At 38.4% G+C, this 127,279-nt stretch overlaps 2 protein-coding genes across 4 annotated transcripts; both read right to left on the minus strand.

Annotated features, from left to right (window-relative positions):
• Nucleotides 1–3,169: 3,169 nt before the first annotated feature.
• On the minus strand, nucleotides 3,170–17,508 carry inka2 (inka box actin regulator 2). 2 transcript variants are annotated; one of them, XM_051414402.1, is made up of 2 exons: nucleotides 17,061–17,508; nucleotides 3,170–6,519 (listed from the first exon to the last, which is right to left on the minus strand). In XM_051414402.1, the coding sequence occupies exons 1-2, from the start codon at nucleotides 17,130–17,132 to the stop codon at nucleotides 5,275–5,277; spliced, it is 1,317 nt and encodes a 438-aa protein (XP_051270362.1). In that variant the 5' UTR covers nucleotides 17,133–17,508; the 3' UTR covers nucleotides 3,170–5,274. The 2 variants fall into 2 exon arrangements, with proteins under 2 accessions (XP_051270362.1, XP_051270363.1); XM_051414403.1 differs by lacking the exon at nucleotides 17,061–17,508 and adding an exon at nucleotides 7,589–7,730.
• Nucleotides 17,509–23,649: 6,141 nt separating this feature from the next.
• Nucleotides 23,650–109,141, minus strand: LOC127371532 (potassium voltage-gated channel subfamily D member 3-like). 2 transcript variants are annotated; one of them, XM_051414388.1, is made up of 7 exons: nucleotides 108,712–109,141; nucleotides 106,531–107,697; nucleotides 46,837–46,999; nucleotides 34,332–34,433; nucleotides 29,341–29,436; nucleotides 28,204–28,448; nucleotides 23,650–26,940 (listed from the first exon to the last, which is right to left on the minus strand). In XM_051414388.1, the coding sequence occupies exons 2-7, from the start codon at nucleotides 107,631–107,633 to the stop codon at nucleotides 26,703–26,705; spliced, it is 1,947 nt and encodes a 648-aa protein (XP_051270348.1). In that variant the 5' UTR covers nucleotides 107,634–107,697; nucleotides 108,712–109,141; the 3' UTR covers nucleotides 23,650–26,702. The 2 variants fall into 2 exon arrangements, with proteins under 2 accessions (XP_051270348.1, XP_051270349.1); XM_051414389.1 differs by lacking the exon at nucleotides 29,341–29,436.
• Nucleotides 109,142–127,279: the final 18,138 nt, after the last annotated feature.

Raw genomic sequence — 127,279 nt, forward strand, 5'->3', positions numbered from 1 at the left:
CTTCCTCAAAAAACCTAAACTATCCCTTTAAGTTTCTAAGTTGGGCTACAATATTTTGACTACTGAGTAATCGATCAGTGTTTTTTAAAAATCTAATATCACATGAAGCATTAAATTCACACATCTGAGGAGCTGGAACCAACAAATGTTTTACATTTGTCTTCTTTTTAAACTATGTAAGGCTCTCCTGCACATTGTTCTATTTATTTTCAATTCTATTGTTGTATATATATATAAAATATAAAATAAAAATAAACAAATGATAAATCAATAATCAAAAGATTTGCCAATTCATTTTTCAACTAACCATTGCATGATGTAACAATATAAGTTTACATATTTCTTCATAAATTAGCAGGTTTGCATAAATTGGCCTCGTATTGAGCTCAGAAAAATTGTCCCTACTCTCTAACATCGATAGGTTTCACTACTATAAAATAGACTTAACACCTCAACTAGTTTATATCGCATACTTTGCAAGAGGACATTCAACATCTTTCCAGACAAGCTGCAGTTTTCTCTGTATTCTCTGTAATTTATGCATACATTATACATTATTATTTTTAAAAGGTGTACACATTAAACATGTTTAACTGCACATGCAAAAAAGAAATATGAGCATACGTTCATATGCGGTGATCCCTTTGAAGCATTAATGCATATTTTGTGTAAAGCTGTGCCCCTTTCACCTCATTACAAGCCTGGGTTAATAATGTTTAATGCAACATCATTTCATGTCTGTGAAGTTCCACTTTGCATGCATTAGCAGAACAAGAGTGTGAGACTTATCTTATACGATGAGCATTGCACTGCAAAGCGGCCAGATGTTAAATCCCAAATAATTCGCCCTAGATTTAACTCTTGCATTTATCTCTCTGCCAAATCTGGCTCTGCTTTGTGGCTTTAAGTCATAGTCTTTCATTTCCAGAAGTGGGGGTGTTTATGTGCTACTACAAATGACCTATGGTTTTGCTAGCTTTAGCATGTGTGAGTGTGGCTCATGTTTCTTGTGGGAACTTCTTGCAGAAAGCCGCACTGAGCAGCGAATCTGGACTTTTAGTTGCTGACGATTATAAAAAGTGAAACGTGAGCGCATTCCTGAGGGCCAAGGTAGAGCTGTGTGGCTACACAGCTGAGGGCTTATTGAAAGATGAGCGCTTAGCAGGAAATTAGCCTACAGAAGAATCCCGAGGGGTCACAGAGACAAAAATGCGCACACATAAATGCATGCTCATACACTGCATTCCCTATTCATCATCCCCCCACTGATGATCCCTTTTTTATATGATCATCACACACGTCCCATCATTATGTTAAGGCAATAAGTCACAGTTGACTGCTGAACTGTAACATGACCCGGTCTTTGTGTTCAGACCTCGTATGAGTCTGAGCTCTGCAGACTCCCTGACTTGTGAAGTTGTACAACTGTGCTGCTCTCAGGCATTGTGTGCCCCAGATTTGTGATGGGAGTAGTGTTGTGAGGCTGTGAGAGAGCGACAGCTGACTAAGCTGGGACCAGAGTGGAGTGGAGAGGAGGGGTGGGAGATGGGGCAGAAGGGGGAGGAGAGGGAGGTGGTGGTGGTCAGACAAGTCAGCGTCCACTGTTTGGATCCCTGGGGAAACTGAGCCAGAAGAGACGGGACTACAGTTGCAGCTGTTGTTACACACACACACACACACACACACACACACACACACAGAGAAAGATTATTCTTAGCCTATTTCTAAATGCATCCGGTGTCTTTTTAAATCTAGAATGCTCACTGACTTGTTCGTTGAGTGTTACCTAAAGTTATAACGTGTTCCTGTGAGTGGCGTTAAAGCTGAGAGAATATTGATCAAAGCACATCTGGCAGCAGATAGAGGTCATTTTACTGTGAGGAAAATGTTGGATTGAGTATGACACATAAACACAAGAGACAAATTAAGACCTTTTTATTCTTGAATTTGGGCTTAACTAATGATTATGTTCAACATCAATTAATATGCTGTGAAATGTCATAAAACTGTGAAAAGTGAGTGAGTTAAAACTATTATAGTGATGTTATGCCACACCAGTTTTTGCAAACTGCAACAGGGAATGCTTTGTTTTAAAAGCATCTTTGTTTTCACTTTTCTTTGTTCAAGTTCAAGTTTATTTATTTATGAATCTCTTTAAGTGAGATTCCTTTAGAGAACCAGAAACTCTTAATATTTTAGACGAATTGTCTCAAATGACTTCACACAAAAAGAAAAGCAGACTTATGTCTAACTAACAATCACACTATGAATTATATAATGCAGTAAGCCACAACATGAAACACAAAAACAGAAACTAGTTTAGGGCTGAACTAATAATTATTGTCATTACTGAATAATCTGCAGATCATGTAAAAAAATAGAAAAAAGCAATAGTTTCCAAGTCCAAGATGAAGCCTTCAGAATATTTCCATGTCTCAGCAACAGTCCCAACCCAGAGATATTGAGTTTAAAATTGTATAAAAGAAAGCAGAAAAACAGAGAAGATGGAACCAATGCATGTTTGCTAGAAGAATTAATTAATTGTATGAGTTCAAAAAGAGCCACAGCATATCATGTTTTTATATCAAGAATGCATCTCAAGAATTATTTCTACAGAGCAGATATGTTTGAGCAAAGGATCTCTGCAGCAGGTATTATTTTCTTGGCTTTTGTCGGACAAAGTGCTCTGGGACAGAAAGATGAACTGATTGATGTAGTTTGATGTGTATCTCATATAAACCGTCTCAGGGATTGAGTGTCATGAAGAGCCTGTGATGAACTGGAGGGCTGCAGAGTTCGTGTTGCTTTTGTTTATTTATTGAAGACACTGATGGAGTTGTTGTACGGATTTAGAATCAATTTAGTGCACAGTTGATGCACTGGCAGTGAGTGACTTGCTGGCTTTGCCCTCAATGAACCCGTTAGTCATGCAGCAGCACTTTACTGTAGTGAAGATGCAGAGCAGAGCAGAAACAAATCGGACTGATGGCTACAGCTGAAAGCAAAAGCTGGTTGGCTAGAGTCTCGATATTGTTCTTTATTTTGTAGGCTAAATTCTACTTATATAAGAGTAAATATGTAAATAAAAAGCTCCAGAATAGCAACTTAATGCACCAACAAAGTAAGAGATTCACCACTTGATACACAAAACCAAAGTCAAGACACAGAGTAACATTTCATTCTGAAAACAGATTTAATTTACAAAGAGTCAGTGACAGTTGTACAGTGCACATGACACAGAATCACTACTGACGGTTTGCAGAACCCTGATGAAAAATATCAACAACAGTGCTGAAAATTACACTTAGACAACTGTAAATAGGAAGAAATAAATGTTACATTTACATACACATACTGTGTGATATGACATCTCAGACTGTGCCTCGTGGCATCAACTGTGTGTGTGTGTGTGTGTGTGTGTGTGTGTGTGTGTGTGTGTGTGTGTGTTGGACCCTTTGAATGTGTGGTATGTATTGACCTGAATACTGAGACAACACCATATGGATCGACTGGCCAAGACACTCAAAAGACCGAAGGCCTAATCCCTGCTGGCTAAGTTGATTGGTCTGGGATCCCTTTTTAAAACTGAGTGAAATTAACTGCTTTTTCATAACAATAAGAAGTTAGAGTATCAGATTGTCCTTGCATAACAGTGGTCCTCTATAAAAGCATTTTAAGTCAGAGCAGGCAGTATCATCTGTAATCCTGAGGGAATCTTGATATTTATATGAAGGAAGCCGTAGTTTGTTTTTGTCTGTTTGATGCTGCTTGAAATGAGAAACACAGAAAAATGATTATGATTCAAGAGAATAGATACTGTAAGTCAAAGATGAACTCATCAGTCTGTGGTTTAAATACAAGCGTTGTGGTGTTGTTTACATGTTACGGTAAGAACTGTAATATAACTGTGACATATTTATCTGTGCAGAATAATGAAAACCATGCGATGGGATATTACAGTAAATATTTGTTATAGCTGTTGTTTGATTGATGACAAATATGTACAATGTTCTGTACATTTAACTTGATCCTGTCTGATAGAGATTATGGGTCTTTACCTCCACTCTGTCTCATCATTGTTGCAGCCTTGTAATGTATTCACCTGTGTGTTTTGTATATATACAGTATGTAACACCATCGTCATAATTCAGTTCATCCACAAAACTTTGGGATTAAACAAGCCCGTTTTGCATCTTATTCGGACACTGTCATGAATGGGCTTTACATAACGACCGGGTACCAGATGGCAGTCAGTCAATCAGTACTGGCTGTGCCATCTTTACCCCCTCCTCTCCCTGTGTAACAACCCAGGAGGACTGACAGTTGACTCAACATGTGCCATGTCTGCATGGCAGAGAAGAAAAAATTGTATTTCTAATATGACAGCAAGCACAAAACTGCTGAATATGAGGGACAAGTCCCGAAGTTTAATGTGCAGTCTTTTAACTAAACATGCTCTGTATTGCTGTTAGGTCTTGCTTAGTAAAATGAAACTAGGCAAAACTTCCTTAAACTGTATTTGGAACCCATTTAAATGCGGCAGTGTTTTAAAAGTTTAGTCCTGTGTAAAATTCCTTCCCTGAGCAAGGTGAATGAGACCAACGGGTTCAGTTAAACCTGAGTTTCCATGGCGCCAAAGGCCTGCTGGAAACAAATGTGAGCTTATGACTGTGTTTAGTGGCAGTGCGTTCAGTAACAGCTGTTTTGTAGCATCACTTATAAAAACAGTAACCATGCAATCCAACAGTTGGTGTTTCTATTCATAGATGCAAAGAAGTGATATATATGAGAGTATGTCTTGTAGCATAGGAGTGTCTGTGGATGTTTAATTAGAAAGATCTGTGATGATGGTGACATTCTGAGAAAGATGTAGATTTCAAGGTACCGTCTTTTAAGACATCCAGAGAATCCAGTCATACATGCACACAAACACGTAAGAAGAAATGTGAATAATACAAAACTTGCAGCATAAGTCCTCAAAATATGTTTCTCTTTAACTCCGCCTCAGACACTCTCCAGCACACACTCACACACCCAGACACACACAGCAAACAAGGTTTAGGTTTTAGGATTGTCAGACAAAATGCTGCCCTGATAATCTCATTGTGTTTGTGTGTGTGTGAAGTTCATTGGTTCATTTTTGGAAGATAACTGTATCCAAGCCTTGTATTCATTCATTCATTCATTCATTCATTGCCCTCCAGCACAGCCAAAATCCCCTAGCACCTGTCACTCACTCAGTCTGGCATCACTGGCAGTCTGTTGGCCTCACTGTCAGACCCACACAGCTGTGTTGTAGTCAAACAAGGGCTGCATTTTCTCCAGACCAGTCTCTGGCTGTCTCCTGTCTAAATAAATCCCAGCAAATGGCTGCTGGTGGACCTGGGGGAAGTGGTGTTGGTGGTTCCTCTCCGCTTCAGCTAGATGCAGACACGGCCTGCCTTTGCCCTGCTGTCCATTTGCCCAGAACGGCAGGTAAAAGCTGCCTTTTGAACTTTTAGGAACCAGTTTCTTAGGCCTTTTGAAGAGGTCGCCCTCCGGCAGCTCAGGAGCCATCCAGCCAGGTCTTTCCTTGAGCAGCTTGTCCCTGTCGGGCCGGACGCTGCGCAGGAACTTCTTGAAGATGTTTGTAGTTAAAGAGAACTTTCTGCAGATCTCCTGTGAGCGGCTGAGGCGGAGAGGGTGAGCGGGGGTGTCCGGTCTGTCCGTCCCTCCATCCACTATCTTCTCCTCTCTCCTCTTCCTCCTCTCCTCTTCTTCGCCCTCTTCCCTGTCCACCTCAGGCAGGTCCAGCCAGTTGCCCACAAGGTCGGCGAAGACGTTGTCGCCCAGCACTAAGGGCTGACGGTTGCGGCTGCGGCTCATGAGCGAAGATGTCCAGTCGCTACCATCGTCTGTGCTGTCCTGGGAGTAGTCACTGTCCAATGAAGGGCCCTCTCTAGAAAGGCTGTACAGGATCCCAGGCAGGTCCACCTCCTGAGCACGACGGGGAGCCTGTAGATTAGGGTAGGGCTCCGGTGGAGGGTTTCCCACCATGGGTCCATAGAAATCCACCTGTGGGGCGGCGTATCCTGACCACCTCCTGGGTATAGACTCAAGGTCATTCTCACTCCTTGTGCTTCTTGCGCTTCTTTCACTTCTTTCGCTCTCACTCTCGAGGCTGGACGAGGAAGATGAGGTTCCCAGGCTGCTTCTGTTTTGAGACGGGCTCCTGTCATCTCTGCTGAAGGTGTTTCTGCTCTCCAGAGATGGCCTTGGACTTGGCATCGGACTCTGGGTGGGCTCCTCAGGCATGGTTTGGCTAAAGGAGGGCCCGTAATCCTTGCCTGAGGTTGAAGCCACTGTAACTGTAGGAGGAGCTGGTTGAGCAGGATACGGGATGCCTCGGTTAATGGGCCGACCTGAGATGTCGAGGTTTTCTAGCGCTGTCTGAACCTGAAGGAGCTTGAGTTCCTGGAGGGCTCCCATCATTGAATTCATCTGAGCATGGAGGCCATCTCCGGCTTCTTTCATAGACACCTGCAGGAAGACAAAGAGAGCAATAAAGAGATGATGATACAGTTCATCATGTATCTCAGCACGAGCACAAAACCAATTACACACCATCAACTGGCCCTAACAAAAGCATTACATATTTCATGAATAAAAACTAGAGTAATAGTCCTGCCTTTTGTCTCTGTGTCAGTTAGACCCATCTCTTATGTGTTTCAGGCTATGCACCTTGTTTAATTATGGGTCATGTGACCTAGTTTTGGATGACAGGACAGGGTCCCATATGGCCTGCGTATGAGAGGGGATCCAACTCATGACAGCTGTAAAACAGACTCTCTCTTTCTCTCCTACTCACTACTTCTGCTCTATCTCAGTTTTTTTTTAATCCATCTATTTACTTTATTTCATATTTGCTCCCTCCTCCGAGCTCTTTGTTTTCAGCCTTACTTTCCTCTCTGCAGCAGTAATCATACACTCAGCTTTTATCCTCCTCCTCCTCCTCCACTCTCTTTCTGCTCTCATCTGTTTAAGAGCCTATGTCATGTGACCTGGACTAACCGTCTTCTCCTGAAGGCAGACAGAAAGCCCAGAGCCAGCATTGTGACCTGTGTCTTAACTTGTAGCCTTGAATCATTTCACACCTTGACCCAGACTTTGAATCATTCTCCTAATGTAACAACAGGTTTATCTTTGTCTGAGAACGTGTTCACATTGGCAAAGCCAGCAACTGATTGATGAGTAAACCTGTTGGGAGCCATTCCCCGTGGGAAGACGAAAGAAAGCATGAAAGGAATTTTTGTAAAACGTGCCGGTGTATGTGGGAAACTGTTGGATGGAAATTTCTAAAGCACACCTACTGTACAGCAGACAACACTGAATGAATTCTTTTCCCTATAAACCAAGCTGTCTGTCGGGTTCTGTCGGCTAAGCTTCAACAACATACATAGCTGTCAACTAAACAAAACAGCAGTTTATTGCACATAAAATAGGCCTCTTTTAAAATAAAAAACCCTCTGAAAATGAAAAACAAGAACTTGCAGGACTCGCATCTCATTCTATAAAACAAATATTAACCTTTAGAAAACCCACACCTTACCTTCTATAAACTTTCACAAAGCTGGCAGTACAGATATCCCTGTCTTTCTCACTGTTGTTGTTCGTCTGCACCTCTGTCAGTCTGTCCCTGTCTCTCACCTTTCAAACAGATCAGTCTGACGACCCCTATATGTATCTCTCTCCAATGGGGGGACACCGCTGGGTGTGACAGCCAATCAGTGCTGCCGTCTAGACTATAACCCCCAAACGGCGAAGGGGGGCTGGGGTCACTGAGGCGGAAACGGACTGACAATGAGATGAGCAAGAGGGAGACAGCGAGTAGGAGGGATGGTGAGAGTCAGCCGGGTGAGTAGGGATGGAAAGGGGGGGGGGGAAAGGGTTGTATGTGATGGGGAGGGATCCCTCGCCATATGTTTAGATGTCGAAGAGAAAACTGTTGATGGATTTAATTATGGATGACACCATAAGGGGTAAGGGGGGTCGGTTGTAGGTGTATCAACACCAGGCTGTGATACTTAATCTTGAGGGAGCAGTGATTGTGTCGAACCCTCGGGTGGGAAAAGTAGCAGAGTAGGACAACATCATAAACAAAGCAACCTATAAGCACCGTGAGAGACTGCCATGTTGCAGAATGTGGGTTTTCTCGGAAAACTGACAAATGTAATAGATTTGACAAAAAATCTTGGTATACATTTACAGTAAAATATTTAATTCTAGCCATGAAAAAACAGGTAAATATCAGAAAAAGCAACAATATTTATTGTGAATGGTGATGTCAGTTTATCAGTCGGCAAGTCCACCACTTTGGTCCTGACTGAAATATGATGAAATGTTGTACAGATCACCTGACTTCTCAATCAACACCACAAGCATTTAGCTCAAAGTATTACTGTGCCTACAACCTCACAGAGCTGCTAGAATGGCTGTAAACTCTTAGTCCTGATATTTGACTTTGCAAAGCCTGTTAGGACAGTGACATGTTCTTATAAATTAGGACCACAACTAATGATTCATTTTATAAATCATCAAAGATTATTCTGCTGATTATTTTCTGATAAATAATTTAATGTATAAAAGACAATTACAGGCCCATAACAATTTCTCAGACCCCAAGATGTCAAGATGTTTACAGATTGCTTTTTATGTCTGAGAAGCAGTCTAAAGCCAAGATATCCATCCATCCATCCATCCATATACCCACGTATCCACGTTGCGGTGGGACTGAAGCCCTGGACAAGTCACAAGTTAATTTACAATTATTAAAAAGAAAAACAAAATATTTTTTAAATTCCTCAATGATAGATTATTTAATTGATCATCAACATTGTTGTTGATTCATTTTCCTTTAACCGACTTATTGACCACTTCTCAGATTCTATACCTTGACACTTATCCAATACCCTGCACCATTAAACCTTCGGGTCAAAACACTTTATCACTAACATATGGCTGAGTAGGTGCACCGGGGCATGAATAGCCTCTAAGATCAGATAATAAGCCTATCAATGCACATGCTGGGAACAAAAGCCTCTGAGCTTCCCCTTGGCTTGCTAAATTAGACAGCGAAGGTACGCGTAATTAGCACAATCAGGTTGTCTCTTGTCTTTGTGCTTTCCACATATGGCTGACTTCATTAGCTGTAATTCCCTGTGTCCCGGGAGAGGCTGGGAAAGAGCGCATAATTACGGTTTACTTTCCTCCACATCAAAAGTCCACAAGTCTGAAGACAAGATGACGTGCAGTTATGTATTGTTGTTACATCTTCAGAAACAGACATGTGGCTTCGGTGAAGTTTATGCAGGGATCAGCTGAGGGATTACCGCACTCTGAGCTGCCAGTGAAACCTGGACCACTTAAATGTATTAAATCTGTTTTTGAAATATTATCTCTTAAGCAGGCTATTCTCATGCAGGCTAAAAAGGCTGCACCTGTTTGCACATGCTAACCAAAAACACCCTAATCTAATACTCGCATGCAACTTTTCCATTATCCCCAAAAGCAGGCGTTCCCACTGGTTATTTAAAACACACTGAGTTGTTTACTGGCATTTCTATTCTAAGGCAACATTAATAATTCATATTGTGCCCTAGGGAACAAACAGAGGAACAGTAGTAAACTAAACCCTATTATTCCACCTTTACCATGCAAACTAACTCCAGGCACTCAACCGCTGCCATTTCAACGCTGAACTTTGTGGCCCAAATATGTCATTCTTTTCAACCTTTATTCCGGCGTCTGCTCAGGATGCTAAAAAGTGACTATAACAATAATGTCCCGCGGCAGTTTCTAGTTCAAACACAGATGTTGTTCATCCTTAGATGTCTCACTTTTACAATGTGTGAATCAGCTCAGGGGCCTCGTTAGGACAAAGACTCAGAGGACCTGACAGGACCTACACAAGCACCTTGAGGTCTTACCCAGAAAAAAATGGAGATGAGAGTAAAAAAAAATGTCTGTCTAATCTAATTTAATAAGAGAACTGGGATAAAATTGGGTCTGCGGGGAATTTTTGTACTGCCCAGAAACACTGGCATCATTAACCCAGTCTTGTGAAGTTTAGTTAAATCTTCTTTTTGAGCTAAAACCTCCAAACTATTTCAGCCATTTAATCTATCAAGCGTGTATTCCTATAAAAAGATCACTATAAAAAAGCAAGCCAAGTGAAAGTCTGCTGAATGAATGAAAAGAAGGACAAACAGGGGCTGTCCAGATTCTCCCCCTTCATCCCCCAGTACTTCTTCTTTGGCTGCAGTGACGCCAGCCAACCAGACATAATTGCCAATTAAGGGATGAATGCTTCAAAGTTTAAGAACAATGGCTGGTAGTCTTGAATTAATGTTGAATGGAAGCTTATTAAAAAGTTCTGGCCATTTTAATTACAAAAAAAAATTGACCGGTAATTCTATATTTTTTATTCTCACATCAAGATCCATCCACTGTGAAGCGGCGCCCTGAAACCATACAATATGCATGCAAGTGAATTAAATACCACAAAGTATAAATAAATCAATGCCCCTCCTGTGCTGTCTTTTGAGATTGAGCTCTCGGCCGTCATTGCAGCCTTCATATTGCCTCTGTCAGTTATGGAGGAAAAAATAAATTCTCTGTGCAAACACACTGAGCTCAGCCCACATGTCCAGACATGCCTCGCTTGAATGAAGTCAGTGTCTCAAGTTTTTTAAGACACGTATGTGTGTGCATGCATGTTGTGTTCACTGATATGCATTCCCTGGATTATTAGGTGGGGCATAAACGAGAAATAGAAACACCAAATACAAACCAACGCTCTATTCTGGCTATGAAATACAGGCTATTCACTGTTGTTGTTTGTTTGTTATTGGCTGGAGGGGGAGGAAGCACTGAGGCCAAGGTTATCAGACCCAAAAGGTCTTCCTGTTTAGAAGGAGCTGGCCAGCAGCAGCAGCAGCAGCAGCTAGTGTACTCCACCCTCCCTCCACCTCCACCCCTAATTAAAAATGAATGGTGGGCTGTGCGGGTCAAGGACAGGAATGGGGTCTCTGTCTGAGGGGATACAGAGAGGGTCTCTGTGACTGAACTGCTGGACACGCCACAGACCACTGTGGACAGCCCCGGGGTCGCGATCAAGAGGGCAATAAAGCTGTGGAGCGTTCGCTGAAAGAAATAAATTTACTGTGACCATGGCAATGAATGCCTCTTTGATGGGAAAAGGTTATATTGGTGACTCTGTTTGGTCCAAATGTCCTCGGGGTCACATTCAGGAGAAAAAGTAGTGTGAATAATGTTTCACAAATACCTCTTCTATGATGTCATTACAAATCATTAAATGTCATTAAGTGTTTTTTCTACTCGTAATATTCAACAAGTTTATATGCTACTGTTTTTGATATAAAATGGGTCCTCACGTTAGGTAGAACTTAAAAGGGTTGGTTCACCTAAAAACAAAAAAACATTTTCTCAACTACCACCACTGGTATGTCACTGGGATATACTTTTGGTATTATTTGCCTAGATTTTGTGGTATTTGACTCTGAGATTTCTGCCTCCACCCCACTACCACCAAGAAAAATAACTGCACCTGCATCGTCTGTGCAAATGCCTTTATACAAGTCTGTTGAGCTTACTTTAGTGACTGTGTGCATTACTGTATGACAACAAAAATGTCTTGACATGGGAAGCTGCTAGTCTCAAATCAAAGATGTTTTTTTTTTTTTAAATCCCAAACCTCAATCTGTCCATTACATTAGCCAAGTAGTTCTTTTAACCTTTTTACAGCGAAATATCGAGCCAATTTCTGGTTTGTCTGTTCTGGGCTCAAAAAAAGGTTCCTGTAAAAACTCCTCACAGTGAGTTTCTTTGGCTTATCCAGAGCAATGGGAAAGCCAAACACTTGGCAAGTAAAACCTAAACTATCAGCAAGAAGTGCAAATGCAGAATTGGGTAAACTTTCTCTTTAAAAATAAGATTTAGTTAAACCCAAATCTATTGCTGCATCTATGACCTGCTGCCTGGCAAAGATTCCCTGATGGCCTTTTACAGAGAAGGGAGGTGGTTTAATAGTTTGTTTCCTGCTAAAGCTCATTTACAATCAAAAAACACACAAATCAAAACGAACACAGAATGATTAGGGTCCATATCTTCATCTTCTGGCTGATGATATTCGGAGACAGTCTGGGACACAATCTGTTGTCTTCCTGGCTGCAAATCTTTACTGTAAGCAATGATCGTTAGATAGATGCTTGATAGCTCAGCAGTTGACGTCAGCACCTTGAGTGTGGGCAGTGAAAGCGCACAGCCAGTTCTCCAGCCCACAGTTTTAACATCAAGTGTGACGTTCATTTTGCAGATCCTTCCCCCGTCTTAGTCAAGGATCATAAGCAGCGTGATTGCAGTAAGTTTGATGATGAGTGGCTTGATTTTCCTGCAGGACTATGAGCATTTGAAAGCTCATTGAGTTCAGTGATTTATTGGGAGTGACTGTGCCTCTATACGCTTTAATGCTATACATTATCAACTCATAGTATGTATGGATGTATATACTGTACATGTCATCATAATTTACTTATCTGCAGAGCATACGGAGCATTTTGGAATTTCGAGTGTGTACTGCATGCCAGTGCAGTTATAAATACATTGGAAGTAAGTATGCCTCCAAATAATTTAAAGCTGCACCCAGTAATATTCTATATATACAGTGGGTCAAATGACTACGTGTCATGTGAAAGGGGTTGCTTGTATTGATGCACTCAAAGAATTATCATCTAAATCTGCAGTTAACCTCTGCTTTACAGCCTTTCAGCTCATTTGTTTAGGTTTTACAACCCACAACATGACTTTGGTTCACTTTCACCGTTCTTTTTCTGATAAACCTACTGTGTGCTACCTGCCCAGCACCAAATGGCAGATAGATTAAATCTAAATCTACTAGCTGGTGAACATAGTGGAGCATTCAGCAACAGAAGAGAGAGATGTTTTTCTCAGGAGTGGTGACCAAAAACAGAGACTAAAGGAGAGTGACTAAGTGCTCTGTTTGTAGCTTGTTCAACTGCCCCCAAGTGCTGCTTTAATGCATGCACAACTCTTCTTCCATGTTAGTAGCAGAACAATTCCAAAAATCCAATTTCTTTAGACCGACAACCATGTAAGCCAAAATGTAATTTGAAGGCTCCAAAGACATGACATGAAGAGTGAGCACTATATTGACCTAAACCTCAGCGAGAGCAATGCCCCTGAGAAATAATCCACATATTTTCCTTCAAATGAAGCAAACAAAGTGAGCAAGAGACACAACTCGATCTCAGACCAGACCAGCGGGGTCACACGTGTGGTTACAGCAGCAGTACAATTGACCACTCAACTGTCTCTTGAAACAATAAATCTTAAATGTCTTCAGCTATAATTTCCATTCTGTGAACTATGATAAAGCAGGGTTACGTGCGTGATCCCATAATGATAAAACAGCTTTGTGAAAGGTTAGCAGCTCCATCTTAAACACAATGATCACCCATGCAAAACCCCACAGCTGCCCCCGAGAGCTGGGCCAATTTTAGCCGAGGGGAAGGAAGGGCAGGTTGGAGAATAGGAGCCATGAGGGAGGCACCAAACAAACGAGCTTAAAGTTAAACCACCACACTGCTTTGTGCTGTGTACAGTTAACAAAGAGGTAACAAAGATCTTGCAACTTTGAGGCACACGAGCTTTCCAGAATACTCTTTGGCACTTGTGTGAGTTTTTCTCCGATTTCATGATCTCATGCTCGCTGGCTTTGGTGTTGAATTCCAAGGTGACAGTCATGTTTGGAAATGCGCCTCAGGTGTGAAGGGATAAAGCAGTATGATGCATATGAAATCAGTTTCAGCAGTGATGGCATCAAAGGGTTTCACTTACGCTTCAGTGTCTGAAATAGTGGTGTTAAGCAGGTGTGAACCCTACATTTAGACAAGATGACTCAAAGACATGTCAGCGTTTGCACCTTCGGCTGCAAGTAGGCAGGAAGGGCTTATGATGTTTTTTTTTCTCATGACTCTTTGTCTGTCTGTTGTATGAATAATGAGTCATGCAACTTAAAAATATTTCATTGTTACGATTATATCCTCTGCAGCCTTGTTGTGCTTTTTAAAGGAAGAAATGGAAGCTAGCAGCGTGTTGACAAACTCAAGGGTAAAGATAGAAAAACGGTGATACATTCCTAAACTTGAAAACATATCTGCCAGGTTTGAGTTTTAGCATCACTGGTGTGTTGGATGTGGTCGGCAGTTGGGACGAATGGCCCCAGACCTTGTTGGGTTAAGGGTCAAATGTTCAAGCGTGACCTGACACTACCCCACACAGACCGACCCTCACGACCTCTGACACAGAGCACACACTTTCGTATGACACTCGTCTTCTTTTAGAGCTGACAGTGCATTGGGGTTGTGGAGCATTGAGATCACACAGTCTTTTACACAGGCCTTGAATGCCATGGTCACATTTCAATAGTGCTAAAGACACTAAACAACATAATTTTCCCTTCTCCGAGAAAACTTCCAGTACTGCTTAACTGCATCAAGGTGAACATTTAAAGGACCATACCTGTGTTTTTCCACTCCTTATTTAAACATCTACTGTGCTTTACAAAGTTGATTTCCTTTTACAAATGCATGCTGTACAGTTTTTGGTCTTTGCATGTGTTTTTCCAGCCATTAGTGTCCATCCATTCCCATAAAGTATCAATTAGACTCCTGAATCACTGTTTCAAAGAGGTCAGTCTTGTGATCAGTCTCTCTGCACTGATGGTGGGTTTGAGAATGACAACAACATGTTCTTGTGAACAGAAAGAAATATAGAGACAGAAAAAGAGAGGACTGTGGAAGTGTGGATGAGATCAACCCTGTCCAGCAACTGTTAAAAGCAAAAAAAAACGCCAAATCCATAGCTTCCTTGTCCAGTCAGCATGACTTCGGCTGAATGGATAAGTCACTCACTACTGATTGGGACAAGGTAACAGCTCCTTTCAAACAGAAAACCGCTAACATAAACACAATGTCAGTGTAAAATGAAATGGCAATTCAGTCCAATTATCAGGCTCCTTGATAGTGCTTAAATTGGGGAATTATTACACTGAACATCGAGGCTGCATTAATTACTGTCAAAGTTACATTATTGTGCCAAGTGCAGTCAAATCAATCTGTTATTAAGATGCATTATCACAATAATGTAACTTTGACTCAATTAATTGAGACTTGATATTGAGTGTGACGGATTACACAACTGAAGCAAGTTTCAACAGTCTGCTAACTGACTTTTGTACAATACAGAGTCGAATGGAAACCAATGGCTTCCTAAAACAATAAATACACTCAAATCTTTTTAACAAAGCAGCATGGTTTACAAAATCTGTCATTAAATGCATATGTGGTTTGTAGGAAAATAACTAAAACATGCAAAACAACTGGTATGGTCCTCTCAGTCTTTGCAGCGTAGTCACAAGTGATATCGAAGAACTCGACTATGCATCACAGGTGTAAGTCGTATGTTAGATGTTTGTGATCTCTGTGCTGCAGATGGAGCTGGTTTACCACTCTCCACTGAGCACTGGATGAAAAGCCGTCACAGTAGAAAGAAAAGTGACAACCTTGGCTCAGACTCCCCTTGTTTTCTGAACAACAGATTGCATCCCACATGGTCCTGTGCAGGGGGAGAGTCTCGGCTTTTTAACCGGCATCTGCTCTCTGTTCTCCTGTTTGATCCCCTGCATGGCACGCCACTTTTTCTATTATGTTACCAAACTGTGATATGGCAGCTATAACACAACATGTCCCCCTGGCATCAACGTCTACTCCCCTGAAATCTCAAGTGCCACTTCACAGACGTGTGGCTAATTTGGAGAACCGAATCAAGGAGTCACAGAGCAGATCATGTTGCAAAACACGCAGCCGTGCGAGGCTTTTCTGTGGGCCAGTGGCTGGATAGAAAGAAAAAAAAATCTGTGTCTGCTTTGAAGATGATTCCAAATGAAGTCTGTGCCAGTTAAGGCTCCTTTGAAAATGGGTGTACAGAGTGTCACTGCCAAACGATTTGGGTGTGAGGGTGCAGCTCACACATTTTGTTTTTACATTTCAAAGACGGGGGTAAGAGATAGCGCTCTAAATTTGCTACCATCAAACAAATTTGTTTATTAGAGGAGAAGAGACTTGAATATATTAAATAAGAGAGACTGGCAAATTCATATAGGGCATAATAATGTGATGAAACTCACTGTGACTGCCAATTTCACTCACTCCCCTCTGAAAGCAAGACCTCACAGCAGTCTATTGCAGAGCTGCAGCTAACCATTATTTTCTTTATTGATTGTTCTGATGGTTGTTTTCTTGATCCATTGGTTTTGTCTATAACATGCCTGTCTCAGCATCCCAAAGCTCAAGGTGAGGTCTTCGAATGTCTTGTTTTGTTCTATAAACAGTCCAAAACTCGAAGGATCTTCAGTTTACAATGATATATAAAACAGAAAATAAGAAATAAAAAGTAAAGCAAACCACTATTCAGCTGTCAGAGTAGCTGCTGAATAATAACCAGTCTTTCAGGTCTAGCCTATTAGAACACAATTTACTACAACATATCAAAATACTGTGAATCCTACAACTACTTCTTTTATAAACCATCAGACTGACAACAGTCCTGCATAGGGAAAACACTGTCTTGAGCTCATTAAGCTTAAAACATCTGTCCCAGATGCGTGGACATAGAGGAGGAGGATATATACACATGCCTCTGCTGTGCTCAAAGCTTTAAACCTACACAGATTAATGCGATTCAAAAAATACCCCCCCCCACACACACACAACTGAAGCTGAAAACTAGAATATGAGACAGATCTGTCAGGATATGTAAAACATCCGGAGCTCTATTGAATATTTGTTTTATGAGAAATTAATTAATATTTTTTTGCACATTAAAAACCAGCCACATGTTTAAAATGCACATTTATAAAGTAGAACAACATCCTTCAGAGCTGATTGCAATAGTAGAAGTACTGTGGATCCAACGGAACATACCAGTTCTTGCTTCAGTCGCCTCAGACACGCATCCATGTTTTTGCATTCTGGTTTGGAGAGCTGTTGTTCCATTATTTCTTTGGAAATAACAAGAATTTCAGATGAAACGCTTCGCCAGTCGCAGCTCGAACATGACTATGAAAGCTTCCTCCTGGGCAGGAACATTAAAAACAACGCTCTCGTGGAGAGAAGAAAAAACACTTTGCAATTGGAGATGCGCAAATCCTGCTGAGGAATGCGCGCAAGGCTTGTAATGACGCGAATCCTGTAATTAAAAAAAACAACAACTCCTGATGACGAAAACGCGTTTACTCCCCCCCCAAAAAAATTATAATGAGGTCTTCTCCTGGCTGCATGAAGAGACTCTGTCCGTGTGTGTGCGCGTCTCAGTGGCTGCTGTCAGCCTGCTCGTGTGTATCTCTGTTGCTCAGCTCGTTTTTTTTCTCCCCTCGGCTGTTTTCCCATTCAAGAGGAGCGCTTACGTTGCCCATCCAATTTCCTCCAATGAGTGAGACGGACTCAGTCTCATTCAAACTCAAGATAAAACCGTGATCGGTCATTTATTATGGACTAATACAGCAGCTTGTAATCATTTCACAGATGTATGAAGAAAAGGGCAAAAACATCTGGAGGTATTTGAATCGAGGCTTAAAGATCAGATAGTTGGGGTAACTTTAAAAAAATAAATAAAAGTAGATTTCTCTATTTTCTCTATTTCATAACACTGGCATATTCTGCAGCCACTGTTGGACTGAAGGAGGAAGTTTTAAGGAGGATGTGTCTAAAAGAAACCATATGTGTCATGAAAGGAGCCATAGGGACAGTTTCCTGGCCACCTTCACTGCAGTCAGAGAGGAAACACCTGAGCCACAGGCTTTTGTTGCGTGACCCGGATATAATACTTTATTAGCAAGGGAAGGAAGAGCATGCTTATACAAGGAACCCAATCTGGAAGTTGTTTGTCACTCCCGCCTTCACAATATTAAACATATAGTATCTCTGAAAGGTTGCAGAATATAAAGCGTTCACCATAAAGTTACTGTGCTGCAAGAAAAGGAAGGAAGACAATGGAGAGGGAACTTTGTGGACACAACTACAATGTTTACATAAAGGAAAATGTAATGTGTTCTGTACTGCTCATAATATACGGTCCATGGCGTTACATATAATGTATCGCATGCATGATCAAATCCAAATCCAAATCCATTTTTTCTGCCTGTTCATCCAGTTCCTCTCTCCGTTAGCTGACAGTCAGGAAACTTGGTACCCTCTGACCTGCTTCTGTCATCTGGAAGTTTTAATATCAGGCCTGATGCTGGTGATGCATCCCAGATGGACGGATGCTAAGAGAGAAAAAGAAGGAATCTAAGATCCCAAAAGCAATGAAACAGGGCAAATGAATGAATCATCTTAGCATAACTTCACCTTAAGGAAGAGCTTTAACTTGCTTGTGTCACTTAATAAATAAATATTCAAAGTGCTGATATGATAACAGAGTCTTCTGCTGTGTTCATACTGCAGATTTATAATATATACTATATATTTCTGTTTGTTCAGTGTCATTTTGATTGCAGCTTATGAACATCTTTCATGGCAGTTTGTTTTATCAACATAATATTAAAGAGAAACACTTCTCAGATGCAGTAAGTGATCCCTCCCACACTTTGCATTCACTTTGAGCTTTTACTCACAAATGTCTTGTATTTCTTGCCAAATGCAATGTCTCTTTATGACTACACAAACACCCAGCCCTTCTTCCCTTTTATTTTTATATATACTGTATTTATGTTTTGTTAATCGTGTTGTCTGTTGATGCTGCGCTCTTGCTGTTACATTTTTATCATCAATTAATTTGTTTTCTTGTTTGTTTTCTTTAGTTAATAAAATGACAAAAAGAAGGGAGAGAGAAAGAATGTAAAGATATTGTTTGCAGACATAAATGTATCTTACATACACCAAGGTTAAATCAGCCCATGTGAGAGTGAAGATGCTGCAATCTGTATCTTTATCAATCAAGAGTGAGATGGTAACACGTGGGTCTGTTTAACAATTTCATCCAACCTGTGACCCCCAACCTGCAGCTGCTTCATCTGCACGTGTTCACTTCCTGATCCAGTATGTGTATGCTGACAGCTGGGAGGAAGTGTCTCCTCAGATCCCTCAGCACTGCAGCACATGCAGCACACAGCACACAGCAACTGTCTAACTATACATCACTGCAGACAGAAAGTATTATCATTGTTTATGTGACTCAGACTGTTATGACTTAGGTTATGCTTACTTTTTTGTGTTTAGGCCAAAAATGAATCAAACCAGAAGGAGAAGACAAAACATAATTGCCTTTGGAATGAAACCATTCTGTGATATTGTGACTTACAACACACGCACTGCCAGTGTTTTGGTTGTAAACAGAAACTGCAACAGATTCCTGCTGCAGAAGAGATTAAACCTGAACTATAACGCTGAAATGTGTTTTGATTTGTTCCTCTATGAGGTCTGGGAAACAATGAATTTTTTCATTTTGAGTCCAGGAATAGAAAATCAAACATCCTCTTATAAACATCGATTTGATTGCTTTGCGTGATACATACAAAATTCAGTGATACACTGTGTTGAAAAACTAAAGAAAGGTTGTTCTTTGCCCACCACTAGTTGTGGATCTGGGTCCTGTCGTACCAAATTTGCAACATGTAACCTGTGTTTTATAATACAAGATGATTTCCTCTCCTTTCCGCATTAATTTTGACAAGTTTCAGTAATACAATGAAAGAACATACTTGCAGGCACGAGTATGCAAGAGCCTGGTAGGTTCTGCACATTTATCTGTGGTTTGCAAGCAACTATGTAGCATAAAGAAATGTCTAACACCACAACATTTACAGTATAACCTAAGCTAATTTGCAATATCTGCCCCTAGATGGGCCTTAAAAATACATAAAACTCAACCAATTACACAAGAAACAGTACAAAACAATCTCGACAATAAGTATGTACGTTAAAAACACAGAACTCAGCAAGGAAAACCAAACAATACAGAACACAAAGTAATACATTAAAGCACCATGAAACAGGTGCATGAAAACATGACTGATTTCTCTTGAAAAACTGTGATGCTCCCACCATCTGCAATTTTGTAATTGATATTCAAAACCTGGAGTTGTCACAAAGTAATATGTTGAATCACCAGCCAAAGTGAATCAGTGTGAATGGAGAGGTAATCGTGACTTCAGCACTATTCAACCCTGTTTTAAAGTTCATCTGAATCATGCATCGGGTCTGTTAATGGTCTTACTGTTCATGTGAGAGTAGTTATCTCTACACTTCTCTGTACTGTAGTGGTAGGAATAATTGGATGAGATGACACGCTTTCATGTTTTAGATTTAAAAGAAACAAGACCAGGCGCTGTGATGATTCAGTCAATGTATGTCATTCCTAAACTGTTAAATATGTATAATATATAATGTATCAGTGTCAGCTGTCTTTATAATGTCCTGTTATACATAAACCAACAACTGTTAAGTCATACAAGGAGACTAGGAGATAGGAGATAAAATAGAAAAATGAAAGGAAACCAATAACTGAAATGTATTATTTTATTACTCAGTATTACATCATCAGTGAAACACATTAAATTCCAAATAAAGTGGTTGGTTGGTTAGGAGTAAAGTACATATTTGCCCAAAAATTGCAAAAATTTTAGAATTTGCTGGTTTTCTTAGAGTCCTCTGTGTAAGTGAATTAAATATCTTTGGGCTTTTGACTTTTGGTTGGACAAAACCAGGGACTGACTTTTTTTGTCATGGACCCAGTAATAACATCATTAATGTAGTGCATAAAGTATAAAATGTATTACCAGTAGCTACAAGCTGTTCTTACTTTAAAGGACACATGTGGGGCTAATATTTGCCAATATTTATTGATTATTGACAAACATGTTTTCTTTACAATATGTGTCTTTTAACTCAATAGTGTTTTTCAACCAAGATAGAAAGAAGATGTTAATATACTGCCATCTAAAGGCCAGGGTCTGTTACTACAGGACTAAAAGAAGCTTTTCTGGGGCATCCATTTACTCATATACCGAACTTAATCTGAGATTTAACTTGAGTCTTTTCTTCTTATGCCTCTCTCTGCTTCTACTCAGCTACATTTCATAAAGAACTATTGTTCTTTTTACCTAACTAAGATTATTTGACAGTTTTAGTTACTATTTACTTTATACATTGAGATTTTTGCACAATTTGACAAGGTGATCAATTAGTTGATTGGCAGAAAAGTAATTGGCACCTATTTAATAATGTTTTTACATTTTATGGCTCCAGCTTCTCATTGTAATTATTCTAATGTATTTTTTACTAATATTAATTGGATAAGCATTGTGGAGGTGTCACTGTGGGCTCTGGGTTGTTGTGATGGCAAAATGGCAATTTTTTTCAGAATTTTTCTTAATAGAGTAGAAAACAATCATCAGATTAATCCATATTTACATTAATGCAACAGTAATTATAATCTAATGATTATATACAACAGTCTAACAGTCACAGGGGACATTATTCTTCTACTTTTACCTGTAATACTTATGTGTATTAATATTAAGTACATTTTCCTGACTAGATGTACAACTTTTTACTTAAATTATAGTTTAATGGATTTCAACAGGAATCCCACTAAATCTGACCCGGTGGCAGGCCTTAAGAATAACTACATAGAAACAGCTGATGGCCTTGTGTGCTTATGTAGGTCAAATAGAGGCATCAGTACTAAATTAAGACATAACCAGTTTGTAGTAGGTTTAAGTAACATGTTAAGTGCATATCTTTTACTTTTAACAAAGTGTTTTTTCATTGTGGTATTAGTACTTTTACTTAATTAAAGGATATAGGCCTGTAGGTTTTAGGTTTTAGGGGCTGACCGTAAAAGGCGATGTCTCAAATCTGGACAGGGACCTTAGCTGCATGTCATTCCCCTCCTCTCTCGCCCCTCTTTTCCTGTCACATATCTACTGTCAGTGCTCAGAATCCTGAACGATACCAAAATAAAATAGCATCTTTGAGCAAAACGTTAACTTAAATTTCTCCAGCATTGAAGCTGGTTTGTGTAGCAGTTGGACATGTGGGTTTTTACCTCCAAACTGAGTTAGTCATATGTGTTTGAGTCATCCAGTCCTTCTGTGTGATGACATCCGCCAGACAACCACTAATAAGCTGCGGAAGATCGTCAGAGTCACTCATGTGGCCGGGGGAGTTAGCTGACAGTGAAACACCTGGTTAAAGACATGAAACCGGTGTTTAAGAGGTGTGTCAGAAACATAACTTCTCTTAGACTTTGTGATCATATTGAGCGCTTAGATATTGGTTTTGCTTGTTTGTTGAGTTCTCTATGATACAGAAGCAGTTCAGTCATATAATATTTCCTCATTTCGTGGGTACAGGTTGGATTTTGTTTCATACTGAAGATAATAATAAATAGTTCACTATTTGTCATTAATCATCAACATATGATAAACTACATTCTTTACAGTGATAAATATACTGCTCAAAATTGGATTTCCAATACTTTAAAAAATTACCAACGTATGTATTTGTTGTTAAAACCGAAATGGGTCATTATAAAGTTGTGACCTACAGTTTTCCGGGAGAGAAAGAGAAAATGTAAAAGGAAGAAGCAGATTATAATGTCACTTAGAATTCTTATTTTACAGTCATAAAGTTCTTATTAAAGTTTTAAATGTTACTTTTGACACAGTGCTCAGTAAGTAGTGTAAGTAGCTGAAGTGAGTTTTAGACACATTAGTGTTGAAGGCGATCACTGAATAACTCTTCTATTGAACTAAATGTTTGACTGGTTAGATCTTTAAATTCACTAATGATGAAAAATTGCCCCAACTATTGTATATCAAAAAATGTGTTTAGTTAATGTGGCCCTGTACACTCCACAATTGTGTATTATGCTGCCATCTAGTGAGACCTGTACACATGTGCAGATAGGAACATATATAGTAGTTTTAGGGCGTCTCCTTTTCCTCCAAGATTTGTGCCCTTTTAATGCCCAGGCTGACGTTCTGAGTGCCAAGTCCGTCATTTTATCTTTCTGCAAGTATTAATTTTACAATTAAAGGGATTTTGTTGATCTCTGTTGTTCTTTAGAACTGCATCTGAGAAATGACATGGATACTACTCTCTTCTAAAAGTACATTGAAATGTATGTGTAGGCTATTTGTTAAAACTGCTTTTTCCCTCTCATCTGACTATTGATATTTTGTTTATTTATAGGGGACAGTAAACAACAATCAACATTGACATTTCAATGTAAATATGGCAGGGTTAGCTCCAATGTGCTCTGATTTGAACCCAAAGTCCCGACACGAAAAACTCAGGTTTGAACTTGTTACAATTGGGCAGCTGTGGTGCAGAGGCGAATGTGTAGTGTAAAAGCGCTTTGAGTGGTCGGAAGACTAGAGAGGCGCTATACAAGTACAGGTCCATTTACCATTTACTTATTTAAAAAAAACATGACTGAAACAGAAAATAACTCAAGATGAATATATATATTTCATGTTGGTGACAGAAGCGAGAAGAAAGACAAAGCTTCATTGTTGTGTCAGATTTTAATTTTCATCTGACACTTTAAAGTTATTATAACAAATAAACTGACAGAGTACTGTAAACACAGCGAACAGACAGAAAAGCTCAGTTCAAAAGGATAAAAAGATAAACAACACAAACAGCAATGCCAAGACTTTTAAAAAAGTGACCGACGCGTTGCCTCTTGGAGTAAAGTCCATCATAATGACAACAAGTAATCATCATACAGTAGTCGCACTGGTGTGAGAGAGAGTACTTTCTGTCGTTGAAGCATGACTGTGATCTATGATATTGCAAAAAGCCCTAATGTGTAGATACTGCATCAGTGGTAACCGAGATCCATGTTATGAACGCCACGACTGAGCGGATGCTTGTTATTTTCAGCATTAACAGAGAGAATTAAAATGATCTAAAGGGTCTGTATTTTTATTTTTTCTAATATAGCAGCGTAAAGAACATGACAAAATACAGAAATGTAACACAAAGTATACCAATACAGCAAAACTATTTCACTTGGTACTTCATGATTGAAAAACACATGAAGTTAAACCATAGTTTACACAAACTGAAAGACAAATAAACACATTTCATACAGATAAACCATAACACACTTGGCAAGTAGTCACAAACTATTCCAAACAACAGGCGTCTATTAACTTTAAATGAGCAACAATGTGCAGCAGGTAGGTATATAAATAAAATATTAATGCAGGAGTAAGGCCATAATCCAGACCAGTCGTTTCAAATTCATTGTCAATCATTTGATTTCAGTGTCAGAATGCATCTTGTGATATTCAGATTATTCACGATTGAACTGCTTATTAATAATAAAGTTTAACAATCGAACAATCCCCAACGCAAGGTCCACTTGCTAAAGCTTTCAACCATATCACATGGTCTTCATCAGCGGATGTAGATTGCTCAGTTGCCATAGTGATGGATCTGTTGACATGCGAACGCTGCAGCTGTCATGATTTTATCCAAAGCACGTTTAGGACTTCTTATCTTATGTTGACCTAAAATTTAAGCACATTTTATGCATTTCAACAAGTCCGTCTCCATGACAACAACTCCAATCTGCTGATAAAAGCAAAGAATAGCTAGTAAGAGGACCCTGAGTTGGGATTATTTTGTTATACGTTTCCTACGTATTCTAATGTACTTGCTTGCATACACTCTTCTTCAATCAATTTAAATTTAAAGTTTTAAAATACATTTAAAACTTGTTCAGGTGTGTTTCAAAGGGAAAACATACTTGCAGCTTGCAATGCCATCTCGTGAACATACTGAATAGTATTTTTTTCACTGACAGTTTATAAACACTCAAGACACAAAATGGTACAACTGAAGGCAACTGATTTGTTTTTCTGCTTTGTTCAGAAGAAAAAAAAAAAACAGGGGAAAGAGAGAGAGATGACAAAATAAGATTTCCAGCCAAAACCTAGAGCCATTTTTATGTTTGCATATTTTATCCCTGTTCTCTCTATTTTAAAACTACAGTAATTAGGTTTAAATACATTTTTTTTTTAGTGTCAGTTTTAGTGTGGAAAAGATGAATTGAACATGAATTGGCCCCCGTTCGTATTGTTGGGTTGTTTGATATGACAGTGGTGCTGAAATGCCCACTCATGCTCATGATGAACACACATATGATCATTTTCTGTTATTTTCCTTCTCAGCCTACGACACTCCGAGCGAGTGGAGGCAGCAACAGTTGCAGCTTTTAATTATTCCACAGGACAAAAAGCACCAATCCCTTTTATATAAACAGGATCATGTACTCATTTAGTAAAAATATTGTACGTATTTAATTACTTTAAGGGATGAGGCTGGAAATAGTCCAAATTCTTCTTATTGTCAACAAATCTCATAAAAAGACCAAAATCGGCAATGTACTAACAAGTACTGCATGTGCAGCCAAAGCCTGATATAGCTTATTCCTATGTGCCACAGACAGTGACCATGGGTACTGTAGTTTATCTCCCCATATACGCCATCCTGCTGTTGACACTTGAACCTTTCTGTATTCATCCACAGCTGAAAATAGTCCCTAATAAATGCACTATTTGAGTAACATTTGCTAGAAACTGCAGTGCCCAGGTGTTTGAGGATATTACTTAGCTTTTTTTTTTTTTTTTTAAATGAGTTTCTTCAGTAGGAACCGTGGGTCTGAGGTCAGCTCGAGGGTTTTGACGAATCCCTGCTTTGTCTCACCTCAGTATAAAAACCTATAACGTCATGAGAACAGTGTCAGGTCAATCTCCAGTCAGAAATTCAAACATGAAGCAACTTAAAAGCACAGTTTGGTTTGAGTCTTTGACACGATGATTGATACAATTTTCCAACAAAATGAAAAAAAACAGCAAAAACACTCTTTTCAGGCTCAGACACGACAAACTCACATTTCAGCATTACGATATTGGCAGCATCAGGTTCAGATTCAAATGATGCTGTAAAGAAAACTAAAACTGTTTTCAATGTTTTTTTATTTTAATTTTATGTTTTTCCTCAAAATACTTGAGACAAACAACACATAACACAAACAAGACCAATCAAATAAACACAGTCAACACTTTTCTTCTTTCTTCAAACACATTTAAAGTCAACAAAATATCCTGTTCACTATTTCAATGTGAATTCACTTTAAATTTACTGTGAGTTTGTGGTATGTCGACAGCATCTGCTGATGTACTGATATGCTAATTGTACAATGTCTTTCAATCTTTTTTCACAGTAATTGCTGTAAAACACCTGTACTGCTGTTAGAAACTATTAGAAATACAGCAAATCTGTCCGTATCTACAGTGCATACACGACATGACGAGTGCGTGATTCTCGGTTCACATATCTACAGTCCTCTACCTCAGTAAAGTCTCCACATCATCTGTCTTCTCTTAAACACCAGCAGGTGACTTCTCTGGAGAACACCGTTCTTTCTGTTGACCCTGTGGGACGGGACACTGTGCGTCCATAAAGGTAGTGTAACCTGCTTCGCCTCCTCCTCTTCCACCTTTCTCTCCTCCTGCTGAGCTGAGTTCTCATCTGTCAGCCAGAGAGTCACAGAGCAGAGACTTTGACGATGTTGGTGCCAGCTGAGCTTGATGTGGTCTGGATGCTTGGAGTTGCAGGGTGACCCGGTGGAGGGAGTGGCCTTCTCTGTGGGGGCCCGTGCAAGCCATCACCATCTGGAGTCAAAGCCGGGGGTGTTGGGAGGCTGATGATGGCTGTGGTGATCCGGCCGCCTTTGCAGTTGATCCTGCCGCTGTTATCAGTTTTCAGGTTGAGGTTGGAACGACTAGAGAGAGAGGAAAAAGAACAAGAGAGACTGTATTTGTACATCTACCCAGTGCAGAGACAGTGAACGCAACATTTTGTTGATAAAAGCTGTAAAAGAGCTATTTCACGTAATCCTGACGCCACATGGAGTTCTGTCTACAGGATACATACAAGTACACACTGGCTCAAATTTGATGTGTTTATAAATACAAAAACCTTGCAGGACGCTTAGAATCAATTTTCCTCTATTTCTACACATTATGCAGCTTAGACATCCACTGGTACCTATATGATATTCAGGTATTTTTTATTTATTTTAAATATATATATATCTCTACCATTGTTTGTTATAGTTTTTTTTATAGTTAAAATTTACAAAGTTATTATTTATTAAGTTCAGACAACATATTATTTGCTAATAAATCTAATTTAATTTGAAAATTTAAAGAAAGACACTCAAAATAATGAACAGATTATATTGTACAGTGTTCCTACTGCCCCCTCCAGTGGCTGTTTTGTATATTACACACATTTTCCCTGTTTAAAGGGTCAGTTCGTACAAATATGGCCAAAAAATTTTTTTTTCTCTACCTCTAAATGTATCTCTCTGTGCACACAGTTGCATTTTTATCTGCTGAGGTTTTGAGATTTCTGCCTCCCCCACCAAAAAATAAGGCAAATGTAATTTTGCTCAAAGCACTGAAAAAATAAACCGTGTTCTGGTTACTTACTGACGTCACTGTAGGAGAAAATATGATTTTCTCTGAATGCACAGACAACCAGGAGTCACCAGAGGTATGCTGGTGTGTGTCTTATACAGATCTAGTAGGTTTCTTGTTCTAATTTCATTCATCTTTTCTTCAGTCAGCGGAGGGTAGACAAGCAGATGTTGCCTATCCTCTGAATTCCTCAGAATAAACTAACTATTCCACAGTAGCCACCTTAAGGGGATTTTAATCAAAATTCTTCAACACAAATGTTGAATATCCACATTTGGGAAGTTGTTACTGAAAAAGACACACTACTAATAAAGATTTCAGATGTAACTTTTCAATGCTTGAAGTGTACAGTATCTTAAAACCTTGGCACATAAAACCAAAACATTCAGAATAAGTTTACACAACTTGAAGCAAGTGAGAAAAAGTATTTTTTAATTTTGTTGAACTGACACTAAAATTTCAAACTATTTTTTGCTCACAAAGTTGGCAGAATTCAGCCAACAACTTCGATACCAAGCCTCAGTCTACCCTCTGATGTGCCCCCTGCTGTCCTTTACTTTTACCTGGCGGTGTGGAATGGCGGGTCACCACACTGTATGTGGATGGCACTGAGCTCCTGCAGGGGGCCCTGGTGTGTGGAGGGCAGGCTGGCATTGGGAAGAGGACTGTTTCTCTTTCCCCTCCGGCCACAGCAGGTACCCGCAGAGCTGTCCTGGCTGGATATAGAGGGGCTGCGTGATGGGTAATTCGGTAGCACCGTTTCTAAACAGTTCTGCTCGTACATCTGCTCGTCCACAAACTCATGAGCCTGGAGAGAAGAAACAGGATGATGGTTTAAATACACAGGCAGGGATTATTGCTGAGAGAGGAAAACATAATGTGGAGTAAATAAAGGACAGACACGTGGGACTTGATGCCTTGATCAATATATAATTTCTAATTTTACAAATAAATACACCAAAGAAAGATAATTACTCATAATATATACAGTAGATATCTTTTACAAACTCATGCTTATGGCCCAGTTAGCATACTTGCTGACTGGAGAGCAGATCTAGCGTCACTGTTTTATATAAATCTCTGTTTTTTTGACACCAAAGCCTTTTGCAAGTCAGTGGCTCTACTTACACAAAATGTCTTTTGAAAAGTCTCAAATTGGCACATAAACACTTTGAAGCATATTTGCCAAGACTCTGCGTCTTGCTTCTGACTGATGTTGAAGCCCAGATTCCACAAGAGGGAAAACATCACTGTCACAGCGATAGACATCTTTGACAGTGATAAAAACTCCCCGGAGATTTAAATACACACCCACACCGCTTGTGTTATGATTAAAGATGGCATACAGGTGTGTAAAATAAACTTGGCCACCTCAGACAATCAATACAGGTTCAAATGTCATAAAATAAATATATAAAATACCACAATGCAGGACAGTAATGTAAGCAATGAAGGGCAGAAAAGAGGAAAGGGTTGAGTTTTCAGTGTCTATACCACACTTTGGTTACTTTGTCTGATTAGGTGTTATCTTGTAGTCGTCAGTGCCAAAGTTTTTTTTCCCTCTTTTTTACTGGTATAAAATGTCATTATCACAATACAATACTTATTCTTCAGTCTTTTTTAACCTCATTAATGTAGCTGGTGGATTTAAGGCTAAAAGTGTTGGAATCAAAGATAGAGAAGTGTTCAATTGTACCCACAGTGGTTTTCTCCAGACAGTGCAGTAGGTGGTGGTGTTGGCTCTCTAACAGAGAGATGGACTTAGTCAGCAGCTTCTGCTCATCCTCTTCTGTATCCTTAATAAGCCACCCAAACACACGCACGCACGCACACACACACACACACACACACACACACACACACACACACACGCACACAGACAAACAACATTGATGAATGTTGACAAATTACATTGTTGGCGTATCCTCGTCACTCATTAAACTCTCACTCTGTGCAAAGTGAACCCGGTGCTGAAATGACTCCTTGATATGGACTTTGTCATCAGTAATGAAAGGTCAGTGACGTGGCGCTTTTGTTCTGCTTTGTGTCGCCCATTTTAAACTGAACTATTTTGGTTCATGCTTGTTGATTTCACTCTCATTATGAGCAGGTAGCCAACGACTCCTGCTGCTTGCTTTCGAATGACTTACTAACCATTTAGTTACATAATGGACCACATTTCTTCTTGGTGTGAATTGATCCCTCAGCCTTGGCAAGTGATTTGTTTCTAATTAATTTTCTCTATTGTGCATCTTTTGAGCCATTAATACTGTTATTGCCTTTGGTTTTGTTCCTTGTACAAGCAGATTGAAAACAGAACACCCTCATTTCAGTTTACTGAACTAATAAAATATTAATTATAAAACCGTATTATTTGCCAGCTCCCTTACTTAATTATCTAAGTAGGTACCACTGGGCGTTATGTGATGTTCTAGGCAGATGAAAAGTTATTGATATATGAAGCCTCAGAAAGAGGAAAAACAGAAGAGTTGAGAAAAACAGAAACTTACGGAACCATTTTTTGGTATTTCTCCAAACAGGACTTGGTTTCAAAGCCCGGGCTTCAATAAAGCTTAGTCTCAAAGTAATCACAATTGCCAAAAAACATGAAAACTGAAAACAAATTAATTCTCCCCCCACAGCGCACATTGTTACTCAAAGGATTTGGGTGGGTGGTGATCCAGCCCAAGGACTCTCATTCAGATTTCAGACACATGAACAATACAGAGATGTGGGCACGAAAATACTACGCCTCCTGATGTCTCAATATGTGGATTTGCAGAAGAGGTCCTATCAAAGAGCAGATAGAGACACAGGGTTCAAGGTTCTTTTCATGTAAAGAAAGAAGCTGATTTTGATCTTAAATGTGACCCTTACAGTGTCACTGAGGAAGTTAATCTCATCTTTATATCTTACTAAGTGAAGAGGGGAAGTCAGTTTACTTTAGAAGTAAGGAATGGGTGAAAATATATCATGGTGTACGTGATTTTTAATCCCACGTTATAGATATGAATCATGACATAGACACATTTCTTTAAAGTTTATATAATTATCCAGATGGGACCGTCTCTATTTAGCTCACCTAGTACATTACATACCTAATGAATTAAATATCACAGTTATCAATGAATATTAACAATAAATTAGTCCTTATTGATTTTCAGCATTACTCAGAATGACAGACAACACAAAACTTATTATGAGGTTATAATAATTGCCCCACAGTAGTTGTTAGCTTCTGGAAATATGCCGCTGTTTTAAAAGACAGGGAAATGACTCTGATTGCCTGATCGGACAGAATTTCCATTTCAATTCTTTCATCCAATTCAAATTGTTTATTTCTGTAAGTCAGTTTACAACCATCTATTGGCGGGTGGGTGATATAATGATGTACACCATGAGATTATGTACATGTGTCAACAGTCAGAAATGCAGACGCATCTTCATCTAGGTGTATTAAAGACGTATTTCATGTACTTTTGTTAGACCACAGACCTGCATTGGCATTTTGAGGGGCTCTAATCTGCAAAAAGGGCAAACCCCGATGAATGGTATAACCAATGGGATGTCTTGTGAATAAAATATTTCAGAACAAGGCGCAGCTTGTCACATTTTTATCACGTTGTACAATATTGCCTTGCGCTACTGCTGCCTATATGTTAAGCCATCTAGATGACTAGCGGATATTGGTACTTGTGAAAAGAAAAGTAACTGTTTGGATGATGTAGCAATTTAATTTGGTCTAACTTTAGCAATTATGAGCTACTTGTATTTATGCAGCCACAACAACAGTGGGGCAGCTCAGACAAAGACAAGTGTTGTTCAGGCAACTTTAGTCTGGCCTTGTGCACGTCCTTGTATCAGACCATTGTTGCAATGTTGCAAATCAATGACCAAAATTGCTTCATGGTTATATTTAAATGTCATATAATTTCTGCATTAATGCAATAAATAACTTGTATTTGTCAATCATTTAATTTGTTGTATTAGTCATTCATCAGCACTTTTTACATTTTCTTCAATATGTCAGTATAATATAACATAAAATGTGATAGAGGATATCTAAATTTCCCATTGCTAAAACTCATGTAGCTGTGTTCAGCTCATATACACTTGTTGCCATTTATCTGCTGCCATTTTTCCTGTACTAGCACAGGAACATGATTGTCCCTCACTCCTTTCTCTACAAAGATCTGATTGGTCAGTGTGCATAACACCAAAACTGTCTGGCAAAATAATCAATGTGTGAAGTGTTTTGGAGGCTAAGAAAACGTTTACCATGAGGGCGAATCCGAAGAAATCCTGTCACTCTAAAGCGAAAAGTGAGAATTAAGTAAACAACACTCAAAGGGATGAATCTGTAAGGGCTTTCTGTACGAGGTTATTGCAAAACTTAACAGGATTATCATTAAATAATGAGCCTGTGATCTGGTTAACAAATAAATGTCTGTCAAAAAATGTAAATGTCTCCAGGGAAAACTGAAAGAGACCAACAGATCTAACTATTGGCTATGAGAGAACCAGTCACTTTGTCATATATCCCCACTCACTCACAACCCAGACTTACGCAACGACTGACTGACAGCAGTGACACCACCGTAATTTGATGCACCAGGACTCTGGCAGCCTCATCACACATACGCAGAGGGATGGGGGTCGCTCAGCACTCACAGATGGCATTTATATGATAATTCAAACCACTTCCAGACACCCATGAGCTTTCACACTGGACTCGATTAGATCCAAATGGATTTTAGTAACCATCTGCAAGGAGGGGAGTGTGTCACTGAAAGCAAGAGTGATGGACTGTATGGCAATATAGGCATATAGACAATTTGCTCATGCATTACCAAACACATTTTTCCACGGTGGTGCCAAGTAAAAAAAAGAAAAAGGGAGGAGTTAAAAGTAAAGGAGAACATGGTGGTGGATGCTTGCTTTCACAACTAGAAAGTTGGTCGATGTCTGCAGTAGAGAGAGGAGAAAGAGAAGGACATGCAATTTAAATTAATTGTTAGACATTTTAAGGAATATGGTCAACTGCTTTCTTGCCGAGAGTTAGATGAGAAGATCAATACCTCATATCTGTTTTTTAAGTAGCAACAGCATGGATCTAGAGCCAGGAGGTAATTAGCTTACCTTGGCATAAAAACTAACATCTAGGGAACATCTAGCCTGGCTTTTTTTTTTTTTTTGCTGCAGGGATGACGTCTTTTTGTAGGACCAACCCAGAAGTTAACCCTGGTTTTTCCACTGGATTGTGGATTGTTGCAGAAAATAAGCTCTGTGGGGAACAAATGTTTATGACATTAAATGTTTTGTTCAGCAAGATTGATTTTTGAAATGCGAATGTGATCACCAAAAGTAAAAATGAATTACATCAAAGTCATATGTCTTTAACGTTGTAAGTAGAATCTAGAAGTTGGAAAGTTTGAGTAAGAATAGTATGTAAGAGTGTTAAAAACACGAGGCAGACCAGTAAGTAGAAGTTGAACAAAATGGGAAAATCTGTAAAGCTTGGTTTAACCACAGACCTTATTTTCAGGCATCTGACCAAACCCCACAGACAAGGGAACCGGAGGTGCTACAATTCCGTGTTTTAAGAGTCATTCCTACAGCACTATATTGCCTGGCTTCTCAAATGCTGAACTATTTCTTAAAAGCGACTATAATATATGCACAATACCTGCTTAGCACCAAATAGCGGACAGACAAAGATAGCGACTAGTGCAGAAAGTGGAGCATTTAGCAGACAGACATTTCCCTCAAAAACAAAACAGAAGAACAAAACAGAACAAAATGAGAGTGACTATTACACTTATAGTTGCTAGGGGTCAGCTGGATGTGTAGGTTAAGGTAAATAGGTGTAAGGTGACAATGTCAGTGTTATTTTTTACAACTTGTTTTCGCTGCTCAGTTGCCACAAAAATAAATGATTGCAGGTTTAGTGTATGGTGATCACAAAGGACAAGAACATAAGAACATGTTGTCAACAATCACAGAGAGGAAGAAAGACAGAAACGTTTTGTACCTTTGCAGGAGCAGGAGTCTGGGTGAGTGTGGGATTTAAGTGTCACCCGCTGTCTCATTGTTAACTAGTGCAGTTTGGAAGTTTGTTGCAGCCTCTTTTAATGTACTAATCATCTAATTATCACCAAGAGCAACACAACAAACAAGTAAAAACAAACTCTGTTGTCTAACTTTCCAGTTTAGTTTTCCAGGCATGGATTAAATCAAGTTTGGGACTGAAAGACAACTAAGAAAAGTACTTTGTGTGATTACACTGATAACGCCCGCATGAAGGATTATTGGCATAACTCCTCTGCTATCACCCCTGCCCTGTGTAACAACGAGAATGTAATGACTCCAACTTCTGCTGCTCTTTTATAGCCTCTAAATTACTTCTTAATTGTCCTTTGGTTAATTATTGTTTGTCATTTTTGTGTGTGTGTGTGTGTGTGTGTGTGTACGGATGTGATGTTGCTGCTTCCCAGCCAAGCTATTGAGTTGCAGTGAACTAAAATAATTAGTAGCAGGGTGTTTGACAAGGAACAATATGATTAATCTCTCATACTGAATTACAGTCTGCTGATATTTCATGTCATTTTTAATGAACACATTTGACAAGACTTCCCAGTAATCATTGCGCCCACTTTGCTGTTGGTGTTGGAGGGTCGGAGGTCTTTCTCACCGTCAGTTCCAGCAGTTCGTTGAGCAGTCCGTTGCGTTTGCACTGGATGAAGGCGTTGCCACTGCCGGACTTGGATATTCTTATCCTGGCCAGTCTGGCTTTCTGGGCGTGGGAAGAAGAAGAGGGCACAGAATCAGACAGAGTGGGCGGGAGGTCACAGAAGATGACTAATGCCTTGTTTAATGGTTAGAATCTGCCAACTCATCACACAAGCTCTGTAGTAATTTTCAGAGCTAGTACTGTGCTGCCTTTACCCCAAGAATTTCCGATTTTTTCATGAAGACTTTCTTTCATTATGTATGAGAACAGAACTCTAAAGCCAACCTATTGTCATTAAGTAAACTGGCGACCCGATTTATTTTATGGATATTTCATACCATATTCAATGCAACAAAAACAATACAGAACAACTGATAAACTGTACAATGAACCCAAATAAACACAATAACTGCAGGAAGTTTGTGTAAAATGATTTGGAGGAAGTTATAGCAGATTATTTCCTGTGAATATTGCATCAGAGATGAGTTTTCCTAATATTTTTAGGATCTTTTAATACAATTCTGTCTGTATTGTGCATTTTTTTTAACAATCATACAAAAGGCTGGACCAAATTCCTTATAACATTATTTACAGAGACCAACAGTACCACCACGAGCAAGCACTTGGCAACAGCGGCAAGGAAAAACTGCCTTTTACTAGGACAAATCCTTCGGCTCTAGGTGGGTGGTCGTCTGCCTCAACCAGTTGGGGTGATAGAGAGAGAGAGAGAGAGAGAGAGAGAGAGAGAGAGAGAGAGAGAGAGAAAGAGAGACAGACAGACAGACAGGTGCACAGCAACAACTAATAGTAGTGACTGACGATGATGAACATGAAAAAGATGATGGCATTATCTTTGGTAACTGAAGGCTCTGGCTCCTGTTCTACTTTTTGAGACTATAGGAACCACAAGTAGCCCTGCATTCAGAGAACGCAGTGTTCTAGGTGTCCATTACAATGGACGTCACTTGACAGGGGCTTCTTTTTTACTTTTTGCAACATTTAACACCGCTTGAACCCTCAAGTCAATTGAATTGAACGTTTAACAACCAATCAAACGGCAGTATAGCTTTGCTTGTTGATGTAGGAAAGAAATCCACCACACGGAAGAGAGGCATGGCAGGGCTTCGCCCCACATGTCGAAGTAAGGATCATTTTCAACAGTTTTACTCACATTTATAGATATTTGTGCCAAGATTTCATAGTTTTGATATAATATTGAAAGATGGAATGTATGAATAGAAGTGTAATATCACATGTTTAAGTGCAAGTTCTTACACAGGATTTTTTCAAATATCGCTCTCCATTAGAATGGACAGTGGGTCAGAAGCCATGTTATTGAACTCAATTGGCCAGTATTGATGAATGACCTTATTACTATAAAAACAGTACATCAGAACAAGAGAATGAGTTGATAATCAGTTGAGAATATTCCAAATGCAGAACAAACAAACAAAAATAATAATAAAAAAAAATATATATATATATTTTAAAACTGTTTGGACCTTACAAAAAAAAAACATCATTTTAACTGTTCAAGTTCATGTTCCATGTGATGTCAATGTGACAATTATAAGACAAAAAATAGGTATGATGTTGTCATATGATGTTGGTATTTAACAACTGTTTGGACCCGATGTCCATTGAAATGGACAAGAAAAATAACAAAGAGTTTTGATAAAAAACATTTTTTTATTGATTCTCATTTCTGGTTGCATTAAGGATGGGAAAAAGTCATTATTATATTTTTCACAACCTTGGAACATAAGGCGGGTCTGAAGGGGTTAAGATATGAAGGGGCCTGGCCATGAAGAGTTTTGTAGGTGAGGAGGAGGATTTTAAATTCTATTCTAAATTTTACAGGGATCCGGTGCAGAGATGCTAGTACAGGAGAGATGTGATCTCTTTTTCTAGTTCCTGTCAGTACTCGTGCTGCAGCATTCTGAAATGGCGTCTTAATGGACTTATTGGGGCAACCTGATAATAAGAAATTGCAGTAATCCAGCCGAGAAGTAACAAATGCATGGATTAGTTTTTCTGCATCCGTCTGTGATAGGATGTGTCTAATTTTTGTAATATTACGTAAATGAAAAAAGGCAGTGCTAGAGGCTTGCATTATGTTGGAATTGAATGACAAGTCCTGATCAAAGATAACTCCAAGATTTCTGACAGTGGTGCTAGAGGCCAAGGTAATGCCATCTAGAGTAGCTATATCTTTAGACAGTGAGTCGATAGATATAACTGTGTATCATCTGCATAACAATGAAAGTTAATGGAGTGATTCCTAATAATGTTGCCTAAGGGAAGCATTTATGAAGTGAACAGAATTGGTCCAAGTACAGAACCTCGTGGAACTCCATGACTAACTGTAGTATTTATGGAGGATTCATCGTTAACATGTACAAACTGAGAACGATCTGATAAGTATGACCTAAACCAGCTTAGTGCGGTTCCTTTAATGCCAATTTGATGCTCAAGTCTCTGTAAAAGAATATTATGGTCAATAGTGTCAAATGTAGCACTAAGATCTAATAATACAAGTACAGAGACAAGACTGTTGTCGGAAGCAATCAAAAGGTCATTATTAACTAACTAGCTGTCTCTGTGCTGTAATGAACTCTAAATCCTGACTGAAAATCTTCAAATAAACTGTTGCTATGTAGAAAGTTACACAACTGATTGCCAACTACTTTCTCCAGAACCTTAGAGAGGAAAGGGAGGTTAGAAATCGTTCTATAGTTGGCTAAAACCCCTGGGTCAAGAGTGGGCTTTTTAAGAAGGGGTTTAATTACAGCTACTTTAAAGGGCTGTGGTACATATCCTGACAGTAAAGAAAGATTGATCATATCCAGTAAAGAAGTGCCAATTAAGGCTTCACAGAGCCTTAACAGCTTTGTCCTGCTTTAGAAAAGTATGCAGTTAAAACAACCAAAGAGCTACTATAACAATCAGAGGAAAACACTGAATTTGTCAAGAAAATAAGCCTATTAAAAAAAAGAAAACATAATACAGACAGAGAATTGTCTAAAAAGTTCCTAAAAATATAAGGAAAACTAATCTCTGATGCAATATCCACAGGAAATAATCCGCTCAAAATTCATCCAAATCACTTGTTTTTACATAAACTCAAAATATGTCATCAGTTCATGCAGTAATAGAAGAAGGGTCCCTTGAGGAAAAAGGTTGGGAACGAGTGATCTAAACTGAATTACGCTATTCACCAACATACAATCCATGGCCAAAAGCATCTGTACACCCAAACATTTCACCTATATTCAACATTCACCATCTTATTCCAAAACCGTGAGCATTAATATGCTGTTAGAGCAACCTGCACTCTTTCCACAGGATTTTGTAACCTGGCTGCAGGGATTTGCTCCCATTCAGCTGCAAGAGCAGCATGATCTGTGGCTGTCAATCACTTTCCAATTCAACCCAAAAGGTCCTGGATGGGGTTGAGGTCAGGGCTCTGTGCAGACCAGTCAAGGGTCCGTGTATGTTTTGGTCATTGGATTTTCCTTTCAGAAACAGGTATTAAAAAACAGAAAACGAGTGGTTATTTGATTTTCGTTTTAAAATATAAAAATTAAAATTGAAATACAAGGCGTTTTTTTTTCATGGTCAAAAAGGGATGAGCGAAATATAAAAAATGATTCGATTTTCATTTTCTATTTCATATAACAAAAAATAAAATCACTAGAAAACTGAAAAAAAGGCCTGTTTTTTCATATTCTGAGACCGGATGTTGTCACTCACAGGACGGTGCTGTGGAGAAGAAACAGTAGGCTAGTAGACTGCGGTCAATCCAGCCGTGAGTCCGATCTCCGTGGTCAAATCAGCCGCACTTAAATTTCGAGTGTACAAGTATTCTCAGCATTATGTAAATGCGGAGAAACAGCGTATTTACTTCTGGTTTTCAAAATAAAGGTATTTAGAACAGTAAGCTATAATTAAAATATGTTACATTAAAGTGTTTCATGGCCCCTGATGAATAAAAAAACACTTTATATCAAGTATCTTTACTGCACCAGTGTGGAGAAATGCCAAAATAAAAGTCTCATATTTATGCCTCCAGAGATTGCATATTTGACCATATTTGAGGTACTGTAAAAACATATTGCTCAGTGTTTCCTGGCTACTGATGGTATATTTGACTTTTACACATATGAGACTACAAACATACTTAATATCAAGCATTTTTATTGTACCAATTTGGAGAAATTCAACAATAAAAGTCCCATATTTGTACCTCCATGTGGCATATTTTCATATATTTGAGCTACTGTAAAAACACGTTGCTCAATAATTCCTGGCTATGGGTGAAGCATTTTCATTATACTTCAATAATGCTGCAGTACTCATGACAAAATTTCACACAAATGTTTAATAACATCTTGATAATATAAACACTAAACACTAAACACAAAATCCTACACAATTCTAATTTGTTTACTTTTCACACAAAATGCAATGCCAGTCCACATTCTTCTTATTTTGCAGCTCTGCTGTGTCCATTTGTAGGTAAAAGGGAAAAATAATTAGTTTTAACTTCAAAACACCATTGTACCTACTGTCTCTTCCTCACATATTATTTTTTATATTATTCAGTGTGACAGCTGTTGCAGGTGGTTCCACATACAGTTTACATTTTTACAGTAGCTCAAAAATAAGAAAATATGGAATCTGGAAGTATAAATATGGGACTTTTATTCTTCAGTTTCTCCACATTGGTACAGTAAAAATGCTTGATATTAAGTATACTTGTAGTCTTAGATGTGTAGAAGTCAAATATATCATCCATAGCCAGGAATTATTGAGCAAAGTGTTTTTACAGTAGCTCAAATATATGAAAATATGCCACATGGAGGTACAAATATGGACTTTTAATGTTGAATTTCTCCAATTGGTACAGTAAAAATGCTTGATATTAAGTATGTTTGTAGTCTCATATGGGTAAAAGTCAAATATACCATCAGTAGCCAGGAAACACTGAGCAATATGTTTTTACAGTACCTCAAATATGGTCAAATATGCAATCTCTGGAGGCATAAATATGAGGCTTTTATTTTGGCATTTCTCCACACTGGTGCAGTAAAGATACTTGATATAAAGTGTTTTTTTATTCATCAGGGGCACAACACTTTAATGTAACATATTTTAATTATAGCTTACGGCTCTAAATACCTTTATTTTGAAAACCAGAAGTAAATACGGCGTTTCTCCGCATTTACCATAATGCTGAGAATACTTGTACACTCGAAATTTAAGTGCGGCTGATTTGACCACGGAGATCGGACTCACGGCTGGATTGACCGCAGTCTACTAGCCTACTGTTTCTTCTCCACAGCACCGTCCTGTAAATGACAACATCCGGTCTCAGAATATGAAAAAACAGGCCTTTTTTTCAGTTTTCTAGTGATTTTATTTTTTGTTATATGAAATAGAAAATGAAAATCGAATATTTTTTTTAATTTCGCTCATCCCTTTCTGACCATGAAAAAGAAAAGCGCCTTGTATTTCAATTTTAATTTTTGTATTTTATAACGAAAATCAAATAACCACTCGTTTTCTGTTTTTTAATACCCGTTTCTGAAAGGAAAATCCAATGACCAAAACATACACGGACCGTGTAAGCAGGAGCATTCTAATGTTGAAACAGAAATGGCTCTTTCCTAATCTGTTGCCAAGCAGGTGGAAGCACAGTATTGACCAAAAATATTATAGCATTTTGCATTTTGTGTTACTCAGGAGCCAAGCCCAACTGATGCATGAAAAACAGCACCAGACAAAAGGTACACAAGAATTAGAGGACTGCAGCTTTAAGAGCTAGCCCATTAATCAATTAGTTGATCATTTAAGTAATTTTTCAGACTTTAAGCTTTTTTCTGGCTGATAAAGTCAATCAATCAATCAAGGGTATCTATGTTCTTTTGTCCATATATAGTATAGAACGAATCAAAAGTAGATTTTCTTTCAAAATCTTTCAAAATCTTTCAAAAAGTCAAACAAAAGCAGATGAATAACCCACAGATGTAATTAGATGATGTGATTTACTGTTGTCATTTGATGTTTTTTGTTTTCATTTAATGCTTTTTCATTTATAAAATCAGTTCTCATATTTTCTGATGCTTGTATTTGATTTGTTCTGCCTTTTCTTGATCCATCAATATTGTGTTATTCTAAATTGACGTTTATTTTATTTTTTCCCCCATTGTTTTATGTCGACTCCAGTACGACTAGCGACCACTGAGACAGAGAGAGACAGTTATGGGAGGAAATGAGAGAGAAATCGTATTGGGATTTTCTTCAAATGAAGAGAATATTACTAGTAGGATGACCCTATATGATATACAGCTGCCTCAAGAGCTTCTGGGCATGTAAGGTGAGAGATTTCTTTAACCTTGTCCTGCTGCTCTCTCTTCCCGATAAATGCATTTCAGAAACAAGAGAGGAACAGCAATATCTGCTTCCCAGACGTGAATCAAAAGTAATGGAATTACTTTGTATGCTTCCGAAATTGTCAGTCAGACTGTATCCCTGGTAAGGTGTGGGGAATGCTGGAGACGGAGATGTAATAATAATGATTGTGTATGTACGTGCACAGTATGTGAAATGGAGACAAGAGGGTGAAAAAAAGACAACCTTTGACTGCTTCTTTCCACGTAGCTTTGGTTAAAGAGTGAATGAATTTGAAAGAGAGATCTCTGTCGTGTGCTGTCTGCTTTTCTTATTGATCAAAAGCCCTTCTTGACACATGGAAAGAAAAACACATGAAAGAATTAAAAACTCAGAATTCTATTGTAAGTGCAAGAGCACAGCAACTCGTTCTATTGATGTGGCGATGAGTATTTCGTCCTCTCTGATGATACACTGAGCCCAAATGGTTGTCTAAGAAACCTTTTCGCTAAACTGATGAAATTCTGAATCAGTGACATGTCTAATAGCAAGGCAAGTCCAGGTCCATGTCATCATCAAGTCTCAAGTCAAGATGATTAAAGGATAAGCCTGGTGTTTATGTTTATATATATATATATATCTCACCAAAAAGGGATATTCCACTGATTTTGTATTGGATAGCCATGACGTTGGGGGACTGATATGAGACACATGGTCAAAATCAGCACAGCGCAGCAGAGTCCAAAATCCTTAAATCTCCCAAATTTTACTCTCAAGTATGGCTTAAGCTCCAAATACGCTAGATCAAACACTTCCCAAAATGCAACCAACAGCATCTTTAAAGCAAAATTATGTAACTTTTCTACCTTAACACAACTTCAAAGCTTCATAATTAGTTTGATGCTGCACTGACTTGTAATAGGGTGACTGGTGCCTCTGTCATTCCCACTCTGCAACCTGCACCCCTGTTCTTTCACTAGGGATGGTATGACATATGATATTATCGTGATAAAAAACACTTTCTTTTATCATGATAATCGTGAATCGGGATAATTGTGAGTATCCTCACGTGGCTTGACTTGAAAAAGCTGTCTAGCTCGCCACTATACAGTCCTATATTGATTTCCTGATTTAACTAGAAGAGAAAAAGAGACAGTGACTGAGCAAGGACGAGTAAAATTGTGTCATTGCCGACAGCTTCATAAAATAAAAAGCTGCAAGACAGACGGTGAGCTGGCCTTCTTTCTGTTGGACTTGTCAGTTATATTAGCTAGGTTGCTTTGTCTTGTGTTGTTGCACTTCCTTGATATTTGGCTGCTTTAGCAAAGTTGGCGACTCGCTAGTTTGTGATCCCGAGTAATGTAATCGTAACAGATGCACATATACAGCTGTCCATGTTTATGACAGTAGTTTATGAGTGAATTGCACTCTGAAACAGCAGGTTCCAACTCACAAAAAGCCCCAATTTTTACATAATGTTGCTTTAAGATAAGACGTTTCCTGTGTGGTATGTTCCTCATCTTTAAAACCCCATGTCCCCCGTCTATAAGACTTTCTCTCATACATTTTTAGTCTCCCTGCCCAACCCTATTGACATCATTAGTTATTTTCTTATAATTGAAAAACTTCCCCCATCGCCAAAAGACATTATGAAACCCAACAGGTTGGGTAGATGAGCAAACTGGTGAGAGAAGAGTTCTCCTTTAAAGATAGTCAAAGGCAGTCACCATACTGCTGCCATGAATACTATGTGTGATTGAGTAAATTAAACTATAATGCCAAATTCAAAGTAATTCAAGTGCAACTGTGAGTCTCATTGGTGCGAAGTTTCTGGACAACAATTGAAGGTGATGAGGAAGTATTTCATGGCTGGAGAACTTCTTTGAGGTAAATTAGGCTGAAATTACAACCTATTCAGAGACAGTCCTAATGGATCTCCCAACACTCTGTCCGAAGCCCGGTGATGATGGATTCTTGTGATTTTACTTTTTTTTCCATCTGTGGTCATGGTTGACTGAGAAAATCAAGCCTATATGCTCCAACATTACCACTGACAGTCAGACTGCAGCAGTGCAGGGAAAAAGGCACAAAATGTTCACCTCTAAGACAAGTGAGCCTTGAAACTACTGCACACAGACTTTTTCCTCTCTTTTTCCCCCCCTTTCTTTAACCCAATCAGCCTCTCTCCTTCAGACTTTCTCCCACTGCTTTCTCTGACAATCTCCTTTGTGTAATTTCTCTCTTTTCCCTCTTGTCCGACCTCCTCCTCTCTTTACTCTCTTGCTCCCGTCGTCTTGTTTTGCCCTCACGTCTCCGTTTTTTTTTTTTTTCTCCTCGAAACCTGCCATCTCTAAGCGTGGCTCCACTTGACTTTGCTGTCCCATTACCGGTATGACCTCAGTCCATTTACTGCCTCGACACACTGATGGCAACTACCCTGCACTGCTCAGTTGTGCCAGAATAAATAAAAAAAAATCCTCTTCTTCTGGGGACGTTTTCTTTTAGACTTATTTGGGAATGAGGCACATTAGTATCAGGGGTCTTTTCCTATGACTTGTGTGGGTGACTGAACATAAATACTAGACACTCTACTTTACACTGAGCCCCCCCCCACATACACTACAGTATTTAGTAGGGAATGACTATCATTAAATCCAATTTAGATTCTCTATTTCTATTTTCTGACTGTGAAGCTACAATGGGTGCATGTGAGGACCTTTTTGTAAAGTCTAATCCCCAGATGACTACATAATTGTAATGGGAGCCTGGAGCAGCCTGTTGTTAGATAAGAATGAAGACGAATGAGACCTAAAGAGGAAGGGAAGGCCAGGAGAGATGGAGGAATAGAAGGAGGCAGAGCAGATGAACACGGCAAATATAAAACAGATCGTCTTCTTTCCCTGTTTTTCTACTTTTCTTCCTTATCTTTCTGTTCTCAAACTCACACATAAGGCACATATGGCTCTTTGTGTGCATTGGTGAAAAATAGCTGACAGGTGCACAGTAAATGTCTTGGTAACCTTTTATAGTTGTGGGAATTTACCAGATAAATACAAGGTAAGACCAGAAAATTACACAGACCAGTCCATCAAGGCACCTACGAAATGCACTGTACTTTCCTGGGCTGGCAAAGCAATTCTTACTGTGTAAGAATAAAGATTACAAACACTTTGAGCTGTTAATTCTTCCGTAAAAGAAATCTACAATAAGAAAAGATTTCTTTGGGATGAAGGAAGTTTTATCTTTATATGGTTTTCTAAACAACCAGATCAATTTGCATTGATCTTAACTATGTGAATGTTTAGAAATGATAATCTAGCATTGGGTTTCAAAGTTAATTCTCACAACAAGGTCCATTCAGTTACTGTTCTGTGGCTTTCTGTTATTGATCTTCATTCAACATCTCGACCATGTTGGTATAAAAGGGTAATTTAAATGGGTGAGTTATGTAAAACATCCATACAAATCTCATGAACAGGAAAAAATAAGTATAGAGACCAAAAGCGCTATTTGTACCAGGCTGTAAACATGTTTATTTCTGCTGTAAAGTTGGGACATTTTAATATAGGACTTTATGGAGACTGACTCACTTCAGTGTTAACTTCACAGTCACAGAGGTTTCTGCTTGTTACAAACCCACAGAGAATTGTCAACAGACTGCAGTTCGTCAGTTTTCAGTCAAAAACGCTCCTTAAACCCATGGTTCACTGCCCGCCCGGCACCAAACTGCAGACTGACAAAGTTAGCGACTAACTGGTGAACATAGTGGAGCATTTAGCAGCTAAAGAACCAGACATTTCCTTCAGGAGTTGGTGAAGACCAAAAACAGACCCTGAAAGATAAGTGGACTTAAATTTGAGAGGTGGCCAGAAACACGACTCGACAATGTGCTGAATGTGTAAAAAAGCAACCATTTGCAAATGTTGTGTTTACAGCAGGTTGGCAAAAGATCAGTTAACGCAGGTTCAAGCTAACATGAATGAGAAGTCATTGAAGTTTAGGTGTTTAGAAAAGATTTTAATATCTAAACTGACATGACAATGGGGCAAACTGTCGGCTGGTAAAAATCACCCGATAAGCTCCAGTGCAGCTACTTAATGCACCTTTAGTCTAATATTACTAGTTTGGTTTGCCACTCTCACTGCCGCACTATTTACTTGACTGATTCAAAGAACAACACAAGGGAGCAACACAGTTTAATTTATCTAACATATCAGCCCACTGTTGGTCTGGTGGATCAGAGTCCCTCCATGACTGCAGCAAAAAACTAATAAAATGTAATTTCTTTTTAATTTTAATTTAATAGGTCAATAATGATTTTATAAATTAATACCTCCATTTAAAAGGGGTGCTGTGTCCCAGAGTTTCTCCTCTCACTAATTTAATGAGTTGGATAAGCTAGAGAAGCCGCTTACTCTAAAAGAACTTTATTAGTATGAGTTTCACTGTCCCATCGTGGTCTTAAAACATGTTTTACAATTGCTGCAAAGAATGAGGACCATTAAAAATTTCCCTCAGGGGAAAACCTCAGTATCCATACAAAACAATAAGTTATGTTGTTGAATCTAAAACTGCTGCTAAAGTAAAGTTCTGTAGAGGATTTAAATTTAGTTTTTTTATTACATTACATTACATCAACATTACATAAATTGCCAGACACAACAGCAAAATTATTTTTCTCTGAAGTAAACTTACAATTAATACTAATAAAACAAAACATAAAATATAAAAATGCCCTTTAAAGAGCACCCAGTCTGCATTGCTGTTCTTAAACTAAATATTTGTATAATAAATAAACAGTTGCACTCTCTCCTGCTGGGAGTAACTGTTGCAAGGCAACAGTTCAACACAACATTTAATTGTCAATGAAGAGGTTACAAAATACACATTTTAAAAGCGCCATGGAACAATTCATGTCTTATTTGCAATATGTTTTCATTGTTCATTCATGTCAATGTCACACATCACCAGTGGTGTGATTAAAATTACAGTACTTCAGTACTGGGAAACTTAATTTGATTGCAGTAATAGTTTAGTAAAATAATTTTAGTGCATCGGTTTCCATCCATCACATGTAGCTGTAGTAATAGTATATTGTATATTGTCAAACCATTTGTAAAAACTACTACCAATGATGTGCTTTTTCTTGATGATATCTAAACTTACTTTGATTTATTTTATTTCCTCTGAAAGACTGCAGCAGTTCCATAAAGTGTTAAAGACACTGGACTCTGAACTTGTGACATGTTTGATGCCCAAACCAGCAGAATAAGTCAGAGTTCACTACTTTGCAAAATCATTCATTCATTAATCCACCCTTTTTTCATTGCTTACTGCCCAAAATTCAATTTTAGTCGTCCCTCCTCAATTAGATATCGGCAGCTGCTCTCAAACTTAATAGCACTTATCTAAATCTGTAGAAAGGTCGAGCCCACTGGGTGAGCGTAGTAAGTGGATAGCTAACATTTGGTAGTTGGATTTTAAGTGTGTGTGTTAGAAAGAGGGAGAAAGGTGTGTGCACATATGTGGAAAGACATTGAACAATGTGGGTCTGAAGGGCGACAAATTTCCTGCGTGTGTGTGAGATGGTGTTGAAAAATGAGGGATGATGTAGGTTGAAGGACAGTGATTTGCAATGCAGACACCGAATCCTTGATTGGGGTCAATCTTTTTTACCATCACCCTTTTTTTTAAGTTTGTAAAATGTGTCCTCTGTTCTTTTCATAAAAACACTAATCTGTCATCGGGATCTTTTAACCCTGCGTCATTATTTTAATCATCTGCATATAAAAAAGAAAGACCTTCAAAAGGTTTTTCAGGAATAACCTTTAGTATCCACCCACACAGTGTTTTTACTCTACACTTGAACCTCCCATTCACTCTAATTAATTTAATAATATCTAATAATCCTGTGGTACTTTGGCCTTTTAAAAAAAAATCAAGAGCGTGCACTCCTAATGGTCAGGTAATATGTATGTACACACGCTCCAGCACAAACACTCGTTTAACTCACACCTAACCCTCGACTCTCCCTGTTGGAGCAGATGGAAAGGCTAAAGACACTGAATTTTACCTTCTGAGCACGGCGTTTGTCTGCTCTCTGGTTCTGGTGGTAGATGCGGCTGAAGTTTGAGACGATAACAGGGACAGGCAGGGCGATCACCAGCACACCGCTCAGGGAGCAAATGGAGCCGAAGATCTTACCGGCAATAGTCTTTGGCACCATGTCTCCGTACCTAGAGATAAGACAGATAGGAAGTTAGACAAAGTGTTGAAATAGACAGATATCCAAGTGTACATTAGGTGTTACTATCCACTTGTTATAAAGCTCCTTTTCAATTTGTGCACGAAAAAAACCTGAATTGAAATGCCAGAAAAAAATATTGCAAAAAGGACTGCACTTTTGTTGAGGCAGAAAGGCTGGAATATCAATAAAGAGAGGATAGAGTTTTTTGAATACACCATGACATTGTGGGGCCTGTTTCTGCTTCTGCAGACAAAGCTTTCATTATATGCTGCCTACCATTGATCACAAAGTTCCCAAAATAAAGAATAAAAAGAGCGGCCCCCATTTCAAATAGTGGCTCATAAAAAACACAGTCCACATGGTTTAGAGGAGGCAATTAATTGCCATCAAGTACAGTATTAAAGCATCAAAGCTACTGGTCCTCAATTAATAAAGTAATATTGTTACATCCTCTTATATGTAAGAACTTCATGACAAATTAGTTTCTTTAAAGGTAGTTAAGAGAAAAAAAGACTTAACTTTGCCAAAGTTTCAGAAATTCACTTAAAATTATACAATTTAAATGGAAACATAATTACCGGCTCTATTATATTTGATCAGCACTGCCTAGTTTGACTGTTTGATCACAGTTTTGTGTGCTGGATGGACTCACATGGTACCACTTGATAGCCACATCCTAAAGCGTACCTTACTTTATTATCGATTTTACTCTAAATGGGACCATCATTTATTAAATGAACATCATGCTGCATGAAGGAAGACCTGACACTAGCTATTGAGACTATAAACCCATTAGAAAACAGTTTAATGAGGTAAGAAATCGAGAGAGAAGTAGAATTATTTTTCCATAAGACTCAATACTATTTGGACTGAAGACACTTTTTTTAAGACACTTCCTCATTAGCTTCACTTCACAGACCCAGAAGCTCTGTCCACTAATTATATACTCAGTAAATTTAATGTTTTTTTGCCAACAATCCCACCACACAATGCATTGTATTTGATAAATGCAAAAGTTACATCTACATTTACAGGGACTACACCAGTAAGTACGCAAAATTTACTGCACACTAATGTTAAACCTGGATTAACTCATTATTTTGGTCGTTTGAGGGCAGCTGGAAACAAGACGTAAACACTTACATCACTTTTTAAGTTGATATGGTGATCATGTTACACATCCAGGAGATTACTGAAACGACACTACATTTTCAGACAGTGTTAAGTCTTTCCTTTTCTTTGTTTCCCATTTTTAACTCCTGTTGTTCTCCACTTCAGTCAGGCTTTCGATAATTTGATTACACCGGTAAATGGCTGCTGTGACATGTAGACAGAGGTAGGGAGATTGGACCACTGCTATTTATGCATCTCAGAAGGAATAATAAAGCCATGCCAGTGTGATCCAGGGCCCGGAAGAAGTTGATTCGCTGGTCTGAGCTGTGGGTCATGATGGTGTGTAGTGGAACAAATTGATTTAAAAAGACATACTTGTAAACAGGTGAGAAAACATACTGAAATTGTCTCCTAGAGAGGCTGCTGACATCAAATTGAAGTAGTAGTGTGATGTGAATCGATGGGAAACCATGTTTGCTGGTGCACAATAGGTACTATTTTGAGAGAAAAATAAGTAATTAGAGAACTAGGAAGACAACAAAAGGGAGGAAAGACGAGTGCATATTCTGCATGGATGTACTTTAAACCAGAGTCCTCGACTGACCAATTTCCTCAAGAGACACTTTGTAAACTGATTGAGCATGGGGCTTTGATTTTGATCCTTACATTTTCAGTAAAACACTAGCACTTGTCAAAAGACCCATTTTTCTCTTCCTCTCTGGCTGTTTGGCCTCTTTGGCTTCTCTTAGTTTCCTCTCCACTGCATTCTCGACACAATGAGACTCTTGACAGGTAAGCCCCATGCACTGTTGACCACTGTGCCTCTTGAGGGCCGCTCTCTGCCCAGACGTGGGTGGGTGCCGGCTTTCCACATTTCTGACTGTTGTTTTTTTGGCCCAAAGCTCTTACTCTCCATGCTGAAAAGCACTATAATCGCTAGACTTACCTCCTGCTTACCACCCACAAACTGAAGAGCTGAGGGATTATCACAAACCCAGCCTTCTGCTCTGCCTGAACAAATATGTGCGAGAGAGAAGGACGTGATGTTGCTCAAATCCTCTTTGAAAATTACTTTTTCTCAATTTATCTTTTTTTTAACAAAGTAGAAGTGAGCACACATGACGCTGACTGTAATTAATGACACGCTGTTGTGACTTCTTTTTCCTATTTATGTCAGACATAGGATTGATTCACACTAACTGGTTACAGTGAGATAATATGGGGAAAGTCAATCCAAAATGACCCTTAAATGTACAAGCTGGTGTATTGAAAAATAATTGCAAGGCTCTCAATTGATCATTCGCTGAACCCCTCTCCTGAGTAGCAATGGTCCAATCATTGCTTAGCAACCTTAAAGGAAGGTATGTCAAGCTTTGGCTCTGCTCTCATGTTGAAGCAGTGTGTATGGCGTCTAGTAAGAGACATACTTGAAATTAAAGCATTTGGAGGAGTTTTTAAAAACCTTTCCAAAAACAAAAACACAAGTTTAAAAACTGTGTGTTTGTCTGCTCTGATGGACTACTAAAAAAACTCTCAGGGACATCTTCTGTGTTTTATTGACGTTAAAGGTCCAGTGTCACATTTAGGACGATCTATTGGCAGAAATGGAATGTAATATTGATAGGTATGTTTTATTAGTGTATACCACCTGTATATATCACCTGAAAATAGGAACCGTTACCTTAGAATGAGTATTTTTATATATACAGACATGATCGTCCTTTTAAAGGTTTTTCGCTTTTAACACTACTAGTGAATATAGTTTGAAAATCTGAACAAAAAAACAGGAATCTCATAACTATGATAGTTTCTGTGTTACTTGTCCCAGTTTATTTTTTGGTATGCTCTAAAGAGGGGCTATGTCAGAACAAAACAGCTGATCTTAAATACACCCAATTATACTGTACATTCGTGTATGCTATGCAGGTCTGACTAGCTCTAGCCTGCTGTACAAAAACAATGCTGCTTGTTGATGGATCATCAAGTGGCTGAATATCTATTTGGAAATGCAGCTTCAGCCTCAGCCTTTTCGCACGATATGGTGTACGTAGTCATCAAGTGAATATTTAAGACTCTTCTACAGGGTTCTTGTTTCAAAAAGAGTTAGCCAGACAGTTTAAAAGAGCTAATGAGTATTAGCAAACTAGTTAGGATAAAATATGCTAGCAACGCTTATCATGCAGGTTAAAAATTAAGTAAGGATTAAGGACACAATGTTTAGAAAATTACAAAGAATTTTGAGAAGAGTTTTTAGGAACTGTACGAGAACAGAAAGGAAACTAACTAAAGGGGAGACTTAGTATTATAATGGAGTTATTCATCATGTTTGCAGTGTAATGTAATGGTTTCTCTTCACACATCAAACTCAATCTCAGATTCCTTTTTCTTTTCTGGAGAAAACTTTTTCTCACGTTGTTTGAAAAGTCATAGCAGGCAGGGTGATGTGCACCGTGAGCACAGGAGACAGAGTCAGTAATATGAAGGATTATTAACAAGCAATGGAGATTTGACCACAGGGCTTGTTGTTATTGTTGCTGAGTCCTGCTCCTGGCTGTCAGACAATCAGACAAATGATTTCACAGCTCACTCCGCTCACCATCTGTCAGCCGTTGAGAGATGACATTCTCCTGGCTGCGTCTCTGATTGCTTTGTTGTAATGATGTTTGACACTTCATACCCACTATGATGTGTCAAACATCATTACCACTGTGATACGGTGGAATATTCAAAACTTTGCTCTTTGCAGTGAGTTATCTCACGGCAGGGTGTTTTATTTAAAGGGTGCCAAAATGTTTAAATGATGAATAGTTATAGTTAGAATTGCTTTCATGGAGGCACAAAAAATGTCGACCTCTGTTTCAGTGTGGAGCCGTCCCTTCACTCACAGTGCTGATCACTTGCTGTGACCAACCACTTTCCATCATTTTAAAATTTAAATGTACCTTGTAATCAAAAGCTCCTCAAACACGAACCAGTTTTTTTTTTTTTTTTTTTTACAGCTCTTTAAAAGAGTTGGAATTATTAGCAGCCCTTATCTTGTTTCCAGATAATTGCTGATGGTTTGATTTGATTTCTTTGGTGGTGAAAAATGATTTGCCACTGCCTGAGCCATGCGTTATTATTGCACCATGCATTATGGGTCAAAAACACTGTCCCTGTGTTATTTGAATAAAGTCACTCTGTTGGCACAGCGCGCATGTCACACAGATGCATCGTAATCCAACAAGATGCTACATTTGCTAATCAACGGGCCAGTGCACATTCCAGGTAGATTACTTTGTAACGTGAACATAGTATTTCTTCTGTTCACCTGCCAATGGTTGGGAAGAAAGATAAACTGGTGTTTTGCCATCTGCTAAACCCTCGAACTCTCATCAAATCGGAATTTGATTGTTTGACGAGTACCTGAAGCAACATGTCCGCAAGAGCGCAGCCCACTTACTACTCATACTACAGACTTATTATTTAATACATTTGTCAACAAGTTTAAATTTGAAATTCCAAAGTCGAATTCCAAACAGAAAACCCGCTCAAAAAATAATCCAGGGGCAATACACAAAAGAATAAAATGCAACTGAAACCCTAAAATGATGGTGTCTCCCTACCTTCAAAGCAGTGGGACAGTTCAACAGTCTAATAAATCATTGAAATCGTGTAATAAAATGAATTTCAAGAATCTAAGTCATAAGACTGGCATAAATAGTCCATTTGTTTTGTACATTATTTATTTTTTTTCCTTTATTAAACAAGGACCATGCACAAAAAACATTAATCTCAAAATGAGAAGACCTGTTTATGTCAGATTTAGCTATTAGTCAATTTCCATCTGCAGTCCTTGGGCAGGTAGAAACAGAACAATCACTATTCATGTACATGCAACACCAGCATACATAGTCTCTATTGCGCTAACCATCATACAAACAAATCTACAGGCACACATCAATAAATACCAGCACATTCATCAGTATAACATTACAATTCATTACAATTAAAATTAATTAGATAATTTTTTTTATATGGCTGCTCAATATGCATTTTTTTACACCATGGGAAAGACAATGAAATTCTGTGCAAGTTTTAAGCTCACCTGGGAGCATAGATGGATCATCATCCTAAAGGAGCTGGGTGATAAAGGGTTTAAAAAAAGCCCCCAAACTAATGACAAAAGCCAAAAATATACATGACTCACACTCATACTGTATGTGGTATGTAATTGTACCAAGCCAGGCCCATATAACGTGTCTTTAATTTATTTGTAGCAGTCTGTAGTGTTTTGAGACAGGCTAATCCCATGGCTGTATTTTTCATCGGTTTCTCACTGCAGTTGAGCTGCAGTAGGAAATGTCAAAAGTTCGAATTTTCCTCTCATTGAAATAGTTATGATTAATTAGGGAGCCAATAAGTCACAGACAGTCGGAGTCAGAAGTATAAATATTTGTGTATTAATAAAGCAAAACACTGCAGGTCAAGAAGCTTGTCTTCCACATAAGCAAGTATGGTGAATGAAATGCTTGGTTTGCTTTAATGACAGGACTAACCTTTTTCAAATCAATACACTGATATATGCTACCAGCAGAAATTCCACCAGGCCACTATATAATAAATTAAGATTAAGTAAACAATGAATTGTTCAGGAAAAGCCTGAAAGAGTAGTTAAACGGTGCAACAAGGTATGAAACACAGCAGTGGTGCTAGTTCTCCGGTAAATGGCATTCATTACTTCGCCTTTTTCCATCTGCCACAATTTAAAACGGAGACCTAAGCGGGTGGAAAAATCAGTTGTGAGGGCATTTATTCAGTCATGTGTTTTATCCTTTCCAATCTCCTGCTTGTTTTGCTCTTCATTAAGAGAAGCTCCGCTGTAGCTTCCACAAAATGTGGAAGGAGCAGCGTGCTCCTGATAGATCTGTGATGGCAATCAAATAAAACAGAATTGGTTTGGACGTGCTGCATCAAAAAGACACTATGAAGCCAAAGCAATCAATCTGGCTGAATGATTTCTGCTTATGGGAGGCAGAATTGAAAGCAGCAGAGTCAAACTTTGTTACAGCTGTGATGAAGAACATTAAAAAACTGTTATCACAAGAGCAGCCAAAGGACAAAACTATTTTTTTTTTATCATACAGGACTTGTGTTATTTTTGCTTTGACAGGTGTTAAGAGCTTACACTGTAATTTGTCATTTTCATTTATTTTTTGAAGATTGATCACCTGTTATGTGAGTACCTAAAAATGTTCAGAAAACCCATAAATGACCAGAGTTACTGGACATGTAAGTCATCAATCAACACACACACACACACACACACACACACACACACACACACACACAAAGGAAAGCTACAAAATGTCTCAGGAGCTGGGAGGATTTTTTCCTACTCGTTCTTGAGAGAGTCTTGGATAGTTATGAAATTACACAGGACATTTTCAGAATGTCAAGAAAATTATCTCCATTAAGTTTAAATATGTACATACTGTGCAGTGTTTGACTATTTGTACTATGGTTAATCTTCATAATTCAGTGTTGTGTCTTTCCCAATAAAGACCCGGGCTGTAGTTACAGGTGTAGCCAGGGAAATAGTTTTTTGGTTTAAACCCCCTTCTAAATATTTCACATCATATTATTGTGCATAAATAATTCAGTGAAACCAGACTGTGTTGTTTTTTGCGCAGTCCATGCAGTAATTACCACCCTCTTTGTTGGACAGAGCCTCTTTTTATTTGACGTTGTGTAAACATGTTTTAATTTGCCCTACCAGCTGGTATCTCCAAATGTACAACAACTCCAAATCAGGAATTGCTGTTGCTGTGAATGATAAGTGGGGTCATTGGGGGATTCCCTCGGGCTCGTTCAACTCTAACTAATAGCTCTAAAGCGTTAATTAGAGATGAATCGAGAAAACACAAAAAATGTTGGATAACATCAACAGATAACGTATGAAGCAGTGGAGAAAGCAGCACAGCAGGTGCTGTGATTGAAGATGGAGGGTCACTGCTGCCTGCTAATGCTACCTTCAAAATGATGCTGATGGATGCTACACTACGTGGGTCCCAGAGCTGATTTAATGGACTACTGAAAAACATTCTTCGAAGCATTTAGAGATCATAACAAATTATACATTGATGCTGAAAGCTGCCAGTTGTTAAAATAAAATTACAAACTATAACTCAACTTCTCTTAGACACTCCTGAAAACTTAATTCTGACTCTGCCCACTGGCTGCAGTACAATGAAAGACTTTAAAGGAAGAATGTGAAGGGCAAAAACTTTAAGTTCTGGTTCACTTTGTTCCAATTGAGTTAATTACTCTTCACCAAGAACACCATTACATAGTCAATAGTCAAATGCCTCTGGTATCCATCTGGTGCATTTATTTGAAGCTGACAAACAAAATGATGGATTTATTGCTTTAAGTCACCAGTACTCTACCAATTCATGGATTTTTTCAGGGGGCTTTTGCTGAATGAAGATAGACATCTTAGTTCTCATGACACCAGTACGACAAAGGATTAAGATCGTTTGCTCTTATGGGGTTAAATTGAACTGAAAACGCTTGTTTATTTAGTTATTTATTCATCAAAGTAACAGACATTATAATCAAATGATACATTTAGGTGACTGATTTGCACATGTCAAGTTTAAGTATCGAAAATATCCATTTGTTAAACAATGGATGATCCTGTCATGTCTTTAAAGGATTAAATACAACACATTTATATAAATCTCCTGAATATGTGGTAAGCTTCCAAATCCTGATTGCTTTTTGTGACAGACGCAAATTTTCTGTGTGACACTGCAGGTTAATAGCAGATCTATTTGTATGATGTTTACATAATCTGCCTTGAATCTGAACGACTCTAATAGTGGCTGCTAGAATCACTGTTGGATAATCCCATTGTAGATACAATTGCAGAGTTTGGAGAATGTCAATCCACTTTGTCAAGCACTCGAACAGTCACCCAAACAAAGAGGTAGCGAGCAGCCAATTGTGAATTGTTTTTCAAATACAGGAACATAATAGGAACTGATAAAAAAAGGTAACAAACAAAAATAGTATTGATACTGATTGCGTCTCATGTTTTATCTTTTTCTCTTCTTACTTCACTCCCTGTATCTTTTTCCCAAAAAATAGTATGAGTGAAGAGAGTTGCCATTACTGAAATGAATCAATTTCAGTTTATTACAACACGGGTAGTTTTTGCAATCTGTTATGATAACAATGCATCGGGAACGCTGCAACATTGCCACAGCAAAGTTCAACAGGGCAAGAAAAACATGCACATCAGTCAAATGATCAAACAGGTAGTAAACAAGCCAGTGGTTTAGTAAAACTGAAAGTGATATGAACTGTAATGTTGGTCTTAATCCCTTATTGCCCAGAAAACTGTGCGCCCACATACTTTTGATCAGCAGCAGATTAAAGTTGAAGTCTGTCTTGTTAACTGTGGATGAATGTTTACAACGGAGAGTTTGAGTAATAATTTTACAATTCACCTTCATTTTTTTCTTTCTTTTGACCACTTGGGGACGGTGGAACATAAACATAACTGACATATTTCCACTTTATAAAGTCACTCTCCTTTTAGGTTTGTTTTACTCAACACTACACAAACTCCTGAGGGAAATATCTGGGTTTTAGCTACAAAATGCTACGTTCACCAGCAGTGAGAGTGAATTAAAACAGGGTGGATGACAAATTGGGTCATAAAACCACAACAACGAGCTGAAAGATGTTAAAATGCTCTGTAGATGGACTGCAGAGTTGGGTGATTATTATCTCTGGGTTCATCACGACGAACAACCCCTTTTGCATTACACACGCTCATTTGACCCGTTGTTACCATAAAAATATTGATTGGAAGCTTTAAAACCTGAATGACTGTCTGACTGCTTGTGTTTTTTGCCATGTCATATTTCTTTTTGGCGATGTTACTGCATCACCAGAGCTCAGCAAGTAATTTGATTTGAGTACAGTGCAACTGACCCAAATACAATGAATTGCTCAAGATCAAGGTACACAAGAACGCACACACACTTGTATTTGCTACATAAAATATTGTTATTAAGATGGTATGAGAGCTGCACACTTTAAATGTTATCCCTTTTTACAGTTTCTTGTTCAGTGTTTAATAGCAATCACTTTATTTTAGACACATACATCCACATTAACATAAACACAACAAGATTAAATAAAGACATGTTGAATTTTGAAGTTCTCTTGAAAGCTGCTGCCTAATACTGAATCAGAGAAAAATTACACATCTCTTCATACACTTCCCCTTCCTTGCAGGTAAAGCAACTTTCACAGGTCTAATTTCTCTAGCATCACTGTGCTCTTGTTTGTTGCTCTCTTTCACACTTCAGGACACACTGACGACCCTCTCTTTTTTTCTCATCAGCACGGAGCCTACACAGAAACCAATCTGCTCCACTACACCTCAAGAAAGTGAACATGAGCGATGGCCTGACCAGCTCTCCAGGAGGACGGCAAGAGTACGCAACCTGCTGTACTGATATTTACCCTTTTTTTCTACTGAAGGGAAGTAGCAGAAGGGGTAATAACAACGGAAACAAGCAAGAGGAAAGAAAGAGCGAGGGGGTGGGTGTGGGATTAAACAGAAGGAAAAGAAACAACCTGATGTCTGTTATTACACACAAAAGCATGAGAGGGATGTGGGATATTAGTTCATGTGACCTGCTGCTACTGGAAAGAAAGCACCATCCATCATGACCTATGTAACTCCCTGTTTAAATTAGAGGGTGGTCTGTCTCAACAGGGAGAGTTATCAAGGGCAAGATAACCTGCCACCATGTTAGGAGAATGACTGAAACAATATCAAGTTGATTTAAAAAGTGTTAATAAAGCTAGTTCAACTGAGGTTCACTGTTGGCCAAAGGATGATATACAACCAACAGCCGCACAATAGCAGAAAATAAAAACAGTGAATAAATGCAATTTTTCTTAACCTTTATTTACTCAGAGTAAACAGCCACCGTCTTTTTCTGGGTGACTATTTTTTATCCATTAGGTCGTCTGCTGGTCTGAAGATTGATTGAACATTGATCGATGCATTGTAATGTTAAACTGTGCCAATCTCTGATACAAATATATAAATATTCTACATTAGGGAAAGAGGAGGCCCCCATTTAGAGTCAACAATGTCGTTTATTTATATCTATTTGTGCAAGTACTAATTGCACCTACAGTGTAACATCATGGAAATGTCATGGAAGATTTTTGGCATCTAACTTCATATTAAATATTCCTTTTCTATTTCTGTCACTAAAAAGCTTTGTGGTGACACAGCATTGACAGCTGTAGCAATATTCTCAAATTTCTTCGGCCCCCCCTAATAAAACTACTGACACTGCAATTTTGTTAAGATTTCATCTGCGGATTTCCTGACTTTCAGATCTGAAGTATGAAGTTCTCTTCAGATTTGACATTTTTGTGAATGAGTGTTGCCTACAAATGTATAAAAACAGGTAGGCTCACATTTTTAGTGATGATGACCAAATCTCATGGACATGCACCTGCACTTGAACAGGTGGTATTCACAGGTATGGGAAAAGGATTTAGAAGTAAAAGTCCCAAGACAAGAATATAAAAATACAACACCACAAGTAAGTCCTGCATTCAATATCGTTAGTAAAGTGCAGAAGTGTTATCACCTAAATATATATAATATAATAATAAGTATCAACAGTAAAAATACTCGTTTTGCAGAAAAAATTTGCCTGTGACTTTAATCTAAGGGGTCAGGCTCCTCCAAATGGTCATGATATAGATTTCAGAGTTTGTGAGATGATTGATGGGAAAAAAAAGTTCTGCTCAACAAAATTGTATTCATTTTTATGTTTGTATTTTTATATTTGTATGTGACTTAACATGCATATGTAACTTCATTTATGTACCTGACATATGTATTTTAACCCAAACTACAATCTTTTCCTAAAGCTAACCATAACCTTGCACTAACTGTCTAAACCCAAACTGTAAACAGTTACTGCCTACTATTGTATCTGCTGAATCTGACACTCAGAGAAAGATTTAGTATTAAAATCAAAAAAAGTATATTGCATATGGATCAATGTCTGTTAATCAAATTATAACATTAGTACATCTTAAAATCAGTGTAATGCTGCACGTACTTCCATTTCCCCTCCTCTGAATCATTGCTCTCTGTTCTCTGCTCTGTTCTTTAAGACTGCAGTTTCTCTCTACACTGTCAGACAGGTTTCATTGACAATTTTAGCTACACAATCATCTGAAGTAATGAAGCATAGTGTCCTGCGGATGTGACAGGAAATTCATATTTGTCTTTTGTGTTTCACTCTTGTGCAGAGATGTAGCAGCGTTTGCAGCTCAGAGAAGTGCTGGAGCAGCAGAACATTCAGGAACAATTGTGTATGAGTGCTGAGCAAGGCAACAGGATTGGTATTGACTTTTTTTTATTGTGATAAAAAGACTACAGTGAAACATTAAGCCTGCTAAACCTTGCATTCCAATGGATGCAGACAATAACAGATTATTGCCAGAGTCTATTATAAACACAGCTATAAAATACAGCTTCATTCAATAAGTTCTGATCTTAATCACATTCTTCCTCTTTGTGAACTGAGGATTTACAGTGTTGGACTATATGACTGCAGTGAATAGCAAACGGACTTATCTGTTGAATAATTAACATTGCTGTGTGTTTTAAAATGATGAAATACTGAGTAAAAACCAACCAAATGTTTGCCAAGACTAGGTAAGGGATTTATTCAGGAACTGAAGTATTTGAGAGAAAATACTTTCTGTACAAAATGTTTTCACCTTGCTTGATTAATCAGGCTCATTGTTAGACGTCTCCTTTGTACAAAGTCATTCCACTCAAAGACACACTGCAGCATCCACCTCATATGAATTACCAAGCTTATCAAAAGCATATATGTCTGCAAAACCCTGTGTACCATTTGGCTTCAATGTAAACATCTTTGTGTCACTGTGACCCAGATTGTCCTGTTGTATGATCTAACCTATATTTCTCTACAATAAATCATAATATCATAAATAGCTGGTTCCCAGTGATCATTCTCAGATACAGTGCATACACAGGTGACCTCCCCACCTTTACATGTCCCTATAGTCAGGTAATATTCCCACTGCTAAGTTATTGGGGACTATACCGGCTAATTGATGTCCACTGTGAACTTTCCAGCAAGAGAATATGTGACATCTGGTGAGTGTAATGTTGGACAAGAGGAGCCATAATTGCAGCCAATGATTTAACCCACAACCAATTAGTTTCTCATCTCTGCTTGAGTTCTGCTTCTCTTCCTCCTGGCCTTAATCTCTCTCATCAGGGGTCTATCCAGTGGTAGGAGCTGTAGCTCTTGATCAATGGTACTACTTTCCTCTACCATGATGTGATGGAAAGCAAGCCAATTAGCGATGGATCTGGTGAACTTGCCTCCTTTGTCGTATCAGGGGCAAGGAAATGAAAATGTGGCAATTAATAAGCAGGAAGTGCTGTCCTGTCATTCCCTCCCTAATGGGACAATCTGGTAATTCTGTGATTGAGTTCCATCACCGGAGCAATAACAAACTGTGCACTGACTGTGCAGGAACCAGATTGAATTGACTTAATTTCAAAGGACTGTCGGATATGACATGCCAACCCACTGTCAAACAAATTACTTTGATTTGCAGGTATTTTGCATAAGAAATTGCGTTTTGAGGGAAATGTAATGCCAACCAGAAACATTTATACTGAATAAATCTGCAAGACAGTGTTCAGTGCTGGTGCAGGAAGTGTGTGTGCCATAGGCTCAATAAACTTTGGCTCTGTTTATGTATTGCATGGAGTACTTATCATATTAAGAGTCATCACAAACCAGCTAGTGTGGAGTAGAAGTGGACAATAAAACCCTGCCACTCTAGCGATTTGGAAGCACATGTCACATTTATGTGTGCATCAGTCAATTAAAGAACAAGACTGAGAGTTTACAGCCATGCTAGCAGCCCTGTGAGGCTGAAAATAGGCAGAGGTGCACTCTGAATTAAATGCGAATAACAGCATGCTAACATGCTTACAGTGACGAAGCTTACAGGCTGATGCTGAAGCAGGTATAATGTTAACATTTGATAGTTAGCATTAAACACAAAGTACAGCTGTGGCTGATTCAAAACCAAAATATTGGACAATATTGTTACACATTTCACTTAAGTTATTCCTATTCATGCTGACATGACATGACTGTAAGTGCCAAATTTCAATGCAAACCATCCAATAGTTGCTGAAACATTTCACGAAAAACAAAAAAATGTAAACCTTAGGGGAGTAATTTGGATTCATCCTTCGAGTATCATTGATATCTAAACCAAATGTTATGGTAATCCCTCAAGTAGTTGTTGAGAGACTGTCTGGATCAAAGTGATAGGCCGACTGACAGACTGACATTTCCATCCCTAGAGCCACGCTTCCAGTGTGCCTAGTAAAAATATACCTAGAACTTTATATATGTTGATTGTCTGGGGGACAGTATGCACTCATAAGAAAACAATATGTAATATAACTACAATACAGCAAACAGCTGAACAACTAAGTTGTTTATTAGTATCAATAATATAAGAGTTTGTCTTGTACGCAGGAATGTTTGGGGGGAAAGTGCTCTTGTACTGTTGGCCATGATTAACTACAGGAAAACAGTTGTGGGTTTATGGCCTTGTTCAAGGCCAATTTAGTGGTCCCTCTCAAGAGAGGGAAGTGGGTTACTGATTCACTTCACTCTTTTCTGAGCCAATTTTAAGATTTGAAAAAAAACAACCTTCCACTACTCTCTCTCAATGCTGCAATAATACTCATGAACATGAACATCATGTTACCTACTATCTTTGGTCTCAAGGTAAGACTTTGTTATGACATTTCTCCAATTTCCATTTATCAAGCTACCAGGCTGACACTGTATACTGCATTAATACCAGATAGACACAACACAGAAAACTCATAGGGTTGAGATGTATTGGCAGAAAAAATTAGACGATGCAAGTCAGAGAGCAGGGACCTGTTATCCACCACAGATGGTCAACCACACGCAACTGATCACTAGTGAGTAAGAAGTGTGTTGAGTGGTTTACTGGCTTACAGCCACCCTTCTGGACAAGACTCCAAACAGCTGCTCAAGTACATTTCATCTTCAAAATACGGGATTCTGAACACAACCAAGGACACTGAGGGACAGTTTCAACAAAACAAAACAGATGATTAAAAATGAAAGCTACAACATAGTATACAGTTGACAGACAATAAAGGAGCAAAAGAATCACTGTGTGATTGTTGGCTTGATAGAAAGCGACTTTACAGAAGATGAGACATCTGGTTTAGTGAGCAAGAAGTCTTCTTCTGAAGGCTTGTTACAGAAGTGTAAATTAGTGTTACTATTATTTATCACTGCAAAATGCTTTTGTTTTATAAAATACATTTTCACTTTATAGCCAGACATAATATGACAAACACTGTTTGCTTCACACCTCATTTGCCCAGGCAGATTCTTAGTGGAAAGAGTTTTCTGCTGTTTACATTAACATTTCTACTATCCAATCACATACTTCCACTAAACACCTTCCCACATGTCTTATCTTCACTCACGGTGTATCCCTCCTCATGTCTAACCTCCAATCAGCTGTGTCTCCATCTGGCTCCATTAGAGAGCGTGAGATGAGAACAGAAATGAAAATGCTTTCTTTGGGATCTTTTTAAAAAGCCTCCTAAGTAGGTTACAGGAGAAAGTAGGCTGTCAGAAAGGCTCAGGAGACCCAAGGAGGTACTGTTGTATCACTCAGGAGGAGTGGCATCCCACTTCAGGAGTCCACATGAAGAGATGGATACATATATGGTATGTGTGATGCAGCAGGTAGAGCGTAATTGGCCTCAAATGTATCCTGGAGCATAAGGATCATTCACAGTGGGGTTAAACTTCTAGACTGTATAAATGTGGGTAGATGACTGAAACACCTCCAATACTTGTTTTATTATGTCTTTTCCCCATTCTGTGGGGAGTGGGTGAGTGGAATATCTCACATACACCACAATAACTTGCTAGAGCTTAAAATATAATTATTCTCTCTTAAGGTCAATTTTAGGGCAAAACCCTTAAATACAAACTATTTTTGACACAAACTTTGTCAGCCCTGATGGTTAAAGGTTACTTCCAACAAGTGGGAGAAGCTTACAAATCTCTTGTATTCCTTCTTTTTGGGGTATCTTAAAAACAAACAAACATCTTTCAGACACTTTTAAATTGACAACATTTCAAACTATGGCTAATTTAACTATTAATTTCCTCATTATATAAGGAGAGGTAACCCTAACTAATTAAATCATACTTAAGCATGTCATTTTTAATAGATTACTATACATATTATTGGGGCAGCAGATGCATGCTTGTATGTGACAGGATTGCATGAATAATTCAATTTTACCACCAAACTAGTAACCTTGTAGCCTTAATCAATCCCAAACTTCGCATTATTTGACATCCACCCCTGTAAAGAAGAAGTATCACTATATTCCTTGTGGTATTACAGTGACGTCTTAAAATTCTTATCTCCTTGAAAAAAAAGTAAGTGCATACTGTCTCTTTATTCTGTGATCAGGTGTATTTTGTTTGAGTAGAACAGGTGGTTGGGTTTGGCTGCTTCAGACAATTAAAATGTTTTTGGACTGGCTTTGAATATTCAAGCATGCCAAACTTTAAATAAACTATTTCAATAATTCTTTTGACGTTTGACACAGGAAATGCAAAAAGAGAAACTGTCGTCCCAATAAGGTGACAAAGATCTCTTGGCTGAAGTAATTATGGCGAGAGCAAAGGAGGAAGTCAGGTGACACTGCAATAGAGCGACAGAGTTCATGTACGGAGGAGGTCTGAGTCATCGACATGTTTCCCTAAACCTAATCAAACCATAACCACATCACTGTCAAATGCCACAAAGGTTTTCCAGCCAGAATCAAACCAGCAGGGTTCGATTGCAGTTATATGGAACACTCTTTAAACTATACGCAACTGTACACCCCATACATATAATACTTTAAAGTAGGAAACAAATGTATGTTTGTATCAGATTCTGTTACTATCTAACATAAGTATTAATGCTGATTCAACAACAGTATAGTAACTTCAGTTTATGTTGAGTATTATCCTTGAACAGATTTATTGTACTTTAATGTATAATATTTATCTCTGACTCAAGTAAAAATCAGCTCATATAAAGAACAGTTAAAAATGAATTCCAAATAAAGTGAAACCTTTTTTTAGTAAGTGTCCTGGTTTGAAATTGAGCATTTCTGTTGTTATTGCTGTTGTGTACAATGTTGAATCTGGTAACGACGTGGGAAAATGGACATGTCATTGCCATGGTAACATTCATTACTTCCGAAAACAATGCTCGTAAAAGCGCAAAAAAATTATGACTCACCCAAATAAATATAAATTTGGACAATTCGTTTTTAGTTATTTCTGTGCTCACCCATGAATGAAACTACACAAGTCTGGCCAGAATCGGCACAGCGGGGAAGTTTACTGTGTGATCACTGTGTAACATCACTGCTCTGTCTCTACAGTGTCTTTCTCTACGTTATAAAAGTGGGGCAAGGAATGACAAATCATCTTCTGTTGAGAGACAATTGTTAGAAGTGTACAGTTACCAAATTAAGCTCTAGCAAAGGTGTCATTAAGACGTTAATATAACCCTTGAACAAGTTAACATTTAAGAGAAAAAGCTTATAAAGACATAAAGACAGATAAGACACAAGTGCTAGCAGTCCGGACTTGGATTGTTCAGAATGTCTCTATTTCACTTTACTAAGCACCCACACAAAATTCAGCAAAACAGAAAATAGGTCCTTTAATAAGATATCTTAATTAAAGTCTGAAGACAAAGATAGAATCTAATTAAATGATAACAGTACAAGTTGCTTAGTTGTTTTTTTCATGAGGGACAAAACTAATGAGAGAACAGAACTACTTGTACACAAAGAAATGAGAGCATCATGCTTAAACAGCACAAACAATGGTGGCTTTATGAAAAAACAAAAGAGGATTTATTCCAACTTCTTGAAATTCTTATTTGTACACTGTTCCACTGAAAATTTTATAAAAGTAAAAGGCAAAAGACCAGCTTCAAACAAAACAGCTGGCCTTTGGGTCCACTAATGCAGTGAGAAAAGGGAAGAAAATATCATTTTGTCAGGCATGAATGCAAAATATCACTAAGTGAGTTTCTTCCATAGGGTCAAAAACACAGCTAACAAATGTTGCTGGAGATTTCATCATAAAGTCAACCTTGAGCATACTTTAGATATGCTCAAGATATACGCAGTATTTCAGTGCTTTTTCATGTAATATTAGAAAACTGATTCACATCAAACACCACAGAAAAGAACTGTCAATTAATTTTCCACAGAATGAGTCATAAATATTGTCATGAATGTAATATCAATAGACGTGGTTAAAAGATATTCAGATTTTGGTATCTATTAGTGCTTGACGAGCGTGAAGCTATCCGGGCAATATGTGTCTGTAATTAGCCAGAATATGAACACAATCTTGACGAGTATGGTACAAATTTATTTTTCTCATCACAGTGGCTTGATAAAGATGTATACCCTACCCACAAGCATTCATAGAACTCATTCACAACAGTGATGACTTTCTCTCCACTGATATTCCTAATTAAGGCATCTTTGTTTTCCCTTGTTGGTTCAGTAAATCATGCCCCGGGGCTGATTGAATTCATACCAAGATGAAAAAACAACACAGGGCCTCCCCTCTTTGCATAATTTTTTTTTCCAACATTAGGAATAAAGTTGTAGCAGATTCAGAAACCAGTTAATAATTAAAATTAAAGTATTGCCTGTCTCACACACTGAATATGACACACACACACACACACATACATACAAATATAAATATACATATTTTACAATATGAGTAAGTCTTTACCGCTCCAGAAAGGTTTCCACTGGGGATGAGGGGGCATGTCCCCTCACTTTTCAAAATCCAGATGAAAGAAAATCTGCAGATTGTCATCAGGTGTCAACTGGTTCTTGTGTTTGTGCATGATGATAAAAGAGAATGAGATGCAGTAGACCATCCACCATCTACCCTTGTCAGCATGTGACAGGTTCTCCTGGACCCCACAGGACTTACTCCCTTTGAACTGATGCTGGCTGTAAAACCTACGGGTGACAGCCCTTCAGCTTAAAGTTGGTCTATATGCCAACGTTTATAGAAGAGTGGCCAACTTCCCCTCATGTTTTGGGGTATCAGGGTGAATGTGATGATGGATGGTCTGGCTGAAGTATGGCAATAGGGGTATGTTGCAGTAAGGCAGAAAAATAGGAACCAGCCAGGGTTTGCTCTAATTGAGAGCTGCACACACACTGTCTTGTTCATTTATTATCTAATAAAAACAAATGCAGTCTGGTACAACAACCAGCATTTAATGTTCTGTTTTTGTTGAAATTGTTTTATAAAGGTGTTGATTCAACATTATGATCAAGTTGGAGGCTTTAGTTTATGGTGCTGTGGAATTGTATTTTGTTTTTATTTTATGTCTAATATTTTGTCACTTATATTACTATTTTACAGTTTTTAATTGTCCAAATTAATGATTCAGTGCATGTAAACGTATAGTTTTTCCTGCAAGGGGTCTCTCACATCAAAACAGTAATAAGAAGTAACATGGGATCATGGGAGTTGTTGTCTTCACCACCATTACCGTCATTGCAGTCAGCTCCCAGTTAGGATTCCTTCATTTTTCATCATTCAGGAGGTTTCTTACAGGAGCAGAATTATCTGGAGAGGTCTCCAAAACAAATCGACCCAGTGATTAAAACCATTAAAAACACAGAATAAAAATCAGTGTTTCTCCAATGCTGTTTGGCAGACAAAAGATGTCCTGGAGGCCTACAAGCTGTTGCTAAAGTAAACGTAACTTAAGATCCAGAGAGCCAATGACTAAAATCCGCCATCCGATATATATATATGTTTAAAATTGACCTGGATCAAAAAGTGTATTGTAAAATTAGCTTTAAACTGGATAAAAAGTCAATTTATGACAACCACAACTAGTACTGCAAAAATACACTAGAATACGTATGTACGTGCTGTATGTACATACAGTAAATCTACATTTAACCACAGCAATTCTTTCAGATAGTGTATGTTTGATGCCTGAAATCTGATCTGATAACTTGGAAATAACAATATGGACAGTTAGTCATAAAGGCTGGATCTAGGAAAAAACAAATTGGATTTTCCATGAGTAGGAGCATATTCTCAGATGACTTTAACGGTAATGACATAGTTTAATATACAAGATTAGACCTCCTGAAATTCAATAACTGTAACTTAACACTAAGAAAGCAGAGGCAATAATTTTCAAATTGGAAGTTTGAGTCATATAATATTTCACTGATAGATTAAAGTTTTTGTCAGTTAGTTATTTCATATAGGAAAAGACAGATATGGTAAAGCTCCATCAAGGCCAAAACACATTTATGAAACAATAAATTTGTGAGAAGAATGGAAGGTCTTAAATCTGGATTACACAGTGCATGTTATACTTGAATAGCGCAGATGAAAGAACTCAGCTGAACCTGCACTGTTAGATGAGGTCAGTTGGCAGCGATAGAGGCAGACATTTGAAATCAGTAACAAAGGCATTAGCCTGCTGAATGTGAGGCAGAACAACTGCACCCCAGACAAGCATTTTGTTATGATGTCAGTTTTAGGTGTACATTTAGGTAATTCCAAGACTATTACCATCTGTTTGTGCTCGTCTCTCCATGTACTAGGCCTTTAAACAAACAATATTTACTCTGCAGTTTCCCTGGGCAAACATCTGCTCAGCTGCGATAGGTTTTAAATATTAGGCAGCAAAGCTTCCCCAAGCTACCTGGCAGTCGCAGAATAAATTATATTTGACATTCTCCATGTGGGTGATAATGCAGGGATTCTGTGCCAATGGAAAACACTTTTTATTTTCTTGTTTCTTATTTACATACTGGTTGATTCCTTTTTTTGCTCTACTATATGTGATTTGTGCATCTTGAAACTCAATTGTGAATGAATGAATACCTGAATAAATGGAGTTTTGATGGTTTCCTGTTGTTGTCCCTTTGATTTTCATCATATCCCTTGACTTTGTCTCACATTGTATTTTAATTTCATTCTCTTCATCTCCCATGAGTTCCTCCAAGTGGAAGGGTGAGGCGCATGTAATAGCATGCATGGAAATGTGAGCTACCCAACAAGGAAAGATTTACATTTGATCCCGTACATGTGTAGAATAAAGATGGCTTCCTGTCTTTCTGGATTCACTTGTATTTATCTTTCTATGTATGTACAAACTTTATGGGCCGCTTTGAGATATTTTATAATCTGCGAATTGGCTTTTATTGCTAACATGTTAAGCATTCATGTTATATGTTACTGTGATATTTATAGTTATGTACATACCATACCATGCACTGTATGTATGCTAACACACTAAATATTAACATGGACATACAGTTAGCATGTTAACTCTGCTGTAAGCATGTTAGCAGACAATAAAACATGGGTAATGCTAAGCCAAGTAGCCTAATCACAGTTCCTAACCTGTCCAATTGTCATAAAAGTAGTCCTCTCTTTTAAATCTTTTTTTATTTATGTATGTGACGCTTTCATACATTTTTTGGATTTGTCCTATGGTGCTCGGAAGGAATCTGGTCTGATCATCCTCATCAAGGGTGTAAGGTGAAAGATTGTGTGATGAAAAGTGTTTAGTCTTGACACACTTCCAGTTTTATTAGTTTCATTTTGCGAATCCAAAACCATGGTTACAGTAATTGAATGTTATCTCCACCAAGTCTTTTGGATGACGTTACATTAAACATAAAAAGTTATCTCTTGTAAGAATGTATTTTTACAAGGCTTTTATCACAGAGCTATGACTGTGTAACCAATTAACATTATGAATAGGAGTGAAGTTTTGTGTAGTTGTTGCTAACTGAAATGACATTGGGTTCATCAATTATGAGTCTCTGTACTTGAACTCAGTGCCCCTTTTGTCTCTATCACAATAACTGGAGAATAAAAGTGAACAATTCACTGCTATATTTAGAACTGTTTGTAGTTTTAGATTGCAATCCCTTCACCCTCCCCTTGTGTGAAGGAGAAACTATGGTGTCCTGTTTGGTTTGTCTGTTCTGGGCTACTGTAGAATCATTGCGGTTCAACATGGCGCCCTCCACGGACGGCATACACAGTGTCCGAGATCAAAACGTCTCATTCTTAAATAACTCATTCTTGTTTTCAGGGGATTATAATGTAAATATAGTTATGAATATTATATTCACTTTCTGACACAATAATATAGATAGTTGTTCACATACATGTTACCATGTCATGTTTGTGTGTGTGTTTGTGTGGTAATGATCTAAGAAAATGTCAGATATATCCGAATGACATACATTGTTGACATTTATGTCATTATCACTACATAGTTTTTCCTCTAAGTGACTGTTATTATGTAAATCTTGTAGTGTTTATCTTACGAGTTTGAACATTTCACCAGGGACATTGTGATGAGTTATTTTGTCGCTGCCAATGCAACACAGTACATGCAGTCATTGTTGAATCACGTCTCAGTGAACTTTCATCAAAATCATGAATAAACTGAAATCAGCCTCTGCCTCTTCCGATCAAAACCCCCCACTAATTTGAATTTTTCTTGTCAAATTCCATTCAGATGAAGCACAGCAACAAATAAATACATTCATCATTGCACCGAACTGATAATCCACAATGGATAGATTCACATCACCACATGTGTGTCTTCTTTTAGGAACAACATTTTCCCCTGAATTCCCCAGTTGAGACAAATCACTTACTTTGACATACCAAAATATATTTATTTATTATGGCAAACAAACAGAATTATGGAGCATGTCAGGAGATGCCTCTAAACATGATAAATTAGCTCTATCATACAGTACAACACACTGTTATAGCTGTTAAATAAATTACACCTGTCAGCCAATTCGCTGACTTTAAAGCCCTGCAGAGGATAAACTGTGTTCTCACACACGTGTATGTGTATGTGCATGTGCACATGTGAGTCATGCTTTACAACCTCACACTGATTATATCCAATAATGTCATCATGCAGAGGTCACACATCATGATGTGTTCGCAGGCTGCTGTTAATGTCTGGACACCTGGAGGACTGCCGGCAAGGATAGGCGGACACAAACAGGATGAAGGGTAAAAATCAGAGTGAGAGCCATAAATGATGAAGGACATGAGGATGGAAAAGGGATGCCTAATGGGTCTCTGGTGGGATTGTTATAAATTGAGAAGGATGTTCATTTAGAAGTACATAGAGTTCTTCCATTAATCACATGATAGCAAATGAGAGTGAAAGGAAAGAAGTAAAAAGACTAGTTTGGTGTAAAACATGTCTTATTGTGAATGATGGTTGCTTTTCTGGACCATAAAATTTCAGCCAATTTGGTGCAGTTTGATCAGATTTACCGGCAGCATTGTTTCGCCAGAAATATAAGCAAACAACTACCATCACTTTTAGATTTTTAATTCTTATATAGCATTATGACTACGAGTGGGAATTCAAAATACTTAATCGCAGCTTCAACCCGCTGTTACCGTCACATGTAAGAGAATTTAAATCTCTGTGACCACAATGCACCTTGGGAGTTAAAATTAACATTTCCCATTACTGGGAGAGTTTAATGTCCATCCAAGCTTTGGAAATGTGCCAACTGTCAGTCACCTCACACCGGTGATGCAGAAAATGAAAGTTTAATAAATCCAATCCAAACAAGAGCTCAGACAAAACCCAGATGCAAAATTCTCTCATCTCACATAATCAGTGTGGTTCTAACTCTGAGTACACGAAGGATCATTTTTCTTATTTAAGATTGTGATTAGAAAAGTAGTTTTTTAAGGCCTTATTATAATTATAATTCTGGTAGCAGGTTTGAAGCTATAGAGACGTTCTTTTCAGTGTTGCTGTGAAAACATCTGCATTCTTATTTCCACATGATGTTAAACAGCTGTATTTATTCACCTACAGTAACTCTAATTCACAGCACTCGACTCACAGAGCAATGGTCAAGTAATGATGATGCCTGGGTTAAAATAAGAGTGTAAAAAACCCACAAGCTTCTTAGTTTGCACCGAGTCATTCAACCATGGACAGGGTGAACCTCTTGAAAACAGCCTGCAGGCTATAGTTCTGAGGTACTTGTAAGGAGAAATAAAAAAAAGCCTTTTCAGGTGGCATCCAGCCAAACTCCTGTTTTGAAGTGTGACAGGGAACAAGGTGTCCGTTCTTGTCTCCTGAGATCAGTCCTAACTCGCTGACAAGTTGGGGACTGGAACGGAAATGCAGGTGATGCTTTATGAGGAGACGAGGCGAACATAAAAAGTGAGTATAAGACTGGATTTGATAAGATCAGTTCCACAAAAGCTGGAGGCATGAAGAGAAGACATGATAGAAATGACAAGCAATATGACATGACTGCCAGGAATAAGATAAGTGGAACGTCTATGCGTTTCAATGTATAACAGAATAAGGGAAAGGTTGCTTGTTTGTATGCTTGACCCTGCTCGAATGCCAAAAATAAAACAAAATAAAACACAATCACACACCACCTCCCCACCCCACCCAACGACACATCTCTTCCATCATTCGCCTGCTTTCGTCTCACAGAGGCTGGGATTGGTGAGAGAGAACAGAACATGTTCGTGCTATTCAGAGCTCGCCACCCACTGTGGTCCTCAAAAGGAGAGTCTACAGCCCAACTTACCCCCCAGTCCCACTCAGTCTTTGAGGCCTCACCTCATGCCCTTTCATTCTGACCTCAACCTTTTGCAGTCGGCAGAAAAGCATGAGGAGACCGGCTCCCTGTTTCTCTGAATTTTCATCAAAGCCCCTATTACTAAATCATTTTTTCAGTGCAGTCAATGAAAGCAAGAGGTCAGTCCTACTCAGAATGTACTTTTCATTTTGACTGCAGCGACAGGTTAAACAAAGCTTCATGTACAGCCACACTAGGAGCTCTGTAAGACCGTTCTTAGGCACAGCAGTGCTTTGACCTAAACGTCAGCATGGCAACATTTTCACACTAAAAAGTGAACATGATGACAATTAGCAGTTTCACAGCATAGATGGTGTGTTAGCATGCTACAATTAGTTAATTAGCACTACACACACATAGCCGAGGTTGATGGGAACCTCGTTGGTTTTGCAGATATTTCATCATAAACCAACAAACCGAACAAATTGAAATTTTAACCTGATGATGGTGCTAGATGAAATGTGAAGGGATTATCAAAGTTATTATAATTTCTCCTGAGGCCAACATCAATCTGCACCCAATTTCATGGCACTCCATCCAATAATTGTTGAGATATTCCCCGAAAAAACAATGGCACTTAGTTCATCAATTTCCTGCTATCAGCATAATAGCACTTACAATTAAATGAGCATATCTTTTACACGACATGCTATAAAATTCCAGGTGCTCTGAACTGCTCAATTTGGCTGCTGTTGAATACATCTTTCGTCCAACTGGTTTCCTTGTAATTTCATGGTTGCAACAGTGGTTGTGCTAAAGGAAAATTCAATCTCAATGTCAAAGTCAGTGGGATTTCTCATGTGGAGACCGTGAATGTCTGTACATAATTTTACGGCAGTCCATCTAATAGTTGTTGAGATATTTTGACCAAAGTAGTAGACTGACTGACCAACAACGTCATCCGTGGAGCCAAAAACTGCACCTATTACCTGTAACCCAGTTGTTCCATATAGCTTGAACAACTGGTAAATTTGCCTGTTAAATGAAGGCTTTCGTAACTGCATAATTATTTTTCCACAAAAACAGAGAGACCCCTTCAGCCAGGGGTAGTGACACACAACAAAGGGCTTCAGCATTATTGTAACACAGGCAATGACACCCAATAAAAGCATTTGAACTTTAAGTTTGTTCTTCTTGTGCTCCATTGAGAGGCAAGCAGCCACCACCAACATCAAATAACTCAACCTTTGCTCCCACTCACGGGTACTGAGTGCAATTCACCTAGAACAAGGCCCTGTAATTTACAAATCACCTTTGTTTTGCTGTCTGGGGGCGTCTTTGGTGTCCAGCTGTCTGTGACTGAAAGAGATGTTTGTTTACCGCAATCAAACAGAGCGAGCAGAAGCACTGCAGATTCCACAAATTACGTCCAGCCACTTAGCTGCGCCTCTCTTCCATTGGGCAGGTGAAAACCGCTGGAACGCACCACACTGGGATCAAGGCTCCAGCGGATGCAAAGGATGAGAAATGAATGACTTTTTTGGATTCATATACTGGGAAACAGAAATTAATCCCAGGAGACATTGTACAAGGGAGGTAGAAGTCATAGGGTAAATATAATTTTTTTTCACATGCCTATCTCTTTTCAGAATTCAATTCATTCTTTCTTTTAATACAAGACAAAATGATTAACCTCTTAGAAACGTCTCTTTCTCCAATATCTCTATTTTCCTGTGTTTCAGTGTTTATACTGTACGTGTGCAAAAGGTCCAGATGCTCCATTCTACATAGGCCAACTACAAATACAGACTGCCTATTGTTAAATAATGGAAAACAAGTCCAAGGGATAAAATCCTGTTTATTTCTAATAAAAAGCAACTGACAATAAGTTCTGTTTTGAAAGAAAAGTATTGTAGCACAGACCTCTACTGGTACAAAGGTTAAGGTCTGTGGGACTTCGGAAAACGACCATAATTATAGTTGGTGATGTAGTCATGGATGTGTATTGTGTATACAGAGCATGTAACAGCCTCTGGATGGCAGCGCTAGCAGGATGACTTTTAGCCTGGGTTTTGTTTGGCGTATTCAGATTGAATTTAGCTCTTCATAAAATCACTTAATTAAAAACATCCCAACATGACAGCTTGGTCCTGAATTAGGGGACTGTGTTACAGTATTTATATGATTTTTTTATTACACATCGAAAGGAGAAAGACACGTTGATTTAGTTTAGTCTTTTCTGTTCTATAAAAGCTAACAAGAGTTACTGTATTCTCCAGTGTTTGTCAGTACCTCACCAAGTTTTGAAGTATTGATTGGCACTATACTATTGCAAGAAACTTCAGATCAGATATTCTTTGGTGCCTATTCAGACATTCTCAAGACAGAAAAGTTTGAATGATATGTATGCCCTCTCCAAAAATATCCAATATTTTATCTCAGCTCAGATAAGATGTACAACTATTTTCTCCCCTGATATTTGTGTTTTTGCAGTAAATACTGTATACACATACTGTAATGCAGTGGACCAAGTTTGCTATAGTCAAGCAAAATATTGTTTTTTAATAACTGCCCAGTTTTCACTTCAACTTCACCAATATATAGAGTATTTTGCTGTTTGCTCACACATGGAGCAAAAAACCAGATTTTAAGTTCTGGACTTATTCATTATTGAAAAGCTGAGCATAACTTCCACTCGCCTGCAGGCATCATACAGTACATTCTGTATCAGATTACACAGCATATCTGCTGTTAATGAAGCTTTTTCACAGTATCTGTTACATTTTACTTTATTGTCTGAAGCATGTGCAGCTGTACTGTGACTTTAACTACAAGAATGAGAACATTATAAACCTAACTTCTTTTAAACGTTTAGTGCAACTATTATGGAATCACGTTGAGTTTGTGAGGAGTCAAGGCACTCAGTCTAAGCAGTCACGGATGACTGCACACTAAAGCTCAGACCTCATTGAACTCCGTGTTCATGGAGGTCCCTGGAGGACCACTGAGCAGTGTGATCAGGCACTCATCTGGCTCAGCCTCTGCGGCAGCCCAGGGGACCGAAGCCTTGTGTTAGCCCCATGGTAGAGCACGTGCACACTCCACCACCACAGAGTTAAATTCACATTAACATATGGCCTAATTGGCTGCATTACGTTAATTAATACCAATAAGGCTTTAAGTTTTATGTTCTATCATGAAAGGAACTGCATTGCTGATTCTTTTGTTGTCATATGGAAGTTTGTTTTTCAGCTGCTTATGGCCGACTTCAAATATGGCCCCTGAGATTGTATTTCTCTCTTTGATCTAATGGAATTCAAGATGATTCTGATTGGCTGCAACTGCACAGTCATGTTATATTTATGGCACATATGGCAATCACATTTCTTATTGAAAACAGGGAGGAAGAACAATTCCATAGCATATCAGTGCAGTATACTCATAAAATCTATTACATTATACATACTTAATTTTGTATCAAAATCCGTATTACCATACTAATTTTTTCTTAAATTGCAGTTAAAACTACTAGTTTCCCACAATATATATTACGTAATGATGAACAAATTAAAGTGGGAAAATGGCTAGTTAGTCCATCTGCAAATCTATGAAAACCTATCGTTATATTATAATGACTAGATAGTTTAGTTTATTGTATCATTTGTAATAAAGTAGATAACATATTTAACCTGTCAACAGATTTATCTACATTCTTCAGTCAGTCACTGATATTCAATTTTGTGTTCAAAGCCTTAGATATTCAACATTTCTGCAGACATCCTTAAGCTTTATATCAAGCAGTCAAACTAGTAACAAAGTCTCCCTAATCCCAAAGGCCCGTAGAGATAGTTTTGAAATATATCTGACTCTCTCTCTGTGCAAAGGAGGGAAAAAATCTCCTGCTATCACACAAAATACAGTATTGGCAACTGGTCTACTGTTTTTTTTAGCATTTACAATTAAATCAGCATACATTTTCCACCACACACTGTAAAACAGGTGCCATGGACTGCTCAATTTGGCTGCTGTTAACTGGTTTCCTGGTCATTTCATTGGCTGACTATACTGTATAATGTGTACTGTGTGTATTCCAGTGGTCCACTTTGGCCTATGATAAGTGGAGAAAAAGGATTGTGAGTGTGAAAAGGTAGTCGTATTGGAATACCAGAAGTCTAATGGATACCAACTCCCATTCTTCATACAGCCTGGCTATAATCTGACCAGCAGGTGCATGTTGGTAGAGACCAAAAGAGGGCAAGCTAACTTCACAACTGCAACAAGTATGACCTGGAGCATACAATCCAGTCTGGCTTAACAAAAAGCCAGACTGGCTTTACCTGCCTTTTCAGCAAAGCAACAGTTGTGTTTGCTCTATCATTGTTATTATTGGCCCATTTAAATTGTGCTGTAAAAAAGAAAATAAAACAGTGTTTTGGAAGCCTGAATAAGACCGAATTAGTTCAAACTGCTGTTGCAGTGCTTTTATTGTCATTAGTCTTAAGCTGTGATTGCACTTTATTTCTTCTTTTATTTCATTAGGTTTTAAGCCCCAATTGTGCTGTTGTTGTTTTTTTGTTTTTCATTTTGTGAAATAAAATTGAATGGGTGTTAAGTTTGCCTATGTTTGAACCTTGATGTCTACAGAGAAATGTTGACCCTAAGGCTATAAACATTTTATAACCAAAGTAACTAATTAATTGCTAACTTAAGCCTTCAATTAATCAAAGTCTATTCACTCTACAAGAAAATAAAATGATGCAGCAGTAAACGGCACATACACACATTAAGCTAAGCCTTCAGCTCATCTACAGGAGTCTTTGAATGCAACGCAACAGAACTGCCTGAAAGTCTAATTTATTTCTTCTCTTGTTATTGGTTAATAACCTCTGATGCTCTTTAGAGTCTCAGTCTTTGTGGCAAGAGCATGTTAGAAGTGGTGATGTGCCTATATAAGCTCACTTGCCATTTAGGTAGACCTAGCTAACACTAATACTGTCTATTACAACAGTTCTGCAATTAATCCTACATTCAAGAAAGGTGTAATTTTCAGTTTTTGTTGCAACTGTCTTAGAGAGGTGCTGATTCAACTTTATGGTAATTTTGGAGGCTCCGATTTGTGGTGCTGTTCAATTGTATTGCATTACACTGCTTGGTACATGGCTCAACAATAAGGAAGACGATGGAAGTGCGCCATCTCGCTTCCTTTTCATCTGTGTTGAGAGTTGCACATGTACAGTACCAATCAGGCAATCACAAAAATTATCATAAAGTTAAATTAACACATCTCGAAACATTCATGAAGGTGAGATTTATTGCAGGACTGTTTATTTATGTTAATACTGTTAGCTAGATGTTCATAATAAACTGCTAAGTGAGTGTATACCTATCCATCTATCTAATAATGCAGGAATACCTTTTTCAAAAAACACACTGTAGACACCTTGAAATATAAACAGAATATTAGCAAGCCAACATGTTATGGATGAGGTTGTGATAGCTGTGCCTGTAGGATGCCACCTGTTTAGATGTGGGTGGACATCCATCACTAATGTTGACATACAGAATCATTATCATTAAAGTCCTCGTCCCCCTCCTCTAGATCACTATTTCAATTTAATGACACCAGGCATTGTTAAGCTGAACTCACATTAGCATTTCATGACATACTCAGGCTCAAGGCAGTATTGGCTCTCTGCCTGATCCATGCACCACATATTAAATAGCCTGGTGTGGAAACAAATACTGCAACGATCACTTTGATCTACCGCTTTGACTACAGGAGTCCAGGGAGTTTAAGCAGTTAAAGGGTTAATGCGGATTTACTTAAGTGGGGTTGTATATAGTCAGTGTATTACCTACATTAGACAGCGTTTGGCACACCCTCAAATTTAGAGAGACAGACAGGAGTACCAGCACAGAAGCTAAGCAACACAGAGGTGTGGACGGGGGCTGTAGAAAAACAGATTTTAGCCACCTAAAAGAAAAATCAGTATCAGTTTAAGTGTACGCTATATTTATGATAGTTTCACCACTTTAACTTGCCATCAGACAGCACTTTCTAATGAGAAACTGAAGCCTTATATTGCTCTCTCCAAAGCCACCAGCCACTCCTTTGACAAAAAAAGTAATTTTAACTTGCAGAACACGGGAGTTGTCTACCGCTGTCTTGATCCACAGCGTGTTAAAGGCACACAATGACACAAACAAACTAACCAATTGAGGCAGTCCAATTGGACCAGCAACTCCTGTGTTTTGCTAAGGGAAAATGACTGTTGTTATCAATGGTGGATTTGAATAAAGCATAGATCGATATAAATGCTTCAGTTTCCTCAAAAAGGGGCTGTCTGATGGCAAGGTAAAGTGGTGAAAATTTTGTAAATATAGTATACATATAAACTGATATTGATTTTTTTTGGGTGGCTGAAGCACATTTTCATTGCAGCCCCCTACCAACACCAGTACATTGCTTACCTTCTGTGCTGGTACTCCTGTATGCTTCACCAAACTGTGGTAACACAGTGATGATGAATAAGTACATACAATACATACAAACCCGCTTGAGTAAATCTGAACAAACCCTTTTACATCACTGCTGTTTGCTTGCTGTTTGAAATGGGTCCTCTGTAGTTTCATGAAAGGCTAAATGTAAGATCTAATGTGTCTCTGAACACTGACTGCTTTATCTCTTCACCTATTCGCACCACTGACTCATCATGTTATGCGTATTTTCTAAGAGATGATACATTATTTGAGAGAGTAAATTTGGTTTAATTGTAGAAATAGGAGTGGAGGGAGTGGGAGTGAGGGACAGACAGACAGACTAAGATGTGTGAAGAGTTGGAGTTGGTGGGCTCAATGAGTTCATTGGAAAGCCTGGAAAATTCATTGTGCTCGAGTAGTCATCTTGTGGTTCACTTATATAAAAGGGCCAAGCCATCACCATCAACCACTCAACCATTAACACAATACAGTCCCCCTGTTTTCCATCTCTGTTTGCTGACACTTTGCAGTGTGTGAACTAGGGGTGAACTATAGATAAAAGATGGGCTGATCAACAACACTAGAAGGTTTGATTTGTTCACTTAAGCACCAGCTATTGTAGGTGGGCTCTACTGTACCAAATGAGACAGCACAATGAGGGACGTATAGCATCTGAAAGTGTGACTCTTAACTAAAAACCTATGTGGCCTGGATGCTGTAAACCATAACCATCATGTGTTCTGAATATATACTTCAAAGGATGACAGTGGTTGAGCTATAGGTGTTTTTACTAAGGATGTGAAGAAGAATAAAATTTCTGCAGGTCTGGCCAACGACCACTGCAGCAGAGAAAATGGCGTCTTAAATGTTACATAGCCAGGTGGAAACAGTGAGTCAGAGAGATGGATAGAAAGAGAAATTTTAAGATAATGGCAGACGATGAAAATGCTCTCTTGCCAACAGAAAAGGATATTTCAGCAGATGCATTATGGAGTTACTTTACAGTAGTTCTGTGTTTAGCACCACAAAACATGAGAGAAGATTGAACAAGCTTTATGATTCTTTCAATGGCCTCCTGCTGGTATTTTTCCTTCCTTTAACGACTTCAAGACTTGAAGCAGGATCAGTGTAGTGCAATATGATTTAAGCAGTTAGTACTTATTGACTAGGTTTATAATAGAGTTTTCAAGCAAAAATCTAATTTATAATTTAAAGTGAAATGAGTTTACATAAACATCTCCCACATTGATCACTGATCTTTTATTTGATCTGGCTATTTATTCCCTTACATATAGCCCTTATGCTTTCAATTAAAATCATTTTTACAATCAATATTCCATTTCAGTAGGATTCTTTTACACTCCAGAAAAACTGTTGTCAGGGTCATTTACATCTGCAGCTAAACTGAAAAATTACGTTGGCAAAGACTTTGCACCTCTCATGATAATCAGCATCAGGCTTACTAAATAGAGATGGGTCAGTCCCATTAGTACCTATCCAATATTGGTATCAGGTGCCGATATTGACGTAATTCACTTATCACGACTGATGACGCCGATCCACGTGCTGATCTAAACTGCACGTATCAACTGTCAATATTGTGCACTGTGGTGGGAATTAAAAGACTGACAAGCATCATGTAAACTCTTCATTGTCATTTGAGTAACAATATACAGCTGGAGTCCAGAAATAAAACGCCCACCTCACTAATTACCAACATAAACCACCTTGTTCTTAACAGGAACTTTACAAACACTGACAAAAAGTAACAGTTGCATTTTGGAATATAAAATAGCAAAGATAAAAATGTATCTGTATCTAGGAGGCAGCGTCCGCCTGTCCTTGAGATGTTGTCTAGTCTCGCATAGCAAGACCTATCTCCACGCTTTTATTTAACGCTGTGCCTGTCCACCTGGGGATTTCTTTACTGTTGTTGTCAGCTCATGGTCGAGTATGTAACGCTATACTGGCTAAGTATTCCGAAGCTCCGGTGTTTAACTTGGGGGAATCATCATAACAGTTGCAGACTGGCCAATGTTCTACTATCATTTCAACAGTATGTGCATGCTGTTGTTCCTATTATCCCCCCCCCCATACATGCTATTGTACAACTCTGGATCATTATGTAACAACATGTACACTACACAAGGTTTCCAGATGGTGAAAACTCTGAATGGATGTGAACCCAGACACAGCGTCCATGAAAAAACTGGAAAAAGGTGATTTGGTGCACCTCTATTACTAAATATGCCCCAGAGTCTCATGAATGGCTACAAAGAGGAGCCTTTTATGTATCCTTCTGGTGTAATTAATGGTGGAATGGTGTGCAGAGAATAGAAGCATAATTTTGCTGATCACTCTGATCAGGTGAGGTACTGTCAAAATTATTGGCTTGATCCATCGACAGGATCAAGCCAGAAAGCCCAACAAGTGACTATATTTTTAGCCCTGAAGCTGACCATATTCATGCTGTAAAATATACACTATACAAGTTTGGATGAATCACTCAATGTCAGATTTACCAGATAATTGCCAATTTTTTGTTAAAATGGTTGTCTAGAAGAGCATTTTTATGGCAACGGTGATACTGTATCTGCGCCAAAGCTCCCACAGCCACAAGGCTTTCCAGGACGAGCACCAAACAAGACAGCCTGTCTATTGTGTTGAGGACAGTAGAGGAACACATTGCTGACAGCTCAAGGGAATGAAGCATTGTGCTGCCGCTCCGTCTGAAGAGACAATGACAGAAGAGAAAAGGCCACAGGAGACAATTTAGACTGAGTCGGATCGTCTCCATGGTGACTCCTCACTTTGAAGAGGTGCCCTGGTTCTTCCAGTGTGACTTGGTGCTAACAAGATATTTCGAACAAAGTCTAAACATAGACAACACCTCACAATGATGAGGTCTTATTTGGATCACCATAAGTTATTGGAACTTTAAAACCTGGGCTGCACAATATAGTAAAAACATCACATTGTGATTATGGTCATTTGGCGATTTCGATCGTATAATAATAAAATAATAATACAGCCATACATTACACATGAAAGGTACACCCCCACAATTAAGTAGACTTGATTTCAGAGCGTTGAGGCCATGTATAGGCTGTGCTAGATTGACATCTCCCTAACTCTGGTCAATTTATGTCATTCTAAATTATTTAAGTTTTAGGTATTCTCATGCAATTGACCATTCACTTAGTCTTGCCCTTTACTGTTGCTACGCTACGATTACCTATCTAACACCATCAGTTGCCATACAGTTCGTCATAGCAACTGAAGATGACAAATACCTTAAAAAAAAAATGCTGACATTCATTTTGCTCTTTTTATGATTCAACAGCAGACCATTGGTAACTGACTTTGTAGTGGGACTGTGGACAAAGACATGTGGGAATAGGAGGAATACATTATCAGAGCATTAGACATGAGTATTCTGTTTTTAAGAAGCAGTGCACTTGTTGATTTCTCCCAAGATGAAACTAATGTCCTTGGACAGCAGGTCTTTTTGCCGTATGTACAACACCTTGAATGAAATGACCTTCAGAGGAAATAACACATTTGGTTACCTTGTTACGGGGTCCTTGGAGAGTCATGGCCCAGTGAAAGAAATGGTTCACTGATATTACATGAAGGCCAAAGAGACCCAGCTGCAGCCTACAGCGACATTTGTCTCTATGTTCATGTGTGTTTAGTTTTTCTGTCCTACATCTATATATAATCTACACACGTGGCGAACAATTTAACAAATTCACACACATATTTCTAACCAGCCAGCATTACTGGTCTATACAGGAGCAGCTGCGTCAGACGGTCGAACTTAAATGACAGTGAATGATGCTTTTGACCTCAGAGATTTAGAATGTGCAAGCTATAGAAGAGAAACGCAAATTTCAGCACCACTGATCTGTATAATCAGACCAAAAGACACGTCCTGTGATTTTAATTATTCGCCACGTGTGTTTGTTGACATTAGAACAGCTGTAGCGAGAACGGGAGCCGGGAGGAGTAGCGGCAGCCCGCCACACAGTGGAAACTGGCACTGCGTTCAGCGGTAGTTTAGTAATCCACGGTAGTACTGTTGTATAGGAAGCGTGACGTTTTGGCACTGCGAGTACCATGCAATACTAAATGTTTAAATCACAGCCCTACGTTGTATACGGCTCCCTGTAATCCCTGTGATCTCAAAAAAATATATATTTTGATTGCCAATTACTCTTTTTTGCTCTCAAATCTCTTTTTTGGTTTCAAATCTATTCTATTTGATTGAATAATAAAGGAACAAAATTCTCTCCACACATTAGTCGCTGAGAAGAGTCCTTTCATTAGTCATTAGAAAAACTGAAAATGTCAAACTCACCGGGACTAAAGTATCAGGGGATTGTTAGGAGAATGAGCACAAATGCAATATAATATTAATTAGTGATCACTTGAAAATAAAGATTCTTGTGTTTTTGTTACCTTAGAATGATCCGTTAACAGACACCACAGGGCGTCATCCACAGAGGCTGTCATTTTTCTACTGCAGCCTAGAATGGACAAATCAAACACCCGCTCTAGATTTGGAAACATGCATTTTATGTGTGTTTCACAGCAACTGTAGTTTGTCCTTTGCACTTGGAAGGGGAGGGTGAAGCGATGGAGTTGCAGTCTCCAACCATGCGGCTAGATGCCAATAAATCGTACACATTGGTCCTTTATGTAAATATAAGATTTGAGCAACTGCAAATGTTGAATATGCAAAATTAACTTTATTTGCACTGAAAATGTTTATTCAATGTGTATTCAGGTTAGATAACATTTTTTTTTTGTATTCAGTAACTACATTTCAAAGTAATCAAACCAAACACTGGCAGCTTCCAATAATGCCGTCTCCTTGTGTGAGAAAGTGTAGAATTCCTTACAACTATATCCAGAGTTGTTCTTGACTTGACACTTGATAAGCTCCACAGAGCAGCAGACCCATTCATCAGTCCACGCCGCTGCCATGAGGAAATTCACTCTCTCTGCAGAAGTATTAGTAACAGGGATGCTGAAGAGAAAATATGCAACAGCAGACATATTTGGTGTCTTCGTGCCTTGTAGCAAAGTTGACCACCTCTCCACAACAGGAGCTCTTCTCTCCACGATTTCTTCCTGATAATCTTCTTCTACAAATGGGAACACTGCTTCCAATTCTTTTGTACATTTTGAAGATGCTGAAAAATGACTATTTTGTACACTATGGACTCGTTGTCAACATCCAACTTGTTTTACCCACTGGTGGTCATACAACTTGCCTTTAAGGTGCCTCTTGTCTGCTTTTAACTTCTGGAAAACGAAATTGTTTTTGCTGTAATGTACACTTCATGGCATTATCAGCAGTGTATTCTGAAATCATGTCCAGTCACAGGTCATTTTCTTTTAATTTGTTTGTAGTCTAGCAGTGTATGGTAGCAAATGACTCATTGCTATCCTCATAAATGACAAGGATCTTGCTTTTCAAACATAACTCTGGTGTCCAATATCTAACATATAGTGGTTTCTGTCTACTTTGGGGTCGAACCATTGGTGTTTTTAATGTACTCAAACAACTATCCACAAGCACATCTGTAACTATTGCTGCTGCTTTTGTATGACCATATGACATTTTTTTTGCAATCTCCAAGTCTGGTAAAATAGCTTACTACCAGAGTCTGCTAACATGTATGATTGGAAGTGCTGTGGTAAAAGCTAGTTATTTCAGCTGCTGTTACCTTATCTGTCTGGCAGTCACCTTTGGGTTTCAGTAGGAATGCATCCATAGATTGCACCTTTTTTTGAGAGACAAGTAATTTCCATCCTATTCCTCCAAAATCGGCATGGCTTGTTGCGATGACTCGCAATTTTACCCATTGGGCGTAACGTAGCAAAAACACCTGCACATTTCACCCATGCGTGCAGAGTTTGATTGACATCAAACATAGTCCTTTGATAAAAGTCTTCCCTGCTTTATTCACAGCCATTGGATAAAAAGGACGGCTGTGGCTCAGGAGGTAGAGTGGCTCATCCTCTAAACAGAAGGTTAGTGGTTGACGGCAAGATACTGAACCCCAAATTGCTCCTGAATCTGTGCATCAGTGTGTGAATGTGAATGAATGAGTTAGTTTCTGTTTGTGATGAGCCTCTGCCATCACTGTATGAATGTGTGTGAATGGGTGAATGTGGCATGTGGTGTGTGAAAGCGCTTTGAGTGGTCGGAAGACTAGAAAGGCGTTACACAAGTACAGTCCATTTACCATTACCATTTAAAAGCCAAAAATGTCACTGCTGCAGTAGTTTGAAATTAGAGGCAATAAAAATGCTAAATATATGGGAGGGCAGGGTAAAATTGCTGTACAGTCCCGCATTAACAGGAACACCTGGTCACCTTAGTGATTACCTTACTATTTCATGTCAAAATGTTGGCTGTGAAAAAAGTCTATTGACTTTTTCATCCCACTTACATCCTTCATGTCAAAATGTTTATGTGCCTGTCCTTAAAGAAGTATTTCTTTTCCTTACACTATGAAATGTAGTAACTTTGGAGATCCCCACACTTGTCATCTATCTGCAATAATCATGTCAACATTTCAATTCATCCAGTACTTGCTTTATGACCATATACCTGCAAACCTAATGACACTCCCATCAGTCTCAGCTGTACTTTATATTCATGCTACATCTACTAAACACCAGCATGTTAGCACTGTCACTGTGAGCATGTTGTCATGCTAGCATTAGCATTTAGCTCAAAACAACGGCTCTACCTGTGTAAACCCTCTTTGAGGCTGTACACTCTTAGCCGTATTTAACCTTCCAGCCCAGTATGGAATGACTATGCTCTACTTATCTCATCTGCCTCTATTTCTGCAATTTCTATTGAATCTTTTTTTTAACAAAGACACAGTTTGGGTAGCTACAAGCTTTTAAAGCTTTCCTGGGATGTTTTCCTTTTTGTTTATGGACCCACTGCAGTCAGCACAGTCTCTGCCGATGTGAGGATTTCCAATAACCCCCAGGGACCAGTCAGTGTGTGAGCTCAGTGAGACAACTTCACTGGTGCATAGTCCTACCAGTGCCATGCCAATGCCTTACAAAGGTAAACCAAACAGCAATACGATGTGTTAAATTATTTACACCTATGTACCCACTACTGTATGAGAGAGCGGAGAAAGCGCAGAGAAAAGACTGTGGACAGTAGTTTAAAAGTACCAACAAATGTAGGGAGTGTTTTTAAAGTTAATGTTTCTGAGTTGGGATGCTTCAAGAAATAGGCAGAGTGGACCATATGATCATTTAAATGAACTCTGAAGAGTTTTAACACTATAAACCTTCAATACTACTAAGAGTTCTCATTTATCAGTAGTAGCAGCGGAAAAATCACTCTTGAGATTAGAGTGCTTCTGAAAACGCTATGTTTATGTAATTGAATTCTGTCAGCCCAACAGATTCGTCATTATAGCATCAGCTAAATATAGAGGTGAGTGAAGCTCTCATGTAACCTCACAAAAAGGATGTCAAGGATTTCCAGGATGAAGGAGCAAAGCCGCTGAGGAGAAGAGAGATATTTCCAGAAACAAGAAAAATAAATCTTCACAGGTCACTATTTCAACAGGTGGGCCCTTTAAATGATGTATATCAACCAGACTTGCTATGTGTGCTACATTGAGAAGACTGTTTAACTGACTACATGACATAAATTGCCTATCCATGTCCCTTCCCCCAAAATGACAAATTAGAGAGTTTTTTCTGATACGCTGCTACCTACCTCCAGTTAGTGCTGACCTACAAACTCTTGTTATTGGAGGACCACATGTTGTGTTAATTGGGAAAATTAGGCTGTAATTTCTACAGTTCACCTTCTGGTTTGGCCATTAAAAACTTCACAATATTGGTTTAGATCAGTGGTTCTCAATGTGTGTGTGTTATTTATCAAACACACACCAGCCTGGAAGCACAGTTGGCTTGACATCTGCTGTCAATAAAGTGCACTGATCTCCTTTATGTATTTAAGAGAAGGTTGTACAAACAACAGGAGAGGATATCATAAGTGCAGTTAATTACATATTCCATTAGATTTTCTAATTTTCCCACAGTTAGCATTAGCTCGACATCTGAAAAACAAGCACAATACATGTACAAGCAAAGTGCATGTCATCAATTTTGCTGGTATTAGTCGCTGGTGGTTTGAGAGGAATAGTGAGGGGATAAGTACCTTGCATGTATGTATCAAATTTCATAGCAATCCATATAACAGTCAAGATATTTCAGTAAAAATCAAAAATGTCAACCTGCTTGGTGGTGCTAGGCTAAAAGTCAGGGTATCACCAAAGTAAGTAGGATTCATTCTTTGGGTATAGTAAGTGTCTGTACAAAATGTCATGGCAACCTATCTGATATATATTCATATATATATATATATACTTCACTGGTGGCTGCCAGTACCATGAAACTCTTACATGTCTGTGGTCTGACCTCACTAAATAACATGACACAACATGTGGTGTTAATGAACCCTTTGTCCAAAGGGTCCGCAATTGCAAGAGCCATTCAGTGTATTCTGTAATTATGTCTATATATATAAATAGGGGTTTCATTGTTACTGGTGGAGTCTGCTTTTCACATAACTTGCACATGTCTGAGGATTCACAGGAAATGATGTCTGAATGTACTTCACCGGTACTGTTCACAGTTGTATCTGACAGACAGAAGTCTCCCTGTGATAGCTCTCCTACAGTTGAATCAGAGCTGTATTAACTGTCTGCAAACGCACACATTACATCCTTCTGCTGCTGATTTATAGCATACAACTCACAAACCACAGGGTGGCTTTTATTGTGAAGAGGCCACATGAAAGGACTGTCCTCCTCTGAAGAAGGGCAGCAGCAACACAATACATGTAGGAAGGAGGCTGCGGTGGATGGATTGACAAGAAAGAGAGACTTAACCATTCATTACATGGTGTTCAACACTTTCACTCACACACACACTCACAGCATCCATCTAGTTGAAACAACTGGATAAAGTAGACTGCAACAACTAGAAACTGCACTGCGATATTGCTACAGTTTTAATATATACCAACCGAGACCCATTTCTCAAAGAGAGAACACAATTCTGGCCTTTTTGGTATATAGATTTCATATACATATGAAAGTAGATGCAATATGTAGTGCTTCACTAATGGTAGGACGCATCGTTTTATGAGTTGTAAATCCAAGCAAACAGTCAATACAGAGTCTAATAGTAGTAGTTAAGATAATGTAACGTTAATGGAAATAATACTTATTACATGTATTATTTACCATTAAAATCATGGTTGTGGTAATGTATGAGACCCCTACAGATGTATGATTTTCACTGCATTCATGGAAGCTCAGCTCCCACTGGCTCCAACGTAACTCGAACCCTGTGTAACCGTGACGACAAAGGTCTCCTAACCTTATCGGAGTAGCCATTTGAACCCATACCATGATCTTTCCCCTAAACTTAATCAACTTGTCTTAACCTAACCAAACTTTAACCATGGTGCTGTCACCGCATAAAATTGATTTATTTTCAACAGGGACAGTTCAGAAAACACTGTGTAAGGACAACAAAAGCAATCAAACTTTTTGAACTATTTCATTTGACTGACTGACATCTGCCACCATGAGACCAAGATTATTACTCCCTGGTAAACCGCAGTTCCATTTACTAACCCTGGTCTTAAATTATTATTAAAATGTTCGGATACAACAAGCAGAGATGAGCTCTACTGAGGCTGGAAACACAAGAAATCAATAGTGGCAATCACTGTTAGATGAGAGGTGACAGCCGTGTGGAAAACAAATCTATGCAATCTCCTGAGAGTTTTATGAAGAACTGGCAAACAATAATTCACATGTGCAAAATAAATGGAAGTAAAATGGGCTTCCACACACACAGTGCCATGAGCAACAGCGGGGGAATCCTGTGTACCCTTTATATCTGAACCCTTGCCACCAAGAAGTCCCATTAAATTAAGCAAAAAGTGCAAATGACATTGGTGCCTCGTTATGGCCCACTTAGAAAAATTCAGAAACCACAGTGGTGTCCAAACAAGCAAATCAAAAATACACAATACTATAATGAGACCAATAATACATTTAATGGCCCTGAAAGCAAAAGCCTGAGACTAATATGAAAGTCAAATAGTCTCTCCTCTGAATTCCAGTTCAATGCTGAACTTCTGCCTGAAAATGCAGCAAAACACTGTTACACATTTCAAGTTATGTATGCCTTTTTGTACACGATGTGGTAAATATTAAGATGATTTAATCGGACACTGATCTAGAAAGGAAATGGGGGTTAAAAGTTAAATATGTGCATATAATGACACAAGAAATCAGAGGAAGGGTATTTTTCATTTTCTTGGGACCTCAATAGTGTCAAGTCTGTTTTTAATGCTACGGTGAAAACAAATCTTTGGAACGTCAAGAATCTTTGTTTACAGTGTTGTCACTAAAAAGTGTGGAAAAGAAAGTTACTCAATCAACACATGATAGGAAGATACAGAACTACTCCACAGAAAACTAGCTTTTTGAGGGATATGATAAAAGCGAGCGAACACTTGATCATTTCAGCCTCTGAAGATGAACTGACCGTGCATCATCAGCATCAAAAACATCTCAGTGAAGCAAAACAGCAGAAGATATTCTACAGTAGCTCGAACTTCTAAAAGAATAACACTACAATGTTGAAACAAAATAGGCTTGCCCATGTAATGAATACACTGAAAAAACGCAATTAAACATCTTTCTGTGTGAATGTGATGAACAGTCCATCAGAGAGGGTGACATCTATAAAACCTATAGATAATTTAGTACATCCAGGTTTGAATGAAGAAATAGATAATGAACCCTTTTCATACACAGCCTTCTTAAATTGTACTTATTGATGGGACTAAATCAAACTGATATGATTTGTATGGCATTTTCTTAATTATATCAATATTTTAATATAATTGTGAGAGCTGTTTTCTTTGTGTCTGTTGGTTATTTCATTATGTGATGCAATAAGACCCTGTGAGGTCGAAACCACTCGCTGCTTTATTAAAGGCTTTTAATATAACTTCTCTTTCCTCTGCCTAAGAGTGCCTGAAGAATGTTTTCTTTCTTGTGATCTTGTTTTTTTTTATCTTCAAAAGCACCTTAATGTTCACTGGACTGCAAAACAGATTCTTTCAACTATAGCACGCAATTGATTTTTTTTTCCTGCTCTTGGAAAAAAATAAAAACAGTCACAATCTTCAAATATACTGTATATATACTGTATATATACTGTGTGTGTATATATATATATATATATTGGTGAGGTGGAGATCAACATGAAAATTAAAAATAATAAATAATAAAAATTAAGATACTACAAATGTGTCAAATAACGGGGTTAAATTATCTGGAAAATACTTTTCTCTATTGCTGTGATGTGGAACTCTGTGTCTCTCGTTAAAACAAAATCTAACCTAATTCCACTTTTCATTTTCTGAAAGAATTACAAAACTTACTGTTGAAATAAATACATTTGTTGTATTGTATCTGTACACTGAGCTATATGGGATACTAGATTGTTTTTCTGTTCAGTAAAGAGAAAAGATTATGGTACCACTTGAATATTGAGTGAATTTAAGCCAAAATGATAAAATATCAAGTAGCTTTAACTATATAGAGTGAATATAAAATAAATAATAATACTATCATGCAACATTTCAGACATTCTGTTACATGTACATCATGATCCAGTTCTCTGCAGCCAAACACACGTCCATCAGTGTCATGTGATGTGTGAAAACCTGTTGTATTTTTATTGTTGGCTTTCTGATATTCAAATTAATGTACTGGACAGTCATGGCACATGACTATTCTGTTGCTCATAGGAGAACCAATCTGCCAACCCAAGCTGCTATTTATTATGAACTACTCAGAAATGTAAGGAGTTCTTTGAAATCTAAAGTTAATATGCACTTCACTCGGTCAATTTACTCATCCATTTGGTCTGTCATTATCTCCTGTTGACCGCTCAATTACGTTTTAATGGCTCTGAAAGGGTTGTCTTAATTTCAGTGGATTGTCTTATTATATTTCCACATGCTAAGTAATGGTGATGGAAAAAGGTCAAACCTATTAAAACAGACACATTTTTTTTTTCTTTTACACTAAAACAAAAGAAAATCTTTTCTGTTGTTTTAAGACAACAGAAGAGACAGCAGACAAGCTAACATGCGTGAGAACATGGAAGTGAACAGCTGTCATGGGATATTATTATTAGATTTCCACTAAATCTGGAGCTAATTCTTATTGACAGGCCTGACAGTTCAATGGCACTGTGTAGCTTTGCTTTTCAAATACACATACATTTCTAAGAACACCCACTATTTGTGTTTTTTCGCTTCTATGAGTTCTGTCCTTCTTATACCCAGCTGCTGGCATTCACAAAAAAATTCAACAGAGTGTGGGGATTCAACACAGGCGAGGAAGGTGTCTCACAGTGCAGGATAGAACATATTTTCCCAATACTTGAAGGCTGAGGTGCTGTAAAGATGTGCCATTTGATGTCATCCGTGGTCCGTGCTGAGGAGATTTAATATCCCTCCGGTTACATTTTTCAGCTTGACATTTTAAACTACCTAAATGGATTTAATAAAGTTGCCAGACTGAATTCAATAGATGAAATTCAATACTTGTCAAAAGTTTGATCATCAGAGGAATTTACAGTAAGCGTGTAGTCACCACTATCCATTCCCCTCTGAGAAGTTCTATTGATTTTTTTCAAATATCTCTAGACATCATAAAAGCCAACAACTAACTTGAGTAATTAACTTAAAGACATTAGCCGAGTAAAAAACACCTGTAATTACATATTTATGACAGTGTCGACCACGAAGACTCTCACTCAAAGAAGCCCGTATGCTTCTTCAGAAGTGCTTGTCGGATGGTCAAAATGTTCAAACTACTTCAAACAGATTCTTTTACTGTTAGATATTTTTATTTTACGTAGAGCAACTGTATAAGGGAGATGATATAGATAGAGGCCACAAATCAGCCACAAGCAATTTAAAGCATGAAATGATCTGTTAAGATAAAATATAAAAACAATAAATTAATTAATTACAATATACATGTGCATTTACATAAATTATGTTGCATCTGATTAGGGTTGAACAACAATCTAGTACCTCGCTCTAAATATGGTACGTTTATGTATAATGTCACAGGGCCTGGTCATAACCAACCTTGTCAATAAGTAACTGACGCTGTTATTTAAATAGAATCAATGTCTACCCTAGAAGAAGATCAATGGCTCCCTTCATCAACATGCATACAGAATGAGCAGAGGATAATGAAAAATGCAATGAAAATTATGGATCCCTGAGTTCTGAGATAATAATGTTGTGTGAGTCATCGTCTTCTAAATAAACATGTGGTCACCTGTACTGAGTTCCTTTGACAGCGGGGTTTCATCCATAACGCTCACGACAAGAGCTGTGATTACTGTTTTTCCAGTCTGTTTTTTGATCAGGCTGACCAGCTAAAATGAAAAAATCTCTATATTAAAAGAACCTTACAGCAGCGCCAATCCACACACATTCATCCATAAGCAATTTACAAATAAATCCAGTGAAAGGGACTTCCGGATGTTGAGTGTCAGGGAGTACGGGTGTTTAGACTGAAGGATAATTGCCTGGTTAATCTATTCCATTGCATAATAGTGAATACATTCTGTGAAAATAGAAACTTTACAGTATTTTATGACTCAACATTATTCAAAGTAATTGACTACAATTAAATTCTGGGGTAAATGCATTATGAAAATAGGCCTAGAACTAAAGCCACACATATTAGATATAGACAAAATATAAAAATATAAAATTAAATATGAATCTATGAACCAAATACTAATCCTAACCCAAAAGACTAAATGTTTTCTAGCTGACTGATTGAAAAAGGAGACAAGATTATAATTAATACTGTTTATCATCTTTAATTTGGCAGTCTATATGAAGTCTACATCTTTATGTTGAACGAAATGTAAAAAGGAATACAGACTTTAAGTCAAATAGCAGCTAAACAGAAACATTTATCTAGAAATAGACAACTTTCACTGTCTTTCTCTTCAGTAAGAATGGCTGTACACTTGGCTTCTCCAGTACCTGAACTCAAGTCACTAAAGCAGAAAGTAATGGTGCTCATATGAAGATAACAAGCCCGGGAGAGGCTTCTTATTCTGCGAGGATAGGGAGGTTATCGTAGCCTCGAGATGTCAACATAATTGGCATCCAGAGCTGTTGATTCATTTTAGGAGAGAAGTGTCATGTTGACGTGGTCGAGAATGGAGCTGCATGCCTGTTTGATAGCGGATAACGCTTCTGAATGGAGCCTTTCATGGAGTCGGTTAGAACGGTAATGAATGAAATGCTTGTGCTTTTTTACCTTTGCTTTGAATTTTAATATTGCTGTGGAGCTTTTGCACAACAAGCAAACATAACACAACAGTCCACTGTATAAATACATTTTAATAAATTGCATAAAGGTCTTTAGAATTTGAGAGAAACAGCATATATGTATCTAAAAACATAGACATTGATTTACCAAGTCATACTAATTTAAGGTTTATAGTAGGCCTGGGCAATAAAACAATAGTTATATGTATCGTCAGACACAAAGTTCAATAGAATATTTAGAGTTTCACTTAAATGCATTAAATGCAAACTTCCATGAAATCACATAACGAATACAACTTGGCTCATAAAAAGCCATATCGTATCATACCACATCATATCCCTTTGGTGTACGCAACATGTCATCAGTCACAACCTACATCCCCTGATAAATAAGGTGGTTAAATTCAATCTTTTTCCACCGGGCTTTACTAAAAATAGGCAATTGAAAATTACCAATAATTACCAATATTAACTGGACATTTTATCGTGATAAATGTTCAGCTATATGGCCTAGTTTGTGTAGGTTTTAACTGGTTTAACCAAGACAACATAAACATGATTCCCGTAATATCAAAATGGAGAGAAAATGCAAAAGAGCCACTGATGTTGCAAGAAAACATATTCAAGTGTTTTCACTCCAGATGGTAAGTCCCAAAACACTGAGAAATTAAAAAGATGACATAATTTTTTTTTTCGTGTGTTCTGGCTACTCCATTGTGTTGCGGTATTGAGCATGTTTGAAAGCCATATAGTATTAAAAAAGTCAAGGTTCTTGACAATCCAAGCTAAAACACCAGTTGAAATTATTTTTTTAAATCTTCAGTCACACATTCTTAAGAATGAAGGCTACATGGGAATACAAATCTGTTAAAATGTTATCCGTAATGTAATTTAATTGATGTTTAATTGATAACTAGTCCACAGGTGCGTCCAAATACTCATCTGAGCCACACAAATGACACAGCAGTGGTTTATTGCTTCACTAACACTACTGCAAAATTAACTCTTTCATCAAACAAGCAGTAATTCAATTCATGTGCTGGTCCAATATTACATTCAAGTTAAAGTGTGTAGAGTTTTTCTACAATCATCAAGTTCATAAGCAAGCCAGGACAAACATCTGTTTCATTCTTCAGTACCGTCTCACTTTCATGTTGAAAAGGCAGTGTCACTGTTCACTTTTGGCTCACAGACAGTTATTCATTTTTGGTGGGTTTTTTTAACAGCGCAGCTGGAGGCATCCAACATCAAATTCAGGTCAGGCAGTCATCTTACATACCTTTTACAGAAACTGTGAATGAGTGCAGCTTGTATGTTGAAAAGCTTGTTTATAACATTAACTGTTTCATCAGCACAGTGGCTTCGGCGGCTCAGTGTCTAAAACTGCTTGTTTAAAGTTGGCATTTCCATTACTGGACATATAATAAGAGTATTTTTACATTCATATTTTCTCAAAATTAAGGTCTATTAGGTGCAGTAATATTTTGCTATGGCTGCTCTACCAACAACATTCATATCTTTTGATGCCTTTGGTATTCTCCAGATAACGAACCAATGTTTACTGTGTTGTGATATAGGAGTAATTAGGAGCCCATCTACATGTATGCAAATTTCAAATTTACATGGTCACATGTTGTTGCATATCAGAATCAGATCAGAATCAGAATCGGGTTTATTGCCAAGTAAGTTTTTATACACAAGTAATTTGCCTTAGTGCATTTGTGCATAAAAATCTTTTTTTTTTCTCAAATATAAATAGATAAAAACATAAGGATAAAGACTATATTGTAAGTTAAAAACAATTTATCTTTAAGCTTGACCTGAGATAGTCATCTCTGGACAAGTACTGAATATCTTAATAACTAAACCCAAACATATTGCACACATAACATCACATAGTCTTATGATCCACCGTTTCTGCAACATGCAGAAATATTTAGCATGCAAACCAATCCATGATTGACTCCTTATGATATTTTTTCAATGATATTTGAGTCTAATTACCATGCATTATTTCAAGAAAACCGTTGCAGAATAGGGCTTTCTGGTACAACTTTGCCTGCTTCCAAGAAGCAAGGAAAAAGAAACTAGCCTTAAATGGTTTAAAACTCCAATAACACTGATAAAGGCCACAAGCTAAAATTCTTTGGTCTCTCAATAAAGTGTTTCTTTATACTACAATGGTTGTTGGAGTTTTGTCGTAACAGTTGTAAAAGCAAAACACATTTCCTTTCCAAATATAAAAATTGCCAGTCTACAAATATTTCAAAATGTAATTCCAAAGGCCTGTTCTATATTTAAATTACTCTCTTTACAAGCCTGGGGAATCGAGAGATACTGCCACACACCACCTAAATTATGTGCTGGATTTTCTCCTATTGTGAGGTGTGCTCCGGTAAATGATATAAAACATGACTTGGATAGTATGAAGCTGAACATGGATACTGAACCCTCTTTGGTTCACAGCTGGACTCCACAAAACATTTGACCTATTTATCAAACCACCAGCAGACTGAAAAAATGATTTATATACTGTAGATATTTATGAAGTGCAATGCATAATTAATAAAAAAAAACTATATCACTATAAAGGGCTCAACTCAGTTAAACAATAACTAACCTTTCTGTTGTATGTCATTCCCTGATGATGGCACTATATAAATAAAACACACCCTTTTAATATGAATGCACTGTGTTCCTTTATCATAACAACCTCAAAATGTTGATTGCTTTTGTTGTCCAATCAGAAAGCTCATTTTGGTTAATGGATCCCATATTTTGCTTCATGAACGTTTGAATGAAACACACCTTCTCTTCCAGTTCTCATGCTGGAGTGAGAAAAAAGACAAATACCTGATTCAAATAAATGAAGGAAAAAACCTATACTTTACTTTTTTTTAACATCTGCTGAACCCTGGCTGCATATAAATTAATATTTCAACATGAGGTGAAAATGGAGGCATGAAACTGTATCCTAGAGCTGCATTTGGGAATGTAATGGAAAACATAAATAAACATGCTGGTACCATATATAATGTCAGGTATGCACCTCGGGCTATAGGTAGAAAACACACAGCAGGCAGTGAAACACAGACATGCAATTTGATATCAGTTTTGAATTTGTTTAGACAAAACAGGACAATCAAAAGTTTCTTCATTTCTCTCCATATTTTCTGCACTTCATTTCATTTTTACTGCACGGTCAATTAACCTTGACTGTCCTCTCGGAAACTAACTGTTCCACCACAGTTTCCTCATCTGTATCCTCCTTCGCAGCACATTGAAGGTTAAGGTAAGTACATTTTCTTTACCTTTCTCGGAACCAAACCCTTTCCAGCTGTGTAGTAAGATAAGGGCAGAGTATCAAAAATTAATCAACTCATTCGGGGGACATAGCATGCCGTGTCATTCAAGGTTCTCCTTTGTGCCCTGGTACAAACATCTTGAGATAGCATGTTGGAAACTGTACTAGATAGCATCGCGTCTTTTCTCTTCCTCGCTGGCTTCCTTCCTTTTCTCTTTTAATTTGACGTTCACTGGCTTCCTTTTACTTTTCACCTTTCCCCTACTACTTGCTCGCCTCCCCTGTCTCTTCCCATTTCCTCCCACTACCACGTGACAGTGGGCGGAAATGGGATAATGCATAATGGCATTGTTAAGATATTTTTATATCAGAAAATTTAAGATTTTTTTGTTCTCCTTGTCTTTCCCGTAAATCACATTTCACATCATCTCCCTTCACTTCTCTTCACTTTGTTGACCTCAGTGTGCTACATTGAACACAAACTCACACAAAAAAACACTTGTCTTATTCGTACAAACCAGAAACTTTAGAAAAATGTCATAGACAATTTCAGATATTTGTAAAGCAACCGAAACAAATTCCTTTATGCTACCCTACAAGACAACTTCAAAGGCAGCATGTTTAAAGGTGCCTAATGTGTCAATTTGTGGTTCCCTATAGTAACATTTCCTGTTGCTTCTTTTCACCAAGAAGTTGGCATCCCACACGAGCAGCTCTCTCTCTGTGTTTGATGTGGAAAGCAAGAAGAGAGATCAGTCAGTAACAGCTCTTGATTATAGCAGAACAACTTCTGCAAGCAAGCAAACATGAAACGAATTCAAGCTGCAAAAAATGTAGAGGCTGCCAGTCTTCTTGCCACTAGCTTTGTTTATATGACATAAGTAAAAGGATAATGCCCAACGAGATGGGGGCAACACGGAGGCAACTGCTGCACGTTGGCCGAGGTAACCACTGGACGAATCTGGCCTCCACGTTGTCCATTCATTTTTGATAATGGACAACTCGAAGGGCATTATCCCCCTTTTACTATTGTCACTAGAAAATAAAAAGACCATTAATTTATATTTCATAATGCAATCAAGGAAGTTTTTTACAAGCCATAACTCTGTTTCCCTGGTACCGCCTCTGGGTTTGACTAATCCCACGCCAATAAGTGATGTGACAGGGCAGTGTTTCACAAACGCCTCGAAAATACTAGGCTCTCCATGTACCTCCATTATGACCAATGGTAAAATATAGTAGTGTAGGCCGACCCTTTTCAGTTACAGACAATTCCCGCAGAAGGCAGGTTTATTCCTAATAAGAAGATTATCTATTGTTGACTGTTGTTGAGTCCTGAACGGACAATATTTTTATGCAATAAAGCACAGGCCTTGCTGTCTGAAGGCTGTCATGTTCGCTCCTTTTCAAACTATGTGAAGAGAACATTTGAGCATATTGGTAAAAGCTGCTGGTGTTTACTGTACAGTCTAATGTGTTCAGTGCTTTGTTATCGCAAGTCAAGTATGAAAAACAGTCATTGTACCTAACTGGCAAAAGGAGAGTCCTAAACAATTAGGGCTAGAAAGAGAAAAAGAGATGAAAGAAAAAAAGATGAAAGAAAAAAAAATTGGAGTCCAGTGACAGCAGAAAACGAGAACAGTTCGGTCTTTTCAAGCTGGATCACTCTGAAGATGGATAAAGGATGTTTCAGTGATGACAGAAATTGCTTGTTTTCAGGTGAATGTGAACATAAAAGATTTAACTAAATGAATTAAAAACGTATGCTTACTAAGCTAAAAGTTATTACACTGATAAAGTGAAACTTTAACTGTTTAAGAGGGTGAGGAAAAACCTTTAGAACCTTTCAGATACACTGAAAATCATTTTTTTCCCCTATGAAATTACTTATACAAAGTAGTTTTACAATTGCAGTAATAAATATTTGTGCATTAACAATATATTATGTTAAATGGCTGTTTCTCTAGAATTGAGGGGAACTGTCAGCTCTCTTTTTTTAGCCTCTCTTTTATCTTATTGTTTAGGTTTTACAGCCCACATTTTCTGTTTTGGTTCAGTCTCACTTCTCTCATAATCACATTTCCAGCAGCAGACAGCTTTTCTCAGCTCTGACAAACTCACTGTATGCTACCCACCAAGCTCCGAACATCAGACGGATAAAGTTAACACCTAGCTGGTAAACATCATTTACCATAATACAAACATAATTTGAACATTTAGCAGCCATATGTTTCCCTCAGGATTGGTGGAGACCCAAAACAGAGCCTAAAGGAGACTTATTGGAATATTGGACTGACATTCACATGGTGGTCAGAAACACATAAAACTTTATTGACAATAATGTTGCTCTGAGTGTCTGCTTGGTATCTACATAGGAAAACATTGACATATTTGCTATAAAAACTTTATTTCATTATTATTTGTTGGTGTTCACAGCTTGCTCTGCTGCCCACAAGAGGTAAGGAAAATCCATTAATACTGCTTTTAGGAAGCTACCCAATCACAAAGTCAAGTTGGTCTGAATGTCACATTTTCAAGTGTTACAGAAATTGTCAGACACAAACCCCTAATCCAACGTTGGAAAGGTGTTGGGCGTGTCTTTCAAAAGCTATCTAACTCACTGACAAGCAGTTCTGAGAATAATGACACCTTAAAACATCAATTTTATGTCTATATTTGAACATTGTGTACATAAAATGCACATAAAATGCACTATAAGATATTGTAGAATTTGATGAATGAATGTAATGCTTTTTGCTTCTGCTTATTCCTTTAATTTAATATGTGACTGGTATTTAATTGATCATTGTAAGTCAAAACCTCCCATAAAACCCCAGGAAGAAATGCCACATTGTTATAAAAAGAGGATGATGGCACTTCTGTTACGCTCTAATAAAAACAGGTTTGCTGAATGCACTCAGGCCAGAGTATTGTGAGATTTTTTTGCCACTGATCTGATGATTTGACAGGTGATTTTTGTGCACATGTTGTGCTGCTGCTCGACCTAAAAAAGGTAAGAGATGGCAGGACTGATGCATGTTACTGTAAATGCAGCGGGAATGAAGAAACAGCGCTGAAGCCTTATCGGCCAATGTCTCTAGAGGTCAGCTTATGATAACATACACATATGCACATTAATACGGAATGTGTACTGTATATATGTATGTTAAGCTAGTGTTTGTGTGTGTGTGTGTGTGTGTGTGTGTGTGTGTGTGTGTGTGTGTGACCACATGGGACACTGGGATAAAGCTTTGGTCATTTTACTACACCAGCAAGAGAAAAGGGAGAGAGAAAAAGCGAGAAAGAACAAAGGTCGTTAAGCTTCACAGACACCACTATCCTTTGCAAGTTTAATTCTTTTTAAATGAGTTTAGGTGTTAAATGAACCCGTGTTGGAGCTAAATTAAATTCCACAGCTATCATTAGAAAGGTTTCTATTAAAGAGCCTTGTGTTGGGAAATTGGCTCCAAGAGCATCTTGGCCCGATAAAGGCAGGAATATTTCTAATTTCCCACTAGCTGCACTCGTTTTGACCCCAGGGGTTCAGCAAGGCTGCAAAATAGCCCATTAATTCTATCTGAAAGCAGGCTGCCATAGAAAAACACCACAATATGTAACCTCTGATGATTTGTGTGAAAGACCATTCCCACTTACAAACTATGCAGTTCCACATCCCTGTGAGTTCTGTTTCAGCACGGTGCAAAGATGCTAAATTATTAACAGAACAATGTACGTTGTTCCAGAATTAATTGGCCATCCAAACTCCTCACTTCTGTTACCAATTATGCATTGTTTTCATTGCTGTAAACATACAATACATCCAGCACACAAACTTCAAGCAAATCAAACCCACACACAAGTCTCACATGTGTGATACCACATTTGATCAAAAAGGCAAAAGATATTTTAGATATTACATGTTTGCTGTTAAATGCAAAATACTAAACAGACTATTGATTAACTCCTAACATGAGAGGCTTTGTTCTACCCAGTGTTAATTAATCCCTTTAATTATTGCTTTCTTTATAGTCACCAAACTCACTCCTCCAGACTTTAGTTTTACAATGCCGTGGAGATCATTGGTCAAGCTAGACAATTAACCTGATTTACATCTTATAAAATATTCATGAACGCAAACTTCATGCTTCCAAAAGATCAAACTAAACAACAGCAATGTTAATGCATAAGACACAAACAAAAAATGGTGTGTACATGTGTATGCTGTCTGTGCATTTGAATGAACAAGTGTTGTGTTAAAATGGTTTGTCAACAGACAGAAACTGAATCCACAATAATTCTGATATTGAACCAAATGCCAAACATTTGCTGGTTTTCAAGTTTTGCTGCTAATTCTGTTTTATATTGCTGTACACTAAATACATTTGGATACTGGAGTATTGTTTGAATAAAACAGCAGTTTAATAGAGTCACCTTAAAACCATTTCACCATTTTTGAACACTGATGATTAAAAAAAAGGGCCACATTATTCCAAAACAGGTTTGGACCATGGATGTATAAAAATAACTTAATACGGAGTTGGAGGCGGCACCCCGTTCATTTCTGTTAAAACTGCTCAGCGGCATATGAAGCCAAAAAAGCCACTTCCCACTGTAAAGAAATTACCCGGACGAATGCATACCTAGAGCAACAGAGACTTCAGCCCGCCAAGCTGGCCAACTTCCAGTTTTAGCCCTCTGTTTGAATAAAGCATAAAGCAATTTATGCTTGTGGGAAAATCTTTTTGGGCCAGTGTGCATCACATGATGGATATCTTTGTGGGGGCTTGTCTTGGACAGTGTTCTGATCAACAAGTCCTCTGAGTTACATGACACTTTGTAATTTTTCTGAAGAGCAACAACATATGTCAGTCCTTCCAGAACTCCACACAATTTATAACAAGAACATCACATTACTTCTTGCACTGGCCCCAATGGACAAGAGTCATAATTACAAAGGCTGCCTGTCACTTTAACAAATGTCAGTTTTGGGTATTCGCTGAAATTACTGATGCTGTTGTTTTTGTCAGGATGGTCTGTTTATACTGCACTGGGTCTCTACATACATATGCAGTAATGGTTGCCATGTCACCACTGGCAATTTAAGAATTTGGCATCCAGTTCTTGGCCTTCGTATGAATAATATTTAAATATTGGTATTCTAGTCAGAACTGGAACAAGACAATGCTGCACGTGCAAATTAAGTTGTTTGACTGTTCATTCAGGTAACAAACAAGATCAAACTGAACAAAAAACAAGTAACAAGTATCCTGGCATCTTTGAGCTGAACAGAAAACTATACTGCAAAGCATGCACAACATACACCTCGATAAGTGACGCTTCACCTTAACAAGTTAAAGGTTGCACATCCTACAGAACCACAGGGTTAGACGAGCTCCAAGGCTCAAAGCAACAAGAGCAGGCAGCTCAACGACATAAAGAGGTGGAAGCTGTAAGAGCTGGCAAGCCAATTTATCGGCCGATGAACAATGCCATTTGCAGATTAATTCCGCCAACTGGGAGATCTATGATCGTGTTACTCTAAGGATTCAAATTCAGATAAAACATAAACTGCAAAGATTTTTGTTCGGTTTCTGTAATAAAGCTTTTAAAAATTATTTTATGTCACATTTTAATTATTAACCTGACATAAAACTGCACAGTATCAATTACTTTAAATATAATAAATAGGAACCATATTTTAGTTCAGTATCAGTTTCAGAAAGTCGAAGCTGATGCCTGGTTGTCAGTCTAGCAACCACTTTTAAAAGTTAGTGTTGAGCCCTGATATATATCACAGTGTGGTTTATGAGTGTGGACACTGCAGCAAAACTGAGGCACCAGTCAAAGACCGTTAGTTTTGTTTGGTCTTTGTCGGCCACGTCCTTCACATTTCGACCAGCCCTGCACCACAGAGATCTTGTGAACCCGTAGTGCGACTCGTTTGACCTCCCTCTTCCTGCCTTTGGCCCCTTGGCCCAGTCCACATTGTCTAATAGAGATGTCGAGCAGTGAACACAGAGGGGAGTGAGCAAAAAGTCTCTCTGAAGAAAAAGGCAGATTATATATAGCCACTGATTAAGGCAGAGATGGGAACATGACCTACATGCATAACAACATTTTCTCTCACTTTCTGCTACAGAACAAGCCTCCGTCCAGGACCAGGACTCTACAACTGGGAGAATCATTCTAATTATAACACCAGAGTCAGATTCCAATGCACACCTCATTAATATTTCTCTCATTATTGGGTTAATAATGTTTTTAGAGGCGTGGGAGACTTGGGAGAACCAGCGATCCTTTGCTTCCAGTGCACCTGTCACGCAGGTAGAAAGGGACGCTCTCATCTATTGTGCCTGTATAGTGTATCAGATTATAGTTGAAACAGATAACTCCCTTTCACACACACAGCCTGTGTTCTCAAAATAGCTGTTCCCCTGGGAGACTCATGGGGGATGAGGGGAGGAAGGGGGAGAGAAAGATAAGTTAGGTAGAGAAAGAGAGGGAGAGAGAGGGCTTTCTCCTTCCTCATCAATCTTTTGGATCCTGTCCCACTGATGCCAAATGACCGTGTATCCGGCCGGCTCCAGCAGTGGCAAGCGCCAGCAGGCAGCCGCAGGGAGCGCACCTCGCTGAGATTCAATCCAGATCCTTTTATCAGCCACCTGAGGTTGATTTAACACCCCTGTTCCTGGACAGTGAAAGTGGCTGATTATACAGCTAGTCAGTTCCTTTTCCCCCTCATCTCCCTCAGCTCCAGCCCATTACCCAGAACTGCTGTGCTGCGCTGTCTGGGCTCATGCAGACACGGAGAGGATGCAGAGAGGCAGGTCATAAAGGCGAGACAAGATCAAAGGCAATAACTATGTATGTATGTGTGTGTATGAATGAATCAGCATATAAATGTGCGTGCTCTTTGGGAATATATATTCATCTGATCAAAATGTCATCAGGCTTGACTGTCAGCTGTCAGCATCACAACTCATTGCACAATATCTTCTCAAGTTTGTGTATATTTTTCACATTATCTTGACTTGTCAGAATTGTCCATTTCCATGTTTTACAAATATTTTGCCCAGAGTTAATGTGTCTGTAATGTTTGTTTGTTTGTGAATGTGTGTATGTTTCTTCTAGAGCATTTCAACATAAATTACAGACTACTCACCCATTCAATTGGGGATGGCTTGTGTTGCTGCCTTGCTGAGGAGTTGTTCAGCCTGTCACCTGTAACTCTTCATCTAACAGCTCACTGTGGCTGCTCTTGTTCCATTCTTGTTCCATTACTCCCTACAATATTGCTATTGAGTAAATAACTCCAGTGATGTCACAAGTTATCACAGCTTAGGCTGGGAAATTTAAAAAAAGAAAGAAGAAAAGCCTGTGTTACAAACTGAGGATTTGAAGTTGCATTGTGGGAATCTTAGGATCCAGTGTTTTTGAAGCTCAACTCAGCCTCGGGGACAGTTTAGATATCTGATATCTTAGTCTCGCTCTTGACTATTTTATATATATATATATATATATATATATACACCTATCAGCCATAACATTATGACCAGTGACAGGTGAAGTGAATAACACTGATTATCTCATTATCACGATAGTGGGTGGGATATATTACTTGATGTGTTTGAAGCAGGAAAAATGGGCATTGTGAGGATTTGAGCAACTTTGACATGGACCAAATTGTGATGGCTAGACGACTGGGTCAGAGCATCTCTAAAACTGCTGCTCTTGTGGGGTGTTCCCAGTCTGCAGTGGTCAGTACTAATCAAAAGTGGTCCAAGGAAGGAAAACCACTGAACCGGCGACAGGGTCATGGACGGCCAAGGCTCACTGATGCACATGGGGAGGGAAGGCTGGCCCTTGTGGTCCGATCCAACAGACAAGCTACTGAAGCTCAAACTGCTGAAAAAGTTAATGCTGGTTCAAATAGAAAGGCGTCAGAACACACAGTGCATCACAGTTTGTTGCATATGAGGCTGCATAACATTATGACGACCAGGGTGCCCAGGTGGTTATAATGTTACGGCTGATCGGTGTATATACACACGCACACATACACATATATACATATCTACACACACATATATACACAGGCTATCATACACACACATAGCCAAACCTGCAGATAAAACCAGTATAGATTGGTGCTGTTGATTAAAAGAGACCACTTTGAGGAAATGGCCAGAGAAGCTCAATTAGAGTAGAACTAGTCCAAAAAGTGGGAAAGAGCACAAGTAATTTGTTTGACCTTACCTAATGTACTGTTGTTTTGAGATTTTTTCCCTGTGGCTTTTTATGTGCATTGACAGATGGATTATTGGTGACCTCATCACCCAAGCATATGTCAGTTCAGCAGGTGAACCAATCGACAGGCAGGAGGGAACGCTGAGCCTCATGAAAGGCTGCTGGCTGTTCGCTTCCAGTTGTAATTATGCACAGATTAGCCTCTCTTACAGCACATTAACAAAACTAGAGGAGGTCAGTGAGTACTGTACTAGCACCACCAGTATTTGAACATATTTTATTTTCACAATCTTGCTTTGTTTGTATGGGTTGGAGCTCTCCAGAACAAATGTGGTACTGTACCTTTTTTTTTTTTTTTTTGTAGCATATTTAATCAAAGTTTGTTTTGGGGGGGGGCTTACAGTGCATGGTGCTGCAAACAGCTGAATACTGTGGAGAACATATTCAGAATTATGTTTACCTTCTTATTTATATGGTGTCAATTAAAAACTGTCCCTATTGCATTTGGACATATTTTATCTGGTACAGAAAGATGAACAATATCAACCATTTCTAAAAAACCTTAAAGGTACACGTGTGACTGTGTAGAAAAAAAACGAGCGGCATTCGATCACTAAAATGATGGCCTTGAACATGCATCAGATGATAGTTTTCCTGATTGCAAATGACTGTCCTTAGCGATGAGGATCACTATTGTCAGAGCTGCAGATAAACTCTCAATGCTGCTGCCTATTGTGTGTTGAACATAATGGCTCCACACTCAAACTCATTGTTCAGGGATCACAATTTACATAATGCTTTCACCTTGGCATTTCTATCCTTTTTATGTATGGTACAAAAGACCCTCTTGTACACACACACACACACACACACAGACACACACACAAATACTGTAGCACAGGTTAGGTCAGGCAGTCTTTTCAGTTACTACTCAGGAAATAGGCTAATGTATCATCCAAGCTTGACTTTTCATTTAGTTTCCATTTCTTTATTTGAGAAAAGATAAATCTCGACCACACTGACCATAACCTGAAGAATAAATGTTCTCCACATTTTACAATTCCTAAATAATAACTGTAATTTCACCTTGAAGGGCAGAAGGTTTCAAGTCTTCCAACCAAGCATGTCACTCCTCAACAGGGCAACTAAACACATTTTGAAAAAATAAAAAATAAAAATGCAACAAGATCACATCATGAGGTATCTTGTTAAGGGACAAATTAGGTGCAGCATGACAGCCCACATGTTCTCCTGTCCAGTATTCTCAGTCTCTGAGTAGATCATTCTCAATAATGAACACAGCAGAAAATACTTTTGACACATTATGAACAGGTTTTAAAGCTCTCAGTCTGTGGTCCTGACAATTTCTTGGGCAATGTAGATCCCTCATAAATAGTTAATGGATAGGTTCACATTTTCAAGTCTTTCCTAAAGTTATAATCAGTGGTGTAAAACTTCAGGCCCAGTGGTGATATGGGTTTTTCAATGGCAGATGCAGATATTTAGAGAGCAAACTAGCCGATGGCCAATATATAATGCCAATATCAAAACAGAAAATTCAGGCATATTTTACTGCAGTATGAATTGGTGAATTTTTTGAGCTGGAATGAGAATGAAAATGAAACGACTATGCAAACTTACTCAGAAGGCTGCTTCCTCAAACAAATAACTTAATTAAATAAAATTTAAGTTAAATGTTCTTTATTACTGTTAGAAAGGACAGTCGTATAATTTCATATTGAATCTCTTCATAACCACTATGAACAGGAAGAAGAATTACACTGACGAATAATGCTGTTAATGTACATATGAGCATGTGGATTTTAAGACAGACTTAAATAATGGGAGCCTATCCTTTATCTTAAGAAATACATGCATCTGACTTATTTGAATTAGTTGACCAACCAATTTTTTTTTTCTGTTTTGCCATTTTATTCCAAATGGCAGTTTTGCATTTGCGTATACAGCGTTATCTACAAAGAGAGCCTGAAAGAAAAACTGACTTTTAGGAACTCTATTCCTAAATTATTCTTCCACTGTGCCTTCATAATAGAGTACTTCTGCCAAACTTCGGGAACACTTTCAAGTTCACCCTGCCATTCATGGCACTGAATCTCATCTTGTGTGAGAGATAAAGAGCAGAGTGGAATCATAATAAAGGTGACACAGGATCTCTCATGGGACATCTCCCCTCCAGGCACACGGCAGATAGATCTGATTTTATAATGCAGTTAAATGAATTCCTCACAAGGCATTTTTACATTTAATGCTTAGGCCATAAATATGGTGCTTCCTGTGTGGCCCCAATTAGAAGAAAAGGCAGAAATACAGTACAGAAAATATTTTATTTCTCCGCAAAACATTGAACCACTTTTCATCCTAAGATAGTAAGGAGTGGTGTCTAAATGGTGCAGAGGTGGAATTTATTAGTTTATTGGATAGTAATGAATTGGCTGATTAATCATGTATGTTCAGGATAATTTTAATCATAATGGTTCAGCCCTGTTGTACGTCTTGTGTCCGGCTACAGGTGGTGTATCATTTGATCAAAAGGCAAAAATTGAAAAGAGAAAAACATTTCTAAAGCAAGAACACTAAACATAGCTCTAGTCTTTAGTGCATGTACAAATATGTGTATCATCTGGGCATCTTTTCAATACTCAGATATATTGTATTTATTCAACCACTTTCGCCTTATTTGGCAAGCATTAAGTGAAGCAAACAAAATGCCACGAGTGTTTGTGCTGGTAGATAAATGCTACACTGCCCACCCTTACTCACACTGGCAGCATTAAATAAGCTGTAGCATATTGAAGTATGGGGGCAGGCTGTCTTAGTGCTCATTTGAAATTCAAAGTGGTTTTCATAAATTATTCAATTTATATTTGAGAAATACACAAAAATACCTCTAGAGCATCTATTAACATCACAACTGTTTCTGTCAGTAACGAATACAAATACATAGCAGTGAACAACTTAAAGAATGCTTACAATGTGCACACGTGTATGAATGTGTTTACCTGTGTGTCTGTGTGCATGGGTGTGCATATGTCTGTTACTCACCCCAGTGTCGTCATGGTGACAATAGTGTACCAGAAGGAAGCTGGGATGCTGGTGAACTTGCTGGAGCTGGAGCCCTTCTCTGCGTAGAACATGACTGTGGCGAAGATGATGATGGCCATAGTGAGTGAGAAGAGGAGGAAGCCCAGCTCTGAAGCACAACTCTTGAGTGTATAACCCAGGATACGCAGGCCCTGCGAGTGACGGGAGAACTTGAAGATACGAAACACTCGAAACACGCGTAGCGTCACGAAGGCGCCGCTCACGTCCTCGTTGTTGGTCATCACCAGGCCGATGTAGTACGGCAAGATGGCCACCACATCAATGATGCTCATCACTGAGCGCATGAAACGGTAACGGCTAGGCGCGGCAAACAGGCGCATTAGGTACTCCACTGTGAATATCATGACGCAGGCAGTGTCCATGCAGAAGAATGCCACCGTGTAGCGCTCACCACATGGCATGTCTTTCTGGTTGGCAGTGGTACCGCAGGGGACTGTTTCCACCACATTAGTGATGACTGAGATGGCAATGAAGAAACCAGTGACATAGTAGAAGACCAGGGCCATGGTGGAGGTGTGGGGGTTCTCAAAGGCCCGCCACATGGTCTCCCTAAAGTTCATGTTGGGCAGCTTCTGGTCCTTGTTCTCCTCCTGATCATCCTGCAGCCGCTCTAAATTCTCCCTCTTTCTGTCCTTGTACTCTTCGTAGCAGCAATCACCGATGATCTCAGGAATGATGCCGAAGAAGGTCAACTCCTCATCGTAGGCTGAAATGCACTCATGGCGGGGGTAGTGGAGCTTCCCTGTCCGGTAGAAGTTGAGGATGCTCCTGAAGGCATCAGGGTCCCGGTCAAAGAAGTACTCCTTGCTTTCCTCATTGTAAAAGAAGTCTTTCTCAGAGCTGCCCAGCAGAGTGTCAGGGTATCGGTCCAGAGTGGTTCTCCAGGTCTGAAAACGACGGCCGCTGACATTGAGGATGATCAGCTCGTCCTGTCTCTTACTGTTGTCTCTTGGTGCAACAGGCATGGGGCAGTTGGCAACCGGCATCCAGCCAATGGCTGCTGCCCGGGCAAAAGGGAGCCACGCTGCTACTCCTGTCGCCATTGTCAAGTCTTCAATGTAGTCCTCCTCACCTTCAGAATCGACTTTCCCCAAAACCAACTGACATCTAAGGTATAAAGGGCAACAAAGAAAGAGGAAACATAAAGCTGAAAACAGCAGTATACACGACTATCAATCAAAATATCAGAGTTTGCCATCATGGCACCAAACGGAGCAGCATGAAGCTTGTGACATTTTGAGTTCCAAATGAGTTCTCATATCTATTAAATTTCCAGCCATTCTCCCCTGCTTAAGTCCAAATCCAGCAGAACCTGCCCAAAATGTCATCCAATTTCAGGAAAAGAGCTGGTATATGTGGCAACAACTAAACCACAAGTGCCGGAAAACCAGACAGGGAGCACCAGGGAAGGTGAAGTCTAGTCTTCGATCAGTTCTGTTCTGTTCAGGTTTTAACATACTATAAATTCAACATGAAGTTTATATGAAATATACACTCCATGATACCCACTAATGTGCCTCTAGCAGTTTGCATACACTGACTGATACCAATTTTATTGAGCTGCATTAATAAATTAAATTATTTCTGTTTTGGACCTGAACCCACATTTTCTACACTTATGTGCAAATTTAATAAAATGTAGCTCATGGGTTAAATCAACAACATCAGCAGCGTTAGCGAAAACACAACTACAACCACAAACCCATTTCTCCTGAGCAGCATCATTAACTGACTGACAGGGAGTAGTGCTGATTGTCTGTCAGGCACTGAAACAAACCTGTTGAATCGGAATAAGGAGACAACTGCTACAGATTTATTTACGTGTGAATATTATTACACAGTTTCTCGGTAGTTTAATTTAAATTTTAAAAACTAATGACCTCAAACTGTTTCAGAACCTATATTTGATCATTTTTGACAAATTGACTGATCAGGTGAGTCAGTTAATATGTTGTACATACACACATAGCCTATTTTAAAATACATTTAATTAACATAGCCTACGTTTTGTGTTGACTAACACGAAAATCATTTGTTCACCTAACATGATGATAATTTTGAAACGCATCATGTGCGTAAAATGGATCAGGTATAAAAAGCAAACAAAATGAACACACTCACCGATAAAAACGGAGGGTGGGGAACAAAATCCCAACTCTTTCAAACAGAGAGTTTCCGTAAAGACCGAGTTCTCAGGTAGTGAGTGAAAAGAGAAGAGCTCGGATCCATCCAGCGGGATGAAGCAGCGAGCGGTTCCTCTCCCTCCTCTCCGTCGGTCGGTCGACTGACTCCTGCACCGAGCAGAGCGCACAAAACGCGGCTGGATGGAGCAGAATTAACCAGACTATAGAACCACTCGGAGACTGAGGGGGAAAAAAACTGGTCTGTAGCGGGATTTGCGGACGTCTTCTGACTGGATTTTACATCCTGGCTTTTATATTGTTTTCCCGTCAAGGTTTGGAAAGTGAAATGTAATGGAGAGGAGCAGCGCGCCTCCTTTTCTCCAGCACAAAGTACAATGTGCGCCTCTCTCACTGTGCCAGCTCTGTGTCATCAGCCCTCCTTCCCTCTGCCTCACTTTACCATCATGTGTGACAAACCCACCCTGTCACTTGGACTACATTCAATACTGTGGGCTGTATTGCTTACTAAAGCAGAAAATACCACTTTATGGTAATGATACAGTGATGCAGTAGATACAGTCACTACAGTAGTGAACTCACCATTACAGCATATTACAGTGAGTTAGGTACCATACAGCAGCACAATGACTGTCCTTACTTGTAAGCCAAGATAACAGATACTAGAACTTTATCCCTCATACAACATTATTCCCGTTTTCCATAAGGGTTTTATCATGAGTGGAGTAAACTTCTTGAGTAGACCTGGGCAATAAAACAATAGCAGTAAATATGGGCAGTAGACACTTCATCAATAATAATAATAATAGTAATAAGAAAATTGTTTGATATTGATAATTTCACTCAAATACATTATGCAAACTGCCATGAAAGCACATAGCTATGCCCTGGCTCATAAACAGCCTATCATATCCCTTGATAATAGAGTGAATCATCAGCTGCTTCCATCCCTTACAACCAACCACAAACCTCCATGGCTGGCAAATGAAGCCAACACAGAAGTAACAATCATTGTAGTTCCTCGAACAGCCACTTGAGTCTGGCTACAGAAGTGCTCAATCTCCATAAGGCCCCATACGGCCCAATACGAACGGCTTCCGGTCAAGTAAACAAACTAACGTAAAGTGTAACTTACCGGTAGGCTACAGCTACAGCCAGTGGCTACGGAAGCCATTCGTGGCAGCTCTTATAGGTTGAAATCAAGACGAACACATTATTAATTAATTAGTTATCACGAGAAAACGATCTTTGTTATATCAAGATAGTAAGTCGTTATCACGAGATAACAGTGCATAAAAAAATAAAAATCCATGGCCGTTCTCGGCTTCCATAGCCCCATATTAAAATGGTAAAAAACGTTTTTGGTCTCTATAGCCCTAACTTCTTTGCCTGTTTAAATTATATTAAGGCTTAAGGTTAATTAATAATTAAGGGCATGGCTGCTTGAGTGACAGGCGGGTGCTGTCACAGGTGGCTGTTTTCTGTAATCAGGCTTCATTCAGCCTGCCTCAGCGCCACACACACTCCATGTATTTGCCCATTTTGTATTAGCCGGAAGCCTGCGGAGTCAGGACTTCCAACAACAAGAGCCGTTGTGAAGTGCCCTTCACAACTGCAGCTTCACAACAGCTCTTCAGAAACCAATGGGTGACGCCACGGAGGCTACGTCCATTTTTAATCATACAGTCTATGTTCATGACCTACAATCTTTTACATCTCAAGAAACAATCCACTACCATTCCACAACACAACAATACCCTATGACGAAATGATTATCTGGAGCTTCTCTGGAAGGAAATTTGTTTTCACAATCTGCACATGCTCATGTCTGACAAGAAAAACATATAAATGCACATAATGGATACAGTGGATGTACTGTATAGTGATATGTTTATGCCCCTACATTCTAAAGATTATTAAAATTGAAATTGAAACCACTGGGTCAAGTTACCCTGTACTGCGTCTGTGCATGCGTATGTAGAATTCATGTATTTTATTTAGGGCTGCAATGACAGAAGGGACAATGCAGGCCCTCCTCCACTGTTAAGTCCTGTATCTGAGGCTCTGTTGCTGGTGTCTAAGAGGTTTGGTAAGAGGAAGGCTAATGATGGTCAGCATGGTGAAGAAGCAGGGGACACGGTACAACAAGATAACATTTTTGTAGAGGAACCAACACAAGGCTCTGACAGTGCTATGAGTTCCCAGATGACATGGAGTCCTTTGCTGGCATCGTTCATGGATAGCAGTGGTGTGTTGGTCAAAACTGAGTTTATTATCTATAATGAGTCTAGGTACTTAAAGCTGTAAACCTGTTCATCCTGTTTATCCTGTTCGGTTTGGCTGTGGATGGAGGAGGGATTGAGTCAATAGTAACACTCGCTTAATGCAACAGGCTTGCTTTGCAATGCAGGGGCCAGAACTCGTTCCATTCAAAAACAATGTCTGTTGTGAAAACGTAAAAGTCAAATATAATACAACCCTAACTTTTTAAAATGGAATATCCAGAAAAAAATATGGTCCTACATTCAGCCATTATAGAATACTATCTGGGCTAGAGGATTGATGTGTGGTAATCTGATTTAACACATTCATTTAGGAATTAGCAGCACGGATAAAACAAATCATTATGGTCTTAAAACTAGATTTCCTGGTCCTGTCAAGATTAGGCAATAAAGCAACACTCACATTAAGGCCCTTGTAATTTCATTGATCACACTTGGTTGGTGCATACTCCAAAACAAATCTTCAGTTAAATTAGTAGTCAAGTTAATTATTATTATTTATATAGCCTAATCACAAATCTGCCTCAAGGGGCTTCACAATCTGTACAGTATACACCCTCCATCCTTAGACCCTCAATTTGGATGAGAAAAAACTTCCCCCAAAGGTTTTTGGACCCAGAGGATAGCCACCTGCTTTGCTTGGTTGGTAATCCATCCTTGGGCTCTGCATTTTGAATTAACAGTATATTAACGTATATACGTACATTAAGTAATAGCTGATATAATATATCATAATGGAAGCCATGAATTAAAAACACTGATGGACTTTAGTTATTTTCTATCAGTTTTAATGTAATTCCTTGCAAATTAATGAATTAGTTAACCTTACAGCTGATTTGGAAAAAAATCCATGACAGAGTTTGAGCTATACTTCCACATTGCAATTAGTAAGAGATATTTTTACAACTTTTTTGTATCAACAACTAGACATAAAGGCTCTTATACAAGTGTTAAGTATTGTACCAGTACTAAAAATTCCCTCTGCCACCATCTTTTTCAAACAAGTCTTCATCATCAAACTCTGAGCAAAGCAGTGAGTGGGTGTCAAAGGAAGCCCTATAGAGCCTCGTCATCAGAGAGGAGGAAGCAACTAGCCCCACTCCTCCTATCTTACACTTCAATCCCAGGCAGCATGGTCTGTACATAGGCACCTCAGGGGACTGCTGTGGCTGGATGAGGAGGGCCTTTGAATGGATGGCCTTGTGTATGGCTGTTAGAGGAAACAGGGAGGCAGAGTGAGAGAAAGAAAGGGAGAGAGAGAGACTGTGTGGCCGGGGTGTTAAGACAGATAGGCTATTGATGGACTCCAGTACATTCAGATGTTCAGATGAAGTTCTGGCACATCGTGTAAAATATTCATGAATTGAGTCTGAACATTTTTTAAGTTGCAGGATTTCTTACACAAAGAGGCTTGCTTTTGTTTCATCTGAGGTCTTTTAGCACCATGGAGGAAGAATGAAAAAAATTTTAGGTTTTTCTTTTTTTTCTTTTTCTATTTAAAACAGTGTATTTTCTCTCTCTCATTCCAGTGAGCACTGAATACACTTGATCTGTAGACCGACTGACACCACTCCATTAAGGAGAAATCAGTAGGTGCAAATTCACAGTATACCCATCTCTTTCGTGGCGTACATCAATGCCTTCCCTGCGTACGCACCTTTGAAAGAAACATTAGCACATACAGCTAAAACAGAAGTAAGATGAAACAATAAAGTTAGAATTTTTGACATTGCCATCGTCTTCAGCAGATTCAATCCTATATTTGTAATTCTTTTTTAACGTATCACCTCAATCTGCCAAATGCCACTATAACCCTGTCTGTGCTGTGGATCATTTCTCCCATTTTTACTTCTTTTTGTGACATGTTCAAACCTCTGGGGTGGCAGTTGAACTTTAAAGAACACTTACGTGCAATTTGTCACAGTACTTTGCATGAGATGGTGACAGACAAGGCTTTTAAATATTAAAAAAAGAAGGCTATCTTAAGAGCATAAGTGCGAAAAAAGTAAAGAAACTGAATAAAGTGCTTCCCAGAAAGGGAAACTGATGTGCAAATAACTGCAACTAAATAATTATGTCAACTATTTTCCACATGCAATGTCTTTGATGTAATCCAGTTTTGTTTATTGCAGCATATTTTCTTAAATCCTTGCTAATCCATCTGGGGTTTTTCACAGTAACTTGCCAACTTTATCTCAAACTATATTTTCTCAAGTCTGAGGGAAAACAAGACATTATATTTGGTGCTGATTTACAGTAAATTCTTGTGTGGATAGCTTTCTCTAAATCTAATCATTGAGACTCAGTTAGATACAATTTCCGTGGATAAAAAGGCAAACAAATAATGAAAATAAAACGGTTCATGTTCTATCATCCAAATATGCACTGATAAGGCTAAATTTAATCTTGGCATTTAGAAATGCAGGTATAATCCATCACTTTTTGTGGTGTATTTAAATCTTGCACAGTAATTGGTATCATTTCTGTAATAGTTCATCATCCAATCTCTGTTGAGAGTTAAAGCAACAGCTGAGATTTTAAGGTGTTTTTCATCTGACTGTCCTGCACCTGAGGCCACTGCTTGCTGATTGGATGAAAGCCAAATTTTATGAATTATAGCCTCTTATAAACGCAAACCAACTCCATGAGAGTACAGAACCTGATGCAGGCTTCATCTGTGAGCTGCCTTTTGTTTTGATTGAAGCATGTGAATTAGATTGGATCTCTACAATACGATATTTTATTTTGATGTTTGATATGTCAGAAATTGTTATTCAGGGTTATTCCTATTCCATCCTTCATGTTTTTTTTTTCTCGCACTTCAGTTGTGGCATTCACAATAAGAAGGTACCATGAATTCACAATAAATATGCTCACAAACTATCGCCTTCGCTTTACCTTCAGAGTCAGAATAAACTTGAAAGGATAAAGACGCCTCTTCTATGCTGCATGCCACAATACCTTCGCTATAGCTATAAATCACCATGTTTCATGAGCGGCTGACATTGACATTTAATGAAGTAGATTATTAGACTGAAGTTTAATTTCAAATGCTGCATAGTTTTGAGAAAGAAAAATATTAGGCGACTGTACTAATGTGTTTGACTCTAAAGAAACAACTTGTTAAAGTTGTGCTTATCAGTTTTTTTTATATTAAAGCAACAACAATAAACTTCCACGTTGGTTTGGCGTCCCCTGTGGACGAAAGTTACCGGAATGAAGACATTTCTCATGAGCACCGCCGCCTCGCGACGTAAAGATTTTGATTGGGCTAGCTTATGCATTTGTTTTGGGAACGACTGAAACAAAGACGCAAAATACTAACTAACGTTAGTCAGTCACATATTGGAACGGTAAAGCCTGGTCATGATGGGTATCACTTCAGTGGTCTAGTTTCTCAACTTTAAAACATGCTGTCAGTTGCCTCGTGCATGTCGGACATCGTGCTCAAAATCACAGAAAGAAAGACGGCCAATTCAGGATTGGTTTGAATACTTTCAAATCCCGCAATTCTCTTCATGTTGAATAACAAAGGCTGACGCTCCATCACTGTCCCTTTTAGCTGTTTTTGTTTTTCGGTCAATTATTTTCTTTTTCGCTTTGCTGATCCTGCCTCAGTATTAGCTATAACAACAAAAACATCAAAAATAAAGTTCTCTAGAGAAAAATCCCCTCTTGCTTCCTTTTAACTGACTGACTGTTCTACTCACCATGAAACTTTGCCTGGAAAAATATGAAAAGGCTCTTTCAGTTTGCATGCTGTAAATTATTTCATCTGATTTTGCAGGGAATCAGACCCGAGGACATGCATTTATAAGTCATAGAGAGTCAGCAGTATTAAATTAAGAACATTTCATAACCATTAAAAGCTTCTTAAAGCTGCTTTAACAATGGATGGAATGACTTTGTGTAATGTGAAAGAGTTAACTTGTAGTGAAGTCCTGCAACTATACCGTTTTTATTCCCTGTCACCGGTGTCACTTCCAGCAGCAGCAGGCAGATAGTTTTCCGACAAAAACCCTGTTAGGCTGAGCAGGTAAAGTTAATAGCTAGTGAACTTAGTGGAGCATTTAGCTGCTAAAGAGACAGATTTTCCCCTCAGGAGTTGAGACAGAGCTAAGAAAGAGAGTGAATATTGGTCTTACATTCTTCAGGTGGCCAGAAGCACGATTTAAAATAAATGCTAATGTCGCTCCATGTCTGCTGGATGTATAAATATGCTAACATGTTTGTCATATCAACTTTATTGTGGATAATATGTCAGCATTGTTTTAAAAGCTTGTTGAGCTGCCTCTGTGTAGCCAAAACATAAAAACAGTAAATGCAGGTTTAAAGTTTCAAGTCTATTGATAAATTTTCAATGAATTACAAATAACTCATCCATTATATCCATTATTCATTCTTATTTATTCACTCAAATGAATAGTGAATGAATAGTAGCTGAAATGGTTAATGAAGGCACCAGGTTTTCAAGAATGTATGGATGAAAAAGAATAAATATGAGCCTGCTGCATCGATTTTGATCCTTTTGATTTTGAACCCTCTATTGTGAGTCAAACAGTGTTGTAGGAGTGCAATGCTAAACCGGTGGAGTATTGTTTTAAAGTCTTGGATCTTCTTTCCCAAGTGTAGTTGTCAAGTTGATTTTAACATTACAGTGAACCACTAACTAATGCCTTTTAAAATCTCTTTTCACGCAGAAGATGAAAACAATATGATCCTATATAATTTACTCTGCATCAGTTCACAGCGCATAACTTATACATAAAAACTAAAATGATTTAGTATCCCACCAAGCCCAAGTCTGTTGAAAATGTATTATGAGCAGGAATGTTGTAAATATAAAAGGGTTTAATGTCGTGTTTATCAGGTATGAATCAGTCAACAAGCATTATCCATTACACATCATCAGTAAAACAATGCAATACTATTGTAAATCAAGATATATACAATGGAGATTCAATGGAAATGAAGGCGGATGTCACTTCTTTGTTAAATCATAGAATGCAATACATCCCATAGAGGGAAATACACAGATAATATCTAGAGAGAAAGAGACAGAGACATGGTGGTCACGAAACAGAGGTAAAGGCAAAAAGGTGGACATGGGCCACAGGTGTCCTCTGAACAATTACAGAGCATGAACAGCTGGAGAAGCAGCGGGCCTGAGAGGCTACGAGAAAATAACAAAGGAAAGAGCTAATAGAAAGACGCTGGTGTCTGAACCATTGTGAGTAAGAAAAATCACAAGTGTGTGTCTTAAAGAAGGAAAAACAAGCCAGAACATCAGTCTGACAGTATAGACCCAAAGAGACAGTGTGGGTGTGGATAAATGAGATGAAAGCAAGTAACATTGAATGCGTTTGAGCAGTCATCTTCTGACTCACTTACAAAAACATCCAAGCCAAGGCTTCATTATCCAAAACACAAACCACACTACAGCGTAACGTGCATGAATCTTATTGATTTAACCTGTTGTGGAGATTTAGAGAAACTGTACAAAGACAAAGACAAAAGATGGACTGACTGCAGCAACTAAACATCATCAGGCTGGTTGTTGTGTAAAGCAGCTGCTCATGGAAGCCCACCACTTAGACAGAAATTATTTGGACTCTGGGAACCCCCTTAAGCTTTGAGCAGCACAGCAAATAAACACCACACAAAATCCTATGTGAAATTCATAACAGCCAACAGCACACACAAAACACATTCAAATCAGGGGTGGCAGAATGAGGAATTAGCATATATACACACTGCCATAAGTCTCACTGAAATGATGAATACAGCGCTTTATGGCAGAGTTTTAAAACTAATTTGTCAACAGCAAATGGATCCAGAAAGAGCAGGTGTGTTAACGTGATGGAGCATTCTAACCAATTACACATCGGAGTGCACTCTAATGTGGATGTAAATGATCCTTTCTGAATGTTGTTTGTTTATACCCCTTTAACATATCACTTTAAAAGTACATTGCACGCCGAAAAAATAAAGGAGTGATCTAAAATTTCAATAAGGTGTCAGTGTCCTTCACTGAATATAAATAAATTTAACTGAGCTGCAAAATGTCACACAGCGCTCTAAATGAGTCTCATTACATCACTTGAAGGACAAAGTCAAATTTGACATCTGAAAAATGAAGGAGTAAATGTGTAAAGGTAAAGAGACAGAGTGCGTGCGGTTAAGTAGACCTTAAGTGGTTTTTTTTTTGTACTTTATTGTCAATGCTGTGATACTTTGAAGAAAAAAAGAAAAACAGATATGAATTTTCCCCAGTACATGTAATTGCCCTTCAGAAAATAGCAACGTTATCGTAGTTCAGTGTTTTAATTAAAACTTTAATGAGTGAATGGCAGTGAACTGCTGATTTATAAAAAAGTAATAAATTACATACAGTAATGAATATTTTTATATTATTATAGAAGTCCTGGCTGAGAAAATCATCAGCCTGAATGGGTTCAAATGATACAAATGTCATCCTGTACCTGCTTAGATCGGATCTAATGTGGGAGCCATAAGTGTTTTCTATTTGTTTTTCTAATACTTGCATTATTTACAGTTGCACGTAGGCCCTCAACAAATGGCACCCCCACACACATGCACACAATGCTGTGCTGATAAGTGGAGGTGTGACAACAGGAGGATGTAAAAGCCCAACTGGGTCTCTCCTGTCTTGACCTAGTTACTGTATAATGGTTTGCATCATTATGTGCAACGCAGTTATTCAGAGACATCAAAGCATTAAAGAGGTGCAAGACAGCCACTGCATTGTCCTGGGAGAGAGACTGAACAAGTTTGAGGAAATCCACAGTAGTATTTGAATAAATTATATTGTGCTGAAACAATGAGTTGATTAAATGATTAATCCGAATCACATAAATTTGATCTGCAACAATTCTAATAATTAATTCATTTTAGGTAATTTAAAAAGAAACAAGACAAAGAGACATGCAAGCAGCTCTGTGAGGTTGTACTTAGCCACAGTGGTGCTTTGAGCTTAATGTTAACATTAGAATGATAAAATGCTCACAGTGACAATTTCATGTTAAAATGCTGATGGTTAGCAGGTTGTATGTTTATGATTACTGTCTTTAGTTAGCTTTTATTTGATAACACAGGCTTTATTGGGTGGTGAACCAAAGTACTGGAAACATTTTTATTTTGACCCGAGGTTGGTGCGAGATGAAACATCCGTGGATCACCAAAGTGGTTACAATTGATCCTATGTGTACCAAATTTCATGGCAATCCAATCATTTTGAGACTTTTCACTTGAACCAACAAGGGTCAATCTCATGGCGGCGCTAGAGCAAAAGTCAGGAGTCACCAAAGTTATGAGGATTCATCCTCCAGGCACTATGAGGATCCAATTTTCATAGCAATCCATCAAATAGGACATCCCTAGCGTCACATTGCTGTGGCTATATATGGCAAAAAATATCTGGTTGCAGTATTATTATTATTGATTCGTAAGAGACAGTAAAACGTCTGAGATGCAGAGGGTTAAAAAAAGGAATAGTGTGTGTGTGTGTGTGTGTGTGTGTGTGTGTGTGTGTGTGTGTGTGTGTGTGAGTGCGAGGGAGATAGGGAGATAGGGAGACATGAAAATGAAAGAACATAAAAATCAAAGAAACTGGTACAATAGGTACCAGGGTGTGAACGCTGTGGCCAATCAGCCATGGGTCAGTGGCCATATACGCACACAACGAGATGTAAGGTACGATGTTGTGATGACATTTAGATGATATTTTCATGGACAAATTAATTATAGCTTGAAAGCTACGTACATCCTCTGATCCTGATGGGCTTTAAAAGTCAAACAATTTAAATCTGATGCTTTGATGAGGTACAGTGTGGGTTTCAGACATCATTCTCTATTCGAGATTTAGCTCACGTTGTTACATTTCTCTCATTAATGGAGTAATTTATTCAATGGACTATCGTTAAAAAAGACTTTGTTCTGTCAAAGACTCACAGCATTATTGGTGAAGAAGATTGCTGTTAGGACATGAGCGTGCGGTTATTATTTAAAATCAGTAAGTATGAAGAGATATGTCTCACACACCCATACCCACCTACACACACACACTGTATCATTATATTGTGCAACTAGCGTCCATTTGATTGTCATTTCTCACAGAACAAAACTATATACAGGGGGATGTCTGGGGGTATTTTACCTTCTATATGTGACTTGATAATCCTAAAACTGACTTGGTGATATCATTATATCCAGTTCTCTTTGGCTATTATTATACCTCATTTATAAAAGCTCTGTCACTAACCTTATTCTGGGGCTTTAATTTCCAACTCAATTAGATTAGAGTGAAGTATGACTGAGTACTTTAAATTTTTGGGCAGTGGGATTCAGACATTTTTGGCTGTGTCCAATTTCCTTCCTGGTGTGTGTATGTGTGTGATATGCGGGGAATACCTACCTATAAATACCTACATCCGTTTGGCATTTTTGTCAAAGATTGATTTGTCTAAAGTCGTGTCTTATCCCTCCTCTGCTATGATGCTTTAATTCTTTTAAACTCAGTTTAAACTTTCTTCTTCAACTTTCTCTTAGTAGCTGTTCCAAATGCTGCACTCTGCAATTTGTCCGTCACCTCAGAGTTTCCAATGTTCTTTTTTACTGATGAAAATGACATAATATGGTGCTTACTCTAAGGATCTTTGCCCTAGTGAGAAATTGTGGCCTATTTCCAAGACTGAAAGAGGGCATTGCACAAAGAATACCCAAAGTCAGAGAGACGCACAAACAAACAATCTACTTCAACTGGTCTGATTGGGCCTTTGAATCAATCTGTCTGGTAAGTGATAATGACAAAGCGGGAGGTAAACAATGCACTATATGAGCAGTCACAGCCAGCGATTTCACATCAGAGAGAGAATTACGCTACTCACCGGTGAAGTCAAACGGTGTGTACTTGAGTCCAGCTACAGATCAGCTTGATTGTGTTTAGCAGACATACTTTGATGAGTTCAAAACATCTCATTGTGAAACTGCTTAGAGTAAAATACTTACTTCATATGGACATGTTGACTTTGTGCTTTCTCATAAAATCATTGTCTTTTTATTCCTGCTGTTCATCTTCCTCTGAACTAAAGAAAATAGTTTCACCTCATTCATTGAGTATTTGCTCCGATTTTGGTTTTCTTACAGGAATACACTCGCAAATCCCTTCAAACAGATCTTTGATACAGAGGGGGGTGGAGAGATGCTTTGAATGTCCTCCCCGTTTGTGTCTCTGAATCGATAGTGCCACCATTTCAACATAAAAGTGAAAAGTGTCTGGCTTTCACATCGCACTGGCTGAAAAACACCCTGCCACGCTTTGTCCTGTGGGATACTTCCACCCGCTCAAAAAGCAATCTATCCTTTGACTATTGATTAGTTACAGACAAAATTGGCGAGGGAGGAAAGTGAAAAAGACTACTCAGTGTATTTTCTGTTCACCAGGGTGATAAACATACACATATAGAAAACATGTTATTTTAAAATGGTACGGATTAACTGACACTGCTTTTTTGAGTTCTTTTTCTTTTTAATTATATGTCATGGAGAACTTGAATGAAGACACACAACTACACTTACACTTACTGATACTGTAGGCCACACGTAATTACAGTAACTGTATTACTGTATAATACATTTTACATTATTGACTATTCCCCTGGTCTGGGTTGCACCAGTTATGTGTAAGTTATCTCCTAAATTCTAAAGGCCAAATAAGTACTAGTTAGTTTGTAACTACATCAGCTTCTAAAATCGGTTGCACCATGATCACTTAACCTAGGCATAACTTGTTTGGACGTAAAGTCATAACTAAGACAAGTCGCCAAATGATTACCATTTTCCATCGTCATGGTTACCGTGTGCATTAGCTTTCTGGCTGGCATTAGCCACTTGGCATCGTAGCACATTGTAGTGAGCTAGATAGGTTTTGAAATATTACATCAAGAAAATAGGTCTGTGCTCGATTACTGTGTTGGAAAATGGTTGAATTGAATGTAAAAATAATGATAAAAACTTCTGCTTTACTACCAATGAGTATAATTCTATGACATTGTATGATTTACACTACCTTAGGGGCACGTGTAACTATTTAGTTTTTACTTAGACTTAAGTTGTAACTTGTGTCTGTGATGCAGTCTCTTTTATTTGAGTAATGCATATATCACAACTTAATCACAAGTAATAATTTACATTATAACTAGGCTAAGTTTGAATTTACTCACAGCTGGTGCTGAGCAGTGACTGTCCAATCGTAACTTAGCAACCATAACAAGGCAGGGCCGGCCTGTCAAGCTTTTCATTTCTCAACATGTCAAAGATGTGTGCATGCAGCTGTAGTAATCTTACAATTGTTAGCATGTCTGGCTATCTAGTTTTCTATTTACAGTAGAAACTGATCATTACTTCTAAGGCCAAAGAACACATCATTGATTAACTACATTACTGTTTACATTAAAACAACCCTGTTGACAACAGCCACATACATGGTGCACTTTTTCCTCAGTGTGTGGGAGCCCATGGAGGCTGTCTGACTTTAGGTAAACATTAGCAGCTCTGTCCCTTATTGGATTTGTGTTTATGCTCTAGCAATCCCAGTTTACACTCCAGCAACCCTCGCCTTTTTTTTTTACCTGAAATAGAGTTACGTTTGCCAGACACATTCGTTTTTCCTGTTCCTAAAAGCCTTTTCAATTCCAGCATTAAAAACAAAAAATTATCTAAGCAGTCAAACACGTCAAAATGACAGTCTGATCTTACATTTGTCCATATGATACTTTTAATAACACTAGGACCAGCTATCTCTATGGCAATACAAGAAAAATTCTGTTTACGTTCTCTTTACATGGATTATTGACTGTTGAGGATGCTGTGACTTTTTTACCAGGGACATTCAGCTTTAGTGCAAAATTATGCATGTAGCCACCATGTGCATATTTAGAACTATTAAAACAAGTTGTTAAAACACACACACATCAGCTGGAGCAGCATTTTTCAACCAGCTCATCAGTGTGTAAGATTTAGTGGCATCTAATGGTGGAGATGCAGATTACAACCAAGTGTGTAGGAGAAACTATGGTGGGACCACAAAAAAAAAAAGTCCCTGTCTGAAACCAGTGTTTGGTTTGTCCCTTCTGGGCTAAAGCAACAATGCTGGTTCAACATGGCAGCCCTCTACCCAACCCTCTATGTCTTTAGATAATAATGGCTCATTGTAAGGTAACAGGAACACAACAATTCTTACTTTCAGGTGATTATACACTAATGAAATTATATTATATTCCATTTCTGCTAATAGGATCCTTTTCTATGTTACCCACGGGACCTTTAATTAGCAAGCTAGCTACATGTCGTTTGACAGTAAAATCAATTGTTGCTGGTTAGAAAACGCAATAGCAAATAGCAAACGGTCAACTTCTGTGCCCTCAGGCTAAGGAGGCTGAAGTAAAGGTCTTGAGATCGTTGTGGTATATGGCTATTTAACATGTCTGACTTTTAGCAGCGGACCAGGACTCACCTCATGTCATAGACGTGCAATTAATATTTTATAAACTGTGTTTTTAATTAACTGTTACCATGATCTTTCCCCCCTTTCCCCCCCTAACCATTCCGTAGTTGCATGTGCAAGTAGAAAGCTAGAATTTAAAAACACTGTCAGTTGATATGGGGAAAGAAACCCCATTGTTATAGTAGGTTAACTCCAGGGTTTTTCTTGCCTGGTGATAGAGTTGAATATGAAAGTTAATTTTGTATTTTTCTGTGCCAACAGCTGCCGACTGATGAGTGTCGCAGATGGACTGAATTCTTATTAACCTTTAAATCAACAGCAAATACTGAACGTACTCATGAAACGCCAGTGTAATCTTTTTTAAAAAGTCACCTCTGGTGGTACTCTCTGTTCACTTTCAAAGACTTAATTACATTTTTCATAAATAATGTCACAAAATCTTATCAACTGTCTCTTATCGACTGTCTCTCTGAGAACTCTAGCACTGCAGATAAATACTTAAATGTGCACTGTAAAGCAGGAGAAGAAATGATAAAGGGCCTTTCTTGAGTTCTTACAGCCTAGATATTTCTTATGAAGTAGAAAATCTAATTCAGTTTTATAACAGTGTTCATATCAGGCATGCATTTCCATGCGCTCTGCTCTGAGTTATTATATCGAATCTGTTGAAGATCATTTTCCATCAGTCACGAAGAGAGTTGTCTAAAATGGAATAAAACAATTGTCCTCAATACCCATCATTAAAATTCACACTGCATACTTGTTACAGAGGAGCAGACACAAGGAATTAGACTTTTGGAGAGTGTAGGAGCCATTATGTGATTAAATTACCATTCATAATTTTGCTATCTGGTGCTTTTAGCCTGGATGGTTGCCTGGATAAACAGGCCGCCTCTTCCAACAGAGATATGCGTGTTCTGTACTGTGCCATTATTTATTCAAATAGCGGTTTTTAGACAGTACTTTGAGCATTTGTGAGCAGGAAAGAGAAATAATACCTTCAGACTGTCACATTGCCCTTCTATGTTTATGCCTTTGATGATTTTATTAGATGTCCGCATATGTGGTATTGATCACAATATATTTCCAGCTACGAAGAGGAAACTATTCTTTTAATGCCACAAAGTTCTGACCCTTTCTTAGAATCAGAGAGCTTAGGTCAAGTATTGAGTCTGGCAAACTTTTATTAGCTTATGAGGGAAAGCAATGATCCTTTTCATTACTTTGTATACTCATAAAGAACTCAATAAGTCTCATTTCAATGTTTTGAAGCTTCAGTTGAAGAGTATTTGAGTTTAAGATGGCAATAATTTCTCGCTGTAATGACGTATTAAATCAAACTTTGCTGACCCTATAGTACCTCAAAGCCACCAAACCCAGTTGGTGTATTTCTCCCTGCAAAGTTCATAAAAACAACTCACCTTTGGGAAAATGAGTTGAGGTGTATTCAGCTCAGACTGGGTCATAAAACTCTCCAAGCCCCATGCTGATCAACGTACTCTTGGTTTATAACTCAACAAAGACTGCAGTGGCCATCCAAATTGATGGGGTTGGTTTGTCTAGTTGGGGAGAAAAGACCTTTGTCAAAAAGTTGGCTCAAATGTCACCCTGGGTGCTGATAATTCACATCTAACACGGCAAACCTCCATTTGTGTCTCTTTTCTTGTAAGCCAGTGATTTGTAGTTGGCTCTACTTTTGTCAGCTCATACCTAAGTGGACTGCAGTTTGTCTAAGCTCAGATACTTCTTGTTGTCTCAACCATAAATTAGATTGGTTATGTGTTTTTCAGTTAATCCTTCAGGAGATTGTGTTCATCTTTTAGTAACTGAAGTCAACATAAACTTGGAGTTAACAAGGAGCACTCGTTTAATTTTACACCGTTTTTAGGGTGCAGTCAATGCCTTACATCAAAGCAACTTGCCAACATATACAGTGAATACATGAATAACAGAGCAGTCGTTAGATATTAAATTCCACGTCCAGCTGCCGCCACATGATTAGAAAACAAATACATCAGTAACAGTGACACAGTCTGCTGCTTGAAGACACATTACCACTCTGGAGATATGCAAATGATTAATCAGGACTGCTTCAAGGTCAGGCTCTCTGGCAATTTACATTTAACATGGCCAGTGGCAAAACAAATCAATTTTCCAACCTTAAACTCTTTAAACACCAACACACATGCAATCAGGTGAGCTGAGCACGTAGACATGTGTGTATTACTGACAGACTGACTCACTGAGGGGTATTGAGAGGTTACATCCTCCCACACTCTTGAATGCATCCTCTGTACGGGGAATCAGATGCAAAAAAAGTGACAGATATGGAGCAATAGATGAATAACTAAAACCCCCACAGAACTGGGTGCCAGGCAACAGATGCTGATAACTGCCTCAGATTAGGTCCTAGATTGTCGTCGGCTCCTGCCAAGACTCTGATGCTATATTTACTCCTCCCTCTCTCCATCCCTCCACTGATCGTGTCTGTGCCACCACGGTGTGTCATCTCCACATTACGTCTACGACAGAGCGCCAGGTGTGAAATGGAGATGAAATATTCAATTTGAATGCCAAGATACTTTCACTAAAGCTGGGAATGATATGGCAGAAGTAAGAGAGAATGAAGTTTTTTAGTATATTCATTCAAGCTTTATTGGAGCCCCAGATGTTGGGGTTAAATATGGCTTTTGCAGTTTTAAGGGAACTTTTAAAACATTTTTTTTTTTATGGAACCTGGAACAGCTTTCACACAGTCAAAGAGACCCCCATCTGAGTATACCATAACCTTTAGGGGAAATATTCTTTATCATTCAAGTGGCTATTTTGAAAGTCAAAGTGTACTTTCTTCATGGTGCTCCCTCTGTGCTGAGCTAAATGTCAATGTTCTGTTTGGACTCGCTGAAAGCAAGGACACCTTTGGAAAAATTTGATATGGACTTGACAAAAACACTCCAGTCAGCGATTATGTCAGCAGAGATAAGGAAAAAGAGTCTGGGGGAAGATTGGGGTAAAAAAGTGCAAAAGAACAAAAAGGCGTTTTGCTGATGCAACAAAAGTTTGATTTGTAGGTCTTTCTTTTGAACAGGATTTGTAGGACTGCAGGGTTTCAGCATTACACAGTTATTATCATTCATACTAACTATGGAAACAATTGAGAAATCTGAGAAATACACAAAACAGGAAAAGGGAAATCCAGAGGAATACAGTGATATTTATCCTGTTATTAAGGATCTTTTGAGATACAGTAATACTGCAATTTCAAAATACACATTACAAGCGAAGGTCCTATATTGAAAATTGAAAATGTATGTGAGTATTATAGCAAAATGTACTCAATGTATTGAAAGTAAAAGTACTCATAATGGCAAATAAAGACCCTGTGAATGTTATAAATTAATGTGTAAGTAGCATTTACCTGTTGTAGTTGGCTGAGGTGGAGCTAATAGTAATAGTTTGAGGTCAATATTTTATACACTGCTGGGTAGTTTAATCTTTTATGTTATACTGATATAATGTGTTTTGTTTGGAAAATCTGTGATAGCTGTCACATAAATGTAGAGGGTGAATATATCCATCTTGAATTGTGGCATAAAATGTAAAAAACTGTTAGTAACATCCCAGCACTGCATTTATCAAACCAAACCAATTCTTGATGTTCTTGATATTTTTTGCCAATTGCAACCTTTACAAATGTTCTGTTTTGACAGGCCAACACTGACAAAATCCTTCTAGATTGTACAAGCACTGACCTCTGTGCCCACTTTTCTTCCCCAGGACTAAACCAAATGAAACACTTTTTGTTTGGCAAAGAGAGAGACAAGGACACAGGACAAAGACTCGGAGGACACTGATTTTCCATAGCAGCCAGTCAGCAGGCTGACTAGAGCAGCTTAATTGAAGAGCCTGAAATAGAGACTCTCTATTAGGACTGAAGAGGCTCCCTGAACCAGCAGCCTATCAGGAGTGACAATTATCTAACTTTACTCTCTGTATACCCTCAAGATAGCAGAGTGAGAAAAAAGGGACATAATTACCAAATAGCACAAAGATGCTGCATAGTCATAGATTGGAGGCTCATTTGTGCGTGTTGTGCCAATTTAGCGCTGACACAAGGTGGTATGTCTTGTAACTTCCAGCCAAATTGCTACACCAAAGTGCACTTGGGTTTCTAATCTCTATTCCAGCAGGAAGATTGTAGTCTTAGGTTATATCTCAAGACACAGCTTGAGTATTTGTTTGATGATCATACTGGAAGTGAATTATCATTAGTGTTGTAGCATCCGGTAACAGCAAAAGTCGTAGATTGTCCAGTTATGGAGAAAAGCCTTTATATTCTGTACCATTCCCTGCATGTAGCCTGTGTGATTAAACCACTGTGGTTACTGTAACTTTTGGGTTATGTGAGCATTGCACTCTACTGGTAGGTATTACCTACTACACGAAGGGCTCCAGCTTGCAGTTAAGACAGCTTTAAATTTTCAGGTCCATAGCACAGTGAATATCTCATCTGATTTTTGTCACATGGCATCTGGAGCTCTGTGCCTCACAGCTGAAAAGCGCAACATAAAAACAACAACACAGCTGTATCCACCCCCTATAGAGTTAGACCTCAACATTGAGTGTGTGTTGTGCCTGAATGCTAATAGAATACAGGAGTTGTGTGTGTAGTATGTCTCTGAAATCTCAGAAAAACCAGGTACGTCACCATAATACCTCCAACTGTTCTGCTTCTGAAAGCT

This window comes from Dicentrarchus labrax, unplaced genomic scaffold, assembly GCF_905237075.1.
Source record: "Dicentrarchus labrax unplaced genomic scaffold, dlabrax2021, whole genome shotgun sequence".
Lineage (NCBI taxonomy): Eukaryota > Metazoa > Chordata > Actinopteri > Moronidae > Dicentrarchus > Dicentrarchus labrax.

What these genes read in the sequence shown, in the direction of transcription:
- LOC127371532 (XM_051414388.1), bottom strand. Translation starts at nt 107,633, where the DNA reads ATGGCGACAGGAGTAGCAGCGTGGCTCCCTTTTGCCCGGGCAGCAGCC. An exon ending in GTCACCATGACGACACTGGG is followed by an intron (nt 47,000 to 106,530) that starts GTGAGTAACAGA and finishes TCTTATCTCTAG; the next exon opens with GTACGGAGACATGGTGCCAA. An exon ending in ACGAACTGCTGGAACTGACG is followed by an intron (nt 29,437 to 34,331) that starts GTGAGAAAGACC and finishes TGGCTTATTAAG; the next exon opens with GATACAGAAGAGGATGAGCA.
- inka2 (XM_051414402.1), bottom strand. Translation starts at nt 17,132, where the DNA reads ATGGAACAACAGCTCTCCAAACCAGAATGCAAAAACATGGATGCGTGT. An exon ending in GGCGACTGAAGCAAGAACTG is followed by an intron (nt 6,520 to 17,060) that starts GTATGTTCCGTT and finishes GTCTTCCTGCAG; the next exon opens with GTGTCTATGAAAGAAGCCGG.